Consider the following 144,179-nt stretch of genomic DNA (forward strand, 5'->3'; position numbering starts at 1 on the left):
CCCCCATTTTTTTCCCCTTCTTCTGCCTCCCCCGCCCCACTACGGTTCAAGCTGTTGTTTCTCAGCCTAGTTGTGTAGATCACAGCTCCCTGGTCCTTGCTGATATTATGAGCCTTGCGCTCCTCACGGGTGAGGCAGTGGATCACCAGTGGTCGGTCAACAGCTCATGGCAGCTCACTGCAGCCTTCTGGCTGCTCACTGCAGCCCAGCTCCGGGGAGACCTGTTGTTTACAATCTTAGCTGTAGAGGGTGCAGCTCACTGGCCCATGTGGGAATCAAACCAGCGACCTCGGCGTTAGGAGCATGGCACTCCAACTACCTGAGCCACAGGACAGGCCCTGGAGATCTTTATTATAATTATCTTTTCTTATTTATTGAATATGGTTTATTTCTCCATTAATATAATTTCATCTATAGAGGTCTTGCACATCTTTTGTTAGTTTTATTCTTAGGTACTTAATAGTTGTTTTCTTTCTAATTGTTAACGGATGCTTCTTTAAAAGTACATACTTATGCATTTCTTGAAATTTTTTAGTAATTTGCTATTAAACCATTTTGTAATCTAAAAGTTTTAAAATTCTTAAAATGTCAAGTGTTTACATACAATCTATACAAAAATACAAGAGATATTATCTGAAATCTGAAAGTATTAGCACAGTATTTCTCCCCAGCTTGGAAGAAACCCATAATCTAGTATTTCTTGTAGTACACGATTTAAACAAGATATATGCCTAAATGTGGAAAATGCTGAATCAACTTCCTTGCTGTATTATAAAACTTTAGTTTCTTTTTCCTCTTTTCTTTCCCATTTACTGTCACCCATAGTGAGCTATTTATTTTGTGATTTAGAAAGATAAGTAGGTTCTTTCTGAGCAATCAGAATGTAAAGTCATGCTAATGAGGTAATTAAACATTTTGAATGTTAATTAAGCTGAATCCAGTCAGTGATTTAATTTACTACTAACCTCTATTCACCATGTACTAAGTGCTACAGGGAAGACAGGTTGAGGTCAAATCTCAGCTTATTTTCCTCAATCATAAGGAAAATTAGGAGGTACCAACAAATTATTCAGTTTTTAGCTCCAGTATTTTTAGTCCACTGAGGGATAACCTGAAACAGGCATCCAGCCAGTCTAGTGTTGAACCTGGAAACTGTTTTCCCTCCCTTCCATCATCATCCCAGACTATGTTTTCTTTTGTTTGTTTGTTCTTATTTTATATTGTTTATTATAACAAGCTTTTTCCTGCTCTGAATAATTCTCAGTATGGTCAAACACTTGACCTTAAACATTAATCTGGAAGTGTTGTCCTTGTCTTAACGGATTATCTTAACTGTTCCCTATACCATGATCTCCGTATACATCTCATAGGAACATAGTTGTCAATCCAACTATGGGGTCCCCAGTACACAGCAGCTCCCAGATCAAGGCGACCCAATCAATCTTGCCCAGCCTCAGGCCAAATTCAGAGGCTGATGTACCGGTTATTTCAGGATGCGTCCCAGCTTCCCAGGAGAACTCATCCCTACCTCAAACCCAGACCCCAAGACCCTCATGCTCAGGTGAGCTAAAGCTTCCATGCCTTTCGGGTCTTGGCAGGGCTCGGGCTCATTCCGGAGGGGGAGGTCTGCGTTTTTCAGACTAGCAGCACGCAGGGGAGGCTGATAATGGCAGAGGCATCTCGCTCCCGAGAGCTGGCCCATTGTGCTAACGGCTGGGAAGTCCGCCTCCGCTCTGACGCCAGGAGAGGCCCCGCCCCGCGCGTGACGCCAGCGTCAGGCCAGTCCCGGCATGCTCCGCGGTCACCGGCGGTCGAACGCAGATGAGAGGAATTTTCCCCGTGAACAACCACTGCTCCGTTCAGCTGGTGTCCAGACTTGGGTGGGCAGGAGTGCCGCCTCCCATCGTTCTCCTACCGCTCGCCCGTCAGTCTGAGCGCCCCCAGCCCTCACGCGAGGGCGCCCCGGGACGGAAGGATCCACCAGCCTGTCGGCGCCCGCCGCTCTCGTGGTCGCCGTCGCGGTCGTCGTCGTGGTAGTCTCCGCCGTCGCCTGGGCCATGGCCAATTACATACACGTCCCTCCCGGCTCCCCGGAGGTCCCCAAGCTGGACGTCACGGTTCAGGATCAGGAGGAGAAGCGCTGCCGGGAGGGGGCCCTGAGACTCCTGCAACACCTGCGGCCGCACTGGGACCCTCAGGAGGTGACCCTGCAGGTAACGCCCACGCCACAGCTCTCGGTCTTTCCCGACCCTCGCGAAGCCCCCTTCCCTTCCCGGATAATCGGAAGGTCTTCTCCCCCAGTCCTTGGAGACGTGACCGTGTCTTTCCTCGTCACGCCGAGGAAGGTCACTCCCCCTTCTTTCACGGTTGCTCGAGGGAGGTGGTCCCGGGGGGCATATTTTCTTGGTGGAAGCGGCTACGTAAGTGACGCACCCGTTCCCCGCCGGGAGGATTCCTGTTGCTAGTTGCCCCTCCTCCCACGCTCCTGTCCGTTTTCAATGCAAAATGGACATTTTCCCGCCCCTCCCCCTTTGCCAGGGGTCCGCGCCGCTCGGCCCGAGCCACCTTTTCTGCTCCTTTCGCCAGTGATGCGGTGGTTAATCCTCTCGGGTCTTTTCCTTTCCCTTCTCTCCCCTCCCCCAACGCTGTACTCCCGTTGATGCCTGACCCTGCGTTTTACCTTTTCGAGTCCTCGAATTGGCCAAAGTGTTGGATTCCAAGTCGCCATGCCCGTGCATTGCTGGGTCGTGTTCTTGGGGCGCACCACACGCATTGTTTTAGTGGGATCCGCATTAATGAGTTTTTGTTAGTCGTAGTAGTGAAATTTTAACTGTCTTACGTTAGAATGATCGGTGGCTTGTGAACATTTCTTTTTCTTGCCCACCGTATTCACAGACAGAAATTAGGAGAACAAATTCTTAAGAATCTAGGCGTTTCGTAATAACTTCTACTATGGTTTAGTATACTTGAAGTTTATTTTGAATACTCATTTTTAAGTTTTGGAGTTTGAGGAACTGGATGAAAATGAGCCTTCTTTTCCCCTGCAAACACAAAACAAAAGTCGTTTTAAAGGGTCGGGTATCTGTGGGCTGTCCCAAATCTAAGCAATGATGTAAGGCTATCACTTGAAGTAGCCAATTAGTCTGCCGCCTTTTGTGGACTGAATTATCCTGCAGGGTTATGGACAGTATCTCCGATTCTTTGCTAAAGGAGCCACCTATATACAAAGATGAATAAAACATGAACGGTGCCCTAGGGCGGAGAACAGTTCCTGACACTCAAGCTTTCTTTCGTGTTAGTTTCAGTTCTTGATTCCTAGAAGAGTTTTGAGCATATGTTTTGAAAAAACATGTTAGGCGAAATTCTTGAAATTTTAGGGGACTATTTATTAGCTAACTACATAGTACATAGTGAATACAAAAGGATTTTCATTTGTAATTAAAAAAATACATATCTAATGAAGGAAAATTAATCGAAACACCAGACTTTCGTTCTTTATTCATTAACTAGTTTGCTATAGAAGATTTTTATATTTATCAAAATGATTTGTATTCTGTCAGTTATTAATTAAACATACTAATTAAAGGCATGGTACTAACTGGTGCTCGCAAAGCAGTTACTTTTTAAGCGGAGATTTTAAAGTTTGAAGCTCTGTCGATTGGAGTTTCTGTTGATGTATTTGTCTGTAGAACAGTAACAGCTACCATGAGGTACTGTGTGCTAGGTTTGGATTAGGTGATCTGTATTTTTTATCACTTAAGCTCCCAAACAATCGTTTAGGTAGGTACTTTCCCTTTTTTGTTTAGTTTCCTTTCCTACGAAAGTGAAGTAAAGCCAGGATATAGGTTAAAAAAAAGGGGGCAAAAATGTGGTAAACATCAAACTGTTTTTGATTGTTGGCAAGTACTTGAGATTGAATCTTCTGTCTATGTAGCATCTTCTGACTTTAAGACCTTTTAACTCATAAGCCAAACTTCTAATATACTTATTTGTAAGTGAAGGTAAATTCTAGCACTTAATTTTGCCTAAAGGATGATTATTAGTTAGAAATACAATCCCTCCATGTGTAAGCAAAGCTTTTGATCCAGAAGCTGGGACAACTACTTAGCTGAATAGGTGGTTATTCATCTCTCAACTTACATTTGACTCCCACATTCTAGGTTACTACAAACTCTGCTTTTATGATGCTTCAGGATTTACTTAATAAATCTCAATGGGATTTTTTTTTTTACACTTGCTTTTATTTTTTGAAGTGTAAAGATAAAAATCACACATTTCAGGAGTGGAAATATGTATCATATAATCAACAGATTAAAACAGTCGGTATCAGTAACACATATAGCCCGTTTCTTTTCAAAAACATATTTTCTAAAATTTTTATGTGATTTAAAATATGCTTTAAACATACCTTAGAAGCTTATTCTAGTAATATGTTTCTTACCTAGCAATTACTCCTGCCAGCTGAACTATTCAGAGCATAACAGAATTTCCAAAAGCAAGCACAAAAGACTTTAATGCAGTCAAAATGGTAGAGGGCCCAGTCTTTGCTGAAAACTTAGACAACATGGAATAGTGTATCTCATTTTAGATAAGGTTTTAATAAATTTAATTACTTCGTTTTTCTATCTGTACAAGATTAAAAGAATAAAGTATAAAGGGTGGTGAGCTTTTTGGTGTATAGTATCTTAGAATAGGCGGAGTAGGTATAAACAATACCATTTTGATTGCTTTGTATTTAATAATGTTTTACTGTTTATGAAGCCCAACAACAATGCTGTGAGGTAGATGTAGACTTTTAACATGTATTTTATAGTTAATGAAACTGAACTTCCACTTTGTAAATGGCAGATCTGGAATGAGAACCCATCTTATGAATGGATCTTGATCAAGAAAAGTTTAAACTTAAATCAGGGAAGCAATGTTTGTGAAAAATTAATTTCTTAAAAATAAGAGCTCTGGCTCATAAAAAGATTTTAAGTTCCCCTGAACATAAATTTATATTACGTTTTATACATTTGACGTTATTTTAGAAAAGGGATGCACTTCAGCTTTCCTTTAAGGTAGTTACTCCTTTTGTTACGTAACAATTCCCTGTCTTATTTGAAGATGTGGAATTTTAATTTGTCTCTGTTTATTTGGATAGTCCTTGTATAAAGGAATAAAGAATCAGGTGAGATCTCTTAGGCTCAACGAATAATTCTCAGGAGACTCTTAAAATTGTTTTTCCTTCTAAAAAAGTTGATGAATCAGTGTTTGGAATGTTCCAGTATGTTGTCTCTGGATCTTTCTCTCTGCAGTGCTGGACAATGCTTTTTTCATTAACTTGTTATTATGTGAATTTTTTTTTTTTAAATGTAGGGCCTGTAGTAGATGATGGAAAAGGTAGGATAGAAAGACCTTAATTATTTGGCATTTTAAAACATTTATTCTTGTTACAGGATCTCAATGCGATCATTTGTATTTGTTACCTTATATTAACTTAGTTTTTCAATAAACAGTATACTATAGTGGTTAAGAGCATGGGGTTTGAACATAGTGCTGGTTTTGAGTCCCAGCTTTGTACTTGACTAGATTTGTTATCCTGGTAAAGTTACTTAACTTTTCTAAGCTGTAAAATGGATCCAAATACTTGTGCCTCAAAAGGTTTATGTGAGAATGAAATAAATCCTATCTCATAATTATTATTGCTACTGAGCATCTACTATATATATTGGATGCCCGAATCAAAAAACAAACAACACGTCTCTTCTTTGAAATTTCCAATTAATGTGTAATACAAATAAGAAAATAATTATAGTGTAGTGTTTTTGGAACGAGCTTTCAAATTTTATTCACATGTAAAGATTACACAAGAACGTTTAAAAAGCATACTGTTCTGCTGTTCCACAAGTTTTTGTATGTTTTTCAATGCATAGTTTTGAAACCTTAATATTATTTTTTTAAGTATACATACACTATCTTGGAAACCAATACTTGTGTTAGGTTGTGTAGCTATGTAGCAGTTTTTATATTCCCCGTGAAATAGTTACTGAAATATTCTATTAAAAATCTATAACACCTTTTATTTTACTAGTGATATTTAATAGTGAATATTTTTTATTTTAAATGAGGAATCAAAAGCCAAATATATACAGTTGCTCTATTAAATTGTATTTCTTTTAGTGTTCTAATTTAATAATTTTCCTTCCCATTTTTAAAAAGATGAGTTTGTTCCTTAGTTTATATGATGGAAGTTTCTGAAGAGTCTTAGATAAATTTAATATATTAAGGGCGCCAGACAGACACAATATTCATAGGAACCTTGAGTCCTATAGATACATATAAGGGGTCATAGTTTTTATTCAGCATAACTTTTAATATCAGTGGTTAGGTCCAGTTTTCTATTTCCTGTATCTTCTCTTTTTTTTTCAGTGTTTTATAATAATGCATTTAAGTGGGTGGTAGGACCTAAGAATATATTGACTATGGCTAAGAGGTGTATAATGTTTGATAGGCTCCTATCAAAGATGTACAATGTTTGATAGATTACCATGTGTTTTATAGTAAGATGACTAAAAACACAGGAGCCTAACGTTCTAGTTCATTTTCAGGTATTAACAGCTGTGTGACTTGGACAAAGCAAACCACTTTACGTCTCCTGGGGCCTCAGCATAATGTGGCAGAAAGGGTGACTTTTGAATCGTGACACCAGCCATTTGTAACCTTTGGCATGTTTTTAAGTCTCTATGAAATGGGACTGCTGTCTGCCTTGGAAAACAGTAGAAAAGTAGAAAATAGTAGATTTTGCTACTATACTACTACTTTACTACTATACTACTAATAGTAATTTTACCACGAATACTGATTTTATTACCTTACTACTAATAGTAGAATATCCTGAGAATTAAATTAAATATATAAAAGGATGCATAGCACATTTTCGTGTTCCATGCCTCCAGTCCCTCATCTCTCTTCCTTCCCAGACCCCTCCCCGTATTTATAAGTGGAAAACTTGATCTGAAAGAATTGTAAGCCCCTAAAATTTAGTAATTCTGATAATATATTTTTTGTACTAGATGTGTTATTTTCAGCAGCATTTCTTGGTACAACTAACTGTACCAGAAGGTAGGCATAGGGGAATGTAGGAGGGAATACTTCATAGAGGAGGGTACCTAGGCTTGAAGGAAAGTTATGATCAGATGGAATGGAGAAGCATTTCTGGGCAAAGAAAACTACTTTTCACAAAGCAAGACTGAGTATTTTGGGCAGAATGGAGTGTGAACAAAAAAAGACGACTGATTTTTGAGAAAGGGAGAGGTGAGATTTGAAGGTTTCGTACCTCAATTAGGAGGTTGTATTTTATTATCTAGGGCATAATAGGAAACCATTGAATGTTTTTAAGTAGGTGAGGTATACCATGTATGTTTTAGAGAAGTGGCAGGCTACAATGTAGGCAGTGGCAGTGTTGGTTGAAGGAAATGTTTTGTTTTGAGGAATAAGTGATCACTTAGGATATTCGTTTTGAAACTGGTGGTTACCACACACTAATAGGATGATAAATCAATATAGTGGGTTGAAACCACTACAATTTAAATAGCATGTGATATTTAAAATGGCATGTGATAGGATAGATCATAGAGCCTTGCAAGTAATAAGGTAAGTATTGTTTTGTGAAGCTTGTTTTAGTTGTATATAAAAGTATCTATCTACTATGTACTGAAATTAGATGATAAATACTATATTTCTTGCTTTGTATTGCATTAAAAATGTTTGAGAAAGAATTAATCTAGGAGAGATTGTTGTTAGTCCAGACAAGAGATGCTGGGACCCAAATTAGGAGAGTAGCCTTGGAGAAGGGAATAAGGGACAGATTTGACGTTTCAGAAAATAAATGTGCAGGACTTGTTAATTGCTTGTAGGTGAGGGAAGGGGAAGCTGACGGATTTTTGTTTTGTTTTTTGTTAGTGACAAAGATGAGGTAATAGAAGACGTGTAAGGAATCAGAGGTTGTATTTCTAATGGTTTTGTCTTATAAAGAGTGATATAACAGATGGGCTATAAATAGATACTTTTCTGTCACTCTTTTAAAAATTGTGAGATACAACAAACATACAGAAAATGCATGAAACATAAATTGTAGAAAAAATAGCTGTGTAACCCAAATCCAGGGAAAGAGAAAATATTATCAGCAACCCAGGATATCTTTTTCCCTCCCTTGTCCTAACCTCTCAGTCTTTCTAGTGGTATCACAATAGCATTTTTTAAAAAAAATTAATAATTTGAATTACTCATGTTTTGCAAGTCAGTACTCTGAGAAAATAATATACTGATTAAGTACATGAATTTCCTTTACTATGTGAACATGACATAATTTGGTTTTACTAAAAAGATGTATTACAATGTTAAACTTTGAATAGAAAACAAATTTCCTACCCATATTTTATTTTAAAATTACTGGTGTTTTATTATCTTCTGTTATACTTCTTCCATTTTTATTTTACACATTGTAATCATACCATATGTACAGTTTTGTATTCTTTTTTAAATATAACCTTTCATAATCATTTTCCCATGTTTGTATGATATTGACTGTAATTTCTGATAGCTACAAACAGTATTTGGTCATGTTAAACATGTGACTTAATTTTTTAAATGAGGATTTTAAGCTCTGAAGAGTACAAAGAAGAAAATTACAAAGGCTCATATTCTATCTAAACCTGTTGATTTTGTTTCAAATCAGTATAGGTAATACATTCCCTTAATAAAATATTTAAAACATATACAAGACTGTATATGAGATGTGAAAAGTCAAACTTCCTCTACTCCAAGTCATTCTCCCAACAGGTAATTTTGTGAACAGTTTCTTTTGAAATTATAAAAAATGAGCAGATTGTGGAATTACCAGTGTGCATATCAACCTGTGTTTATAAATATCATTGAATGTAATTATATTCATTTTGTATACATAAGTTATTCTGTATCTTGCTTTTTAAAATAACATATTTTAGACATCCTCTCATGTCAGAATATGTAATCTACCCTATATTTTTTAAGCAACATTGAATTGTTTCTATTTCTTGGATATTAAAAACAGTATTGCAATAAACTGCTTTTATACACATATTTCGGAAGACTTCTAAGTAAATTCTTATTAATGGAATTAAAAGGTTAAAAACTGCATGTGTCAGAGTTGTCCAGAGAAACAATCTCATATATATAATTTACTTCAAGGAATTGTCTTACACAACTGTGGAGGCTGGTAAGTATGAAATTTGTAGGGCAGGCTGGTGAGCTACAAACTCTAAGGCTGGAGTTGATGCTGTCTGTAGTCCTGAGGCAGAATTTCTTCAGGAAAACCTGTTTCGCTTTTAGATGTCCTTCAACTGATTGGATGAGTGTCCTCATGATTTTGGAGAATAATCTTGACTACATCTACATCTTTAGATGTACATCTACATCTTTACTACTACATCTTTACTACGTAATGTTGACCACATCTACAAGATACCATCACAGTTGCAGCTAGATTAGTGTTTGATTGAATAAAGTGGATACTGTAGCCAAGCCAAGTCTGCATATAAAACTATCATGCTGTTTCACACCTTGATATTGCCAAATTGTTACGAAAGTTGTGTTTATACTTATCAAAACAGTGTTAGAGAGTATCTTTCTTTTATACCTTGTCCAATGCCTGATACCAAATTTAAAATATTTTGCCATGAATATATGATATGAATATGATATGATATTTTGTTACTACATTACTTTTAATTTTGTTATTTTGGAAGATGGTGGAATCCAGTAGTTTATTCCACAAAACAGTTAATTGATGTGTATTAATTTCCATCTTTTAGGCTTGTTTATTAGGCATTATTTTAATAATCGAAACTTGTCTTTACTGTTTTATTGGCCTGAGGAAGCTCATTCATTTGAATTTGCTAGTTAATTGGTTGTTCTAGACCAGGGGTGTCCAAACTGCTGCCCAACTGTGGCTTGAGATCCATTGTTAAATGGCCCGCAGCAAATTCCAAAAATATATTTAGTTTACTTAAATAAACCAGGTGAGGCAATGCTTACTTCACCTCGAGTGAGTGGCCCGGCTGTTTGTGTATTTTACCCCTTAGGCCCTTGGTGAAAACAGTTGAAAAAAGTTTGGACACCCCTGTTCTAGACCATAAATACATCTGCTTCCCTGTTTGGGATTTGTTTGGGGCCCTTGAATGCTGGGAGACCAGTAGCAGCTCCCATCAGTCCACCCAATCTCTGATAATGCTCTATTAAAAATTTTTGCCTCAACCCCATCAATGTCTGCTTTATTCATCCAATTTTTCAGTAACCACTAAAAGCTTCCACTCTGTTGGGACAGATAGATTTGGTTTTTTTGAACAATTGTAATTTTCTTAGTATCATCCCAAAGACCCACAAAAGGAAGCTTGAGGTAGCAAATTGAATACAGCATTCTGAACAGTTTTTTTTGTGATGCTAACATTCAAGTTACACGGGGACCCATTTAGAAGGACCTTATCACAGTATTTACCAGGACCTGGGGGCAGGCGTATTAACTGGTTGGATATCCTGGTCCTTATATATAAAGCCCGTCTGGTACGGCCTGCATCTGCTGCATATCAGCCAACTTTATCTGGAGTATTCCACTTTGCATGTGATGGAGGGACGGGACATTTCTCCTTTTCAGGGTAAAAAACCTTTCTAGCTCTTTTTTATCTATTGTGTAAGCTAGTAGTCTTGGGATTAGGTTGCTCTGTGTTTGGGTTTGTCACAGACATTGAGGCCTGCTTAGTAGTGAGCTGTGGGTCTTTCATTAGCCCATGTCATGCCATGGTTTTCCAAACCATAGACTGCTCCTAACGTAACCATTCTTATGAGTCATACTAATAAAGGTTCTTTAGGGAGCTGGCTGTATTGATCCAAAAGTGAGACAACGACTTTATCCTATATCCCCTGGTTTTAGTAGTTGCCTGATTTTTGTCCCCCTGCCACCTGAATCATCTTGGTAAACAGAGGTGCTTATGCAGTTAATCTGCTGCGCAGCATGATTCTCTCTCTTTGAAGATGGTTCTGAGGTTGGCAGCCTGATGTTGGATTAGACGGGTTGAAATCTGGGTCAGTGCAACAGTTTCCACCCTGAAACTGTTTTTACTTTTTTGGGGGGGAGGCAGTTTGGCTAACAACAGTCAAGGAATTGTGCATTTAGACAATTTCACATTATTTTGAACTTTATTGTGGTGGAGTGACTCAACTTGTCTATGGTTAGAGCTCTCATTTCTAGTTGTCATTTACTTCCTGTGACAGATGGCAACATGCCTGCTGTTTCATATTATGAGTGAGTAGACAAACAGTGAGGCATCAGGGGCTTTATCATCCTATTCTTTTCCCCAAATAATGTGTTAGCAATTAGTCTAGGGTCATGCTAGGGAACCCATAAAGTTGAGGGTGGTCTTGATATCCTTGAAACAGGTTTTTAACCTGTCCTGTCACTGTAACTTTGAATAAATATTGAAACTTATTTAGGCCATAGTTTTCTTGTCCAACAACTTGATCATTTTCAAGTTACTTTATAATCTGTCTACATAAGCAAACATTTATTGAATATCTCTGTTGTATGTAAGCCAGTTTCTTTTTATAATTACTCTCTAAAAAGAAAGCTGAAAGTAGATTAATTAAAATTAAATGATGTTAATTTCATTTAATTTTCTGTAGTCATACTTCGTTTTATTATTCTTTGCTTTATTGAACTTCCCAGATAACTGCATTTTTTAACAAATTGAAGGTTTGTGGCAACCCTGCATTGAGCAAATCTATTGGCACTATTTTCTAACAGCCTTTGCTCGCTTCATGACTCTATCATTTTTAATAATTCTCACAGTATTTCACACTTTTTCATATATTTGTTTGGGTGATCTGTTATCAGTGATCTTTGATGTTACTATTGTAATTGCTTTGGGGAATCACAAACCATGCCCATATAAAGACGGTGAATTTAATAATGTTGTGTATGTTCTGACTATTCCACCGACATGCCATTTCCATCTCTCTCCCTCTCCTTGGGCCTCCCTATTCCCTGAGACAACAATATTGAAATTAGGCCAGTTAATACAATGACATCTAAATGTTTAAGTAAAAGAGTCACACATCTCTCACTTTAAATAGAAAGCTAGAAATGATTAAGCTTAGTGAGGAAGGTATGTTGAAAGCTGAGATGGGCCAAAAGCTAGGCCTCTTGCGCCAGTTAGCCAAGCTGTGAATGCAAAGGAAAAGTTCTTGAAGAAAATTAAAAGTACTACTTCAGTGAACACACAAATGTTAAGAAATCAGAACAGCCTTATTGCTGATAATAGAGAAAATTTTGGTGGTCTAGATAGATCAAACATTCCCTTAAAGCCAAAGCTTAATCCAGAGCAAGGCTCTAACTGTCTTCCGTTCTATGAAGGCTGGAGACGTGAGGAAGCTACAGAAGAAAAGTTTGAAGTTAGGAGAGGTTGGTGCATGAGGTTTAAGGTAAGAAGCTATCTATAACATAAAAGTGTAAGTTGAAGCAGTAGGTGCTGATACAGAAGCTGCAGCAAATTATCCAGTTCTAGCTAAGATAATTAATGAAGGTGGGTACACTAAACAACAGATTTTCAATGTAGATGAGACAATGTTCTATTGGAAGAGGATGCCATCTAGTATTTTCATAGCTAGAGAGGAGATGTAAGTGCCTGGCTTCAGAGCTTCAAAGGATAGGTTCACTCTCTTGTTAGATGCTAATGCAGCTGATGACGTTAAGTTGAAGCCAGTGCTCGTTTACTATTTTGAAAATCCTTGGGCCCTTAAGAATTATGCCAAGTCTACTCTGCCTGTGCTCTATAAATGGAAACACAAAATCTGGATGACAGCACATAAGTTTATAACATGATCTACTGAATATTTTAAGCCCACTGTTGAGAACTGCTGTTCAGAAAAAAAAGATTCCTTTCAAAATATTACTGCTTACCTCCATCAGAGCTCTTGGGTGACCAATTTTTCAATTATTTTCATTATGGGCAGCACGTTTAGTGTCTTGAGATCTCTTTCTATGCTGAAGTCATGAAGATACTCCTCAGTGTTTTCTAGAAGCTTTATTGTTTTGATATTTTACATTTTGATCTGAAATCATTTATGGTGTGAGGTGGAGGGGATCATGATTCATTTTTTTACATATGGCTATCAGTTATTCATTTATTGAAAAGACCATCTTTTCTCCATTATAGTGTCATCTTAGTGATAAATCAGGTTTCATTGTATGTGGATTTGATTGTGAATTCTGTTCTGTTCCCTTGGTCTGCTTTGTCTGTTGTACCATTACCACATTGTTTTGATTACTGTCAAATTTGCTATAGGTCTTATTACCTGGTATAGTTACTATAGTCCTTGGTGTAGAACTCTAGCTTTGTTCTTCTTTAAGATTGTCTTGACTATTTTTGACTTTTTAAACTGCCATATAAATTATAGACTCAGCTTTTTTTTTTAAATTTATACTAAATAAACAGATGGGATTTTGATTGATATTTTGTGGAATTCATAGATCTTCAAGAAGTAAATTAACAATATTGAGTCTTGCAATCTATAAACATGGTATGTCCCATTTATTTAAATCTTTAATTTCTCTCAAACTTGAAGTTTTCAATGTAGAGATTTTTCGTTTCATTTGATTTTTCTCCCTCTAGGAATTGTATGCTTTTTGATATTAATGTAAAGGTATCATTTAAAAATGGTTTGTTGGTATGCAGATATTCAATTGATTCTTATACGAGGTGTGATGAAACAATGCGGTAAATGTTTAAATAAATAAGAAAATTATTACAGTGAGAGACACATTGCCATTAATTCCCCTCAGAATACTCCCCTTCTCTTCAAACACACTTATGCCATCGTTCTTGCCACTTTGTGAATCAGTTCTTGAAGTCCTCTTTTGTGAGTGTCTTTAGTTGTGCTGTCGTGGCTGCCTTGATGTCCTGAATCCATTCAAAACGCTTATCTTTCATGGTCATTTTGACTTTGGGGAAGAGCCAGAAGTTGCACAGTGCCAGATCTGGTGAATAAGGTGGATGAGGACACACAATAATGTTTTTATTTGACAGAAATTGCTGTACAGAAGCGATGTGTGACACAATGTTGTCATGATGGGGGATGAATTGCTCATTTCTCAGGCTGTGTTTGATGTTGAAGGACATCCTGATCTCTCCTCATCTTCATTCAATTCACAATCATAACAGAATCGCTTGTACCACTTGTAAACCATCTTCATGGTCACTTCAGCGTCACCATAAACTAATTTTACCATTTTGTGTGTTTCTTTAGCACTTTTTTGCAGTTTGAAACAAAATTTCATGTTAATGTGTTGTTCGTGATCCATGATTTATAGCACACTTTAACACACACCTTCTCTTAACTGTAGCTCACACCCGACTGCACCAAACAAGTTGAAACTTGTCACACACAGTTACTAAGGTTCGATGTGCCACTTGCTATATTGAAGATCCCTGCCTTTCCATTGGATGGCACTCAGCAGCAGCATTCACCATATTTTTTGATCACATCAGAAATGCTCCACGTCACACATCCCTGATAAAGCCTCATGCAGTATGCAAGTTGAGTGAGGCAGGGTCTCAGGAAATCACTAGAGTGGAAGAGTTGTGTTTACCAGGTTAATGTAGATTGGGGCTTGTTGCCAGTCCTGGGCCTGGAACTACTCGGCAAAAGTCTCAGCACATGGAGTCACGCGGACCCAGTAGTTTTCCAAGAAAGTGCAATGTGGACGGGGCTGGCTGCTCCCTGAGAAAATACTTCCGAGCTGGGGGAGTTGCGTAGGGTGGGGCCCCGAGGAATTAGCAGGGTGGAGCAGTGGAACCCACCAGACCACTTCAGATTCAGATTTGGCCATGTGGGAGGGGAGGGCTCAACACAGGAAGATGGCGCCTGTCTGTTGGCTGCGCGGGAGAATGACCCCTTACACAGGGAAAATGGCTACTGTGCCTCCACCAGATCCCAGGGTGAGTATCTGTGAGCAAGTGAGGCTGTGCGTGTGTCCTTTAAGGTGACATCTGGGTTTCCCCCAGCCTTCCATCCCACTTGGTTGTATGAAATTCCCACTTTTTCATAGCCAGATGTCTTTGGGTCTCCGCTTCCTGGCACCAGTACTCTGGGCTGGAGAATCCACTGCAAGGCTGAAGTCCCTTGTTTCTCTAGGGGGACCTTTGCTGCCAGAATATCCCTCCTGATTGTCATCTATCACATGGAGGTTTGGGGCTTGCTCTTCTACATCTCTGCCCCTCCTACTTATCTCAAGATGACTTCTTTATATCCTTAGTTATAAAACTTTTGTTCAGCTAGACTTCAGATGGTTCTCCAGGTTGATGGTTGTATAATTTAGTTGTAATTATAATGTGTTCACAGAAGTAGGGAGGCACAGTATTTATCTACTCCACCATCTGGGATGTCTCACCTGCCTTTTAAATTTTTAATATTTATACTTACATGTTCCTATAAGCACCCACAGATTTTGATATGTCTTTTTTATCATTCAGTTCAGAATGTTTTCGAATTACCATTGTAGTTATTTTCCTTATCCCATGGATTTTCATGTTCATTGCTTCATTTCAAATAAGTGGAAGAATTTTTTTTTTCTTTATTGTGGCAAAAAGCAAATACAAAATTTATCATCTTAACCATTTTTATTTGATATGTGTATGTGTGGTGTGTTACTGATGTCTAGCTCACATCCACTGTAGTTTGAGAAAATATCTGAATGATTTTAATCATTTGGTATTTATTGAGGCTTGCTTTATAAACAAGCCTATAGTTAATTTTGGTAATGTTTCATGCAGACTTGAAAAGGATGCATATTCGGTTCTTGGGTACAGTGTTGTATGTCATTTATGTAGGATTTTAAATTGTGTTCAGATCTCTTGTACACATAGTGATTTTTTTCCTGTTTTAAAAAAATCAGCTCTTTAAAGATGTGCTCAAGTTTTGAACAATTACTGTGGAATGTATTTAGTATGTCAGTTTTTGCTATATATATTTTGAAGTTGTGTTATTGGTTGCATACACATTTAAAAGAGTTATCTCTTGTTGGATCAATTCTTTTATCATTATAAAATGTCCCTATTTATCTTCAGGACTATATCCTTAAGCTCTGTTTTGTTTGATATGATGTAACTACATCAGCTTTCTTTTGCATGTCTCTTGTGAAAGCCGCATACATATATAGTTTTTTTTCATACTTAGCCTTTTAATCGGATTATTTAGTTCTTTTACATCAATGTAACTACTTGAGTAGTTCAGATTTTCTTTCCTACCATCTTAACTATTACCTTCTGTTTGACCCATCTGTTTTGCATTCCTATTTTATCGCCTTTACTTTTTTTTCCTTCTTTCGATATGTTCCAAGCCTCAGAAGAATTCACAGTATAATATGGAGTGACAAATATAATTAAGCAATTACAGTGCATTTTAGTAAATGCTGTGTGTAGGGTACTAGCAAACACTGAGAAGTATTTATGCCTTACTTGAGTTTAGGGACTGTCTTCTAGAAGAGATAACTTTTGTGTTGGAATTTTAAAGGAAGTTGGAAGTTAGTGAGGTGAAGGAATAGAAGGGTGACTTTGTTAAGTATTAAGTAGATTACTAGATAACTTGAAGAGATACCAAGGAACTTGCATACCCTACTGATCTTGAACTTTATTTTCTGAGCAGTGTGGGACCATTTGAAGATTGCCAGTCATCATATTCTTAAATGTTGTTTAGATGTCTTATTCAGGTGGCAGTCAAGAAAGAATATTTTTAGAGGGCAGGAAGGTGCTTAAACTGGCCTAAGAGAGACCAGTGAGGCTACTGAAATCCTGCAGATAAGAGATTGACAAATTTGGGTGTTGGAAATAGGGATGGAGAAACAGAAGAATTACCTACGAAGAAAACTATGTGTAGGATGAAGAGGGCGGGTTCAAGTGGTTACCATCAGTGTAATTTTACCATCAGCATGAATAAGTTATATTATTGATATATTTATATTTTTACCCTGGGAATTTATTATGACTATCACTTCATTGCACCTGTGTGCCTGTTGTACAATAGAGAATGTTAGGGTTAGTATCGTTGGAGTTGAGATTCTGTCATACTTACAAATATCTATAGTAGTGTTTAGTAATCTGTATTCAGTAATCTTATTACCTATCTCTAGCCCTTTAAGTGCATATGTCTTACCTGTATGTTTCTGTATGTACACATAAATGTGTATACATTTTTTTGGCACCCTCTGTATGTAGTTATCCACATACTTGTTAAGAGCTTAGTGTGTGCCAGGCACTCTTCTAAGTGCTTTTATGTATATTAACTCATTGATCCACATAACAATACTATAAAGTAAATTCTAATATGCTGATACACATGAGGAAAATGAAGCATAAAGAGGTTAAGTGACTTGCCTAAGATTACTCAACTTGTAGAAAACTCAGCTAGAATTCAAGCTCAAACAGTCTTGCGTTGTAGCTCATCCTCTGAAATAGTACTATCCTAAGTACTTGACCAACAATGCAGGATAAACCCTGTGAAAAGGAGCTTCCTGAAATTTACTAGTTTGGTACCCCTCCATTGATGGGTAATTTTACATTTCTAGTATACATGTAGTGTAGTATACTTAGTATATGGTGTGGTGTATTTTAATTGTATATTTGGAAAGGTCCAGCATATTGAATCACTTGCAAGTTTATATATGAGGTGGGAACTATCCAAGAGCAAAGAGCATTATCCATACATCTTTAAAGTCAGTGTTTTCCATGAGAGACCATGAAGAACACACCTATAGCCAAACAGCTTTGGACTGTTACTCACTGTAATAGGGAGAATTTATACCCTGGGGAATGGTGGTGATCTCAGTAACTTGCTCTTAGAAAGAAGTTATATAGGATTTGAGTTTGGTGATTTGGGAAAGGGTTCAAGGAAACAAACTCCTCTGGATTGGGTGCTGTTAGGAAGGAAGTGGGGCAAGTCTATGACTGTGTGGGTATCTTTTTTTTTTTTTAATCAATTCATTTTATTTATTTTATCTTTTCCAAGTCAAGTTGTTGTCCTTTCAGTCTTAGTTGTGGAGGGCGCAGCTCAGCTCCAGGTGCAGTTGCCATTGTTAGTTGCAGGGGGCATAGCCCACCATCCCTTGCAAGAGTTGAACCGGCAACCTTGTGGTTGAGAGGACACGCTCCAACCAAATGAGCCATCCGGGAGGCAGCTCAGCTAAAGGTGCCGTATTCAATCTTAGTTGCAGGGGCACAGCCCACCATCCCTTGCGGGATTCAAGGAGGTGAACCGGTAACCTTGTTGAGAGCCCACTGGCCCTTGTGGGAATCGAACTGGCAGCCTCGGAGTCAGGAGCACGGAGCTCCAATCGCCTGAGCCTCTGGCTTGGCCAGCACCCTGTATAGGCATCTTAATCTTACCTAGAGGTCTGGAGCAATGAAGCCTGCCAAAGCTGTGACTGGAAAAGGAACAGCAGTCACTCAAATTAGCCAGAATAGAGGGATGTTTGGTCATTTTTGTGGTTTAGGAAAATTTCATGATTTTGTCTACGTTCAGACATGATTACAGTGATTTTGTTTTTGTCTTGATCCTTTATGGCCCCAGCGAGGCCTCATCTGACGTTAGTGTTCTGTGAAATTGTTTATGTTCAACAGAACCTCAAGGCCTTGCTGTGTGTGCCAAGTTGGTTCCTAGCTGTTGGGCTCCTTTTCATCTCTAATTTTATTTTTTCACTTGTGAACTAGTTTCCTTGCAGAAAAAGAGTGAGAAACATACATAAGCCAATAGAAAAACTACTTGGAAACAAGGAACAAGATTTAAACTACCTCAGATTTTTATTGAATTGCAGACATTTTATGCTTATTTATACATGAATTGTTTTTATAAATATGAAGTTGTATTATTCATGTTTATATTTTTGCCCTAGGAATTTATTATGACAATCACTTCATTGCACGTGTGTGCCTATTGTGCAATATAGGGTGTTAGGGTTAGTATAGTTGGAGTTGAGATTCTGTCATATTTACAAATATCTATAATAGTGTTCAGTAATCTGTATTTAGTAATCTTATTACCTATCCCTAGCCCTTTAAGTGCATATGTCTTACATGTATGTTTTTGTATGTACACATAAATGCACAATACAGCATGCACATTTTATAGGCAAGAGAGAATGCGTTTGTTAAAAATTGGGTCAAGAACAATTTGGTAACTGTATGGGTTCTAGTGTTTAAGTGTTAAGTATCTATTATTTGCTATGAAGATACAGAAAACAGATTTGAGTCCTAGTATTTGAGGAGTATAAAGTGTCATGTATAAGCGTTTCGGACTGTTTCTTAATCTTTATTACGGTAATTGAAATATTTTCTCTCCACATGATATCTGAAGAAGTTACAGAATAGCATGTGAAATGATAATGGCATTGAAATAAACAACATTATGATTTTTTTTACATGATTTTCAACACACGCTTTAATAATATGATTGGCATTTAGTTTCAGTGCATATGCTTCTTGTCATTGATATTTTTATGTCTCTACCTACCTAAAAAATACAGATATTAAAAAATAAGTCTCTTTATATTACTTCATATGTGAATAAGGGTAATAGTCCATCCTTGTATATAATGAAAATCCGTTCTATAAAAATTTGTCAAATGTATATTAACTTTAGTAAATAATTCCTTTCAAAATTTCATGTGAAGATCTAAAACCTTTTCAGGTATCATTACAACAATCTTATTGAAATGGAAACATTTGCCCTCTTTCTCAGGTATTAGTTAATATACATTTAAATTATTCTCTGTCCTTTTATTCCTTTTTCCAGTTGTCTTAGAAGAAAATGTCGTTAACTCTTATTTTCACTTTTACCTCTTGTCTCTTTATTCCACTTTAGAGCCTCCAAAAGCTCTGAATTATAACTGGGTAAATAGAAGACTTAGTTTTCCTGTCAAATTAGTATAGAGAAAAATGAAAACTAGAATTTTTGAATAGATTTAGAGAACTCGTATCTGTTTACTTCTTAATGTGCCATTTGTGCTCAGATCTGAAAAAAAAGGTCTTGAAGTACTTGACTTAGTGCTCTTAAAAAGTCCCAAAAGTCTCTTCTAGAAAATGTAGAAATCTCTACTTACCTGTCTACCTCTAATTAACCTTGCACTTCTTTTTTTAGCTTAGTAGTCAAGTTTAAATTACTATTGCCTGAACACTTATTTAATGCATGTTATGTTAAGTAACGTATAAAATTCAGATTTTGTAAGTTGGAGATTTACAATGTAAATTATGGTAGATGATATTTGTGTATTTAAACTTGTGAACATTATTACAAACCTTTTTTTATGTCATATACGAAGCTAGGATGAGGGCAATGTCCCTGTCTTCAGCCTTTTCACACACACACACTTGCAATGATTGCAGTACAAGGCAGACTGAGATACAGTAGGTATCAAACTATATGGAAATACTAGAGATAGAATAATTAACACTTGAATCAAAAAAGATAATGTTATAGGAATTAAGGACAAGATAGTAAACAGTAGAATTCCTTTTTTTGTTTAAATCTGGAATTAAAATTATAGATATGTTAAACTTCAAGTTTATGTTAAAAAGTAGATATTTTAATTATTAATTACAAATTATCTCATATTCAATTTCTTAAAAGTATATAATTGCTTTCCTCCCCATTTTTTCTTTTTTTTTGGGCAGCTTTTCACAGATGGAATCACAAATAAACTTATTGGCTGTTATGTGGGTAATACAATGGAAGATGTAGTCCTGGTGCGAATTTATGGCAATAAGACTGAGTTGTTAGTCGATCGAGATGAGGAAGTGAAGAGTTTCCGAGTGTTACAGGCTCATGGCTGTGCGCCACAACTCTACTGTACCTTCAATAATGGACTGTGCTATGAATTTATACAGGGAGAAGCGTTGGATCCAAAGCATGTCTGCAACCCTGCCATTTTCAGGTACATTTCTTTTTCTAAATGATTTTTCTTTTTGAAAAATAAGAGTATGAAGTGCACTAGGAAATGTATTTTAAAATTGCCTGTTTTTTTTCTTTGAGCAACTATTTGGTTAACTTAGAAACTTAACTAAAGAGCTAGTGTTTTGTTTTTGCTAAAGGCAAACATTTTTATCTACCATTCTAATTGTTGACTCTGTTAAAGAAGGGACTACAAGAGGTTTTGGATGAGTCTACTGCAGAACAAGGCTTGCCCCTAATTCTTTTTAAAGTAGTACTTGACTCAGTATCACACCTTTCTTATTACTAAGTTTATTTACTCAGTTGTTCATATTTTCAGAGTTCTTGCTTATTATAATTCTTTTAATTGGGTTAATACATCTTCGTATTCTTTAAACTTTTTATTTAATGTATTACTTTTTATAAGAAGGTCTTGCATTTGTTTGATCATTTTTCTAAAATTGCTATCTTTTATAATTCTCTTTCTACTCTTAAAAACTCGCAAATGAGCTTTATTTGAAAACAGCAAGCTCATTCGTAATTTAAACCAATAGTTCTCAAACATTTTGGTCTCAAGACCTCTTTACAATTCTTAAAGGTTATTGAGGACCCAAAGAACTTTTGTTTATGTGAGTTATGTTTATTAATATTTACTATGTTAGAAATTAAAACAAGTATTTTTGAATAGAAAAATATCAAGTGCACATTCTGTTAGCTTGTAAGCCAACAGACATCATCACTCCACTTCATGTAGCTTATCAAGCTACACTGTACACTCAGGAGAGAATGAGAGTGGAAAGGGTAAATAATAGCTTATGAAAAGAGTTTTAACCTCACATACCTGTAAGGGTCTCTGGTCTCCAGGGATTCAGATTTTAAGAATTGCTAAGTAAACACTGATAAAAAATGGAATGGACCAGTATCATCTACTTATTTTAAAACTGTTTCAAATAATATTTTGGCATAGAAATCTATTAAAACCCTAATTTTAACCATCAGATATAGTCTCTTCCCTTACATGAGTATACTGTCTAGAATGTGTTGAAGGATCCTGATTAATAGGTTTATGTTTGTTCTTTTGTGTTAAATTTATTTGTGGTTTGAGGCATATATATACATATATATGTGCATATTATACATATATATATTCATATATATTCATATTCCTCAATCTTGTTCGCAGTGGTTTAGAAATATTTATATAACAGGATTAAAAATGAATAGTTATATAAATTAGGCCAAACGAAAAGTTGGAGTTAGATTAATATACAAAAAATACTGTATAAGGTTAGAGAAGAGCCATATGAGCTTCCTAACTAAAGCAGGGAGTAAGGGAGTAAGATATTAGTTTTAAGAGTCACTGTCCAAAAGGTTTAAGAAAGAAGTTGCTTAAGGCTAATACCACTTTTACTGGTGTAGCGGTCTTAAACGCCTTTGTAAAACCCACACTTTCATAGATTTACATTGATATTCCTAAACTGTCTTTAATACACCAAATTGAAACTTTCATTTGAACTGCTGGCTTTCGGTACTGTCTTCTGGTAGAAGAAGTTCATATTCAGGAAAATCTTACCTCCCTTTATTCTGTGGTCACATGATGGAAATTGGACACCCCGTCAGTTTTTTTTTTTTTTTTTGTCTCTTTCAGTGATAGTGGAAAGTATGAAATCAGAAGCTATGTGAAATCCTATGTTAGGCAGTATAACTCTGTCCCTGTACACTTTGAAGCCAGGTTGCTTTAGCTTTGTGAGCTGTGTAAATTTGGGCACAATACTTTTGTGCCTCAATTTCCTCATCTAAAAGATGGAAATAATAGTACCTACCTTTAGGATTGTTGTAAGGATTAAAGTTGTTAATATATGTAAAATAAGCTAATTGAGGGAAAGGCATGTTAAAATTAATAAAAGAGCTGAATTATGAATGCTTTAAAAAAGGAATGTGGTTTTATTGTTTTCAAATATGTACAGTGAAATATTTTTTAAATACATCAAGTAAGCAGTTGGATAAATGATTCTGGAGCTCCAAGTTGAGGTTAGGGATGTAAATTTGGAATGGTGTGCTTTTTTAGCTTTTCTTTTTAAAAAATGAGTTCTGTATATTCATGGTAAACCGGGATCATTGATTTATTAATTAGTAAGAACTTATGCCAATGTGGGTTTCGTTAGATGTCACATTTTGAGCCATTGTTACTAGGTTAGCCTAATATGCAGCCCACAATTTGGACTGATTAATCACAGCTTCAGTAAATACTGATTGAGCCTTAGATCAAAGTCAAAAGTACTCTGTAGCTTTGGCTCATTCAGACATATCTACTTGTCTGTATTAAGATTATAATAAAGAATATCTACTTTAACTATAAAAGGCATTGGGATATATGTTTATGTTTGATCTAGTCCAGAAAAGGAAAAATAATTCAAGCTGCTATCCTACAGTCTGTGGCAGACAATCATCTTGGTAGAAACATAAGTGAAATGATACACATGGAAGAAGAGAAAAGCTTTTAAAAAAAAGTGTAGATAGTTTCCTGTGGTATGCTTGGGAAATTAGGCAGTGTTTCACTGAGATCACACTTGAACTGGGTACTTTAAAGAATGAAGCAGAGTATGGAGAAGTCTGAGGGAATCAGATTATAGGTAAAGACAAATTGCACCAATTTAATGCTTAACTAGTAATTCAGCTCACGGAAACTTATCATTATCTGTTTTATTTGAACTCTTCTGTAGCAATCAAGTATTGCAGAGACCTTCAGAAAATGTTTTAAAATTCAAAGGTGTTTAGGAATTTTCTCATCAGGTATTTCTTTAAAACTTGACTTTTGGTAGGGATCCTGCCTAAAGTTTAATTAAATATCACCCAGCAACAGATGTAATAGGAAATACGCAGTTTAAATTACTGCACATTTTCACGAAGTATAACTAAAAAATGCTGACTTCCAGTGCTGAGGGTATTGTAGTGAAAATGGTACATTGTGGGTTGCAAGTAAAATTGATAATATTCTCTTTTGGAAATCAATAAGGTGTTACATAGTAACTTAGAAAAGTTATATACATACTATTTTTTTTGTCATGACAACTCTTATATTCAGATATAACTAAGGTACACCAGCATTAATATGTATTATGCTACTATTGGTATGATAATTTTGAATATTGTCTAAAACAGGCAAAATTGATTATTCAGGGCTAAGAGGAAAAAACTCAGCTTGATAATTGAACTATAGCTATGATCAGGCAATAATTTGCTTATGTGAAAACTCAAAGGGAATATGTGAAAATGAAATAAACTATATTGGGATAGTAAGATTGGGGATTATTTTTCAATTTCAAAAAATTGCTGTTATTATAATGCTCATAATTTTTTAAGACGTTCCAATGGAGAGGGGCAATTAGTGAGTATTACTGGGTATTTGAGGAAATTCTCTGGAGCCTTGAGATTTTTAAACAGTTGGCTTTATTGAATATGGGATTTTAAAGTAGCATTTACCTGATGTTAGTTACTCAATAAGAAAGCTCAAAACCTTCCTTGTGGAGACTAGGTAGAAGGACCGATCTGTAATAGTGAAAGTCAACTCTTAAAGTTTTTATTACTTGTATATACAAAACAATTGTTTTTTGAATAATACAAAGTTACCTTGATGAAAAGATTTTTTGTAGTTTTCCTGTTGTATATAAATTCGCTAATAGAAAACAATTGAAGTGCTCTAATCAAGTCTTTAACGGACTATATTTTTTATAGTTTTATTTGATTACAATTTTTTCTTTTCAATTTGTAAAATATATGTAGCAGTTTATTAAATCATTTTTTAAGTATACAGTTCATACAGTGTTACAGTATATAATACATATAGTATATAGTGTTAAGTACATTCACATTATTGTGCAACCAGTCTCCACAATTCTTTTCATCTTGCAAAATGAAAACTATATGCATTGAACAAGTAAACACGTTCCCATTCTCCCCTACTCCCAGCTTTGGCAGCCATCATTCTGCTTTCTGTCTGTGTGAATTTGACTGTTCTAGGTACCTCATGTAAATGGATTCATACTTTTGTCTTTTTGTGATTGACTTACTTCACTTAGCATGCTGTCTTAAGGCTCATCTCTTGTAGCATGTGTCAGAATTTCTTCCCTTTTAAAGCTGACTAATATTCCATTTTATGTATATACCATATTTTGTTTATCCATTCATCCATGGATGGACATTTGGGTTGCTTCCATTTTTTGGCTGTTGTGAATAATACTGTTATGAAAATGTGAACACAGGGGTGCAGACATTTTTGAGACCCTGCTTTCATTTCTGTTGTGAATATAACCGGAAGTGGAATTGCTGTATCATATATTAATTCTACTTTTGATTTTTTGAGGAACTGCCATACTGTTTTCAATAGTGGCCACACCATTTTACATTCCTACCAATAGTGGCCACACCATTTTACATTCCTACAAACAGCACACAATTCGTTTCTCTGTATCCTTGCCAACGCGTACTGTTTGGCGATTATTATTTTTTTCTCTGATAGTAGCCATTCTAATGGCTGTGAGCTGGCATCTCATTGTGGTTTTGATTTTGATTCCCTAATGATTACTCATATTTGCTAATTTTTCCTTATGCTTGTTGGCCATTTGTAGTATCTTCTTGGGAAAGTCAATTCAAGTCCTTTACCTATTTTCTAGTTATATTGTTTTTTTTCATTGAGTTATAGGAGTACTTTATATACAAGTATTCTGGATATTTATCCCTTGTCTTATATTTGCAAATCTTTTCTCTCATTCTATGGATTGCCTTTTACTCTGTCAATTTTGTCCTTTAATGCACAGTTTTAAATTTTGATGTAGTCTAGTGTATCTATTTTTAATTTTGTTGTTTGCTTTTGGTGACATATCTAAGAAATCATTGCCAAATCCAATACCATGAAGTTTTCCTCCTATTTTTTTCTTGTAAGAGTTTTACATACATTGAATCAGTCATCCAAAACCTTCCCAAAAGCAAAAGTCCGGGACCAGATGGCTTCACTAGTGAATTCTACCAAACCTTCAAACAGGATCTAATACCAATCCTGCTCAAACTCTTCCAAAAAATTGAAGAAGAGTCAGTACTCCCTAACTCATTTTATGAGGCCAACATTACCCTGATAACAAAACATGGTAAGGACAACACAAAAAAAGAAAACTACAGACCTATATCTCTGATGAATACTGATGCAAAAATCCTAAACAAAATTTTAGCAAATCGAATACAACAATGCATTAAAAAGATTATTCATCATGACCAAGTGGGGTTCATCCCTGGGGCACAAGGATGGTTCAACATCCGCAAATCCATCAATGTGATACATCACATAAACAAAATAAAGGACAAAAATCATATGATTCTATCAATTGATGCAGAAAAAGCATTTGACAAGATACAACATCCATTTATGATTAAAACACTTAATAAAATAGGTATAGAAGGAAAATACCTCAACATAATAAAGGCCATCTATGACAAGCCCTCAGCTAATCTCATAATTAATGGTGAAAAACTGAAGCCCTTTGCTCTACGTTCAGGAACACGACAGGGCTGTCCCCTATCACCTCTGCTTTTCAACATAGTGTTGGAAGTCCTTGCCAGAGCCATCAGGCAAGAGAAAGAAATAAAAGGCGTCCAAATTGAAGAAGTTAAAATATCACTCTGTGCAGATGATATGATGCTATATATAGAAAACCCTAAAGACTCCACCAAAAAGCTGTTAGAAACAATCAATGAATACAGTAAAGTTGCTGGCTACAAAATCAACGTACAAAAGTCCATTGCATTCCTATATACTAACAATGAAATCTCAGAAAAAGAAACACAAAAAACAATTCCCTTTGCAATTGCAGCAAAAAGAATAAAATACCTAGGAATAAATTTAACCAAGGATGTGAAGGATTTATATGCTGAAAACTATAAGACATTTTTGAAAGAAATTGAAGATGACACAAAGAAATGGAAGGACATTCCTTGCTCATGGCTTGGAATAATCAACATAGTTAAAATGGCCATATTACCCAAAGCAATATACAGATTTAATGCAATCCCCATCAAAATCCCAGTGGCATTTTTTAAAGAAATAGAACAAAAAGTCATCAGATTTGTTTGGAACCACAAAAGACCCCGAATAGCCAAAGCAAACTTAAGAAAAAAGAACAGTGCTGGAGGTATCACACTGCCTGACTTTAGCTTGTACTACAGGGCTACAATAATCAAAACAGCATGGTATTGGCGGAAAAACAGACACATAGACCAATGGAATAGAATTGAGAACCCAGAAATAAAACCACATAAATATGGACAGATAATTTTTGACAAAGAAGCTAAAAACATACAATGGAGAAAAGACAGCCTCTTCAATAAATGGTGCTGGGAGAATTGGATAGCCATGGGCAAAAGAATGAAACTAGACTGTTATCTGTCACCATGTACCAAAATTAATTCAAAATGGATCAAAGACTTAAGCATAAGACCTGACACAATAAACTGCATTGAAGAAAACATAGGTACTAAACTTATGGACCTTGGGTTCAAAGAGCATTTTATGAATTTGACTCCAAAGGCAATGGAAGTAAAAGATAAAATAAACAAATGGGACTATATGAAACTTAAAAGTTTCTGCACAGCAAAAGAAACCATCGACAAAATAAAGAGGCAACCGACTGAATGGGAGAAGATTTTTGCAAATAGTTCCTCCGATAAGGGTCTAATATCCAAAATATACAAGGAACTCATGAAACTCAACAATGAAAAAACAAACAACCCAATTGAAAAACGGGCAGAGGACCTAAAGAGACATTTCTCTAAAGAGGACTTACAAATGGCAAATAGACATATGAAAAAATGCTCAACATCACTAATCATCAGAGAAATGCAAATAAAAACCACAATGAGATATCACCTCACCCCAGTCAGAATGGCTATCATCAACAAGACAAATAGCAACAAGTGTTGGAGAGGCTGTGGAGAAAAAGGAACCCTCATACACTGTTGGTGGGAATGCAGACTGGTGCAGCCGCTATGGAAGGCAGTGTGGAGGTTCCTCAAAAAATTACAAATAGAATTACCATATGACCCAGCAATCCCTCTCCTGGGTATCTACCCAAAGAATCTGAAATCATTTATCCATAAAGACATGTGTGCTCCAATGTTCATTGCAGCTTTGTTTACGGTTGCCAAGACATGGAAACAACCAAAATGTTCTTCGATAGATGAATGGATAAAGAAGTTGTGGTATATATACACAATGGAATACTATTCAGCGTTAAGGAAAGATGATATAGGAACATTTGTGACAACATGGATGGATCTTGAGAATATAATGCTAAGCGAAATAAGTCAGACAGAAAAAGCAGAGAACCCTATGATTTCACTGATATGTGGTATATAAACCAAAAACAAGACAAACAAATGAGAAACAAGAACTCATAGACACAGACATAGTTTAGTGGTTACCAGAGGGTAAGGAGGGTGGGGGGAGGGAGATGAGGGTAAGGGGGATCAAATATATGGTGATGGAAGGAGAACTGACTCTGGGTGGTGAACACACAATGGGATTTATTGATGATGTAATACGGAATTGTACACCTTAAATTATGTAATTTCATTAACAATTGTCAACCCAATAAATAAATTTAAAAAAAAAAAGAGTTTTACATTTGGATTTTGATCCGTTTTGAGTTAATTTTTGTATATGGTGTAAAGAGAGGGTTCAACTTTTATCTTTTACATGTACTTACCCAGTTTTCCCTGCACCAGCTGTTGAAAAGACTGTCCTCTGCCCATGGACTGAACTTGAGATCCTTATTGAAAATCATTTGAGCATAAATTCGAGGATTTATTTCTGGTCTCTGTATTCTAATCATTAGTCTATACTTCTGTCTTTATGCCAGTATAGTAAGTCCTCACTTAATATTGTCAATAGGTGCTTGGAAACTGCATCTTTAAGCCAAATAATGTATAACAACACCAGTTTTACCATAGGCTAATTGATGCACAGTTGACCCTTGACCAACACAGGTTTGAACTTTGAGAATCCACTTATACATGGATTTTTTTCAATAAATATATTGGAAATTTTTTTTAGAGATTTTCTTAATACCATGAAGCAGTTGTATTGATTAAGCTACCATAAAGAGTCATATTGCTGCTTCTTTGTTATCCATCCATGAATCACTATATTTGTAAATAAATATGGATTTCTTTTTCACATTATATTTTCATTTTTGGTGTTTAGTGTTAGTAATATGTATAACATCTACAGTGTTTTGTATCATATAAGAATATTGATGTTTAGGTACTGACAGACGATCTCATAAGCAGACAACATAAACTTATGGTATCAATAAATCCGGTACAGTACTGTAAATGTATTTTCCTTATGATTTTCTTAATATTTTCTTTACCTTTATTGTAAGAATACAGCATATAATACATGTAATATACAAAATGTATGTTGATCAACTGTGTTATCTTCCAGTCAACAGTAGGCTATTAGTAGTTAAGATTCTGGGAGTCAAAAGTTATACACGGATTTTCAACTGCACAGGGAGGGGTCGGTACCCATAGTCTCTGAGTTGTTCAAGGGTCAACAGTAAACAAGAGTTAAGTTCTCAGGACATATTTCTGGTTACAAAAACATCACCATACTTCTAAATGAAGACCCAAAACACTTCTAATATTAAGCAGTGAAATACATGTCAACTACACATACATTTAAGAAAGATTAATAAAAACAAGAGAATTGTTTTCTAACTTGTTTATTCCAGTTTAGGGTCACGAGCAGCTGGAGCGTATCTTGTCAACTGGGCACAAGGCTTGAACCCACCCTAGACAGAACACCCTTCCATTACAGGGTACACACTCTCACATATCCACACTCACTCAGACTGGGGCAGTTTAGACATGCCAGTTCACCTAATGTGCACAAGAGGAAAATCAGAGTACTTGGAGGAAACCTACACAGACCTGGGGAGAACATGCAAACTGCACAGACAGTGCTGGCTAGAAGTTGATTTTTGTTTTTCTCATCAGTGTTGAATGAAACGACACTATTTGAGGAGCTGCTGTGCCACACTGTTTTGATAACTGTAGCTTTGTAATAACTTTTGAAATAAGGAAGTGAGAGTCCTATAACTATTATAATTTTTCAAGGTTGTTTTAGCTATTCAGGATTCAAGATTCTATTGGAATTTTAGGATGGATTTTCCTATCTATGCAAAAAGTGCTGTTGGGATTTTTATGGAAAGTGCATTGAATCCATAGATAACTTAGTGTAGTACTTACATTTTAAGTCTTCAGTCCATGAAAATGTGATGTCTTTCCATTTATTTGTGTGATTTAAATTTTTTCAGAGACATTTAGTTTTCAGTGTACAAGTCTTTCACTTCCTTAGTTAAGTTCATTCGTATTTTATTCTTTTTGATGCTATTGTAAATGGAATTGTTCTCTTAATTTTCTTTTAGGATTGTTCACTGTTAACATAGAGCAGCAACTGATTTTTACGTGTTGCTTTTATGTTCTGCAACTTTGTTGAATTCATTAGTAAAAACTTTTCTTAAAAAAGCCATTCTTTACAAATGGCTTATTTTGTTCAATCCCAATTTATCAAAAATTTTCGATGAGTATGGAACTTGTAATTAGAACTTAATTTAATTTTCTTAGCAAAGCCTCTAGGTTTTAAGGACGTAGGTGCTATGATTGTAATTGAACTATACTTGTCATTTCCATGAGGATATTTGTATTAGAAAGAGATTTTCTTTCTTTTTTTATTTTCCTACAGAAAAGATAGACCAGGTAGTTCTGAGAACTGTAGAAGTTGACCTGAATTCTGTACTTTGAGAAGAGACTTATGCAAGATATGTCTTTTTTACAAAAGAACAGGCACTATTTCAAGTGGCTAGTCACTTTGTTTTTGTATAGTAAGGCATTGATTTTGTTACAGTTCTTATTGTTCGAGATTTTTAAAAATTCAAGGAAGATTTTAATCCACCTGACAAAAATCCCTTGGTTTTATAGTACATTTCTAGAAATACTCTGAGTCTGTTGCCAAGAGAATGACTAATTCATTAAATAACTGTTAAGTACCTTTTCTAAGTGCTGAGTTGTTAGAACAGGTAAAAGAATAAGGCATGGTCTTTGCCTTTTGTAGGGTAATTTAGTGGTAGTATTTAAATAGTATTGGTAAAGCAATCTCAACTGTTATTATTTGCTGCTATTCTAATTTGCATTTTGTAGGAAAATGTTGCAGAACATTGGAACGCTCTGAAATTTATTTTTACTTATATAAACATGCTAGCTATCATTTAATATTAATTTTGCCCCTTATGTAATCTTATTTTAGTAATACACCTATAGGGCAGATATATCTATAATTCACTTTGAAGATTTAGTAATTAGCACTTAAGTTTTGATACAGGTTTTTTGCTAATATTTTATACTATGGTATGATCATTAATATTTTAGTTTGTTTTCCAAACTAGTAGATATATATTACCTTACGCAGAAATGTTTTTAAAATTTCATATAAAAGTAATCTCATTTTCATCTGTAATATTTGTTCAAAGGAGAAAATTATATTTGATAAATTTTTGATAAAAATCACTATCATTTGGAAAATTTTGCTTCTGTTTACTCCGTAGTTTTATGTTCATTTAATATTTCTGTTATAACTAGTAATAAATTTGTGTGAAATGGGAAGTTAGTCTAAAGGATCTTTGTATGTGAATGTGTAGTTCATATTGTCATTACTGAACTTAAATCTTTAAATCAATTAAATTTTCTTGTAATATTTTTCTGGTATTCAGGCCCTTGAATAACTGTATTTTGCCGTGTATAATGTGCGTCCGTGTATAATGTGCACCCACATTTTTGGCCCAAACTTTCAGGGAAAAAAACTCTTGTTTTAATTATTTAATTCAAATTTTTTATTTGTTTACATGTAGGTACTTGTTGTTTGTATTATAAAAGAATTTTAGCATTTATTTTTTAATGTATCATGGTACAAGAAATTTTATGTATCGGTAACAAATTTATGATATTTACGCATCATAGAAAGCCAAGAACTCTGTGTAGTTGGAAGTTCGTTGTAAGTTCAACAAAACTGATTATCGTATTCTAGGGTATTTTGCATATGGATATTGTTATTGATTTCTAGAATTACACTTTTAACTCATAAGCATAAATAAAATTAAAAATATTTATATAGATATGGAGTTAGTGCTATTCATGTATAATGTACATCTTTATTTTTCTCTCACAAATTTGGGCAAAAAAGTGTACATTATACATGGCAAAATATGGTAATTTTACGTTTGAAGGAGAACTTAAAGATTATATAATAGGCCAGTAGTTTTGTTTTCCTTGTAAGGAAGGTGTGACTCAGAGAAATTAAATAATTTGCTTAAGTTAAGACTGAAAATACAATGGCAAAGTCAGAATAAAAACTCAACTAATTCTGTGAAGTGTTACTGCATCATATAATCAGTTCCAATTCTGGCTCAATTATCCACCTTTCTGCCAGAAAAGTCAATGCTCTCAAAACTCCTATGTGCTTTCTCTCCTAGCAGCTAACTGTCTAACAGATTCCATTAGTCTATAAAAGATCCTTGGAGTTGTGGTCATATAATTCATTTTTGAAATATTTACCATAGAATTGTCATTCCAGTCATTCCCAGCTGAGTAACTTCTAATCAGACAACTTCTGAGACTACATTTTATATTTTGTAAATCATAATTTCATACAGACTGGGGTAAAACTATAAAAAGTGACATTTTTTCAAATCAAAGCAAATTAAATTTGTTGCTGTTAAATACCTGTTCTAATATGTGAACCATCTCCTGAATACCAGTCTCATTTGTTCAGTAAACACTTCTAGAACATAATGTTCTGTTGACATAGGTTGCCTCTTTTGTTTTATGTAACATGGATCATACCTTTCTTCAAGCCTTTTGTCCCAACTCTTAAAGTTTTAAACTTGTTCTTACCAGCTTAAAATACATGTTTTTCTCATACACGTATAGTACCTGTATACAAGATCTGACAGTTAAGTTTGCGAACTTGTTGCAACGATGTTACTAACCTTTTTTGATATCAGGGATTACTCATTATGGACTTGTACCAACTGGACAAACAATTAACCAAGTTTACTATTTGGAAATGCTGAAAGGCTGCATGAAAAAGTTAGACGACCTGAACTCTTCACCAACAATTCATGGCTGTTGCATCACGACTGTGCACCATCTCACACAGCACTGTCTGTGGGGGAATTGTTAGCCAGTAAACAAATAACTGTATTGGAACACCCTCCCTACTCACCTGATCTGGCCCCCAATGACTTCTTTCTTTACCCAAAGATAAAGGAAATATTGAAAGGAAGACATTTTGACATTCAGGACATCAAGGGTAATACAACGACAGCTCTGATGGCCATTCCAGAAAAAGTTCCAGAATTGCTTTGAAGGGTGGACTAGGCTCTGGCGTCAGTGCGTAGTTTCCCAAGGGGAGCACTTTGAAGGTGACTGTAGTGATATTCAGCAATGAGGTATGTAGCACTTTTTTAGGATGAGTTCGCAAACTTAATTGTCAGACCTCGTATGTACGCGTGTGTATGTATTTGTACCCTACTTTGTTTTCGCTTTATCACCTGGCTTTTTTCTGCAGTTTCCTGCTGCTGAAAGTATCATATTCATTTGGGCCTATGTGTATATGAGAGATTGGCATTAAAATATATTTCTTGTTAAACATGAATATGTGGTCTTGGGGAAGGTCAGTCAAGTAGCAGTTATTTAATTTATATAAAGAAATGTTTATTTGCTAATTTGAGAAGTTTGAACCAAAGCACACATACTTAAAAAGGTTATATAGATTTTGATAATTTTGGTTATGCATTAGGACTCTTGATTAAGGATGATAATTTGAAAATTCAAACTGACTTAAAGAGGAACAAATTTATTGGTACATGTAACTGAGATAAGAGTGGCAATTAAATAATAAGCAGTTGCAGGCTCATCTGATCAGTATTTCCACCCTTGGTTGGGGCCGGGGTAGAATTGGCGGGGGGGGGGGGGGGGGGCGGTGTCCTCTTTGTCTAATAGCTTCAACCAAAGTCAATAGTAGCTTCAAGAAAACTTCTGGGGTCAAATCCTTTCGGCCTCGCTTGTGTAATACGCCCTGAACCAGTTACAGTGGCTTGAAGGATGGAACGCTCTGGGCAAGTCTGTATCATAGCTTCACTCCTGAAGTTAGTGTGCAGATGGGACGGGGAGTTAGGGTTGAGGTAAACTCTGTATGAACCACGTGAGCTAAACATGAGGGGGATGAAAGTTTCACCAAAGGAAAATCAGGACTCTTTCGTTACTTGAAACTAGGTAGATAAGAATATTCACTATAGTATAAAAATATAATAAAAGTTATTTAATCTCAGGTTGGTGAAGGAATACTACAATGTTTGATTTCCTGTGTGCCTTAGTTGAGTGGTTCTCAAAAGTTTTTGCATATTAAAATTATCTGGGAAGCCTGTAAATATCTTGATGCCCTGGTTGCACCCCAGACCAATTAAGTCACAGTTTCTGAGGGATTAGTACCCAGGCCTCTGAATTTTTTTGTTTGTTTGTTTTTTTTAAGTTCCAAATTTGATTTCAGTGCATAGCAGAGCTGCAGAGCATTATGTTAGCACTCTTCTTTACAGTGGATTAGGATCACCTGGAGGTCTTGTTTAAAATACAGTTTGCTAGGGCCCACCCCCAGAGATTGTGGTTGAGTAGATCTGAGGTGGGACCTCAGGCATTCCTAGATGGTGCTGTGTGTGAGGTCCTAGAACTGTTCTTTGAGGAGCATTACATTAGATTGTTAGCATCTTGAAAATGTAACAGTTTTAAGTTCATTAATTTATGGATTACTATTAAGTCATTTGACCACCTATTAGTCTATAGGTTGTTTGGTAACTTATTTCTTATTTCGGTTTAGTATGTTCATTTGCTGTACCATGTTCTGTAGATATAAAGATAGCATGGACAGAGATATACATGGCTTCAAATTGTTTTGTGGTTGCATCAAGAAGATTGATTCTGACATCATAAAATCCTAATGTTTTCTCAGAGAATTTGTGTTTAACACAGTTTTAGAAATTAACTCATAGAACCCATTTATCTCCCCAATAACCTTTACTTTAGTCCCTTTTTGCCCTTTAACCTCAGTATTTCAAAGGCTCAAAATTAAAATGACTGCAATTTAAATGTACCTATCTCTAATTCATGTTTAATATGTGCTTTGAAATCATTTGTAATTGTGTATTGTTCTGCTGGTCCCAAACATTGTTTGTGTAACCAGAATAGGCCACCTACTTCCAGACACTCAGCCGCTTTGGGACTCTATATTGAATTGATGAATTAATTGTACGTTTCTTCGTTCTGGTACTTTAAGCATTTGTTTGACTCTCCTTGTGAGAGTTGACTTGCCAAATTATTTTGAATGTTACATATATATGGTAAAAACGAAATCATGTTATAAAAAGATGTACACTAGGTATTTTAATTTACTTGTGGGTAGACATGAACTGTATGATGCTTAACATTTTCTTTTTATGCTGTTTTGTTTTTAAACAGACTAATAGCACGTCAGCTTGCTAAGATCCATGCTATCCATGCACATAATGGCTGGATTCCCAAATCTAATCTTTGGCTAAAGATGGGAAAATATTTCTCTCTCATTCCTACAGGATTTGCAGATGAAGACCTTAATAAAAGGTAAAATTACTTTTACATTTGAAATGATGTTTTGCATTGTTTTGATCTCTATATTGGATTTCAAAGATAACTATGAGGTTTCTGTGTATGAAATATGCTTCGGTTTGTCTCTTTGCATGTAAATAAAATAAGTGTTGATTCATTTGACTCAGATGGCACTATAGAAATGACAGCCTCTTTCCTCCAGCCTACTCAAAAAAAAAAAAAAAATTCCTCTGCAAAAGCAGGAGGTGTGGGAGTGGGTAGAGAGGTGAGGAGCCAGGAAGTAAATATAGAACATTTATTTGGGAATAAATGAAATACAAAGTGACTGTGAATGGGTACATTTTTGCATAGTATGAGTTGGCCATAGAGACCTTTTTTAAAAAAATTTTTGTTCAAAACTATTTTACATAGGTCTAGAGATCTACATTGGGGCAGTGGAGTAATATTGGAGCATGGAAAAGTTTGTGTTGTCTTAGTTTACTATGACTAATGAAGTCCTGTACAATGAGGTTGGAAATTCGTTTGCTCTAGAGTCTTACTCAGATTTTTATGACTAACTCCCCAGGTTCAAACTGACTAAGATATTTCAGTATTTTATGTGTAAAACAATTTGTAAATCCGTATTTAGAATCTAAATTATTTGAATGTACTTGTACATAGTGTGATTAATACTAGTACAAAAATTGGAAATAAAAGGGGCTAGGGGTGTAGTACACCCCTTTTACAGTTTTTGTGAGGATTGAGGTTTTATGTATGTGTGTATGTGTATATGGTAATCAGAACAATGCCTGGCCGTTTAAGTGTTAAGTAAATGTTAGCTGCCATGTGAAAAAGCATTTGATTCAAAGAAGGTTTTTTTGGGTAGGTTTTGGGTTACATTTCATAGACTCTCCTACTTTTAAATTAAATTCTTGATGTCACTGATACTTTGGAAAAGCTGCGGATGCTTTTATAGTGACTAATAATAGGGCGAAAGCCTCCTGTCCTAATAGAAAATATATAACTAGAACATCAAAAATTATCAAAATATTAAAAAAATATTTTATTCCATTCTTGTTTGTACATGATTGTAATCATCATGTTCATAATCCTTTGAATCCTATTATTTCTATTCAACTCTGTACTTTTAAAATAGATTCTTGAACAGTTATACCATTTTGAAAAGAACATATGTACAGGATTACTTTTGGAGTCTGTGTGTAGAGAAGAATGCAGTAGTGGAAAAAATACAGGTAGCAAACACCCAAATTGGCACATTCATTAAAGTAAATTCAGTGTACAGAATCCTAATTATATTGTAAAATGGAAAAGTAAGGGGTAATTTGAGAGGCTTGAGAAAGAATGAACAGAATTTGGCTTAAAGTGTAAAGGGAAGAAGAAAAAGAATAAAGTAATAGCAATAAGCCTGACAGTGCTATTGAAGGGATTCATGGCACCACCCTATGTTTTTAATCAAAGTTAATACAAATATAGCATAATAAATAGTGCAGAAGAATGTAGGGTAAAAAAGTCATAATCTCTACTGTGTTTCCCTGAAAATAAGACCTAGCTGGACAATCAGCTCTGATGTGTCTTTTGGAGCAAAAATTAATATAAGACCCAGTCTTATTGTACTACAATATGAGACCGGGTCTTGTATAACATAACATAAAGTCGCATCGCATCGCAACACAACACAACACAACACAACATAACAATACCGGCTTTTATATTAATTTTTGCACCAAAAGATGCATTAAAGCTGATTGTCCAGCTAGGTCTTATTTTCGGGGAAACATAGTAGTACAGCTTGCCATACTACCTCCCACCCTTCCCAGTCTTTTCTACTGTGAGGCAATTTCTTTAATAAATAATGAGAATTCTATCATTTGATCATCATATGATATTTTAATGATTATATGATTATCATATAATGGGTCGATTTATCAATAGTGGATACTATCTATTGACTTTGAAATGTGAATTTAGCTTATTTAGACTGCAGTAACCCTTCCAAAATTTTAGTTCTTTATTGAACTGTCTTTGTAACTTTAAATAGTACACTTAAACTTCATTTTATTTAACTCTTTGTGTCTTGATTTTTTATCTATAATATGGAGATTAAATGTAAAACATTTAGAGTACTGCTTAGTAAATATTAGCTGTCAGCTATACATATTACTTTTCCCTTCAATTTTGTAGTGGTATATTTTTTACTTTTCTGCCCTGCATTTTAACTGTTGCTCAAGTTTCTTTTTATTCATGTTTAAGTTCATTGTAAAGGTTTTTCTTTATTCCAGCTTTTGGAATAATTGGCTTATTTTAATTCAGGAGTCTACAATTAAGTGGAAAGAATTTATTAAAATAGATATTCATCCTTTAAACAAACTTGAAAAGAAATGTCATTAATATAAACAAGATATAATCTTCTTTTAAAACTAAAAGGTTCCTAAGTGATATCCCAAGCTCTCAGATTCTTCAGGAAGAGATGACTTGGATGAAGGAGATTCTTTCCAACCTGGGCTCACCTGTTGTGCTTTGCCATAATGACCTATTGTGTAAGAATATAATCTACAATGAGAAACAAGGTAGGTATTTGACTTTAGCAGTTACTTTGTTCTTGATGGTTCTTTGATATTTGTATCAAATTTAATTCAAATGCAAGGATGGAGAACATACATGAAGTCTTTAAAGATTTTCTTTTAGGTTATAAAATTATGATAACTGCTAAATTAGAAGTATAAGCTCTCTTTATATTTGTATAAGGTATGTTTCTTAGAATTGGTTTAATAGAAACAGTTTTGTTTCTGTTAAGTGAGTTTTAAATGAAAAATGACTTTTATAAATTTAACTGTAAAACCTATATGGTAATTCTTGGTTTGAAACTATACCTGCTTGTAATGGGGGTGATTGAAAAACCAATTAACATTGAACTGCTTTATAAATATAGAAATTTTGTCAGTGTTAGGAAGTAGTATTAAAAACAAATATGTCCTCAGGTTTTCTATTACCTGTTTATTATAATGATTTGTTAGATATTTTGATGCTAAGGATGGAAGCATCATCAAGGATGGAAGAAATGCTATTGGTAGTTACTGAAATTTACATATACTATAAAGTAATAATCACAAAGCTATGGTGGATAGTTCTAACATTGTTTTGAGGTAGACAGTGATACTTTTTGTTAAAATGTTTTCTGTGATCACATCTTTCTGTATTCAAATTCTGTTTTCATATTTAAACACTTGGCTGTATTATATTATTGGATAAAATGGTTTGAGGTTTGGTTGCTAAACAGTAGATGCCCTTAAATTTATTTTAAAATATAGTTTTGGTTGAAGGATTAGTATTAATTTAAAAAGTCTGTTTGAAACTATGAAGCTATTGTATTTTATAGGAAATCAGTTTTGAAGATAGTCATTATAGTTGGAAGATTATTTTGAATCAAAAGTGTGCTGTTGTGAAAGTACTAAAGCCAAAGAGTTCTCATTAAATGGTTATCATTATATTAAATTACTATTTATGACAATTTTTATTAGATTGTAAATCGACTATTCTAATGCAAAAGTTAAGTTTTAACTTGCTGTAAATTGAAGAAAACCAACCAAAGAACACTGTCAAGGGTGGTGGTATACTGAAGCACCTATTTTTCAAAAACATGTTTGTACCTTTTATATTTGATATTTTAATGTGCATTAGAGAGTCTATTATTTACAAATATAATGAGGTAACATCTTTATTTTGAATGTTTTGACGTTTTTGTGTGGAATCATTTTTTTTAAAACTTCAGGTATACCCTAAAACATGAGGTACTTGACAGTGTCCTTTAATTTTTTATTGTCCATTTATTATATATATATCATAGTATATATGTACTACATTGTATACTGGTAACCAAATCTCAATGCCATTTGTGAGAGAAGAGTATTAGTTATGCATTAAAGCAATGTATTAGCTTTTAAGTTCAGTGCAAGTCCTAGTAACACATTATTCTGTATAATGGAATTTCCAGTTAGGGACTTCATCTTACATTTGAAGTGGACACTCAGCTTTATTTTTAACTGCAAGTTAATCAAAGAGTCTATTTCCTTTGGAATATAATTTTAACTTTTCATACTTTTATGTTTCTTTTACATACTCATGTCATGGAACAAACTTGTTTATAAAACTAAAATAGAAGGGACCAAAAAAATCAGATTACTTTGTCTTAGGTATAAAAAAGTACATTTTTACATTTTAATTTAACCAGTTGCCTGTCTAAACTACTGATCAGTGATGTGAAAAGTTTGCATACTTTAAAATAAAATCTTTATGCTTTAGTTTGGCTTTAAGAATTCAAGGTTGTCATTGTTTATATTACTGACAGTTACCTAATTAATACTTTTGCGTCTAATTTTTTTTCCCTACAGAGAAGAATGAATTTCACAGTTCAACAAATATAATTATTTTGGTATATATCTTAAGAATTTGTCCTTTATAGAAGTCTATTATGTACATGTGTTTGTTGTCTTTGCAGTTATGTTTGTGTGTTAGCTATGGGGATGTTCTATTATTTTTCCTTACCATTGCTTTTATAGTGTCCAGTAGGAAGGTTATTTTGGACTCCATGGCATCGACTTAAAAAAGGAAATCTGAGGGCGGCCGGATAGCTCAGTTGATTAGAGCGTGATGCTCTTAACAGCAAGGTTGCCAGTTCAATTCCCACATGGGCAGCTGTGAGCTGTGCCCTCAACAACTAGATTGAAACAACTACTTGACTTGGAGCTGATGGGTCCTGGAAAAACACACTTAAATAGATAAACGTTTAAAAAAAAACAGAAAGAAAATCTATTCTTATGTTACTAGTAATACATGATCATTAAGACAATACGGTTGGAATTTTGTTCAAGTAAAATCTAAAACTCATGAAGGTGTGGCAAGCTTGTTCTGTTTATTATCTTATGCCATTTCAAATAGGAACTAATGGTTTTGAAGTAATAACTATATGCAATATTTGTTTTTAATTATAAGGAGAAGATACCATGTTTCAGACTTTAAAAAATGTAAGTTCTATAAATTTAGTAAATTTAATAAGCAAAAAAAACAGACTGTAGCATAGCAGTTGTATTTATAGTTGCAATCTCAAGGACTATAATAATTAAAATTAGAAATATGCAACTACTAAGTTCTTTACATTCTTAACTGGTTACCTTGTATAGTGTCTAAAAGCCAAGTGTTAAGTCTTGGGGTTAAAGTAATTTCTACATATAAATGATTAAGTTGAATATTTACAAATGTGTTTGATTTGTTAATCACTTTCTAAGTCATGTTATTTGAGCTCAGGGTTTCACCATTTTGTACCCACCTACGAGATTATAAATATGTAAAAATAATAAGATGAAAGCCAAGAAACTGGCCTTGACATCATCAAGCTCAGTATCTGTGTAGTAGTATATTTCAGACCTTTAATTTCTCAGAATTGCAAATTTTAGTTAAACTTCATGAATTTATACAGGATCATTTTGAAGTCCCTCCATGTATTTTTCAACCATGAAAACTTTGTCAACAGATTTAAAACTATTTGTAAACTATTGTAAACAGATTTAAAAATTTGTAAGTTAACTCTTAAAAGCAGATGCATTAAAGGTTAGTTATAAACAAGAGAGGTCAGGAAGAGCATAGATTTTGGAACCAGGCACACTTGGGTTCAAATCCCTGCTCAATCACATATGGAAACAGCATTATACAAGTCATTTTATCTCTTTATTAAGTGTTTCCATTTGATCCATGACTATCTGCATCAGAATCACCCGGGTTATTTGGAAAAAATGCAGGTTTCTAGGTCCCATCCAGGACCAACTGAAAAAGAATTTCTATCGATGGGATTGGGAACTAAATGTTTAATAGATTTCCACACTGTGCTTATATTGTTGCTAGTCTACAATTTTAGTTTGCTTTATTTTTAACTTGGATAATATCTATTATACTTCAGATGATTCCTGACAAGATTTTAGATGATGCATATAAACTGTACACTGGATGAGGTACTTAGCAGCTCTCAGTTACAGCTATTTATACTTTGGTAAGGGGTGGTAAAACTTTTTCTGTAGGGGACAAGATAGCACATATTTTAGGTTTTGCATACCATGTTATAGTCTCCGTTGTAACTATTCTATTCTCTATTCTGTTGTCTTGTAAACACAGCCATAGATAATACATACGCTTAAGTAAATATATGTGGCTGTGTTCCAGTAAAACTATTTACAAAATCAGTGGGCTGGCTGGATTTGTCCTGAGCATACATAGTTTGCCAACCCCTATTTTTTGTTTGTAGGATGCATTTTATAAAATGTATCTGGTTCTGAGAAAATGAAATAATTACTGTAAGCCAGAAGGTTAACTGTCCTGTAATTAGAGGAATTATGGCTCACAGGTATAAGATGACAATTCAGTTTCTTTAAGTGCAGTTTACAGATTGTATCTAAACTGAACCTTGAGTGATTAATTTAAAGTGTAAAAATGTATATATGTATGCGTATATGTATACAAGAGTACATATTCATATAGAGATACACGAAGACTATGAGTACCGTGCAGTTTACAGGCATTTTCACCTGTGGATGTTACCAGAATGGTAGGCATCACAGGAAGAAATCCTGCCACTACCTCTTCTCACCATGTCGGTTGACAGGACTCAGGAATATGGGAGTGAACTTCCTTTCTGAAGTTGATGATAGCTGTCAAGAGTTTTGAAAAGTTAGTCAGTCCCAGAACTTAGGGGATTGGTAAACAGCGGCCCATTCCTAGCCTTCAGTGAAATAACATCTTAAAAAGGTAAGAAAAGAATACTTAATGATATGATGATAGGATTTGTTACATAAGAAAACCAAAATCCCTGGTTCTTGCCCCTGAACTGTGAGACTTAAGCAGTTATCTTTTAAATCAATAATTAATTTAAAAAAATAATTTATACCAAGTACATCAAATTGTAATATTTCTTATTGCCTATCTGACTTCAAGTCTAATATTTTAATTTCAACTAATCCCTTTAGCTGCTGAAATGTTAGAAGTAACTAGTAAAACTTGAGTTTGTTGTCTCATGTCTTGATGCTGTCATGTTTATTGGTGAATGTTTTGATTCCCCCCATCCTTCATTTCTTCATAAAAGCTCTTATAAAGATCTCATATATAACTTTAATTTTAAGTAATAGTTATTTTGATTATTTTCTATGTCAGCAAAATACAAGAAGCTGAGTTACTATAACTATTTAAGGAAATACAAATGAGAAGAAAAATAGAGCTTTTTTCTGAGAATTATAGTGTAAACCAGATTTTTAGAGTTTTGAACAATATATGTAAATAGAAAATGGGTGAGTCACCATTCTTAGTCACCTGTTTGGCTCTAAATCTTATCCACTCTATTAATATTCATGAAAAGGCATTGTGGTTGTTTTTTTGACATTTTAGTGGCTTAGGAGAGTTTTTATAGTTGATGGTTTTATTTTAAAATTTAAGTAAATACAAATTTATTGTTGTTGTATTTGGTAACCTATTATTTTCTAGGGTGGAATTTTTATGAAGGATAGTCTTAACATTGTTTTAACTATATTCTAGATCATATTTAACATAAAATAAAATATCCCAAAATCAAGTAATAAAAAACTTAAATGGACTGTAAAAATCTGAACTATTAGGGAAAAGCTACGTAAAATAGTTACTAGTTTAATGTTTTTTCTTTACTCACACATTCAGCCCCACTATATGTTCAATCATATACTTGAATAAAAATGTCAAAAATTCCACCCTTTGTTCTTCAGTATTTCATGCTTATTCCCTCCAATCCCCATTTAAACGTGTTATTGTCTCAGCATTCTCTGAAAAACCTTCATGTGTTCCACTGGCATTTTAATATTTCCTGTGTGCTACATATTACTCTGTGGATTGCATGATGAAAAATAAAAGGGACCTACTGCCCTTTCAGGAAGCCATATGCTGTGTAGTGGAGGAGTCAGATCTTGGAACAGATGTTTACATTCAGAATGATGACTGCTATGGTGAAGGTGTACACAGGGTACTACCAGACGCCAGAGTGAGGGATGAAAGGAAAGTTTCCCAGAACAAAATACTCCTTTTTTTCTGTATAAGAGAGAAAGTATTTTGCTAACATTAGTGTAGTTACGATTGTACTTTCTCTCTGTTCTCTTTCTGCCTTACCTAACACTACCGAGAAAATGAGTTGGAAAGATTTCAGGTTTTCATATTGGCTATTTTGCTTTTTATCTTTATCCCTTTCTCCTTAAAAACAGCACAGTAAAGGAATCCAAAAGAATGTGTCATACGAATTAAGTAGCCTTAGTTATTAATAAACTAATTTTTTGGTTTTAAAGTACTTTAAAAGTTGGCCAGTTATTTTCAGCTATACTGAGATTTGAACAATTTATTTAACTCAGTAGTGTGTGGATTTTATTACTGTGAAGATATGGAAGAAATACAATAATAAGAAAAATGTAGCTTTTGAAAATTCAGATTATAGTTTTATTCATTTACCTTATGCTTTACCCATTGTATGCTAGACAGTGTGCTAATTATATGAAGATAAATAATATATAGTCTTAGTTCTTAAAGCACTGCTTCTTAACTCTTTAGAGGTCAAGGATCTCTTGAGAATTGGGAGAAGAGAATCCCTGTGGAAATGCACATGCACATAAAATTTTATATAAAACTTCATGGAGTATTTTCATTTTTTTTCCACCCTTGAAACCCCAACTCAAATTCAAGTCTTAAAGAATTGAGAAGATAAGCATGCCATATGAGCTATTAGTTATTAATAGTGACGTGAACGTTCCTCTAAATAATTGGAAATTTTAGAAGTCAGAAGTTAAATTTGTAGAAAAAGAATTTGGTACACTTTCTGTGGGTAGGACAGCATTTTCCTGTAATTTGATTTTTCTGGCACCCAAAATAAGGGAAGTAGGCATCTTTAATTTTACTTCGTTGCAGATGATTAAATTTAAGGTTGAGTTCCACTTTGCAATAGTTTAAAAAAGAATAGTTAATGCAGAGTTTTTTTTTTAATTTTTTCCTTTTAAGCTTTGTGTCTTGTAAAATGTGAGTTTGCCAAATTTTCTTCATCTGCTACAGATTAGGTATGCCATTGTTGCTGCCATGTGGCGGCGCCCCCCCGTGCTTCTTAAACGCACTGACTGGAGGTTTATCGCATCACTTGTTCACATGCACGGAGCCTGGTAACAGCCTCATCTGTATCTTGTTAGCTTCATTTTCTTATTTTTTAAATTTCATTATTTATAAGCTCAACATAGCATATAAAAATAAAGGCTAGTTTTAATGAATTAATGCTACTACAAAAAGTCATTGCTAAAATTTTCATATTGAAACGGATTTTAACTTTTGTTAAAATGATCTATGCTTTATTTAAATTGTATTTACAAACAGTCATGTTTTACCTGCCATTTTAACTATATATTTGCCAAAATGTAAATATAATTTTGAAAATGGAAGCTTTTATTTATGTGGCAAAAATAAGCTTCAGGACTGGGCTGTGTATTTTTATTGGCATGTAAGTTAATATGAGCTCTACAAGAATTTGTATTTAGAGAGCTAAAACAATCAACAGCTGCGATTTAAAAAAATTACATATTAAAACTGGTTCATTTGTGCAACTTTGTAAATCTTGAATCCTGATTCCTTGAAGGCCTGGTAGATAGGTATCTCCCAGATTGTTGTGTTTAGCCTCTTATCTATTGACAGCTTTGTTTAGAGAATTAATCTTAATTTTTTAGAAAAAATTTAATCTTTTTAAACTGTCTTTTTCCCCCTCCTAAAAGTAAAAGTATTGTATAAAGAATTTAAAATGTAAGGAAAAAAGGTCACTTTGTCTAACACCTGTAATGAAACCAGTTGAAACATTTTATTTTGGTTTATTTCCATTCATCTTCTTATCCTTATGAGTTTATTTATTTTTTCTCTCTTCAAGCATAATGTTTTCATAGCTTGGATTACTATCTTTACTATTTTAGAATTTTTTTTCATATAACATTTGTAATTCTTGTCATTAAATCATTTTATAAAATGAAATATTTTTTCATGGCTGCAAACTGTTTTATCATGATGGTGTTCTTCACCCTCTCATTTTTTCAAGTGATACCTTGAAAAAAATTAAAAACATGTTCTGACTTCCTATTCTGCAATTTAGTAAAGTGATTTGGTAAAACACTTTCTGTCTTCCCATTCTACACTTGTGAAATGATTTGGTTAACTTTAAGACTTTTGTGGGATTTTTTTTTTTTTTTTTTGGTGAATTCAAGAATATAATACTTGTTATGTTCGAATTGCAGTGATTTATTATAGTCACCAACATTTATAACCTTACATTTTGTCAATATGCATATAGATTTTGATATCTGGGCTTTGCTACATTGATTCTCACTTATTTTACTGATGATTCTCAATTATTTGACTTACTTATACAAGTTTAGAATTAGATAGTAAATATAATTACATTAAAATATGCTTTTAAGTAAAATACGTTGTTTGCTGTGACTTTTTTTTGTCATAAAATTGTTTTTCTGAGTTTGAATATGATCAGCATACATCCCCAAATTAAACATACTTATTTATATCAAGACATTATAGTTTCAGGGCTCTTTTTTGGGGAAATGCCAATCTGTATAGACCAGCAATTTGTTTTGTTACCTTAGTGTGATTTTTAAGACAGTGTAACTAGGCATATGCTATTTATTTTCACAATATAAGCAGCTTAGAAACTATTCTTACAGCCATCTCTGTTTATGTATCCATTTTAACTGTTTAGCCCTGTAAGCCTTTGAGTTTGTGATCCGTGGTGTAGACAGTGACCCATTTTAATTTCTCTCTTTCAACCTTTTCTTTTGTCTCTTAAAAGATATAACGTATATCTTTGTTGAGCCAAATCCCCTACAATACTCAATATACCTTTGCTTTTTTAAAAGAAAAAATAACCACCATAATGCTGCTCAGGTATGTTAAGGGAAACCTTAACTATGTAGCATTCCAGGAAAATATGTTTGATTGCAACTAAATTCTTAAATTAGAGATATTGTTAAATTGATCAAATGTTATAACTGCAGTGTTCACAGAATTCAAGTCTTTCAAAGTTTGTGTTTGATTCATATATGTAGATCAGCGTGTCAGTTCACTGTTGGGAGTATTGTAGATTAATTTTTTTGTTAAAACGCTTAGATTATTAACAGTTTTCAAAGATTGTGTTCATTTCTGATTAAATTTGCATTTTTAAGTAACTGGTGCCCCCATGTGGTGAAAGACATATTTTGCTTTCGTTGAAACTTGGAGAATGGACTCTACAGTATTGTGATTTTTCTTTAATATAATGGACATCATTAATGTTCGCAAAGAAGCTGTTGACCAAGATACGTAATTTGAATTTTGTAAAGCTCATTGCCATAAAATTCACAGCCTTACCCTGTATTGTCTCAGAAGTGCATGTTAACCAAGCACGTACAATGAGACAAAATATTGGAAGCTATTTCATTACAAATAGCATAGGGATTTTCTGATCTCATACATGATTTCTTATGTCTTTTTTTGTGTGTCTCACTTAGGTGATGTACAGTTCATTGATTATGAATATTCTGGATACAACTACCTGGCATATGATATCGGAAATCATTTCAATGAATTTGCAGGTAAAATTCAGGGCTTAACTAATGGAGTAAATAGGATATATAACTTTGAAATGATACTTTTGGAATTTTTTTTTCTCCCTAAAGAGGATAAACTGGAATCAGCAACATTTTTTTAACTTCTTTTGGAATTTTTTTTTTCTCTCTAAAGAAGATAAACTGGAATCAGCAACATTTTATTCTTCCTGACCTTTGTTCTTTGTTGCTAGAGGACAGAGGAGATGACTTCCTTTAAAATAATGATTGTGGCTTTAATTAAGACCTGACATAGCACAAGGTGCTTTATAAGTCTCTTCTCACCTTATGTTTTTCTCCACAACAATTCTGTAAGTTAGGTAATATTCTTACTATACAGATGAGGAAAGTAATTCACCATGGTCACAAAGATTTGCAGCCAGTTTTTAGAAAGCCTTTGCTATCTTATTTTTGATGTTTTATATTTGCTATTTTATTTTTGCTATTTTAATAGCCTTTGCTATTTTTTTAAAAAGCCTTTGCCATTTTGTACTTAGGCTTTTGGAACGTTTGTTAACTAAACTGAAGAGGTTTTTTTTTTTTTTTTTTTGGTCTGGCTATGACTAATAAAAAGCTGGTCATTTTTGCCCCTGCAAATTAATCTATTATCACTGTTAAGTATGAAAGCTTTAGTTTTTTTTAATGTAGGTGGAATTAATTTAAAATGCATTTTATTCTGTATTTAGAAACATGAAATGCTCTAAAACTAAAGATTAGGAATTCCCCAGGTTTATACCTGGTAGGAAATTTTCATTGCTGAATTTGTATTTGTATACATTCATGTATTAATGGATTTTCTCATATAACTAGACTGGAGAAAAGTTGAGGGTAAAGTTTTAATTTACATGTTTTCAATTACTTCCCTCCACCAAGCTTATATACATGCCATATCCTTACATAAGTACTGTACATATTTCCATATATTTGTAGGAAAGGAAAGCAGCTGTTCATATAATGAGCTATCACTGTGTTAATATTAAGGATAGTTGAGGATATGAAAGAGGAAACTCCACTTAATACAATTTCATGTAGGAAAAACCCAAACTTGAAAGATAGGTAGTATAGACAAAATAAAGCTATAACTTGAAAGGTAGCATTTCGATATCCAGATAGAAGACAAAGGAAGGTTCTGCAGGAAGGAGGAAGAAAACTTCAGGGTGAGTGTACTTATTTTTGTAGGATATAGAATTCATGAAGGAGAATAGAATGTTATAAGACTGGAGAAGTAAGATTGGACCAATTTAAGAACCTTGAATGCTAGGCAAAATAATATGAACTTTATCATCTAGTTTGAGTTTTTCAAACTGCAGCTCATGAAATCAAATTTGTGGGGTAATTATTTTAAAGCAAGGAATGGAAAAGAAAAGAAGTAGAAAATGTCAGAATTAGAAGGTATAGTTAGGGTAAATATTGTTTGTGAAACTTAATACCAGGTGTGTATATAAGGTTTCAATATAAAATGTATTTCTTACTCTGAGTAATGGCCAAAAAAGTTTTAGAGCCACAGTTCTAGGAAATGCTCTAAATATTAGTGTGCATAAGAATCTCCTGGGGTGCTTATTAAAACGAAGATTTGGCGCTTCTGATGCAGATAGTTCAAGCTTCTTGCTTTGAGGAAAAATTGAAACAGTCAGAATTGATTGTGGTGATGAACTGTGTTGTGCATTAAATTTAAGTTGGAATACATTATGATTGGTTTATTTTAATAAACACTGTGTAACATCTAGTATTTCAGCTAAATGTCTTATAATTCTTTTTCTGAAAAATTATGTACGTGGTAAGGATTATTAAAGTATGCAGAAGAGAATGTGCTTTCAAAATCTTGAGTGTCTTTTTTCCATTTTAGGTGTGAGTGATGTAGACTATAGTCTCTATCCAGATAGAGAGCTTCAGGGCCAGTGGCTGCGTTCCTACCTGGAAGCCTACAAAGGGTATAAGGGCTTTGGGACTGAAGTTACTGAAAAGGAGGTAGAAGTACTCTTCATTCAAGTCAACCAGTTTGCCTTGGTAAGTTTCAATATAAATGAAAAATTCTTAATACGATTTAAAAAGCTTTAAAATTTTTATTCTCTTATAAACCAATTTCCCATTTTGAGTTTTGTGAATTTTTGTTCAAAATAATGACAAAATATAATTGTTTACAATTCTCTCATTGTAATGCTTTTGAGGACAAATATTTGTTTCATTCACAACTATCATCTTACCCCCAGAACAACAGTGCCTGTCCACATGCTCAGTAGTTATTTGTTTAATGAATGGATTCTAGTTAGAGTTAGGATTAATTGTGAAGCAGTCTTTTATATTTGTATTCTCATTACATTACAAAAAACATAATCAAGGAAAGATTTATGGGAAATGAGGTTTTCCACAATATATTTAATTGTCACATCTTAATGTTAACATGACAAAAGTATATTGGAAGAACCAGTAGAGTTATTAATATGTTTTCAAAACTTATCCGGTATTTTGTCTTCTTGACCTTCTTTTGCTAAGCTGTTATTTCCAGCTTTGACGTGTTAATGCCTTCTTATTTTGAAGACCCATTTTCTGTACTCTAAATACTTTTTTTTTAACCAGTTAATATAAATTATCTTTTGAGAATTATGTGATACTTTAGAATGAGCTTTTCAGCTAGGGTGTTAACACAATTAAATTGAATACTAGATAGAAATTATTTTAGCTGCTTCTTTTTAGTTTTAATATAATTCTGTACAATTGACATGAGGAACATTTGCTATGTAGTCTTTATAAATAGATGCTCTTGGTGGCTCACAGGTGTGCTGATTCCACAGTCTTAAAAACAGCATTTCCCTAGAGCCATTCAGAATACATCTCAAGTAAGAGGGTGTGCTGACAAGTGACCTTACCTGCTGTTCTGATATCTACCGTGTTTCCCCGAAGATAAGACTGGGTCTTATATTAATTTTTGCTCCAAAAGATGCACTAGGGCTTATTTTCAGGGGATGTCATCCTGAAAAATCATGCTGGGGCTGATTTTCCAGTTAAGTCTTATTTTCGGGAAAACACAGTATTTTCAGTAGAATTGTTGGTTAAATTAATGGCATGCTCTCCAGTTGGTTGTAGGATGCCTGCTGTTTCTATTTATTTAAGCATAATCTTTAAGTGGAGAATGTGGGGTTTCTTTCTCATGAGGTTGTTGAATGAACTTCAGAATCAACCTAGTATTTCTTTTTAGCCAATTTCTGTGTTAACATGAGGAGTATTATGGGTATAATTTGTATTTTTTCCATGTAACCATTTAAAGAAATTATTGCTAAGGCAATGAATTTATTAATTTCCACATAAAGTCCACATACCTTATAAATTCTTAGCATCCCCACTGTTTACTATTAGAATGCTAACTTGGGTTCCCTTGTAAACTTCTGATATTTAACATGTTTGTTTGGATACTGTGCATATATACGTGTGTGTATATATATATTACATATATATGATATTAAAAAACACACTTATGGTTTGAGCACCAGGTTGTTTATAAATATTCATCCATCAGATACCAAGTGCTTATTGTTATTCTAGGTATGCTAGATTGGAGTCTTCAAAAAGATAAAAGTGCATTCCTTCAAAGTTCTTATAATTTAGAAGGGCCAATAAAATGCACAAAACGCCTCTTTTTGGATGAAATTTAATACACATCCCTATTTAAAATTCTTAGCAAATTACAATTGGAAGGAAACTTACTTAACCTGATTTTTTTTAAAAAGGGAATATATACCCATAAAATATTTAGCAAACATATTCATGAAATGTCATATGAGCTCTGACAATTAAGTTCATGAACTCATCCTAGAAAAAGTGTTACGTACCTCATGGCTGAATATCACTCCAGTCACCTTCAAAGTACTCTGTTGGGAAGCTATGCACCGGTGCCAGCACCAAAGGTTCAAAGCACTTTTGGAACTCTTTCTGGAATGGCCATCAGAGCTGTCATCCTATTAACCTTGATGTCCTCAAATGTCATCAAAATGTCATCCATTCAGTATTTCCTTTATCTTGGGGTAAAGAAAAAGAGTCATTGGGGCCAGCTCAGGTGAGTAGGGAGGGTGTTCCAATACAGTTATATGTTTACTGGCTAAAAACTCCCTCACAGACAGTGCCTTGTGAGCTGGTACATTGTCGTGATGCAAGAGCCATGAATTGTTGGCCAAAAGTTCAGGTCGTCTAACTTTTTCACGTAGGCTTTTCAGCACTTCCAAATAGTAAACTTGGTTAACTGTTTGTCCAGTTGGTACAAATTCATAATGAATAACCCCTCCGATATCAAAAAAGGTTACCAACATTGTTGCTACAAGTTCGTGAATTTCATTGTCAGACCTCATTTGTTCGGTAGAAGTTCTTAAAGAAAAAGGATAAAGATCAGTTGATAGAGACATAAAACTTCAATACCTTTTTAATATTTATTTCTCAGAATTGTCCTCAATTTCTGGACAATTTCTCAATTATGTCCTCAGAATTTACGTACTCTTATAGTTGTCACATAAGCTATAGTCTATTAATGTTCTGAGTTTCCTCTCACTAAAAAATCATTGAAAACCATTTTTTTAACTCAGTTTTGGTTTGAATTCCTCTTTTTATTTAAATTGTACTGAATCTCTTGTCACAAACTTTTCTTGCCCGTTCTTTTCTTGAACTTTTTCTTCTGAGGTGGGTTACTTTCTCTGTTGTGTTTGAATGGATAAATATTAGGTTGGTGCAAAAGTAATTGCGTTTTTTGCAATCATTTTTAACCTTTTAAAGCACAATTATTTTTGCACCAACCTAATAATTGGAAAGGTAGGGTGAAATAAAAACAAACCCTCAATCTTTCTCCTTTATCATCTTTCATGCACTCTTCAGACCACTGCAGTCTGTCTTCTCCCTTATTATATATATATATATATATATATATATATATATATATATATATATATATATATGAAAAAATAATTTGGGTCAAGGTTACCAATAATGACATAATTGTTAAGTCTGGTTTTTATGAAGTCTGGTCAGTCTTTATCTTACTTGATCTGTCCATAACATTTGACAGTATTTACGATTGATTTTTAGAATTTTGTCTTTCATTAAATTTTGTGATACCGTTCTTCCTTGTTTCTCTTTTGTGCTTTCCTGTTCAGGCTCCTTCTCTGGCTCTATTTTTCCCCCTCTTCTCCCAACCCTCGTACATGTTAGTGTTCCCTGGTGTTCTGATTTTGGGCTCTCCCCCCTTCTTTCACTTATATACATACTTTCAAAGGGTGATCTAGTCCCATGGCTTTTATTGCTCTTTTTTGTTAATGATCCTAAGTTGAGTTTCTTCCCTCTGTCCAGATCAGTACTGGCTATCTCCGTTCCAGGTCCAGTTCGTATTTGACCACAGTATGCTTAAACTTGAATTCTGTTTTATGCCTTCTCTCCTTTATCCCAGTATTCGTTATTCTGCTATCTTGATTTAATTAAAATGCCATCCATTCAGTTGCTGTTTTTTGAAACTAGGAAAGAAGGAATTTTCTTTCACGTGTTCCTCTTCTTCATTCTCACATTTTTTCTGTTTCCAGGTTCTGTTGTTCTTGGTTCCTAAAATTCTCTCAGTTCTAACCCCTTTTCCCTAATTATATGACCTTTGACTAAGGTGTTAGTGTTTCACCTGTACTTCACTTAGCCTTTACTCGTCTTTTTGCCTCCAGGTTTTTTCTGTCTAATTCATCGTGTCTATTTAAAAAGCGATCTATCTAATAACTAGAATCTAATTAATGAACTCATGTCACTTTGCTACTTTATGACTCCTTGTTACTGACAGAATGAAATCCAAACAATAGCATCCAAATTTTGTCTTATTACTCGCTATTTCTCACATCTCACCTCTGCCGGACAGAGTCATCTTGTTTTCTGCACATTCCATTTTTTAAGCCTGCATCCTTTTGTATAGGGTGTTTCTTTCTACCTAGAATGCCCTTAACCTTGGATCCTCTGGCAAGTTCCTCTTTTTCCTATGGACATGTCTTAAGTACTGTTTCTTCCTTTGGGATGACTCTTTCCTTAATCACTTGTCACGAAGAAGCTTACATGTACATGTATTATAAAGCTGCTTTGATAAGGGGGAAAAAGATTTGAATAAGACCAGGGTATAGATGTTTTTAAATAAATGCTTGGTAGTAAATGCTTATTGCTCCAGGCATGATCAGACTTCTAAAAATTCAAGACTTCACGTATTATTGGTTGTTTATTATAATTAATTAATGTTGAAGAGATAGCAAACAAAAATAGATATTTGCATTATAAGACCAAATAGAGTACACATAGGGTTTTGTAAGCTTTGAGGAGTTTTTAGACACATTGTTTATAGACTTTGGATTCTTTCTAAATAAAACATTAGACTTATATAGGGGTATTTCAGAAAACAGTTTAAAGACTCACTTTAATTACTTGTTCACCATATAAAGCTTTGAGTTTTTCTTTGTAACAGAGGTGGGTAGCCTAGAAATAAAAATGCCCTTTGATAGAGAGAATTACATACTTACAACTTCCAAATCTGAGGGAGCCAGTAAGTAAATCATGGAATCACAGAATGTTATTTTATTTGGACTTAAGTATTCTCTCGTTGCTATTTTTTGGGAAAGCAAATGAATGGGCTATTTCCTACATTTATACTATATATATTTACTACATGAACGAAAATTGATTTGAGAAATACAGTTATCAGTACTGCTTAAAATGGTGGTAACAGTTTATTTGATGTCATTTTTATGTGTAGAATGTCCCCTGATTTCAGTCTTTTCTACTACAAAACCAGCCTAAGTAGGAAGAAATTATGATACCATCCACTGATGACTTTATATCACTTAAAATATGCTAAGGTAATTGTCATGCAGGAGACTCTGCTCGCTGCGCCATGTGTCATGCAGGGTGTCATGCGGGGTCTCCTGTCCCGCTCCCCACATAAGAACACAGGATATGGTGAGGCCAAAAAGGAACACTCATGGAGCCATAGATAGGGGAGTCATACCACTATATTCTCGCTGGCGGCTCGGTTGGAGACACGGGAAGCAGGAGCGACACTGTCTGCAACCCGCCGTCCTAACTGCAATCTGCGCTTGCCAGCCACCATCTTCTTGCTAACCCCCATTTTCTGTTAGCATAGCCACAGCAGTTATATTAGTGGCCAGTGGCTCACTGGTTACAGCTGATGGCCAACTAGCCACAGCTGATGGCCATCCAATCACAGTTGAGCCAGCACGTTTCCATGTGAGGCCGAGAGCCTGGAAACTGCACTCCTGGCTCAGTCCCCACAGTAATTTAGACCAGCGTTTCTCAAACTTTTTGGTCTCAGGACTCCCTCTTTATCCTTTAGAAGTTTTTTGAAGCCCTACCACTGTAAGCTATGAGGTTAATTATCAATATTTACCATACTGGAAATTAAAACATTCAATATTTATTAAATACATATTTTTAAAAAAATAATAAACTATATTAACAATCAGCATTTTTTAAATTAAAAATAACTTTTATTTAAAAAACAATTTAGAGAGAAGAACGGCATTATTACATACTTTTGTAAATCTCTATAATGTCTGGCTTATAAATGCTGGAATTTCATATCTGCTTTTGCATTTCATCTATTACAATATATTGTTTTGGTTGAAGTATATGAGGAAAGTCCTGTTTCACACACATTGTTGGAAAAGAGAGGAGTATTTTACCTTTTCAGATAATTGTGGATATTTTTTTGATACTTCACCAAAACTCAACAAGTGATAGTTCTTTAAAGATTTATTGCAATGTGCAGTCTGAATACATCAGTTGACTTTTTATACTCTAGTACATTAAAATCCACGGGTTTATCTCTTAGTTCAAATGGTTCTTTTACCAGTGCATGATTTTGTAATTTTAACATCATTCATTAGCATTAGAAAAATACCATTGAGTTGTATAAGATCTTTTATATGTTGATAACATCTCACGTGATATCAAAAAATCACATTCATTACTATCAGTAAAGTGTTAAGTACTGTATTGAGAAGCTGTTAAGTGCATGGAGTCAAATACAAATTTTACAAAGTTCATACTTTAGGTTGAACACTTGAAGCCTGTCATTGGCAACAAATATTGTCAGTTCTTTCCATTGAAATGACAAGTTTTCTTTTTTATATTTGAGAAATGTCTGCCAAATACCCAAATCTAATAATTAGTTTGTATGTTTGTTGTTTTCTTAAATAAAAATATAGCATTACATTATAAATGTGTAAGTTCAGTTCATAACTCAGTCATATGGTGTTTTTGTCCTTGAGACAGTCTTCATGCTTTGGGTATGTAGTAAACGTGCTTTATGTGTACTGCTTTATCATTCCGCAGAATATTAGAATAACATGTACTCAAGGGTAGAGTTTCATAAAATTGATCATTTTAAAGGCTTCATTAAAGACATTCTTTAGTGTGACTGGCTTTTTACTGTGAGTGTGTGATGATGAAGAATAGGATACTATGCTAATACAGTTTGATGCCACTGCCTTGACTTATGTTAAGGTACCGGTAGCTTCGCCCACCATTGTTTTTGAACCATCAGTGCAAATGTTAACATAATCAAAAAGGCAAGTGTAAGAAGTGTAACATATTAGTATCATGAAAAATAGTTTTGGCCCTCAGGAACCTCCCATGGATTCATGGACCACTTTGAGAACCACTGATTTAGACTTTCAAAAGGAAAAAGCATCTCATCTCATAATTCACTTCTCAATACCTAAGACACTTCCTTAGGTAGAAAGAAGGCCATTTTTGAAAATCTTTATCATTCTACTTTCATATAATAATAAGTATAACAAAATATTGAATGTTTGTTATATGCCAGTTGTAGATACTATTATACTTTCTCTGATGTGTGTTTTTTTCACACCATCAAGCAATTTTCCAATACTCAGCAGATAGTGACTGGGTGTCCTACAAATTTAACTCAATTCTGACAATATCTACCTAGAGACAGTGTCAGATCGCACAGATTAAGGGTTCAGTCCCACAAGACTGCCACCCACTTCAGATGCCAGTTGCAAGACTGAGTTATTACCTGTATTTCTGCCCCACTCTCAATTCCACAATTCACTTGGGTTTGATTAAGTTGTTAGAGTGGCTCACAGAACTCAGAGAAACATTTACATAGGCTTACCAGTTTATTATGTATATATATATAATAGTCAGATGAGGAGATACATGGGGCAAGATCTAGAACAGTCCTGAGCACAGGAACGTCTGTTCCCCTGGAGTTTAGTGTACGTACTCTCCCAGCACATCTGTGTGTTCACCAACCTGGAAGCTCTCCACACCCCCTCCTTTTGGGTTTCTATGGAGCTTCATACATAAGCAAGATTAAATCATTGGCCATTAATGATTGAGCTCAATCTCCAGCCCTTCTCCCCTCCCTGAAGGTTGGGAGGTCCTGGGGTTGAAAGTTTCGACCCTCTAATCACTTGGTTGGTTCCCCTGGTAACCAGCCCCCATTCTTAAGGGCTTTCCAGAAGTGACGTCATTATCATAAATTTAGCTGTACTTGAAAAGGGGCTTGTTATGAAGGACGGCACTCCTTTTACTTCTGTGATTCCAGGATTATTCAGTAACCTACAATAAAACACCAAATATAACAAAAGACCACTCCCATTTTGCGTGTGTTTAGGAGATTCCAAGAATATTGGGAGCTGTGATCCAGGAACAGTAGATGAAGACTGAATATATATTATTATAAAGCATAATGTCACACTTGCATCTTATAGGTGAGACAGCAGTACAGAGAAGTTAAATTGCTCAGAGCCACATAGCTAGTAATTTTTACAGTTTGACTCTAGAGCCCAACCTTTTTTTAAAAAACAAATAATAGATTTCACATACATGTGACTTAGCTGTTTACTCTTTACTACAGTCTTTATTCTTTTTTAAACCTGTATTTGAGGAAGAAAACAGTGCAGTAGTATATTTTAAATAGAGACTTGTATAGCAACATACTTTTTAAATCTTAGAGTGAAAGTTTTTATTTATTTATTTATTTTTTAATTAAATTTATTGGGGTGACAATTGTTAGTAAATTTACATAGATTTCAGGTGTACAATTCTGTATTACATCATCTATAAATCCCATTGTGTGTTCACCACCCAGAGTCAGTTCTCCTTCCATCACCATATATTTGATCCCCCTTACCCTCATCTCTCACCCCCCACCCCCCTTACCCTCTGATAACCACTAAACTATTGTCTGTGTCTATGAGTTTTTCTTTCTCATTTGTTTGTCTTGTTCTTTTGTTGTTTTTGGTTTATATACCACATATCAGTGAAATCATAGGGTTCTCTGCTTTTTCTGTCTGACTTATTTCACTTAGCATTATATTCTCAAGATCCATCCATGTTGTCACAAATGTTCCTATATCATCTTTTCTTACCGCCGAATAGTATTCCATTGTGTATATATACCACAGCTTCTTTATCCACTCGTCTATCGAAGGACATTTTGGTTGTTTCCATGTCTTGGCCACTGTAAACAAAGCTGCAGTGAACATTGGAGCACACGTGTCTTTATGTATAAATGTTTTCAGATTTTTTTGGGTAGATACCCAGGAGAGCGATTGCTGAGTCATACGGTAATTCTATTCGTAATTTTTTGAGGAACCTCCACACTGCCTTCCATAACGGCTGCACCAGTCTGAATTCCCACCAACAGTGTATGAGTGTTCCTTTTTCTCCACAGCCTCTCCAACACTTGTTACTATTTGTCTTGTTGATGCTAGCCATTCTGACTGGGGTAAGGTTATATCTCATTGTGGTTTTCATTGGCATTTCTCTGATGATTAGCGATGTTGAGCATTTTTTCATATGTCTATTTGCCATTTGTATGTCCTCTTTGGAGAAATGTCTCTTCAGGTCCTCTGTCCATTTTTCAATTGGATTGTTTTTTTGTTGTTGAGTTTCATGAGTTCATTGTATATTTTGGATATTAGCCCCTTATTGGAGGCACTGTTTGCAAAAATCTTCTCCCATTCAGTCGGTTGCCTCTTTATTTTGTTGATGGTTTCTTTTGCTGTGCAGAAGTTTTTCAGTTTCATATAATCCCATTTGTTTATTTTAGTTTTTACTTCCATTGCCTTTGGAGTCAAATTCATAAAATGCTCTTTGAACCCAAGGTCCATAAGTTTAGTACCTATGTTTTCTTCGATGCAGTTTATTGTGTCAGGTCTTATGCTTAAGTCTTTGATCCATTTTGAATGAATTTTGGTACATGGTGACAGATAGCAGTCCAGTTTCATTTTTTTGCATGTGGCTATCCAATTCTGCTAGCACCATTTATTGAAGAGGCTGTCTTTCCTCCATTGTACGTTTTTAGCTTCTTGATCAAAAATTATCTGTCCATATTTATGTGGTTTTATTTCTGGCTTCTCAGTTCTATTCCATTGGTCTACGTGTCTGTTTTTCTGTCAATACCATGCTGTTTTGATTATTGTAGCCCTGTAGTACAAGCAAAAGTCAGGGAGTGTGATAGCTCCAGTATTGTTCTTTTTTTTTAAATATTGCTTTGGCTATTCGGGGTCTTTTGTGGTTCCAAACAAATCTGATGATTTTTTTGTTCTATTTCTTTAAAAAATGCCATTGGGATTTTGATGGGGATTGCATTAAATCTGTATATGGCTTTGGGTAATATGGCCATTTTAACTATGTTGATTCTTCCAATCCATGAGCACGGAATGTCTTTCCATTTCTTTGTGTCTTCTTCAATTTGAAAGTTTTGTTTTTTTTAATAGTATTTCTAGTTAGAGTATTTCTTGGGCAGTGAAGTCTTATTAGCGTTATCAGAATCTTTCAAAATATCATCATGTTTAACTTGTAAAGTACACACACACAATTATTCTACAGTTCCTAATTGCACAGTCATGTGTTTTCCCCATTAAGTCCTAAGACCCACTTTTCTGTGACATGAGCCTAAAGTTGTGTTACTTTTGTGTTGCGGTTGGTGATGCAGAATTGTTGTGTCACTAAAATTTTTTTTTAGATATTTATCACACCTGGAACATTCTTCACATTTAAATATATATTTTTGTTTCTGAGATTTGGATATTCTATTTTATTTATACTTTTATGTCAAGAAACTAAGTCCTTTGATGACATATATGATGTATTTTATAGGAGAGCCTGTTAGCAATTAATACTATGAAAGACACTTAGCCAATATCTGTCAGTGCTGATGCTGAACTCTGCCTACACAAAGCAGGTTACAGAAATTGGATACTGTTTTTTAAATGACTATGATTTCTTTTAACTCTTTTGGTATGGACAAAATGATCTATAGTCATCTAGGAAACTACACATAAAAAAAGATTACCTGTGTTTTACATATATTTTAAAAAAGCATTAGGAAAGTATTTTTTATGGAATTCATGGAAAAGTAAAAATTAACAATTTGATACTTGTTTTACAAAGAAATGCGTTATTATAATTCTTGATTTTTCTTCCTTCCTTTTTAGGCTTCTCATTTCTTTTGGGGACTGTGGGCTTTGATTCAAGCCAAATACTCCACTATTGAGTTTGATTTCCTTGGGTAAGTTTAATTTTACTGTATGCATTACATTTGTCTCTGCTGTCTTTGAGTTAACATTTAGAACTTGCAGGGCACATTGCAGTTATTTTAAGTCATATGTTATAAAGGTTGCATATATTTAATAGTTGGTCTGAGAGGAAATCTGGTATAATGTTAAGTGTACTCAGGATCAGAAAAATGTCCAGTAGGTGGTGCAATAAACTAAAAATATGTTCTTTGAAAATCTTAAAACTTAAAAAAATCAGTTTAGATGGGTAAGTAGAAATAAAGGATTAAGTTTTTCAGCTTTGACTAATTCTGTCATTTTTCTCTTTTCTCACTAGGTATGCAGTTGTTCGTTTTAACCAGTATTTTAAAATGAAGCCTGAGGTTACTGCATTAAAAATACCTGAATAAAGAAGAGATTTAATTATTCTCAAGTAGCTGAACAATGCTTGCGAATCTTTTCTTAAGAAATTCAGAAAAGCCAATACTTGTTAAAATTTTGTTATTTAATTTGGTTATCTTGCTTTATAAATTATGCCTCTAAACAACCACAGTCTATTTTTTAAATAGACTGAATGATGTAAAAAAATATACCTACTGCTGTCAGTATGTGATGGATTAGAAATTTGTTAAATCTGCAAAAAAGTATAAAGATGTCAGTTTAATCTTTGATAATTTAATCTATGTTATATGTGAATTATTTATTATAGTTGTAACATGATTCTGTGACTGCTTTCATCTGTTTCATCTGTTTAAATGTAATCAATGAAAATGGTCCAGAGAAAATTTTTTTTTGTTTTGCTTTAGTAAGATTAATTTTAGTAAACATTCTAGGTGTTCAGTGTAACCTTTTTATCCTGATGCACTGCAGTAAAATGGATCATTTACTCTTGAAATGCCAGACACTGATCTAGATAACTTAGGGTGTTCATTGAAAAATACCTGTTTAGGAAGGTGAAATATTAATAAATTCACTGTCTATGCTAGTGGTACATCTTATTGAATTGAATATTGGAAAGTTTCTTTTTGGGGAAATATATCTTAGAATTAAATTCCCCTCTCTCTCTATAGTCTGGCAATATACATATTAATATTTAATGTATAATCCAGGAATAGATATGAATGATTTTGTTACCAAAATCTGTAGTCAGTAATGTTCTCATATACTAAATATGGTTATTTACATTACTAGTTTAAGATTTTAGTATATCAAATTGTTTCTAACCAAAAGTTTTGTTACACTTATTGGGATGTTTTATGTATTTGTTTACTAAATAGTAGCTAGTAGAACAGTTGCTAATTTTGGAAACAAGGATAGAATGTTTATCACACTTGGGAACAAGAAAATATCATTTCAATTAATTCTTTTTACCCCTCCACCTTTATTTCTTATAGTTTGGTTTCATGTTTTAGTTTGGCTTCATGTCTTTAGAATGATAGCAAATGATTACTTGATTCATGTAGGTTCAGAGAAATAAGTTGAGGTGGTTAAAAGAATTAAATAAGGAACATTCAAGGCATTGATCTTATACACTTAAAATCTGATAAAACAAAATGTGAATTAAGCAGAAATACTCAAGGTAGGAAGTCTCTTGTTTTGATTTCTCTTGATTTTGTTTAATTGTGTTTTTTATTTTGTCTAGGAGTGTGAGGATGGTGATTTTCATATGGAAGGAAGTTAGATCTTTGGGTTGTTAAGTAGGCTTCAAGTTTTGAAGACTGTTGCATAGTCATGGTTGTCTTTACTTAGAAAATCAATCTGACAAGCTTTTCACTTTGGTCACATAAGTGCCCATGTACAAAGTTGGCTTAATGGATCTGCATATTCAGAATATGCAACTACAAATTATCCTCTGAGAAATCTTCTGGGTAGTCTGATGTATTATTCCAAATGACTTATATGCTCAGATAAATGCTTTAAAATACTTGGATTATCTCAAGATGTTTAAAGCTAATAAAGTAAATAGAAACACTTAAAGGCCATTTTAAATGGTAAATTCTAATTACATAAATAGAATCGTAAAATCTGTTTGTGTCTATAACAGTGTTAGACCAAGATTTGTTTTCTACCTCCCCGATGTTATAAATGTTCACTTCTGTTTTATAAACCATATTATACTGTAGAAGCAATAGAATTTTACCTAATTGACTGAATGGAACCAATTAAACAATTAATAGTTTTTTATATAATTTAAAGTGAACTTGAAAATTTGTTTTTGGGGGAACTTTCATCTGTGGTTGGCATATTTTCTTATAATGATGAAGAATATGTAATACTTTTGATTTTTTTTTTTCAACTTCTTAAAGTGCAACAGTATGTATTTTGGAGAACTGGGAGGAGAGATCAGTTTTCTACCTTACTCAATATTCTTCAAACTATTTTGAATAGAGATTCACTGAGCCATTGTTGGTAGACTGTGATAGCTGCTAACTGTGACACTATTATAAGCATTTCAGAGAGATTCATATAGAAGTAAATGTAAAGGGGAATAAAGGCTCTCACGTTAGCCCTGTGAGTATGCAGTGGGTCTTGGGAACAAAATCAGATATTTAAGGTATTTCCCCCACTCTTTGGCTAGATTTTGGGTGTTGTGATGCTCTCATTTCTGTATTGGTTTTTGGGATCATGCTATAGGCTAATAATAGGATTCAAAATTGTTTCTCTTTTTATTGACCATTTAAGGGATTCTCAAGGAAAAACATCTCTCTAAAATTTATCCTGTGGCTTTTAGAGATGTCTGTTGCCTTTTTATGTTAAGCTAAAGAACTTGAATGCCTTACCTAATAACTCAACTTGTAAGCTCATTTTGTAAATATGAAAATGGTTGTTAGAGAAGTGGCATTCATGTGCACTCATTGTTAGTCAATAGACCATAGTGGCCTGGATGCTTTAACAAGCAAAATTCCACAACTTTTTTTTTTTGTTCCTTACATACTTGTAAGATCTTTCCTGACCAGTAATATTTGATTTTTCCCCCACCTGACCCCATACTACCACCATTTTCTACAAATCAAAGAAATGTGGTAGTAAGTCATACTGTTCACATGATCATTTGAGATCAATATGAGCACAAAACTCATCAACTAGGTTTGCCTGGAATGTATATAAAACTGTAAATAAAAATTTGTAAATTAGTGTGAGTTGTATCTTGCATATGAGATTGTGTATTGTTTGTCATTCATTTTTTCGTTTGTAGAATTTTTTTCTGTAAGGAAATGATCCAGTTCTTTGGTTTTAGACTGGAAATAGTCAACAGTTCTAGCTGCACAGTGGGATAACAAGGGGAACTGGAAATAGGGTCTGTCAGTTTTTGTTAACGTCAGTACTTATTTATTTAGCCTCTCAGTGCCTAATATGACTTTTCGTCATTCTTGAGTTGTCCATTGGTTTTTGTGAGGTTAGATACCTGCAAGCAGTTAATTAATACACTGTTAGAGCTCCATTCTTTGAGTCATGATTCTAAGCTAAAGCAAATTAAAAATTTAATTTAATGGTTGCAAACTGAAGTATTATCCTTTTCCATCTTCAGGGTTTTTAACCCTTTTCTACAAAAAAACTTTGAAATATTAGCTATCTCAATACGAATCTCATATGTGCAAGAGATCTGATAAATAGTAGCTCTTATTTCACCTTAAGCATATCTCTAAATATAAAGTTGTTCAATAGGGATTGTAAAAGATAGAAAAGACGTAAGTAATCTTTTAATGACTGCTATTTCCGTTTTTGCTGGACTAAAAATATTTTAACTTCATAAATATGTTACTGAAGTTTCCAGATTTAAAGAAAAAAAGTTCCCCCAGACACTTTAAATTACAAGTTAAAAACCCCCTCACTTTAATAATTATATAGTTATTTCTTTTGTACATGACACAAAGCCTTCTGTACCATTTTTAATTCTTTCGTAATATAAATGAGAATACTATTAGTTTGATTTCTGCTTTAAATTGCCTTTAATAAGCATTTTATACTGCATTCCAAAGTGATATAGACTTAAGGTTTTAATATTAATCAGTCATTCAGTTGATAGACCAAGTTAACAGTGCTTTATGCTAGAAGCAGAGTTGTTTGTTATTGGCAGCAACTTGCACTTACTTTACACAAAAGGCAAACTCTATTATGCACAGAGGAAAATGGAATTCTGAGTAGGTGGTAAAGAAACTTCTTCATTTCAAAATTGATTTGCTCTGATTTTTTTCTTTAGTTCATTGGATTTGAGAATGTCCTTTGACTGGAAACTTAGTTACATGTTAAGGCAGTCTGTTTTGTTTTTGTCTCTTTTCTTTTTTTTAAAGAAATACATTAGTTTTATTGAACTGCCTGTTTTTCCTTCTTACCACCTGTGGGATTTCAGTGTTATGTCTTGGGTTTAGTGTCTTCAGACAGAAAAGTGTATCGGTTATTTTAAATGAATTTTTCCCGTCTTTAAAGCTTAGTCTGTAAAATGTGTTACTATAAAAGAATGCTTGCTTTTGCATCACTTAAATACTTGAAAACTGAAATTACTAAAATACATTACATAATAAATTAGACTTTCCTGAACAGTTTTTTTACACTAAATTTTTAATTTTCTAGATCATAATTTGAAATGGGCAGAGGATTTTGAACTATTTGAAAAAAAATAATAGTGCTTATAGAAAATACCCTTTTGTGTTGGAGACATCCAAAATGAAAGTTTTTGTTAGGTTTCTGTCCTGAAATCTGCTTTGTTTTGTTCCCTGTGCGCTTACTATGCTACTGATGTTACCAGCAGGTTAAAATAAAATCTGTGTTAATTATGAATCCAGTAGCTTTTCTAGTTATGAAAAATTTGTGTAAAGTACTCTAACCTTGTGTAGGCATATTTTTGTTTACTTCTTACCCATTAATGGATAAATACCATTAATCATTTTAACACAACGCTTAAAAGAAGTTTATAAAAATTGAAAACATTACATCTCGTGTCTGGACTAGTTAGTGAACGGTAAGAAAAGGCTGACTGATTTAAATTGTTTCATTATTTAAATTTAAAAACTCTTAAAGAAACTTTCAGAGATAGGTTGAGACCTGATGGTATCCATGTAAATTAGCTCCTGTGACCTGGAAAAGACTCCCCAAAAGCAGTGGAAGAGATGAGAGTATTTACTTCCCATGGCTGTAGTGTGCTGCTACTTCAATTTAGGTAGTGTCACTCTGAAATTTTTATTGTCCATTAATTTGAAGTTTTCTGTTATTTGTACTAAAGTAACTATAAATTGGTAGAATCTGCAAAGAGGAAAAATGTTAACTACTGTATTTAGGAGCTTTTGTACAGCTGGGTGAAGTTTCCATGCTATAAACTATTTGAATTTTAAAATATACTATTATAAGAAGGAAGACATGATATTATTCCATGTGCTTAAATGATAATTTTCTTAATGCAGTTTCAGAAGGAGGAAAACAAAATGAATAATTGTCATTGCGTTAGTTGTATGTTGAATTGGGGAATTGTGGCATAAAGCTTAAATTTGTGTTTATCAAATGTGAACCATAGTAGTATAATGCTGCTTTGTATATACTGTAAGTGCTACAAATAGTCTCAGCACTGAAAATGTATTGATACCTCTCAAATGAATGCAACTTTTGACGTAGTTGTTTTGATATGCCTCAGAAAGTATCTGAGTGTCTGAGAACTTGTTAATCTGTTTGGTAATGAAGATACTTCCTGTTTTTTGTTGCATATTTTCATGTTTAAAATGTAATTTTTACATTTTTACTACTGTTAATTTAAGTAAAATTTGTTCTGTGGATAAAATGGGGTTGCCAGTAAAGAAAATTAAAAAACAGCCTCATTCATGTAACTGCTTAAGTAAAAGTACATTTTTCTTTATGTTCATAAACTTTTAATGAAACTATTTCTGTTTAAACATAAGTGATGTTTAGACTTTATTTTTGTTTAATAAGGCCATTTACCATTGATTAGATGAAGGAATGTATCTTTTTGAAGAGATTTATATTCTGTAAATAAAGAATTGGTTGTAACAATAAAGTTGGTTCTAACTGCAGTGTATCCATAAATCTTGTTTCAATTTTTGTGTTTTTTTTTGTGGAAAAGTAAGCTTTTCAAAGTTAATGTATAACTTTATATTATTTGAAGTGATTCTTTAATTTCTAATTCTCTGGTTTTATAATAAAGTGTTAAAAGGCTTTGAAAAAAGTTTACTTTCGAAAATTTGGTTTGGTGAATGGAATATTACATAATTTAGGAACAAATTCTGTTTACCTAGTTTAAAAATCCATTGTTCTTCTAAATAGTATACTTTGTGTTTTCACTGTGCTTGGAGCTGAAAACATGAATACAAGACACTGGGACTTAGCAACTACGGTCTAGGCAGGGAGTATCTATTCAACTAGCTTTTATTAAGCTCTTTCTAATCAGGTGATGTGATAGGTGATGGAGATACAAAGATAAAATACACTCTCTACCTTCAGGTAATGTTTATCATAAGAATTCTCCATAACAAGTGTGTGTGTGTGTGTGTGTGTGTGTGTGTGTGTGTGTGTGTGTGTGTGTTTCATAAAGTGTTTTCTAGTTTGCGTTTGTGTGGTGGTTTCTAATGATCAGATTGAGGTTACATCTATGTATTTCCAGCCAAAATACTATGAAAGTGATGTGTCTTTGCTAGGGTATCATCTCCAAGGAACTCAATGTTGATGTTGATTTTGGACACCTGATTAAGTGTACTGTGTCTTCATTGAACATTTATTTTCCCTCCTTGTGAATAATAACCTACGGTGAGATACTTTAAGATTATTATTTCGCTGCTTTTCCAATATCCTTTCTCCCTCCCCTGATTTAGCAACGCTTGATAACTGTCTATGCCAATCTTTATTACCATATTTCCCCGAAAATAAGACAGGGTCTTATATTAATTTTTGCTCTAAAAGATGCATTAGGGCTTAAGTTCAGGGGATGCCATCCTGAAAAATCATGCTAGGGCTGATTTTCCAATTAGGCCTTATTTTTGGGGAAACTTGGTATGAAGTCTGCAAAATACTCATTTTTCAATTCTGCTACAAGCTCCATGTCTGTCTGTCTGTCATCTATCTACTTCCAGGTGGCTGTATTTTAAGTAGAAACTCCTAGGTTTCTCATTTATTCAGGGGAAATGATAATCTGCCACTATACTTACATCAATGTTAAAATTGTCTAACATTTGGCTTGGGGAGCCTCATCAAATCTGGTTCGTGTGTCAATCTGATAAGCCCTTAACATTTTTTGAACACTTCCTTGCTTTCTAGTGAAATAAGATGATCCAGACTAATTTTGTACCTTACCTTTCTGAGCCCTGGCATCAGCCATTTTTCCAAGGAGCCTGGTTCCTTTTAGGAGGAATGGTTCTTCGAAACGGATCTGGGAACTATGTATGCTCATTGCTTCTGGAATATCACTGATCCTAGGCCCTTGCAGCTGGCAAAGTAAGGAAACAGACACACACACAGAAATAATATATTTCAGATATTGGGAGTCCATACTGACACCTCCAATTTCTAATCCAACTTCACAAAGTTTTTCTTTAACTTGCCCACTTACATTTGTGTTTCCCTTTTTCCTTGCTCTGATAAGGTTTGTAGTTTTGTTAAGGATACCATAGAACTGATGTGCTCTTTTCAGTGTATCACACAGGATATATGATGTTAATATATATGTTACCAGTGATTCTAACCTTGGACATTCACTTGATTAAAGTGTCTGCTATGTTTCTCCCCATTTTCTTTTAATTAAAATCTTGACACTGAAACTAGGAGAATTTTTTTGTGTTTGTGTGTGTGGCTATTTTAACATCATGGGCAGTTTTTGCCTGCAACAATTACTGTGACGTTTGCCGGATGTTGCCTTTTGTGTTGCCCTCTTTCCTTCTACATTCATAAATTGGAATTTTACTGTAAGGAAGAGCTGTACCTTATGTTTATTCAATTATTTGTATTAGTAAGGAAAAAGATATTCTATGGTCTAATCCGTTACGATCCTTTTGTCGCTCAGTTTGTTGCAGTTTGGTGATTGAGAGCAACTTCAAACTGGATGCTATATCCTTTCAACATGCTCATGTCATTTTTTCAGCACTTTCTTTTCTGGCAACATAATACGTTCCAGGCTAGGCTTGTATCTTTCCTGCCCCAACAAGCCTCAGCTCAACTATTTCTTCAAGGAGCCCTGACACATTTGTAATATTTTTGAGAGTGATATTTAGAGACTAAGATCTGGATGCCAGGTGTATTCATTGTTACTGGGGTGTTAACTTCTTGTAAATTCCGTCAGTTGACAAAATCAGGAAATTACAACAAAAAATAACATGCGTCTCTTTCTTGATCCATCTGTTTTTGTAACTTTATTTTGGTCATTTCAGACTTAACAGAAAAGTCACGAGAAAAGTGCACTTCCATATATCCTTTGTTCCAAAATCTACCAATTTAATATTTTACTTCCTTTGCTTTATCATTTTCTGTCTGTATTATTTCTTTTTGTGAATTATTTGCACCCATTTCTTTATCCATCAATACTTGTATTTCCTAAGAATACTCTTCTGGCCTCCATTGTTTCTGACGAGTTGGTGATCATTCAAATGAATGTTCCTCTGTGTGTGGTGTGTTATTTTTTCTAGCTGCTTTCAAGATTTTAAATTGATTTTCAGCAATTTGATTATGATGTATTTAGGTGTAATTTCCTTTGTGTTTTTTACCTTGTTTGAGTTTTGCCCTTACTGATTCTGTAAATTAATGCCTTTGATCAAATTTGGGGGAAATTTCAGCCATTATTTTTACAAGTATATACATAAGACCCATTCTTTCATCTGAGTGTCCAATTACACATAGACTGTTTGATACTGTACAACAGGTCACTCATGCGGGGGACCCTGCTCGCTGTGCCATTTGTCATGCAGGTCCCCAACCAGCATTGGCTGGAGAAAGCGAAGGTCCTTGCGGCCCTGTGGGCTGGGAAGTTCTTGCTGAGGCAGCCGGGATGCAGGACTTGTAGTCCCAGCAGGGAACGCTTGCTGAGTCCTCTGTGGGAGATGAGGGTGAGGTCAAGGTCGTCCCTCACCCCCAGGACAGCCCTGGCGAATGACTATGGACTACAGGGAATGGGCTCCATCCCTAATTTAATGGACTGCTTGACTGTTTGCTTGGGAACGTACCACCATGTAGTGGAACTGGCGGATGTTTGCTTTTGTGTCTCGACCTGCGCTATAGAGAATATGTGAGAAACCCTGGCTTTGCCCAGGAAGACTGGCTGCCCAGAAAGAGTGGCAGTGCCCTGAGAGCCCTGGCTGAGTCCAAGAAGTCTGGCTGTGCCCAGAGAGAGTGGCAGTGCCCTGAGAGGCCCTGGCTGAGCCCAGGAAGTCTGGCTGTGCCCAGAGACAGTGACAGTGCCCTGAGAGCCCTGGCTGTGTCTGGGGAGACTGGTGGTACCCTAAGAAGCCCAGGAAGTCTGGCTGTGCCCAGAAGAACTGGTGGTGCCCTGAGAAACCCTGGTTGTGCCCAGAGAGCCTGGCTGTGTCCAGGATATTGCATTCACCTCCAGGCTCCTCGCACAGGGCCCCTCGCGGAAGACGCTTTTCGCGTAGATTGTGAGGCGAGACTCTGTGGGGTGGAGTGTGGGGACAGAGCCCCAGAAAGCAGTTTCCAGGCTCTCGGCCTCACGTGGAAAAGTGCTGGCTCAGGTAGTAAATGGCCATCAACTGTAATCAGATGGCCATCAGCTGTGGCTAGTTGGTTGTCAGCTGTAACCAGTGAGCCACTGGCCACTAATATAACTGCCGTGGCTATGCTAGCAAGAAGATGGTGGCTGAGCTAACAAGAGTAGACTGCAGTTAGCATGGCGGACTCCAGATTGTGTGGCTCCTGCCTCCTGTGTCTCCAACCCAGCCGCCAGCGAGACTATAGTGGTATGACTCCCCTATCTATGGCTCTGTGGGTGTTCCTTTTTGGCCTCACCATATCCTGCGTTCTTATGTGGGGAGCGGGAGCTGAGACCCCGCAGGCCGCCCTGCACAACAGTCACTAATATTCTGTTTGTTTTCCCAGTATCAGTTTTTGGACTGAATTATATAGGTCTGTCTTCATATTTCAGCGACACTCTCTCCTTTCCATTCCAAGTTGTTGTTATGCCAATCCAGTGACTACTTTTCATTTTTGCTATTTCAGTTCTAGAATTTCCATCTATTATTTTATTTCTTTTTTGAGACTTTTTAATTTATTCATTATGAGCATAGTCTTCTTTACATCCTTGAGCATAGTTGTAATGGGTGCTTTAAAATCCCTGCCCCCTGATTTTAACAATTGGGTCATCTTGGGGATCATCTGTGAATTTGGTGTCTTTTAGAATATAGTTTTAATTTATATTTTCCTATTCCTTTGTATATGTAGTAGTTTTGATTTGTATCCTGGACATTATGATTGACATATTGTACAGACTCTTGATTCTGTCATGATCCTCTGGAAAATGCTGAACTGGCTATACTCAAACTTCAAACTCGCTTCTCTTTGGTGGATAGCAGCTAATAAAATTTTTGATCTCTTTTTGTTAGCTTCTGTTGGGCTGCTCGGAGCATGCCCCACACATGTGTAGTTCAGAGGTCAGCCAGAGATTTGGGCAGAGAATATATATGCAGATTTTAGTGCCATTTCTCTCTGTTTTTCTTGGAGTTTATTTTTATACTTTCCAGCTATTGAGATTGCTTTGAACTCTCTCCTGGTTCTTCATGTAAGTTAAGACTGAAGGTTTTCTGAGTTTTAGCTGCTCCAGAAACCTCTGACTTGTAGCTTAACGTTAACAAAGTGGAAATTCAGAACTAGTCTCTTTTTCTAAGTGTGAATTCTGCTCTAGTTTCTTTTTTGCTATTGGTTGCTCTAGCACTTTTAGGTTGTTTTATATCCCAAGTTTATAGTCATCTATGGGAACATTGGTCCAATAGGAGCTATTCCTCCACTGAATATAAAACCTTTTTACCATAGCTTTTTTAGTTGGAAATGTATTAGGTTGGTGCAAAAATAATTGTGGTTTTAGCAATTATTTTTAACCTTTTAAACCACAATTACTTTTGCACCAACCTAATAATCAATAGTTTAAATTGTTATAGATGTTAAAGGCTCTGAAATTTTCTCTAAGTACTGCCTTCAACAAATACCATATCTAACTTGGCATGTTTTAACTATTTTTTAGAAATTGGATAATGTGTATTTCCCTTTTTACCCAAGAGTTAATTTAACAGAAAGTTGTTTAATTTCTAGGTGGAAGTCCTTTTTTGATTTTTGGTTTGTTCTTCATATCTTAATTTATTTGTGATCAGAGAGTGCTTATAACATTTCTACTTTATGGAAATTATTGATGTTTTGTCTTCTGTGATCACTTTGGGGAATGTTGCATACGTTCTTCAGAAGAAGGTATATTCTCTGTCATCAGGGTGTGGTGTTTTATACACACAGAGTGCTCATTCATAGATTCCATATTTGTGAATTTGTCTACTTGGTAAAATTTATTTGTAGCCCCAAAGTCAATTCTTGGGGGACACTTTTGTGTTCATTTGCAGTCATGAGCATTTGCAGAGTGATGAAATATTTGAGTCGCCTGATGTGCATTCCCAGCTGGGCTTGAACAAGCTGACACTGCCTTCTTGTCTCACCTCTCGTTCTGTAAACACATGTCCTTTTCTCTGTATATTTAGTGCCACATTTTTTTGCATTTTTGTGCTTTCTGTGGCATTTTCACTTTAAAATGACTCCAAGCATACTTCTGAAGACTTACTTGGTTTGGTCTCATCTCTTCAGCTTCAAATCTTCTCACTCCTTGCCCTATACCTTGGGATAGAGCAACACCCATCAGCTTATAGTTCTGACACATACAAATCCTGTTCAGATCTCTGCTTTTTTTCATGCTTCTTACCCTCTAGACTAGATTAATTCTTACTTTGGTAAAATTTCTTAAAACTGTGTTCAAAATACTTTGAAAGTATCACTTCCAGAAATCCATCTCTGCTTGGTCAATTATTCCTCCTGGGCCTCTTCCCTTACCTTGCTGCAGTGCCCCAGGAACACCTCGTATGTATCAGTGAACTGACAATTCTCTGTGTATGAGTTTGCCTCCCTGAGTAGATTTTACTTTCCTTAAGGATGTGAGCTTTCTTTATAGTATCACTCTTACACAGTGCTGGCTACATAATGAGTCTTCACTTTGTTTGTTAAGTGAATGAAAGGATTGAATTAGTTCACAATCAAGCAAAAAAAAAATGTAAAATAAGAGGCTGTTTTGGAACTTGGAGAGAGACAAACCCTGGAAACGGCTATACAGAATAACTTTTCTGAATTGATACGATAACCTGAAAAGCTACTTCACTGGAAAAGCTGTATTTCAGTACTTCGGGAGTTAGAAATTCATTTTATTATTCACCATATGCTTCTGCATGGTTTGGTTTTAATTGATTAAGTTGACCTCCAATTTCAAGAGGTATGTAGATACTCTGTTAGCTACCATTAATTTCCTAGAGGTGAACAGAATTTAGTGTTCTTAGAATCTACCATCCCAACAACTTTTAAAGCTCCGCCCACTGTATATTTTTTTAAACAAGGGTCCATAACATTGAAACAGCAGTGAAAAATATTTTTCTTTCTAGGTGAGTTGTAGTCAAAATCTGTAATTGTTTTTCTCATAATATTGCACAAATGTCAATGAAACCAAAGCCAAGCATCACTGACTTACACCAGAACTTTATATTTAAAGTGATCATCAATAATTCATTATGCAGGAAACAACATACATTTTTTCCTAAAGATTTGTCAGTTGCATTGGGTTATCTGCTCTGCTCTATTAACCCAATCAGCATATCACAAAAGAGAAATCAGCATAAAACTATTCTGACATATTAGGCATTTTTACTGTTATTTTAATTCAACACAAGATCATAAATCACACACTAATTTTTATGCCAATTTCTCTTAGTTTTTTAAAAACTACTGTGAATCTTAATAGTTGAAAAATTAGTCTCATAAAAACACTAGTAATTAGTTGATAAAGGATTGCCTTTTTAATCTCACCACACTTCAAGAATCTAACTCAAACTGTACTCTTTTTCCTCAGTTTTGTAAAACTTGGAGAAATTTTAAATTTCATTGTGCTTACAGTTTTTCTTTTCTTTTTTTCTTTTTTCACATATAAGCAGAAGGCTGTGTAGGTGCCTTGTAAAAGGCTGTCTTGCTGACATCCCTAACAAGAACCTAAAGCAATCCTGCTAAAAATGATTTCTGAGCTCCAGCTTTAAAATATGCTAAAAAGAAAAATCAACAAGAAAGAAATGTAACCACTTGACCACATTTACCAGTGAGTTTTCTTCCCTTGTTAGAGGAGCAGAGTTCTCTGTCTTACTTTACCTAATACTGTGTTGACAACATTAGCTTATTTATCTTTTGCAATAAGAAAAATGATAGCTAACTGGAGTTGTGGGTTGCTAATAGCACCAGTCTTTGTAAAGGTGAAAGGAATTTAGTTTCTGCTCTTTTTCTTGTTAACTCAGAATATCTCTTTGGAGACACCCATACACCAGAGATAAAATGTTGAATAGTGGAAAGACCCTGTTAAAGTGACAGGAACTGGCAAGGATGATCAGGGGTTTTGTGGCCTTCATTTTCTCATTTGCAAAGTGATGAGATTAAATAAGATTACCTTTCGAGTTCCTTCTATTAGGTTGGTGCGAAAGTAATTGCGGTTTTTTTCTTTTTTTTCTTTTTTTTCTTTTACCTTTTAAATTGCAATTACTTTTGCACCAACGTAATAGTTTTAAAATGCTAGATTGCAGTAATCAAAATACTTGGAAAAGATTTCATATGAAAATTGGGACTCTGATAATATGCTGTCACTTTGGTGCATCACTTATTTTTTTCTTTGTTGTGTTCCCTACTTAAAATACCCACTCACTCAGAAGGTGGGCGCAGGGAGTTGACAATCCCTGTAGCTCTGCCGTGTCTGAATACGAGCTACCACAGGGAGGTACCTTGTCTTTGGAGGTCTCAGGCTTTGACTTTTACTTCTTCCTGTCTTTTATCTCTGAAATATTACGTAGGTTCTTCCTGAATGGGGTCATTTTCACCTAGGTTTTGGATGTATGTTCCAAAATTCATTATGTTGTAGACCTAACCTCCAGTGTGGATGTATTTGGAGACAGGGCCTCGAAGGAAGTAATCAAGGTTAAATGAATTCATAACGGTGGGGTCCTGATTCAATAGGGCTAGGGTCCTTATAAAAAAGACACTAGAGAGCTCTTTCTATGAGTGAACACTCACTGAGCAAAGGCCATGTGAACACACAGCATTTATAATCTAGGAAGAGGGAGCTCCATCAGAAACCTAATCAACTGCCACCTTGGACATGAACTTCTAGCCTCTAGAACAGCAAAAAAAAAAAAAAAAAAAAAAATTTCTATTGTTTAAGCGACCAAGTCATCTGTTACTGCAGATTTCCCAATTCTATTTTGGTTCATACTTGCCTGGTACATCTTTTTCCCCTTGTTTATGTTCAACCTCTGAGCCTTTGCACTGAGTGGCTATTGAAGACAACATACAGTATATATATAATTGGGGAAGGGGAACAGGACTTTGTTGGGGAACAGTGTGTACTTCCAGGACTTTTTTCCAAGTCAAGTTGTTGTCCTTTCAATCTTAGTTGTGGAAGGTGCCGTTCAACTTCAAGTTGTTGTCCTTTCAGTCTTAGTTGTGGGGGGCATAGCCCAGCTCCAGGTCCAGTTGCTGTTGCTAGTTGCAGGGGGCGCAGCCCACCATCCCTTGTGGGAGTCGAACCCGCAACCTTGTGGTTGAGAGGACATACTCCAACCAACTGAGCCATCTGGGAGGCAGATCAGCTCAACATGCCATGTTCAATCTTTAGTTGCAGGGGGCGCTGTCCACCATCCCTTGCGGGACTTGAGGAGTTGAACCGGCAACCTTGTGGTTGAGAGCCCACGGGCCCATGTGGCAATCGAACCAGCAGCCTTCGGAGTTAGGAGCATGGAGCTCTAACCTCCTGAGTCACCGGGCTGGCCCCCCATACAGTATATTTTTAAATTCAATCTGAGAGTAGCTGTCTTTTAATTGGTGAGTTAAAACATTTACCTTTACTGCAGTTATATTAAAGCCAGTTCTATCTCAGTATTTCATTCATTGTATTGTACTCTGTTTCCTTTTACTCCCTACTTGCCATTGTATAAAATGTACCATTGAGGGCTGGCCCGGTGGCTCAGGCGGTTAGAGCTCCCTGCTCCTAACTCTGAAGGCTGCCGGTTCTATTCCCACATGGGCCAGTGGGCTCTCAACCACAAGGTTGCCAGTTTAATTCCTCGAGTCCCGCAAGGGATGGTGGGCTCCGCCCCCTGCAACTAAGATTGAACACGGCACCTTGAGCTGAGCTGCCGCTCAGCTACCAGATGGCTCAGTTGGTTGGAGCATGTCTTCTCAACCACAAGGTTGCCAGTTCAACTCCTGCATGGGATGGTGGGCTGTGCCCCCAGCAACTATCAACAGCAACTGGACCTGGAACTGAGCTGCACACTCCACAACTAAGACTGAAAAGACAACAACTTGGGAAAAAAAAAAAGCCCTGGAAGTACACACTGTTCCCCAATAAAGTCCTGTTCCCCTTCCCCAATAAAATCTTAAAAAAAAATATGTACCATTGATAAGTTAAAGGTTATGCATATTTTTATTCTTATGGTGGTTGACCTTAATTTATAAACCATGCTCATATTTATTTATCTTAACTTATTGAACTTATCAGTATAGCATATCTATCAATATCCATGGCAGGTTTGGAAATGTGCTGCTCAGATCTCCAAATAAGAACTTGGATGGGGTGAAGTGTGATTAGCTGACATGGCAGTTAGCTTTTTCCGGCTCTGCTTCATCATTCAAACTGACATCACATTCTTTTCAGGGCAGCTCCCCATCGAAGGGTACAAAGACCTAGCCATTTTTGCCCCATGTGGGTCTTGTGGGGAGTCTTTGCCTTGCAGCTCCCCATTGATCTGGCAGAGACTTTGTAAGGTCTGCCTCATGGTCTGGAATTTCCCCCTGATAAATACTCTTCTTCCCTTTCTCTTTCACAGGTGCTATTCCCCAATAAGCCTTTTATATTCAAAACCCTGATCTTGGCATCTGTTTGCTGGAAAACCCAACGTGCAACAATTGATGACAGGAATGGTCCAAGAAAGCAGCAGTAAGACAGGAGCATTAGATTTGGAGCTGGTTCACTTACCACCCTCGTAGGTGGAGCACAGACAGATCCTGGCACTACGTGGCCGAATAATTGATAACCCTTCCACTGATCATGAGCTGGGATAGTGTGCTGAGGAGTGGAGTGCATTGGTCAGTGTGATTATTCAAGAATTTAAAATAACAAGAGGAATGATAAATATGAAGATAATAGAATTGGATTGTTGTAAGCAAATTGTATTGACACCCTGCAGTTTGATAATGAAAAACAGGTCAATTAATAAGTGATTGAAAACCAAGTAACAGAGCTAGTCACTTGACGGTATTCTCTTGGGATATGCAATTTAACCTCCTAGTAAGGGCTGCATGGGATGAGGAAAACTTGCTACTAGGGTGGTTCCTAGAAGCTGGCAACTGGAGTGGCCCACATGGGTGAAGTTGATATGCCTATGTCGTCATGACAGGTATTAGAAAAAGAACTAATGGGTCAGGAAAGTGGACATACACATATTGAACATTTGAGACCACAAGATTCATCAGAGGATTCAATGGTAGGCTTGGAGGATCCATCATTTACCATGAACATCAGGAATGAGCAGGTGAAAGGGGCACTAACATCAACAAGAAGTTCAATGATGGCTCTCATCTGGAAGCCTTGGTTGATAGAAGCTACCACAGAACTTGTCTCAGTGACAGCAAGGATGATGATAGCACTCTGAAGTGCAAGGCCGAATGGTGGTGCTTAATTGCCAGAAATCGGGATCATGATCATCAAAGTAACTAACAAACAATTGGGTAGCAGCCAAGGGAGCCTGACCAGTTCAGAATTATGGAGATCCTTATCATCATTAGATGTGAGCAAGCAGAGGCCTTGCCGTGGGCCCCAGGCTTTGGAGTACCTTCCTGCTAATGTTTTGAAGTCTCCCTCTGGTGCCTATGAGTAGCTGGGCTGTGATTGTCATCCAGGCAGGATACCCCAAGACTAGACCAGGACCCTCTGGGCTCCAGTTCCCATTTCTCCCTTTTGGGAGCCCTTTGGTCCTATACCCTACATGTGGAGTTAACCAGAGGCCCTAAGACATTTCCTCAGAGCACTGCACACGTAAGTATTGTCCCTGTCAGAGATGGTTAACCATCACGACCTTCAACTTCTTCATCTATTATTGTTTTAGTGCTGCTTTTTGTTTTCAAAGTCAGAACAAAAAAGAGTTTTCAAAATGAATATTTGATATCCATTCTAATGAAAGCAGAGATTTTTTAAAATTGGTGTTCTTTGTAAATCAAACTGTGATTGTTGATGAAACCTGAACTCAAATAAATTTCCAAGTATGTGGAAAGGATCAATCTGTCCACTGAACTCTGGTTAGAGGAGAGAACCCGAAGTTTAATGAAGCAGATCCATGTAGACTGAGCAATCATATGGCCTATATATTCTTGCACCACTTCCGCAGATACCTTTCCTGTACTCCATAAATGAAGTTTCTAGTGTTCCTCAAGTTTCTGCAGTGAGGATGGAAGTATAGTGGAGAGGGTAGGGGTGGGACAGTGAGGGAAAGGGTTATGTGACTACTCCAATCCATCATATTGACAGATATCACCTCTTCCTACTAGCTCCCTCCTCTGCAAATCGTTTTCATTCACTGACACTGACCTCAAGCACGCATTGATCTGAGTACTTGACACTAAAGCACATATGACCAATTGGCTTAACCTTCTGTGAAATGCCATAGGTCTTTCTGTCATTAAGATTCAGATGCTCTTTTAAATTCAGGCCAGTTCTCCTTTTGATGGCCTCAGGGACTCAGCCTCCTTTCCTTTCTTGTTATTTTTCTCTTAAAAAAAACACAAAAAAACTTTTATTCCCCCCGCCCCCTTATTATTATAAAAACAATACCTGTTCATTGGCGAACAACCAGGAAACATAGGGAAGCCAACAATTAAAGTTTCTATAAACTTATTTTCATTTTGGTATATATTTTTTAAACTTTCATTATGCATGAGTATTTTACGTTTGTGTATAAGCAAATGTATGCACTTAAGTCTATTGCATTAGTCTATGATAGAAATGAACACACACACACACACACACACACACACACACACACACACACTAAAATTGACCACAGTTGTTTCATAACCAGCATTTGATTTTTGCTTTTCAAAAGAATAATTTTCTATTTCATATGTCATTTTTAATGGCTGCCTAGAATTCCATTATATGGTTTTACAGTAGTCCCCCCTTATCCAGAGGGGACAAGTTCCAAGACCCCTAGTAGATAGATGGCTGAAGCCACGGATAATACCAAACCCTATATATACCATGTTTTTTCCTACATATATACCTATGATAAAGTTTAATTTATAAACGAGGCACAGTATAAGGATTAACAACAATAATAACAAAATAGAAAAATTATTAACTATACTGTAATAAAATTTATGTCAACGTGGTCTGTCTCAGCACACTAGCACACATTTTAAACTCAGTTACACCTGCGAGTATAGGTACACTATTCCCACAAATGCCTATAGGTGTGAAAAAACATCATGGTTTCAGTATTTAGGGGTAATACCCTAAAAGACCACAAGGTGGTAATGTCATTTCACAACTCTGTCACTGCTGTTTCCTCTTCTTCTGTTTGCATTTATGCCCTTATTTTCCTGTGTTTCAGTCTTTTTTATTTTTCTGCCTTTTTTTTTTGACTTATGTATTCTCCCTTCAAGTTTTTTTCCTCTCTTTCATGTCTCATCTTACCTCCTTAACTGGCTACCATTAGAAATAATACAAAATTTTCCATTATTCACCGAATAGAATTTTGTTTTGTCACTAACTTAAAATTTATTATAGAAAAAATGAAACCTATATGAAAGTACACAGAATAGTTTAATAAATCCCATGTATCTGTTTTCCCACTGTCAAGTTATCAATTCATGGCCAATCTTATTTTACCTATATCCCCACCCACTTCCCTGCTTCCTATTTTATTCTGAAGGAAGTTCCAATTCTGGAACATGTATGTCTGTAAATATGTCTCATACATGGGGACTCTTAAAAATAACCACGATACCAACATTACTTTTAAAATGTTAACAATTCCTTAATATTACAAAATCGACTTAATGTTCAAATTTCCAATTGCCCCTTAATATCAATTAAAAATTATTGTATAATTTATCTGTGGAATCAGAATTCAAGTAATTCATGATTAGTTGTTTTTCTCGTCACATTTTTTACTATACAGATTCCTGCTTTCTTTCTCTCTTTTTCATCTTGCAATTTACTTTTTGAGAGAACTAAGTTATTTTTCCTGTAGTTTCCTTCAGTCTAGATTTCTGTGATTGCTGCTGATTTTTAAAATGGATAGTGAAGCATTTTTGTAACCACCCTGTCCCCCGCAACCTCCAATTTAAGAAAAAGCTAACCGCTTACTTTGTTTTTGGTGCTGAGCTTCTGAACACAGCTGGAAAGGTACTACACACCTGTATAATTTGTGGCACCAGTATCCAAGCTCAGGTGAACTATCAATGCAGATCAGATCATCGCTTTTCTGGTCTCTAATAAATTTTATTTATTTTCCTGTTTCAAACCATTGCCTTGCTTTTTAAACTCTGAGGTGTATTCCTGCCATTTCCTGCACCATATTCATTTGCTCCCTTTCCCTCTTTATTTGAGACTGCCTTCTCCATTGGTTTTTGCATTCTGATGTCACTACCCTGAAGTAACTCCTTCCCTAATCCCTGCCAAGGGCCACCTATGGTGTCAGGCTGGTTTGGCCCTGCACAAAGATACTCAGCTCCAGGGAAGGGAGCGCTCTGCCTGCCAGTCTGTGCTCTGGCACAGGGTTGCTTCTGCCCAAAGAGGTGCCTTTCTCTACTTTGCACAAAGGGGTCAGTGAGCTAAAGGTAGCCTAATCCTACCTCTTTCTCAGTTGCAACAATTTGTATTCAGTCCTCACCTCCATGCCCCAAGGTGTTCTCTTTAAAAATTCTGATAATTATCCAGTTTCCAAATACAAATGGCCCATCTTTTATCTTCTACTTTAGCTAATGCCACAACTGATCATCCTCAGCTCTGCAAGGCTCTGCTTTTAAAGACTGTCCCCTCTGATGTTGCTGGAAACACCCTTCTCTCCCTTTACTCCTCTTAGCTTTCTCAATGTTTTTTTTTTTTTTTTTTGCTGGCTTCTCCAATCTCCTAAATTTTGTGGTTGCTCACGGCTTCCCTTCTCCTCTCCTGCCCCCGACCCCCATGAGCTCTGCCTCATTTGATCCATTTCCATGGCTTAAGCACCATGTGTAACTATGCATTGATGACTCCAAATGTCTAAAACCCGCTCAACTTTTCTCTTGCACTTCAGTCCCAAACTTGAAACAGCGTTCAACATATATCAACCTGGAATTCTGTAGACATTTAAAACTGTTCTGTCTTGTGAATTTTTTTTTTCTCTTGTGAATTCTTGATCTCTCACCATTCATGCAGATTCCCAAGCTTGAGATTTTAGTCATCTAACACTCTCATCTATTCAAATTAATCAAGTAAATTCCTTTGAATTCACTTCATTTATTCTAAATATGCTTCAGGAGGTTCTGCAGGCAGTGTGCTAGGTATTAGGGATTCAGCAAACATCCTTCCTCTTATGGAACTTACAATTTAGTGGGAGAGAGAAAATAAACAATCATTAAGTAAAGGTATGGTATAAAAGACGGTGGTAAATAATGTAGAGAAATTTTAAAATACATCCTGTTCTGGCCTTTCTATTCCACTTGTGCTGCCACTGGTATGGCTCAGGCCCTGTATGTCTTGCTTTCGTTTTTGTCCTGGCCTCCAAACAGGTGCCTTTGCTTCTAGTGTTTTCTGTACTGCATTCCATTATCCATATTTCCAGTTGGCTAATATTCCATAACAAACAAACAAACATGCAAACAAACACACAGAAACCAAAAGTCAGTGTGAATACTGCAATCCTTCTGCTTCAAGTCAATCTCCTCCCTTATCTGAAAAACAATGTTCAGACATTTTAGCCTCGCAATTAAAGCATAACTTGATCTTTCTCCTTTCCTGACACTCTCCTCTGCTTCCTTCCTCTCTCTTCTCTCCCAGTCTATTGCTGTCATGGCAAGCTCCTTGCTTTTCCTGGTCCGGGCCCTTTTCTAGTGCTACATTTCAGTACATTGCCTGTTCTTCTGCCTGGAGTGTTTATCACATTTACGGCTTGACTGTCACTCCTTTGGGGAAGCTATCCTCAATCCTCTAGGCCAAGTTAGCCTTTCCCTCCTCCATTCTATACCATTACAGTGTTCTTAGCTCTGTAATAGCTTTAACAAGCTTTTCTTGGAATTTAAGGTCTTGGTGGAGGTGGGGCAGAAATAAATGCATCCATGTAACTCATCCATCTAGGTGACTCTAGGACCTCCTTTTAGAGCCCAGGGTGAAGGAGAAGGCAGTCATGTCTGAGCAGGGCCCAGGTTCTGGGGCCAGGCAGACCAGAGTCTGGCTCCTCGTCTATCCACTCACTAGCTATGTGACTTCGGACAAGTCACATAAACTCTCTGTGCCCCAATCTCGTCATGTCTAAATGGATATTGGTAATTGAACACATCTCACAGAATTGTTGTAAACATTAGTGGAAATAATGCATATAAATAGCTTCACCTGGTGCATGGTAATCATACATGCTCAGTAATGCTAGCTTTACAAGAAGCTTATAAAATGGATGAAATTAGCATAACTTGTATGATCCCCAGCTAAACGATTGTATTATTAGGTTGGTGCAAAAGTAATTGCGGTTTTTGCAATTATTTTCAACCTTTTAAACCACAATTGCTTTTGCACCAACCTAATATAAGCTAGTAGCCCTAAAGGGACCAAAAAAAGATCACTCACCACTGCTTTAGAGGACTCAAAGGGAACAATTCGGTAGAGTGTAATTAAGGGGACCTGGGAATACTTTGATAGGGCACATACCGTTTTACACCTCCATCTGGGTCTAACCTGTACCCTTTAGTGGGAAACATGGTCTCAGTAGCATTTTATTTAGGGCATCATCAGACCTGTTATGAACTGAGGCAAAGAGTTTGTTTTGAGGAATCAAAGAGGTAGCGGATCTGAGGGAACCATTAACGAACCCAGTTGCCATTTCACACGCGGAAAGGAGCAGGTTCACAGCATGCGCCTCTCAGGGAGGGAGGAGAAAATGTCAAGGATTGTACTGGGAAGGTGCTGGAACATTTCGTGTGAATGTGGATATTTGGATGAAATGCCTCTAAGGCCCCAAGATAGCACCACAGGCTGTAAATAGACCAGGGAGAAAGAAGACAGAAGAGGAGTGTGCTTCTCTCTGGTGAGGACAGAGGCTGCATGCAACTCGAATGATGCAGGGGTCAGTGAGATAAAAATGTTAGCTAATGTCTTCTTTCAAAACAGCATCACAGGAAAGCCCTGACTAATCATTCTGGATTTGACGTTCCAGTCTGCCGCTGCTACTGATGCTTCTAGAGTGATTTTAACAGTCTGAGTTAATGAATTCTGTTTTACAACATTGTGGAGGTTTGATACACGTGTAAAAACCTCCGATGCTAGGGAAAAAACAGAATTCCTATGCACCTTCTAAATATTAATTGGAAACGTTCCATTAGTATGGAGAGGATCAGGGTGTGTGTTTTCTTAGGTTGATTAGATGACTCGTGCTATCACACGGGGGAAACGTCTGTCAGCATCTCCTGTAGACCTTACAATAGAGCCTATTAATCACTTGCATTGATGTCACCCACTGGCGTTCAGCCTGGAAAGATCTGCAAAAGGTTAATCTTTCATGGTTTCTTGGGATTTGGAGGGCAGCATTCTGAAAACCTAGTTTTAATTTTGATAAATGAATTTAGCAAGTAGTTAATCCCTGAAAAGGACTAAGATTTACAAGTCAGTCAAGAGATGAAGTTAGCAATTTATTATACATCTGGGATGCTCCCATCACAAAATAAGCCCTTTGACAAATCGAATGAGAAGTGATCAAACACTGTAGATGGAGACAAATTTATTACTAGGATTTGCCCTTCTCTCTGCAGAGTCTTCACCAAGAGACCTTTTTTGGCAAACCCACCTGTGCATTGATCACTCATCTATTTTTCACCTCTTTCAACATTTAATGTACTACTTAACATAACAGAGGATCCATGGGAAAAGTTGCACTTGTTCTCACCATGAGGCATGTTGCTTCTTCTCCTGAGCAATTCTTCCTGTGGACGTAACGGCTTTTGTAGCGGACCAAGTTTCCTTTATCCCTTTGACTTCAAGGACACATAAGAATGAAATTTTACCCTACCTGGCAGCAGTGGGTGAAGATATGGATTGTATTGTGCTAATCTTCTCCCCTAAATTTTGTTCTCTTTTGCATTTGACTTTTGCTCTCTCTCAACCACTTTATCAAAAGCTATGTGTGTATATTTGCGACAGGCTAGAGGAGGAGGAAACGATGACCTTTTCTGGTTATAAGCTTTGTTTCTGGTCAGAGAATAGACATCCAGTAATTGTTTTCCAAATTAAAGAATTTCTGAGAGTATGCCATAGTATTTGGGGGATAGTTTCTAGTTAGTTTTGCCACATGTTCCTCTTTCATCCCACAAATACAAGCTCAACTGAATTGCCCTCTTTATCTTTCTTACTGCCCCCAAGAGCCATCCTTCTAAAATGCAGATCTGATCATTTCATTCCAGCATTTTTGTTCTTAAAAATCTTCATTCCTTCAATGGTTTCTAACCATTGTTAGGACAATGACCATATTCAGTATATGGCTTTCAAAGTCCTGTGTGATTTAGCCTTTATTTCTTTCGCTTTCTCCTTCTTGATGCCACCTGTCACTCTATGTTTCAGACACCTTAAATAATTTATGGTTTCCAGCTGCAATTAAGGTCCCTAGTCAGTTGAATTTATATTAATCAAAAGAGAGATTATTTTAGGAGGGTCTGACTTAATCAGGCAAACCTTTAAAAGAGGTTAGAGAGATTCTCCTGCTGGCTTTGAAGAAGTCAGCTGCATGCTGTAGGAGTGCCATGTCTTGAGGACCTGAGGGCAGCCTGTAGGCTCTGAGAGTGACCCCAGCCAGCACTCAGCAAGAATACTACAACCACAAGAAACCGAATTTGGCCAACAACCTGAATGAGCTTGGAAGAGGCCACGGAGTCACAGCCCTGGCCACACTTTGCCCTCAGCCTGGAAAGACCCTGAACAGAGGACAGAGTTAATCTGTGACTGGACTCCTGACTCATGGAAACTGTAAAATAATAAATTGGTTTTGTTTTAAGCTGTTAATTTAAAAAATAATTTGTTATGCAGTAATAGAAAACTGCTACAGAAGGGTAGAGAAAGGATAGCAGGGAGAGGGAAGGAAGAAAAGGAAGGAGGGAGAAACAGAGGAGGAAGGTAGGAAGAAAGGAAGTAAGCAAGGAAAAAGGTATATTTGGTCATAATTTCCACTCCCTTGCTCTCTTTCCTAGGACAGAAAGATATACTTAGCCACAATTCATACATTTTGAGGGGAGTGATAAATAAGCCTTCATGAGGTCCTGTGTGGTTTTTAAGCTTCTAGATTAAACTTTAGGGAATGTTTACTAACGTACACCATAAGCCAGTGACACCTTCATTTTGGCTTATTTCTCTTAAAGTTGAGGGGCACAAAAATGTTAAGATATCTAAGGGAGTTTGATTATCTTTTTTCTCCTTAATGAGCTTTTTAGATTTTTACTTCCCTATTCTGCACTTGACTTCAATTTTTTGTTTAATTAAGACATATATATATATGTTTAATATATATTTTCCAAAGACATACATGATGAATTGTCATATGTGAAATAGTAATTATATATATGTATCCAGTTTAAAAATATTAATAAAATATTATTAAATATTATTAAAATATTAATAAAATAAACATTTATATCACCCATTTAACATTTATATCACCCAATTAAAAAATTTCATTATGGTTTTAATTTGTATTTCCTCTGTAATTAATGATTTGAAAATGTCTTCATGTACGTGTGGTCTATTTGTGCTTCAACTTCTGTGAGATGGTGTTTGTGTCTTTTGTCCATTTTTTCTATAAGGTTGTCTTTTTCTCAAAGATTTATAAAAGTTCTTTATAAAATATGGATGTCAATCCTTTTTCAGTTGTTTGTGTTGAAAATAATGCTCACAGACTGTGAAATAATCTTTTACTCTCTCATTGCCTTCTTTTGTTGATCATCAGTTTTTAATTTTAATGTGATAATATTTATTTGTCTTTTCCTTTATGGGTTATGCTTTTTTTGTCATTAAAAAAAACTTTCTCCTTTGTTAAGATATTTAGAAGATATTCTATTACCTTTTTCTAAATGTTTTCTAAGTTATGTCCTTAATATTTTTATTATTTTCCATATGCATAACCAATTTTCTTACCACCATTTATTGAATGGCCCATCATTTACCTGAACTATAATATGAGATCTGACATAAATCAAGTTTTCATAAATGCCTGCTCTCTATTACATTGCACTGACTCATTTTTCTGGTTTCACATCAATACCACACCCTCTTAACTATTATAAATTTTATTCAAACTTTTCCTGTTTTGTAAAGCACCTGGTTCTTCCTTTTCAGTGTCTGGCCTATTCTCAGACTTTGACCTTTCCATATGATTTCCCCTCAACACTTTATTATGAAAAGTTGCAAAAATGAAAAGTAGAAAGAGTTTCATAGTAAACAGCCCATGAAACCACTACTTAGATTCTACAATTAACATTTTACTATATTGCTTTGTCACAAAACGATCCATCTCTGTATCCATCCATTAATCCACATGTGGTTTTAAAAAATTAACTTTTAATGTCACACAAAACCTTATTGGATTGTGATTGAAACTAAATTGAATACACAGAACACGTTAGTGATGACTGACATGGTTACAATACATGCACGTTCATATAACTCATAAATATGTTATATCTCTCACTTATTTGTCATCTGTCATTCCTTCCAGTGAAGTACTATACTTTTCTTCTTAGAGATCTTGCAAACCTTTTGTTAAAGCTATTCACACACTTTTTTATTGTTGATTTTTAAGAGGTATTTTTATTGTATATATTTTTTTATTTAAATGTGTTTTTCCAGGACCCATTAGCTCCAAGTCAAGTAGTTGTTTCAATCTAGTTGTGGAGAGCACAGCTCACAGTGGCCCATGTGGGGATTGAATCGGCAACCTTATTAAGAGCACAGAGCTCTAAACAACCGAGCTAACTGACTGCCCCCTTAGGTGGTATTTTTAAAATTATATATTCTAATATCTGTTCCTGGTATATAAATTAACTTTTTAATATTGCTTTAAAACTAATAATTTGTATCCAGCTAGCTTGTTAAAATATTTTAATAGTTTTAATATGTTATCTATATATTCTATTGAGTTTTCTACATATGCAATCATATATTCTGTAAGTACTGATGGTTGTTGATTTTTTCTTTCCAGTCTCATGCTTTGGTTTCTTTTTTTCCTTTTTCTTATTTTACTGATTCAGATATCCTGAATAATATGAATAGAAATTGCAATATAATTGCAATATCAGCCATTTTTGTCTTACTTCTAATTTTAAAGTCAATGTTGTAAATTTTTTTACCATTGTGTTGATGTTTGCTCTAGGTTTTATAGGGTAGAGGGTAGTTTTTTTTTCTTTCTTTATATTAAAGTTTATTGGGGTGACAATTGTTAGTAAAGTTACATAGATTTCAGGTGTACAATTCTGTAATACATTATCTATATCTCACATTGTGTGTTCATTGATGTTTTAATTTGTTAGCAAATTTGAAATTTATTTTAAAGAACATTATGACTTTTCGTTTTATCATCTGAGAGTTTCTTTTTAATGTAGAGAAAATGTCTCAAGGGAAGATTTTGCTTTCTCGTACTTTTATTTTCAGCCACTCCCCAAGCACCTGCTCCCCATTGCCACCTTTGCTCTCAGCCCCATATCGCACAAGCACTCAATAAACACCTATCGATTAATGCCGACTATTTATATGCTTCTGGTTCTGGGAGTTGATTCCATTTTGTATTAAAAATTTTTGCCAATCTGTTTTATTCTTGTTCATCCTAAAGCTGACATGTTGCTTGAGTCAAGCTGTAGATGTCCTTTTGGTTGTCTTTACATCTCACACAGAGCAAACACCAAAAAAAAAAAAAAAAAAAAAAAAAAAAAAAAAGAAAAGAAAAGAAAAGAAAAGAAAAAGAAGGGGGCATTTGTTCTTTTAGTAATTAGTAAATTATTTCTTTTAGTAATTCAGAATTTCTGTGAGTTCCTTATAGAACTCTTTTCCAAATAAAATCTTTAAGTTCCATCAGTGACTACAGCTTAGAGTCAAGGTATCTAAATAGAGACAAATAGGTAAGTATGGGGAAAACTGGGAATATGACTATTTTGAACTTTATTTCAGTCCTGGTGATAAGCAGAAACTCTTTTTCTTTGCCTAGGCTTCCAAATTAATCAGCTGTTGCCAAAATAATGCCACGTACCAATCTACCCTGAACTCAGTGGTTTACCATAGAATTAATTTTCTCAGCTCATGGGTCTCCAAGTTTGTTGGGGCATATCTGCTTCAGGATGCTCAGTGGTTGACCTTGGCTATAGGTTTCAGGTTGAGTTTAGGTCTGCTCCATATGTTTTTTTCATTCTCTTTGGATTAGCAACAATCTCAAGAATTATGAGGTAAATTAAATTACACAAACACACTTTGTTCCTCTAGTTGTGTTACATGTACTAAGAACACATCAGTCAAAGCAAGTTATGTGTCCAAATCCAACATCAGTGGGATGTAGAAATATACTTTGCCCTCTACAATGCACTATTAAGTTAGGTAGCACAGAGTGGGAGTGAGTGAACACCCAAGAACGATAATGTCTCATATGTGGTTAATGTAATAACATTGATAAAGGGCTTGAAACATAGTAAATGTTCAACAGCGTTGCCTATTACTATTGTTATTGTTTTATGGAAAACGGGTTAAATTAGTTGATCTTTAGAATCCCTGGTATATCTAAATATTTATTTTAATTTCTAGTTTGCCATTTAAGATTTTTTTTTCTCCCACTTTGTCCCTCTATTGTTTTTCTGTTATAAAATAAATAACAATAACTTCAGTTTATGTTTCCAGATTTTGGCTTTAAGTAAATCGCTTCAGTATCTTTATGATTATAGTCTTGTAATGTTAAATATTCTCAGAGTCTTTATCTGTCATGAAATTCAGTGCTGCATTTGGTTGAAGAAACATTGGTTGTTTATTTACTCTTCTGTGTCTGCACTGGTTGAATGTTATTTTGTGTAGATAACTGCTTTTGATTCAAAAAGGGAACATGATTTCAGACCTAATTACTACAGAAGTAATTGCTCCTTGGCAAATGGGACCTGCCAATCTGCCCAGACTTCAAATGTCATAGAGCCAACTGAATGGAAATCCATTGCCCTTCTCAGTTTGGCAGTTTAAAGAACTAGGAACTTAGCCACCCAATTGCAAAATGGGACTCTTTAAATCCCTGTTTCATCTAAAGCCTAAAGAAAATAGAATCAAACCAAGGGGTGGGGAGTGCAAGATCATTTAAACACATTTTGAGAAGATGGTAGCTATGAACTGATTTTACAGACCATCCACCTGCAACTTATGAGGGAAGTTAGAGAGAGCTAGAACAGTGGGTTGAAGACATGAGAGGGTTTTTTATTAGAGAGAGCTTTTAGTATGCTGTTCATTCCCTTCCCTCATGGGGATGGAGTGGAGGAGAGGCTTCCTCTAGACCTCAAGTCAAAATGGGCTGCAAAGGAATAAAATGGTGATTCTGATATTGTTCTCTGCTTTTTGGAGATCACAGTTGACTGGTATCTGAGACAGGCTTGGAGAACCTAAAAGCAAGATGCTCTGGTTAGTGCTTCCTGCTTTGATCGAGAGACAGGGAATGAATGACACATGAATCTTTTCCGTGGATCAAATGTGGGCCACATGTGAGAAAGAAAGCTGGCCTTGAATTACCTTAGATCTTGCCCAAGTACCTGGAGTAGGGAAGGCAAAGAGAGCTCATCAGAGAAAGGCTTCGAGTGTATGGTGGAAGTCAGGAGCAAACAGAGGAGCCAGAGCAAATGAATTCTCCTAGCTCTGCAAGTGAGAGCCTTGGTGAGGGCAGGAGCTCTTCAAAGAATTCTTTATGCACCTCATGAGTGAAAGTCAGCTTTATACATTAGCCAGCCAGAGGGAACCCGTGTCAGATAGAATCAATTTTGGTCAGGTAAGACCTTTCTGTCTGTATCCTTAGCTCTTCTCCGTTCCCTCTCCTGACCTCTGACCCTAGTCTCACCTTCAATCTTACACTGGGGAGAGAAAACTGATTGAGTGAGGTGTAGGAGTGGGAGAAGCAAGAGAAGAAATCGAGGAAAGGTTGAATATGCAGGCCCAAACTGGGACTGCAGGTCCAAATGGGGAGGAGGGAATTTTTAACTTTAAATTACATAGTTTTCACATGAATTATAAAAGGAGCCATGTTTCAGGGGAAAAAAGACTTTATTATCTCAGAATGCCTGGAAAAACCAGTTTCATGTCGTGCGGGGCGTCCGGCGGGGTCTCTGGTCCCGCTCCCCACATAAGAACACAGGACACGGTAAGGCCAAAAAGGAACACCCACGGAGCCATAAGTAGGGGAGTCATATCTCTATATTCTCGTCGGCAGCATCCGCCTCTCTGCAACCTGCTCTTGCTAGCCCCCATTCTTTTTCTGCTAGTGTAGCCACAGCAGTTATATTAGTGGCTTACGGGTTACAGCTGACGGCCAACTAGCCACAGCTGATGGCCATCTGATCACAGTTGATGGCCATTTACTACCCGAGCCAGCACCTTTCTATGTGAGGCCGAGAGCCTGGAAACTGCTTTTTGGGGCTTTGTCCCCACATTCATCTTCCCAAAATTTCTTTTGGGAGCAGAGGAAGAACTAGCCCCCTAGAATGAATGAAGATTGAGGGCAGTAGTGAAAAAGATGGTGGTTTTACAATTTCACCATGCTAGTTCTGCATGTTCATACTTTATTTGTTTGTTTGCTTGTTTTCTTGAGGCAGTTTCTCGACTCTTCATTCTAAAGAATGTTGGTTCTCAACTTGGGGATCTTACTCATATACTGGGCACTGTACCCTCTATCCACTAGGAGGCATGGAGGAAACATCTAGATGGGAATAGAGGACATATGTAAACTGAAAAGCTACCCAACTGATTATTTCCCTCCACCACATTCATTTAAAAATTCCTCCCACAGGGAGACCTCAGACTCCTTTGAATGGTTCCCCAATGTAACTATTGGATTCAACTGGAAAAAATTTTTTAAATTACAGATTCTTTTTTATTTTTTTTAAATTTATTTATTGGGGTGACAATTGTTAATGAAATTACATAATTTCAGGTGTACAATTCTGTATTACATCAACTATAAATCCCATTGAAATTACAGATTCTTATTCTCCACTGTGGACCCATGGACTCAGATCTCTGGGAGACTTAGGAAGAGTCTTACAAACCTTTCAGGTGAGTGTAGTCCACTGGGCTATGAGATGTGGCATTTGGAAACATGGGTGACATATTTTGGGGATGCTGGAATCTGCAATGAATTTATTGCTCTAAAAAGACCAAGGAGTAGGGCTTTGAGAGTTGCTGCAATATATTCTTCTTGGTTTTCTTCATCTTTAAACATTTAGATTGCTATTTTAAGCCATTAGGTAGATGTTAGAATGTTTATTGGGTTGGTCTTTTTCTACTATATTGGAACATTACTTCCATTCTTGTGGCTTCTCGGCCATCTGGTAATTCTGTTGATGGGAGCAAAAATGGAAAACAGAGGGCACTGTTAGCCCACAACTCCAAAACATAACAGTTGTCTGATTTTCCACCAATCCTGCCAAAACTAGGCCAATGACAATATTGTTTCTAACCCACATGCTTCCCTCAGGCCAATTTGGAAACCCATCTCTTGTGGCAGAACAAGCCTGTCACTGATGGAAAAGGATCAATAGGTTAAAAAATAAAGATTAGGTCTAGGAGTTTTGCCAGTATCAAGAAACGTGCTGGGTATAGGATAATGGTAATTCTGATTTGTCTTTTGTGTTGGAACTCTTTGCTGTTGTTGAACAAGGACCAAATGAAACTAAATGCACTGCTTTATTAGTGTTCTCTTAGCCAATACACTACTTATTTTTACTGACAAATGTCAGTGAGGAGGGTGCAATAGTAGCCTGATTTATGGCTACTTCACTTTGCAAGTCATATTTTCATGTTAGGATAGCACAAATATAAGACTATTTTAAGTGCCAAAAATATGAAATGTTAAACTTTATTTTTGAGTGATTTTATTTTTGTTCTTGATTTAGAAGCATTATATATTTTTGTGACAACTGAAGAGTGAGAGAGATGTTTTGGCTGAAGTAAATACCTATAGGCTGAAGAGAAATGCATTTATCTACTCACTGAGATTTGAGTATATCGTTGAGTTGAGAAATTTTAGATAAGGCACCCTCTTTACCTAATTAAACGCTGGAGGACAGTAGGACTGGAGAATGACATTTTATTGCTTAGGTTGAAGAGGCCAGGATTGGTTTGTTTGAGTGGTGAGGGAAAGAATTGATCATTATTCTCAAATGACCAAAGAGTTATCATAGGGAAGAATTTTGTGATACACTAAGGGGCAGGATTAGAATCCTCTCCCTCAATCCCCATATGAAATTGGTCATTAAATACAAATGATGATCTTATCTCCTTACCTCAAAAATTTGTTGATTCATCTGTATCTTCACTTCTACTACCTCAGTTTAGACACACTTCCTGTTGCGGGAGGAAGGAACAGAGAGAAGTTAGGAGAAGAAACTTATAAACCATTTACAGGTCTCCTCTCTATTCTTTCCTATGCTTTTTCCTTTCCCTGATTCATTCTCTATACTTAAGTCACGGTGATTGTTCAAATTAGAAAGCTAACCATGTCACTCCCTAACTTAACATTCTTTACTGATTCCCCATTGCTTGGAGAATAAAGTCCAAACTACTCACGCTGTACAAGTCTCTTCCTAATTTGCCTCTTGTAGATTTTTGCCAGTCTTATACTCTTCTACCCCACAACCTTTTATTCTGGACATAGTGAACTACTTGAAGTTTCCTAAATATGTCATGCTATTTTAAGCTTCCATGCTTGTATCCATAATGTCCCTTCTCTTTTTATTCCTATTCATTTTTTAGAGCTCTCTCTAACACCATCTTCTCTCTGAAGCCTTCTTTGATCAGTCCCTTAACAGAGTTAGTGGCTTCTTTCTCCAGTTTTTCAAAGCACTTTGTACATATGTGTATTGGCATTTGTAATTCCATTTTCAGACCGGTCTTTCCTACCCTCATTATACAGTGAGCTCCCTGAAGTCAGGTGTGTCTACAACCCCAGCCCCTGGTACAGAGTGTTTCTGCAATGGAGCTGTGTTGAAGCTACTTACAAGAGGATTATTTTTTTATTGTAGTATGAGTTAGAACTTTTAAACAATTGTAGCTGTTCAAAAATTGAAGAGGCTGCCTGATACAGAGAAGGTAAGCGCTTAACAAATATGTAGAATATTGAATGAGCTGTGAACACTTGAATCTCCTGTCGCTAGGAAGTAGTCAAGTTGTTTGACAGACTCATTCAAGCATCATAAGAAGTGTTTCATGACGAACCATTGAAAAATTTCCACTAAAAGTTATTAGATTGTACTCTTACTATATTTTGGAAAGTGTGTGTGTGTGTGTGTGTATGATTCAAAGCTTCTACTTATTTATCTGATTAAAACATTTTTTTTTCCAGGTCATAATTCTTCCTCTTTTTTTTCTGCTTGAAGATTTGATTAAAACAATCAAGTATGAATATTATTTAAAGTATTATTTCTCTTACTTTCAGCAAGTAGGACTATTCATACCTCCTCAATTCCTTTGAACAATTCTTCAAAGTAAATCTTGCTGTTATCGACAACTAAAGTACCTATATAATAGATTGGAAAAAGTGAATACTTTGGTGGGAAAGGAAAAATCCCATAGCTCCTCTTCAAAGTTAGAGAAAAAGAAAAGAAATTATGCAGAAAGGGAAAATGGCAGAAAATACATGTTTTATATTTTAATTTTTAGAGTGATTTATATATGACAATTTATAAATTATATTTCTTTGAATACAGCATATTATGTAACTTTTTTAATTTATCCAACTTTTCAAAGTGTCAGCATTTTTATATTAAAAGTACTACCTGTTATTATGATGTACCCCTTAGGGTACAGTCCTTGCAAATACAATCCTTGAGGCAAAGGGATGCTCTTGATACTATTATAAAGGTAAAAGTGTATCCTAAAAGAGAATCTTCCCTGACCCAAGGGCAGGACAATATCACACAGAAGGTGGAAGGAGGTATAGTTAGGGATAGGATAAGCTGGCATAACAAAGAGACAAAACTTACAAAAGTCTCAAGCAAGAGATGTTTATTTCTCTATTATATAAGAGGGTGGAGGTAGGCTGGCAGTACAGGAAAAGTGGGTAACTGCTCAGTTAGGATAAACAGCCAACCAGGTCCTAATTGATGCTTTGCAGTCCCAAGGGCAGCTGTTTTCAAATTAAGCATGCATCAGAACCACCTGGAGGGCTTTTTAGAGCAGAGTGCTGGGCACCAGCTCCAGGCTTTCTGAATTGATAGGTCTGGTATGCGGACCAAGAATTTGCATTTCTACCAAGTTCCCAGGAGATGCTGATCTGTGCTTAAAGAGGCAGTGCCCTATCGTGCTGTCCTCATCCTCACCAGCCAAGGGGAACGGAAAACCACAAAGTGAAAAAGACATGACCCAGAGGTTACACATAGTTCTTTTGCTTAGATTTTTTTTTTTTTTAGGCAGAACACAGTCAAATGACCACACCTACCACCAAGAGAAGCTAAAATGCAATGCTTCTATTATTAAAAGGAAGAATAAATAGTTCCAATATTGAGTCGTCTGACTTCTGAACAAGGTATATTGCTCCAGTTGTTTAAGTCTTCTGTATTCTCTCAGAAATATTTTATAATTTTTAGTGAACAGGTCTTTCACATAGTTTATCAGATTTATTTTTAAGTATTTCATATTTCAATATTATTGTAAGTGGTATTATTTTTAATTTTTGACTGTTGCATGTATATAGTAATATAATTGTCAGTTTTCTCCAAATTGATCTATAGATTCAATACAAATCTGATTAAAATTCTAGCAGGTGTGTGTGTGTGTGTGTGTGTGTGTGTGAGAGAGAGAGAGAGAGAGAGAGAGAGAGAGAGAGAGAGAGAGAGAAAGAGAGAGTGTGATATTGACAAGCTGATTCTAAAATTCACATGGAAACGCCAAGGGCCTAGAATAGCTAAAATGACTTTGAAAGTGAAGAATAAATTAGAAGGCTAATACAACCTGATTTCAAGACTTATTATAAACTATGCTAACCAATAAGCTATAGTAATTGTGTAAAGATGGACAAATAGATCAATGAAACAGGATATAGAAAAAGACCAATACATATATGGACAACTGATTTTTGACAAAAGTGCAGAGACAATTCAGTGGAGAAACAATAGTCTTTTCAACAAATGGTGCTGGAATAATTGGCATCTATATTTAAAATAAAACGAAACAAAGTTCAAACCTTCAACCATATACAAAAATTAACTCAAAATCTCAAAATGGATCATAGATCTAAATGTGAAACCTAAAATTATAAGATGTCTAGAAAAAACATAAGATCATTGTGACCTTAGCTTAGATAAAGATTTCTTAGATATGACATCAAAAGTATGATCTATAAAATAAAATATTGGTAAATTAGACCTCATCAAAATTAAAAACTTTTCTTCTCCAAAGGATACTGTTAAGAATAGGAAAAGACAAGCCACAGCCTTGGAGAAAATATGTGCAAAGCATTTATTTGCTAAAATATCGTATCATTAATATATAAAGAACTCTCCAAACCTAATAATGTGAAAACAACCCAATTAAAAATGAGCAACAGATTTAAACAGACTTCACCAAAGAAGCTATATGGATGGCAAATAAGTACATAAACAGGTGCTTAATACCATTATTCATTAGGGAAATGAAAATTAAAATCACAGTGAGATACCACTACACATCTATTAGAATGACTAAAATTAAAAAAATGAACCAAGTGTTGACCAGGATATGGAGAAACTCAAATTCTCAAACTATGCTGTTGTGAATATAAAACTTCGGAAAAGTTTGTCAGTTACTTAAAAAGTTAACCATACTCACATATGACCCAGCCATTCCACTCTAAGGTACTAATCTAAGAGAAAATAAAGAATATGTCCATTACAAAGACTTTTACATGAATATGCATAGCAGCTTTATTTGTAATAGCCCCAAACTGGAAAATAGGTGAATATTCTTCAATAGGTGAATGAATAAATAAATTATGGCATATGAAACGCTACTCAGTAATAAAATGGAAGGAAATATTGATATATACAACAATATGGATATATCTCAAAATTATTATGCTAAGTGAAAGAGGACAGACATAGAATATATATTCATGAGTCCATTTTTATAAAGCTTTTAAAATAAAAACTTATCTATGTTGACAAAGCAGATCAGGTGTTGCTTGGGGTGGGGGTAGGTGGGAAGGGTAAATGACAGAGATTACAACAGGCATGAGGAAGTTTTGGGAATGATGGAATATTGACTATCTTGAATGTGGTAATGGTTTCATGGATCTATACATATATCAAAATTTATCACATTATATATTTTCTGTATTTATTGTATGCTGATTATACCTCAATAAAGCTGTTTTTTTAAAAAGGAAAAAAGAAAAAAGGTATAAGGAGCAAAGAGCATATAGAGTTATTTGTAGCTTATACTGATTTTTAAAAAAAAACGCTAGAATTCAATTGAATTAAATGGATGTTTGACTGCTTTCAACTATTTTAAAAGAGGTTCATGTGCATAAAATCTTAAACAGAGATGTAGTTTAAGGGGTATTTTAGTTATGTTATCTTCATGTTACCAAATGGACAACATGTACCTAGAGTCAGAATGATTGAGGAGAAGATGTAAGAAGACCAGGATTAATTTCTGTTTTCTCCAAATGTCCTGGAACTAGCTTATTTATTTGACTGTTCTAATTTTGCCACTAGTACTTAACTCAGAGGACAGAGTAAGAAAGAAGACAGAATAGCTAGTGAAAGCGCTGTCAGATTGTTTGAAGTAGGACTAATTGCTATTACAATATATTCCCTTCTCCTGCCTTCCCCTTAGTTTTATCACTCCCTGGAAATCTCTTTTGCCATTCAACTTCAGTTGGCATCTTTTCTATTGAAAGCAAAATGTGTTGAGTCAGCAGATTTGACTGACTTCTAAAACCTCTAGTGATTACGAAGCTGACAAAATTCTTAACTCTTTTTGGCCCAGAAACCGAAGCTCAGGGGTTTGTCAGCTTTAAGTTGCTTTTGAGGCTATTGTGCCTTTCCCCCTCAGCTTGGCCTAGCAGGGGCAGCAGACTGAGTGAGTGTTATTATATCCATGCTGCATTGAGCAAAATTGTGCTGCTATAAAATGATTAGGGGAGGACTAGAGTGTACCCCTTAACATATGGATGTGCTAGGATTTCCCAGGAGTGTCTGCTTAGGGTGAGTCATTTTAGCTGTCTATATCAGTGCCCAGCACAGAGGCTGCATGCCTGTGAGACACTTGAATGGATCCTTCAGAGACCAGCATTGAGATGTCCACAAGTATAACAACATTGGTGTTATCGCCAAGTACGAGGTCTGACAATTACGTTTGTGAACTTGTTGCAACGATGTTACTAACCTTTTTTGATACCAGAGGGATTATTCATTATGAATTTGTACCAACTGACAAACAATTAACCAAGTGAACTATTTGGAACTGCTGAAAAGACTGCGTGAAAAAGTTGCATGACCTGAACGTTTCGCCAAAAATTCGTGACTCTTGTATCACGACAATGCACCAGCTCACACGGCACTGTCTGTGAGGGAGTTTTTAGCCAGTAAACAAATAACTGTATTGGAACACCCTCCCTATTCTCCTGATCTGGCCCCCAGTGACTTCTTTCTTTACCCAGAGATAAAGGAAATATTGAAAGGAAGATATTTTGATGATATTCAGGACATCAAGCGTAATACGACGACAGCTCTGATGGCCATTCCAGAAAGAGTTCCAAAATTGCTTTGAAGGGTGGACTAGGCACTGGCATCAGTGCATAGCTTCCCAAGGGGAATACTTCAAAGGTGACTGTAGTGATATTCAGCAATGAGGTATGTAGCACTTTTTCTAGGATGAGTTTGTGAACTTAAATGTCACACCTCATATATCCCCGTCTATATGAGAAGACTGGTGGGGAGGGGAAAAAGACATTATGATTGTTGGAGGAGGTCATCGAGGGAATGTAACTGCTGGTTGACTGGCAAGCTAGACATGGGCAATTGGAGGCTCTTCACCCCCACTCCTGTCCTGTCTTTGGAATATACATTTTGCCCACCATTTCTACACTAGGAGCTACGGTTATGCGCCACTTCACGATGGGGTTATATTCTGAGAAATGCGTCCTTAAGCAATTTCATCATTGTGTGAAATCATAGAGTGCACTTACACAAACCTAGATGTTCTAGCCTATTGCTCCTAGGCTGTTACTGTACATGTTCTGTACAGTATGTTACTGTACAAAACAGTACAAGTACTGTTACAAGTACTTGTAACAAGTAACAAGTAACAAGTAACATGTACAAACTAGCATATTACTGTACAAAACAGCACAAGTTAAATAAGCACAAGAGAAAATGATGCAATAAAAAGACACAGTAAACATGAGATGTATGAGGCTGCTGCCAGCATAATATGGCATACTGTCTTATAGAAAACTTTTTTTAATATGTAGAAAGAGTACATTTTAGAACGATAAAAAGTATAGTGTAGTAAATACATAAACCAGTAGCAGTCATTTATTATCATTATCAAGTATTATGTACTGTACATAGCTGTATGTGCTATACTTTTAAATGACTGGCAGCAAAGTAGGTTTAACACCAGCATCACCACAAACATGTGAGTAATACCTTTCTCTGTGATGTCACTGTGGCTGGACATCAGAACCACCAGTCATAAGGACGACTAGATATCATGATGGCTACATGTCTAGACATCATGGCAGCTAGACATCATGATGTCACGATGTCTCTACGTTACTACGTTATAGGGGCTAGATGCCATCAGGTGATAAGAATTTTTCAGCTCCATTATACTTTCATGGGACCACTGTAATATATGCGGTCTTTCATTGACTGAAATGTCATCATGCGGTGCATTACTACATTTCAAGAATGCAGCTTTGAGAGAGTAAGGTGTTGTTGAGTCCATCTGGATGGGACACAGGACTGAACCCAGTTAAGGCCTCTGTGTAAACTTTCTGGCAGGTAGGTGCTACTTGTCTTGCGCTGCTTGAGTCAAGCCTTCGATGCAAGTACCCTTGCTTAGTAAGCCCATCTGTTGTGGTCTGTCTTTTTTTTTTTTTTTTTTGGTCTTTTCCTTTGCCCTCCATTATGGGAAGGCCAATTTCAAATTTCACCCAGGTTACAGACCAAACTCCTGAGATTGCAAACCGATAGTGATCCTTACCCTTGAGGGGAGGGCTATCCTTCCCAGCCCTATTTCATCAGGATGCCATAGCCAAATGAGGAGGGCTTCAAGACCACGGCTTGAAGGATGGGGAGACCTGCACCTTAATTCCTGGCTGGATTCTTGCTGAACTGCAAAATTTGTAAGTCATTCTTATTGTTGTTAGAGCAAAGTGTTGTAAGAGATTTCATGCCAGAACAATGATGAATTCCATTTTTGAGAGCTTATGTACCAAGCCCTGAATAATCACTATTTATGACCCTCAAAAGAACCTTATGTGATAGGTATTACATTCTCTCCTGTAAAGACAAGGAAGCTGATGTGTTGAGAAGGTAAGTTATTCTTGGTCACTAATTCATAATGGTGAGATAGATATTCTTTCCTAGGGTGTGAAGTTCATTCGCTTTTCATTATTTGAGTCCCCATAGTAGAGAGGGTAGGAGGAAAAAGACCTGGTTACTTTTAAAGATATGCCAATTATAGTGAAAGTGATAAAAATAAAAGTGGGTACTAAATGGATAGTCCAGAATTGTTTTTTTTTTATAATATGAATGCCATTTTATAGCAGATGCAACAGTATTTCTGTTTCTATTTTTAAGAGACACTAACTTTAAAACATGTATTACTAATGTTGATCCTTTAGCTTGTTTTAAACATTTGATTTCTTTCTCATGTGTTATAAGAATTTTAAGTTTCTCCATGTCTTCTAGAAAACAGAATTTTTGTTTTTGAACTCTGAAGTCATATTGTGTTTCCCCGAAAATAAGACCTAATTGGACCATCAGCTCTAATACATCTTTTGGAGCAAAAATTAATATAAAACCCAGTATTATATTATATTATACTATACTATACTATGTTATATTATATTATACTATATTATATTATAAAGACCCGGTCTTATATTATAGTAAAATAAGACAGGATCTTATATTAATTTTTGATCCAAAAGACACATTACAGTTGATGGTCCGGCTAGGTCTTATTTTTGGGGAAACACGGTATTACTATTCATTTTTATAGACTTCAGAGCACATTCACAAGTATTTGCCTATCTGGTTCTCACAATCACACAGTAATGGAGAGAAGTGGCCATCAGTATCTTATTTTGCACATGATGAAGTACCAGGTGCAAATCAGAGATACATAGTGACTCCCTCAAAGACGCACAGCTGATACAAAATAGGGTTGAGAATCTTACATTTTCCTTCTCAAAACCTTCCCTGTGATGCCTTACCATCCACATATCTTTTGTTATTTACTGAAGAAAAGTATTTCATGTAGTTATTTATTGGACCTTAAAAGCTAGAAACAGGATCCGTACAGTTATTTATGAAATTCTACTTATAAAAAATGATTCCTAATATAAAATATAAATATGAGTTATATGGTTGCCATAGCTAAGAGCTATGACGTTTTCTTATGTTTAAATTTTTGAATAATTAAATGACAGAAGCACGTACAATTTAAATTTCTTAAATTTAATTTAATGATACCATTATATAAGCACTATTGTTAAATGTATGTGTAATGATTAAAGGGTTTAGTACATATAGAGTAATTTTTCCTAGTGCTTAAAAGGTCACTAGAAAGAAAAAAGTGACAAATATGCTGTTTTAAGCTTTTTTTTTTGCCACTTTAAAAATGTCACAGTGAGTGAAAGGAAAAAGCTGCCCGATAGCAGATGAATGGGTATTGACAGCTGCACCAGTGTTAAATGCTGCATGGCAGAAAATTCTAGAGAAGAAAAACAAACTATATTCATGTTTCCATATTGCTTTTTATTAAATTTAAGTAAAGAGACCTTAACTTTGATTTGTACCCAAATTTGATAATGAAAGCAATTTGTTAGACAAATCCATGTACACACAGAAAAGATAGGTATATAATATAAGATATTTTAATCATGCACTAAATGTAAAATTATCCTGACAACACATGTGATATTTTATGGTGTCCATATGGTATTGCATATGCAGCTTATAATATACAACTGGTATCTGGATAACATATGATATAGATATAAAGCACACCCTACAAACTTAGAATTCTATGGTTACACACGCACACACACACACACAGAGGCATAATATTCATGATTTCTCTGTGCTTAATATACACTTAACCCCTGTGCCTGTGTATTCATATTATGAAGTGCTCAGGTTTCTTTCTGGGGTTGTGTTAGATTTCTTTTGGCTTAAACAACCCTTTCCCCAGAAGCCTGGAAAAATCATCCTGTTGGAAGGCCAGGCGTTCTCCATTTGCAAATATTATTACCTTATAGGATTAGGAGAAGTTTTAATTATGAAAAAGGAAAAATAAACAAGGTAATAGGCAGAAAGTCCCACCATGTCCCACTGTCGGGGAGTGTCCTACAGGACACATTGCTCATGGACACTTATAATGCAGGGGGGACATTCTGGCGGATTCTGGTGTCCAGTCAGAGGAGGAACCCTGAGGCCAGTGCCTTTTGCTCTTTGTTGTTCTTTAGCACGACTGTCTTCCTACAGAGCAGGTCAGGTTTATGTTTCTCCAGAATAATCCTCAGTCCCAGGAGAAGCTCATATTCCATACTCAAGCAAATAATCACCACAGGCAAATCCTGTGTGTGTCTGTCTCCCCTACCAGCCTGGAGTAGAGAGCAATCCTTTTCATCCTTGGATCCCCACCACCTACTATTCCCTGTCATCTAGTAGGTGCTCAATAAATATTGAATGTATCTCTATAGTGGAATCGCCAAATACTGTAAATTGGAATATTTTTCTGGAACTTTTTAGTACTGGGGTAATTTGTCAGAATTTTGTTGCCTGGAAGCACAAATATATGAAGTTTGTGTGAAAATTTTCTGAGATTTTTCATTTTGAGGACCTTTCTTCTGAACTAATTCTTCCATACTCTGCTGTCACAGTTTGCTCTGAGAATAGTAAGCTCACAATTATATCAAAGATGCTATTTTTCCCTGTCCCAAATTGAGAAAGAATGATCCGACATCACCTTAGGTTACATAGTAATAATCCACAAGGAGATAGTGAATAGTGTTAATGAAAAATACCTGGACTTTGGAGTTAAAAACATTCTTTTAACTTTGCAAACATCTTTTGGGAGTATAACCTAATACCAAAAAATTACATTAACAAAAATTACTTCGTTGCATAATTAGAGTATTCTGCTAGCATACATACATTTTGAAAGTAAATGCTGTCAGTTTTTAATTTTAAAAAATATCTTGTGATGGATGAATAATAATCATACCTGGAAACAGCTTTATAAGTAAAAAATTAAATCCCACGAAACGATATTCAAAGGTGCTAATGAGCGTCAGGATTGCTTAAAAAGAGAAAAGATGATTTTTAAGAACCTCAATATGTACTTATGTGTTAACTAAATGTATTTATGTTTCATAGCCAACTATGTTGTAGTTAAATGCATAGAAATGGCACTAATGTTTTCTGAGCTATGGCAATTTTTATTATTTTCCACAATAACAATGCTTCTAACCCTCATTACCAAAGAAATATTACCCTGGAGTTTGTAGGTAGCTTGAGCTGTATACACATAATGCAAAACAAGCTTATGAAAACTAAAACTTTATCAGCCAGTTAATGCCTCCGTGATGCCTATTAAAACCTGTGTGATGCCAAATCATAGTAATTCATTTGTTTCTCACTGAATCAACGGATTTTTCAAAGACATCAATGAAATACCCTGTTATTTAGTTTCCTATGGGCAAAATTGTAAGACTGATGATAATTTAAAAAATAATCTAGCCTATGGTTTCTCATCCCAAGTTGTCCTGCAGACTGGTAGGCCACCAGCTTAGCTGCCCAGCCACTTAGTTTAGCCCCCTTTAAAAATCATCTCCTCTAGTTCTGAGGGAAAAGGGAAACATATTTCTAAATTGGCTAAAATAATAGAATGGTTAGGTGTTTTCCAACCTCCATTTCTGAACCAGGTAGGCTAATGTTTATTTCCAAGGGAACTACAATAAGATTAATTATTTCCTCTCCTTCTAGCAGATTCAAAGCGCACAACTTTGCTCCTCACACTTCACCTTCTCTGGGTGAAGTATTGCTCCTGGGATGGTCTGTAGAGAAATTAGGTAGTTGCAAGTAAATATCTGTCCAAGTCCTGTTCAGTTGATCCAGCCCATGGAATGACCGAAAACACATCTCTTGCTAAAAAAGGATTAGAATATGTACATTTTTTAAGTGTGTGGTGGGAGAAGAGACCTCTGTAACCCCATCAAGTCTTCTGTTATTGAGTTGGGCAAAAGAGAATTTATTTTGACCTCCTGAGGAAGGCTTGGGGTTGGAAGAAACACATTAGAAGGTGCGGTGGTTATCATCTCAGGACATGTCACTTAGTCTGAGGAAATTTGGGGAGGGTAGACTATAATTCTGTAAATTAGAATTTGGCTGGACTACCAGGATCAATACCTCTCTCTCTGATAAAATTGCCAAGGGACTGCTAATGATCGCAGAAACTCTGACTGAGAGCCAGACTCGTGGAGCAGTTAGAACTTACTAAAGCTCTGACTACATAAAACCAGTAAGTGAAGCATTCTTTATTTAATTGGCTTTACTTACCAATCATAATAGCCACTTAGATTGACTGTACAGTCAATAGATTCTATCTTTAATAGGGTTGTGTATATCAGATTGACATTTTCTACTCTGTTGTTTTTAAACATATGGACACAGTGGCATCAGAGCGAATTTCACTTGTTTAGTTGGATTTTCTAGGTGGCCTAAATTACTTCTGTGAACAAGTTAAGTACTTTTGGGAGTCACATGACCTCTTAAGTAATCAAAAACTATATGGTTTACGGAGGCCATAACTTAATCGCAGGGAATAGCTGATGTTGTGAGAATAATTTAGGTGTTAAGAAAATTTAGTACATCAGATAATAGCATTAAACAGTACCCTGGAGGTTTGAAGAGTTGATGTAATTTCCGAAGATGTGTAAGTTACTCCCAGAGAGCAGCTTAGCATGCGTGGAAGAGAGTTCAATGAACCACCATGATCTTTTACAGTACCTGGGTTCACCTTTGAAATCTATTTTGAACGTATTTTATCCCTAATTTCAAATATATAAAATGTGAGCTTCTTTGTAGCATTTTTGATCATATCACTACCTTTAAAATCCTTTCCCATTCTCAGTGTCTTCTCAGAATTTATAAAATAGCTTTCAGAATTCACTATAACACAGCCCTTGCTCTAAATTTTATTTCTATTATTATTTTCCAAGAAGAAATGGCAACTGGTTTTAGCCATATCAATTAACTGTGAAATTTATCCTCCAAAAGTTCTCAGATTAAAAACAATTAAAAAATATATATATTTTAAAAGATATGTAAGACATATGAATTATATGAGCTATTCAAGTGTGGTGTTTTCCAATCCATATTTTAATACTACACATACATACTTTATATACATATACTATGTATACATAGTACTATCTATTTTTATACTATATGCATATATAGTAGATATAATACATATCAAAACTCACAATAATGTTTGTTTCTGGGGACAAAGAGAGGAGAATTGGATTGGAAAGATGAATATAGGAAACTTAAACTATATATGTAGTTTTATTTCTCTTAAAAATGACGTGAGACAAGTGACAAAATATTAGCATTGATTAAAACTGTATAGTAGAATCATAAATGCTTATTGTATTATTCTTTGCACTGCCCTGTATTTTAAAGAAATTTTTAATAGAAGAAAAACTATCTAAAGCCACTTACCTTGATGTTGCATTCATGCCAATCTCTTCCTCATCAATTACTTTTTGTTTAACTTCTTAAATTCTTGTCTTTTATTTCTTCTTTAAACCAGAAAATTACTTTGGCATTGTTTAAAGAATGAGGAAAATCTCATTTAGATCTGGGTTGCAAAATCCTTGCTAATTCATGAAGGCATTTATTTTTTAAACATTAGTTTCAGTCTGTCCCTCAGACTGTCACATCTTTCTTCAGGGGTTTCTCATAGTCTTTAGAGTACTCCATCTGTTCTTCTAAAAGGAGATCATCAAATCAGTTTGTTAGATGTGACACAATTAGATCTCAGATGCTCAGTTGTCTGACCATTTGTAAAAGCATTTTCTGGGAATTAGAACTAGACCAAAGAACTCTGACTTTTTTTAAGGCTTTTATTTAGCCTTGATTTTGTCAGACTTTGATTTACATTTTCATTCAACTTCTTCTACTGGGAACATGCATAATTTTTGCTCAAAGTCATTCTCCCCAAATAATGCTACCACTTACTATTATTGATTATTCCTGGTCAAGATGGCAGAGTAGGCAAACACTGTGCTTGCCTCCTCCCATGACCACATCAAAACTACAACTGACTTACAGAACAGCATCATTGTGAACCACCTGAAGACTAGCTGAACACAAGTTCTGTAATTAAGGATATAAACAAGAAACCACATCGAGAGTGGCAGGAGGGGCAGAGATGCAGAACAGGCTGGTCCCCATACCCACGTGTGGCAGTTAAGAATTGGGAGAGATACCGTGGCTGCAGAGGACCCCCTGAGGAGTGAGGGACCCCAGCCCTGCACAGGGCTTCCCAGCCCAGTGCTCCAGTACTGGAAAGAGAAATTTCCACAACATCAAGCTGTGAAAAATAGCAGGGACTGTGGCGGAGTGAGACAAAGGGCTGCTGGAGGGAGTCCCCAGCATTCCTCTAAAGGACCCATGCACAGACTCACTTGCTCACCAACTCACTTGTTCGGAGCTCCAGCACTGGGGCAGCAAGCTAGAAAAGCACCAGGAACGTACGAGGAGGAGTTGAATTGACTAACTTCAGGAAGAGGGCTGCAGAGTCAGAGAAAGGTCAGGGCAGCTCTCTCCAGGGATGGATGCCATTGTTCCTTTGTTGAGCCATCTCCCTACCCAGCCGGCAGGCTCAGGCAGCTGCCATACCCAAGCTCTCCATTAACTTTACTAACACCTGTTGTTCCACTCTGGTGTGACACAATTAGATCTTAGATGTTCAGTTGCCTGACTAGTTGTAAAAAGCATTTTCCAGAAATTAGGAATAGACCAAAGTACTAGGACTTTTTCTAAGGCTTTTATTTAGCCTTGATTTTGTCAGACTTTGGTCTACTGAGACCCCTCCCCACACAACTCATGCACCTGGCCCAAACCTTTTGAGCAGCTTTTCCACATAAGTGCCCTTCCTTAGCTCACGCTATAGACTTTCCTAAAATCTCTCAAAGGTCCACAAACTCCAAACAAGCAGTGGCTGGTCATGGTGTGCCCTGAACATTTTGCTAAGTGTCCCCAAACTCGACACTAATGGCAGTGGCCTTGGTTTGAAGCCTAACCTCTCCAAGCTACCTTCATGCCCAGCACATGTGGCAGCCAACCACAGATTGCTTTGTGGTTCCTATCATGTGACCCTGAACTGGGTGCAAGCAGCAGCTAAATTTGCACTGCACCAGAGTCCCTCCCAAGAGACCCTAGAATCAACAAACCCTGTGGTCATCTTCAGACCACACCTGAGCACCACCTAACAAGCTTTACAAATGACACACCCAAAGGGAGGACTTAGCAGGCACAAGAATCCTCCTAAGGGTTTGCTAAGCAGGCACCAGAACCCCCACAACGATTTGCTAAAGCCAATCCTGCTGCATGGTATCTCGTCCCTGTAGTCACATCCAGTCCTCACAGACGGTCAGCCTGAGGGTCAGTCCTATTCACTGACGGAAGGATGGGTAAAAAAAAGTGAAGGGATTACGAAGTACAAATTGGCAGTTAAAAAATAGCCATCGGGATATAAAGCATAGCATAGGGAGTATAGTCAATAATATTGCAATAACTGCATCGTGGCATGGATAGTAGACTTATTGGGGTGATGACTTCATAAGTCATATAAATGTCTAATTAATATAACTATGTTGTACATCTGAAACTAACATAATATTGTATGTAAACTATAATTGAAAAATGAAAAAAGCGATTTCTACTTCTTCCATCTTTTTGTTGAATTATATGCTTTAGAATTTTTGGCAACTAATCCATAGTTAAAAGATTATTTCCGCTAGTTTTAAAAATTGTGCCTGAAGAAAAATTCATGGAAAAAAAAATGAGCATACTTCATTTAGTTAGACACAAAATAGGTATGTCATCTTGAAAGGCCAGGAGCTCATCTACCTTATCAACAGAATCTCAAAATGGTAGTACCGTGTTTCCCCTAAAGTAAGACCTAGCTGGACCATTAGCTTGAATACGTCTTTGGAGCAAAAATTAATATAAGATCTGGTCTTATTTTAATATAATATAGGACCAAGTCTAATATAACATAATATAATATAATATAATACAATATAACCAGGTCTTGTATTAATTTTTGCTCCAAAAGACACATTAAAGATGATGGTCTGGCTAGGTCTTATTTTTGGGCAAACACGGTACTTTGGTGTAATCGATCTTTTAGATTAAAAAAAAACAACAACTCAGGTTTGACAGTTTAGTCAAACGGACAGACTTGATATATCCCAACTCACAAAATACTGATGTATAAACCAGAATGCCAATTCATTAATTTCCTCTGAGAAAGCTGTAAAGTGATGCCAATGGTTCTTCCATTCTCTCCTTTTGGAGGAAAAAATCCCCTAAGAAATGAAATTATAACAGAAAGTTTGATAATTATAGCTTTAGAGCAAGAGGTATTGGTTGGATGAACTTAGTTGGAAACATCCTTATTTATAACCAAGTTATTTGGATGGCTCACACCATCTGGCCAAAATGCTGCTTCCCCTGTACTATCCTGGATACACTTTAAGAAATTCTTTCTCTTTAGACTCTCATTTTCTAAGCTTCTTGATGTTCTTTCTTTTTTCCGACTGGCTGAAATAGAACTGAATATGGCCATGAATTCATGTTAATACTTTAGGTAATGTATGTATAACACTCAGCTCATTGTCAGGTACAGCTGAACAAATGTGGGTTGCAAAAGCGAGTATGTACATTTTAGTGGAAAAAGCTCAGGCTCTGTAGCTCGCCTGTCTGGACTTGAATTCAAGTTCTGCCTCTTCCCAGTTGTATGGCCTTGAGTGAGTTACTGATCCCCTTTGTGTTGTACTTTGCTGAGGGATAAGATGGGGATAGTAATTGTACGAATTATTTGGAATTGTTGTTAGGATAAAACGAGAGTAAGCAGAATGGCACTGAATATGCATTTAACATGTTTTTATTTTTTTTTTAAGAATGTATGTGTCAGTCGTGACTGGTTTTTTGTTTCTCCTGAAACTCAATTACTCATTTAGTTTTCCTCTTTGGTTAGATTATGTTATAGATGACCCATTCATCTTATTGTACATTTCTTGTTGATAATTTTACTAATTTTTTTCCCTTTGCACTTATTGAATTCAGATTTGGGAACATAAAAACTACAAAATCTATAGGTTATCATTGTAATAAGACTCCCAAGAATATCAACTGACACATTTACTATTATGCATATAGTCCTTATTGTGAAGCATGATAAGTAGGGATAAATGTTTAACGGTTTACACAAGAGGCAGTAATTTGTGTTTCTGTTACAATACTAGAGAGAACCTTATCAGTTCTCTAGCAGTTAACGAATGGCACGGACATTTTCCTGAGGCAGTATATATATTTTAATCATCACTATTATTGTATATCTATCTACCCATATAGAGTTAAAGAGGAATGTTCTGGAGAAAACTTCCTGAGAGCTGAAATTCACTTACCCTCTTTAGCCCTCATGCACTCTTCCTCCACCAGTCCTCTCCTGAGTGCAGTCTTCTCTCAAAAGTCCTTTCCAGGGCTGAAGAATGGCACAGCTCCAGGGGCTGCCTTTCACATTGTATTCTTTGTTAATTATGCCTCTGGGGTTTGCCACATGGTTGCCATGAGAGTGGCAGCTAGGTAACATCCAGCTTTCTACTTCCCATCTTCTTACCTGTCTTTGGATTGGTGCTGCGAGGCTTGTGGCACCAACCCCAGGACCAGCACTGTAATAAAAGGGGAGGCAGGAAACTATTATATTACAAATCACACCTCAGGTGAACAGTGAGAAACAGGAAATAACGATGGTTTTCCCCCATTCCTTGAGTTCTGTTCTCTTTCAGTTTTCTGTGTTTTTACAAAACTTGAGCTCAAAAGATAACTTCAGGGGCTAACATGACAGATTCATGAAACTTCTAAGCTAGTAACCTAGGTGAATAGATTCAGTTACTCTGACCTTTAAATAATATTTCCAGAGAAGGGTCAATTTCTTTGAGTGCGTTGTGGCCTATGTTAGTATGATTGCCATGATGGACAATGATGGCTGACCAGGTATAGGGGAACAAGCAGGCATAGTGTGAGTCGTCTTGGTATTTTCAGTATTTGTGAGTCTTAGAGCAGAGGGGGAGGGATTAGAGTTAAGGAGTGGGTAGAAAGAGAGAGGAAAAGGGGCCTCTAATTGGTGAAATCTGCTTGTGAGGCTGGTGGTGGCAGAACATTCTCATTCAAACTTCAAAGTTCTTGGGGCTGGCCTGGTGGCGCAGGTGGTTGGAGCTCCGTGCTCCTAACTCTGAAGGCTGCCGGTTCGATTCCCACATGGGCCAGTGGGCTCTCAACAAAAAAAGAAAAATAAAAAAAAAAAAAAAAAAAAAAAAAAACAAACTTCAAAGTTCTTGATGAATAGGCCTTCTGTGGTTGTAGCCAAGGTCTCTCCTCTGGAAATGACCTTTGAGAAGATGCCATAGGGGAAGAGTCTTTTACAACCCTTCTCACCTAGCCTCATAAAAGCCTATGGAAGGCCATAACATCATTTCAAGGGTGAGGAGACAGTCTGTTCCCACCGCCCACTTGCTCACTGATTCTTGAAACCGTTTTCATGTTTTCGTTTGTTTGTTTGTTTGTTTTAAAGGGGGTACAAACTTTCATTTAACAGAGCAAAAGGGAAAGAAAGAGTGGACATACTCCTTGAGTGGCCACCTACCCTGCCACTGTTGCCATATGTGTTTTGCTCAAACCTTCCTCTCTCCTTGCTAGTCCCCTGCCCCAACACTTATTGACACCCACTCTGGTGCCTCCTTATCGACATGAAGCATTAGATTGCCCAGAATCCGGGTTCTCAAAATGTGGTCCACGAACCTGCAGCGTTAGCATCACCTAGAAACTTGGTAGAAATACAGACTTTACAGCCCCACCACAGATTACTGAGTCAGAATCTGCGTTTTAACAAGATATCTAGGTGATTTGTATGAACGTTAAAGTTTGAGAAGCTCCAGCCTGGAACACTTCTTGATATCTAGCCTTAACTGAAATCTCATTTGTAAATAATGGCAATCATCACAGAACTTTTTAGTAACTCATTACTTAGTTAATTATCATCTAGTGCCTACTATATTTTCAGTACTACATGTACTAGGAGTTGGGGATTATAAGAATAGTACTTATGCCACAGAAGTCACAGCATAGCAGGCTTATAAAAACAAAACAAAACACCAAAACAAAAAATACATGTTTTTTTTTAACCTTATTCCAAGCTATGTTCTCTGATTTATACTATATTTTCCTCTTTATGTCTTTCACCTTTCTCCCACAATCCATGGGTTTTGTGAGAAAAAAAATCAAACTTAAAGTGTTACTCTCTTTCCATTTCTTTTCCACTTCATAACTGTTATTGCATTGCCAGTATAAGTTTCTGGAAGTAGGAATCTGAGGCCCAAATAAATAAGTAAGCAATTAAAAAAAAAGATTTTGAGAGTATTTACTGTTGTGTTTTCTCAAATTATTTTCTATATATGCATCTCATCTTCAATTAGCAATGGCTCTCCCATTATGAAATGGCATATTGTGAAATTCTGCTTTTTTTTTTTTTTGGTGAGGAAAGGGCAGGAAATGATTGTACTTATTTGTTGAACCCAGTCAAGTCTGTTTAATTTTTGGAGACACCAGAAGAATACTTACAAAAAATGTTATCCACAATAGCATCAGGGTGAGGAGTCCTGAGGATATCATTACAGCAGGACCTCAGTGTCTTTACATGAGCTTAGAACGAATTCTGGTAACTTCAGGAAAACACTTGGGAAGAGCAGTGTAAAGAAGCCAAGTCATCTACAGAAAACAGCTGCTGCTTCTGTGCCAGGACTGCAGTCCTTTAAAGTCAAAATCTCTCTCTAATCAATTTGAATTTAGGTTTCTTGATCAATATCAGGTGACATATGGGAATTTATGGCATTTCTCTTATTTTTGAGAGAGCTGGCTAGTGCATATTTCAAAACAGTTTGTTTGTATATGATTTTTATGCCACATGTTGCCATTATGCTTTTCCTAGAACCTTATACTAATATAATTATTAACAACAGAGAAAATGAAATTTCCAACGTTTCAGCTTTTAATCAGTAGGTTTGCTGGTTTTGACTTTTACTGCCATTGTCTGCTAGTTTTAGTTGTCACTGTGCTGACTCAGCTGGCTACTTTAGTTTGGAGAAGGGTGAGTAGCATTTGCATTGCTTACCAAGCATGTTATTTCTCTTTGGAGCAAAGTGCAGTGGCTTCTAGTTCGGTTTTAATTGATTTTAGGATGGTTTTAATGATTTATAAAGCAGTATTTAATCCAATACATCTAGGTTTTGTTTGCCTCATGAAATCAGCTACTACATGAAATTGTCTAAGGCTACATCAGTCATACCCTAAAAACAAACACACACAATAATTCTTTGGAGAAGATTCTGTGTCAATCTCTGGTTACAACCAAATTTCATATGTGGTCATTTGACTTTTCAAAAACTGAATTCCAGCAATTTCATTCTAATTAAGTATTTCAAAAAATTAAAAATATGACCTGTACTAATATAAAGTGAACATGTGTCAAAGAAGTCATTTATATAGAGAAACAATGGATATAATCTGTATGGATTTTGCATATGGATATGCAGGGTGATCTCTAGATTACCTCGTTGGAATTGGCCTAATGGTCCATCATTTACTGTTTTCTGGGCAGGATGATGGAAAAAGACATGGTCAAAACCACCAGTTGGACAAAATACAGACAGAATGATAGCCAGAAATGAAAATAGAAACATAAAATCATAAGAATAAAGAACAGAGTCAATGGAGAAAAAATTACATTGTCCTTGAGATTCACTCTGGGACTCAAGAAGAAAGGTTTCTGGGAGAAGACAGCTCATAAGTGTACTTTTTGGACAATGCAGTTTAATAGACTCCAGCCAATGAGTCTATCTCAGTGGGAAAACCCCACAGATTAAAGTATACTCTTCAAAAAGTTAAAAACATGACACTAATACAAATATACAGTAAGAATGTGTCAAAGATTTATTTAACTCATTAATGAGGTATCCAGCTGGAAGGTAAAGCTGGTTTAAAGAAGAATTCAAGGGACAAATATTTATATAGTCATTCATGAAAGGAGTGATGAAGTAAGCTTGCTAAATAAGAACCAAAACAAGTTGTGTCTTATAGAGCAATAGAATCATAAACATTAATTTCTCTATTGGAGAGAAATCATCACTTGTCAGGCAAAAATTCACAAATTAGTATGTATCTTCAGGGTCTGGGGCTGTTAATGAACACTAAATAATGAGTTAAACAAAGATACATTCCCCTAAAAAATTAAATAAACCTTGGTAGACCTGCCAGACAGTGCTCCAGTATGACATTGAAAAGTAATTTTGGCATCTTTTGTGTTATTTTAAAGCTTTGAATAATTTTCCTGAACAGTTCTAACATCTTAAAGTCTTTAATATTGGTTAGAATTTTTCAGTATTATAAAGGCTTAGATAAATGATTGAATAATACTCATTTACTACATCATGACATATTGTTTTATATCTTTGGGATTCTTTGTGAAATTAATTTACAAAGAGAGTTCCAAATTTGTTAAACCTAATTTTGGTCAAGGGAGACACATCATTTATTTGTACTACTCAGCCTTTCAGTAGTGATTTAAAAAAAAGTCCACAAATTCTTTGATATATTTTTCTTCCTTGAGAAGTGGAGGTTAATTCCCCTATGGATACATTGCCTTGGACAGAGTATTGTTTGCTCTCATATAATTGTGGAACAGAAATTATAGTAGTGTCAGCCCAATATCTTAGGGTTTGTGGGGTATCATTAAGGCAAAGCCAGAGACTGGCTTGAGTGTGGATCAGGTATTAGACAAAGAATGACTTGCTGCCCCCTAAGCAATCCCTCCTTCTTGTTTTCCCACCCCTCCATACCCCAAATTAGGTCAATATTTCAAGGCAGAAAAGCCCTCAGAAGAGAACAATTTCAGGATTAGAGGAGTAGAAATACCCTTAGTGTTGGGGTCACAGGAAAGAGAGCAATAAAAAAGACAGGTCAAGACACTGAGCTCTCTGGCCTGGGTGTGATCACCCCTTCTTCATAAACCTATGAGAAGAGCACAAGATGAGACCTGAACTTTGCCCTTCCCACATATCAGCTAAGACAGGTAATTCCTCTAGGGTAATAAGCTTCAGTTAGCAGGTAGCTGAAAAACACAATAATAGCCAGATCGCTGAGAAGCACAATATGCCTAAAGAGAGATAATAAACTGTACTATTTATCATAGGCAAATCAGAATGAATGAAACAGACAGATTAAAAATTTAAAATAAATATAAATGTTCTTAAAAATAAATGAATATTGGTTACATAAAACATAAAGAAGCAGTTGTAAAGAAAAGCCAAGTAGAAATACTAGGTATAAAAATTATAACAATTGAAATAAAGAATTTTAATGAGGGATAAATAGCTTGAAGGTTATAGGCAAAGAATAAATCAGTGACTTGGAAGATCAATCTAAGAGTATCTCCCAGAAGTCACAGAAAGAATAAAAAATATAAAATAAAAAGTTATGATAAGGGGAATAAATAAGTACTAATATGCCAGTGGTGGAGTCTCAGAAAGACAGTGGAAACAATAGAGAAACAATAGCAACAGATTTTCTAGAATTAAGAAATGACGAACAATAGTTATATAAAAGAGTTTATGGAGTATCAAATAGGATAAATAAGGAAAAACTCACACAAAGAGGTGTCAAATTTAAGAACATCAAATTCAAAGAGAAAAATTTAAAAAATGAAAAGATTATAGATACAAAGATGATGCACAAAGTTAAAAATATCAGATTGAAATTAGACTTCTCAATAGCTACACTGGAGACAGGAAGACAATGGAATAATAGTGTCAACGTGTTAAAGGAGAATACCTTAAATTATAGTGTTTTTTTTTAAAGCATCTCTAATACCATTTATTAAGTTCCTGGTTAATACAACATTTCAGTTATGTTGCATGTGTCATCATTTACCCTGATAATGCTAATATGTTAGACATTAGCCTTCTTTCATTAAAAATGAGAGAAATGAGGCTCACAGATGTTAATCAATTCAGTCCAGTTAATACAGATAGTGATAGACTAGGGATTTAAACCCAGATCTTCTAACTACAATCTGTTCAAACTGTGATTTTATATTCAGCTAAACTATCTTTTAAATGGAAGATCATGGTAATGATTATTTTGGTCATAACATGGCCTCAGAAATTTTGACACATAAAGACCATATTTTAAAACTCTTTTGGAAGAAATGCTCTAGGAAGGAAAGAAAAGTAAAGGAGGATGCTTTGGTTGATATATGAAGTATAGGTTATAAATAACTTAGGAAAGTTTATTATGATCTAAATAAGAAAAGTCCCCTCATAAAGAAACAAAAATATTTCATTCTAATTCAGAACTAAATTCTATGATATATTAACGTGGCTAGGGATGGATAGGTAGGGTACAACAACCTGAAGGAGAATATAATAAAATACTTTTTCAATTTGTAGGAAACTATTCTCCTCCTACTTCAGCTTTATTGAGATATAATTGATTTATAACATTGTATAATTTTATTTATCACATTTATATATAGTGTAATGATTTGATATATGTAAATATTATAAAATGTTTACCACAATAAGGTTACTTAACACATCCATCACCTCACTTAGTTGTCATTTATTTTTATGGTGAGAACTTTTAAGATTCAGTCTCTTAACAACTCACAAGTATACAATACAGTATTGTTAACCATAGCACCATAATGTCCATTATATTCGCCAGACTTATTCATCTCATAACTGAAAGTTTTTCCTCTTTTGACCACCTTCACCCATTTCGCTCAGCCCCTGCTTTTGACAACCACCAACATACTCTCTGTTTTTGTGAGTTCTTTAATTTTTTAAGTTTTCATACATAAATGAGATCAAACAATATCTTTCTTTCTCTGACTTATTTCACTTAGCATAATGTCCTCAAGGCCCATCCATGTTGGAAATGACAGGATTTCCTCTTTTTTATGGCCGAATAATATTCCATTTTACATATATACCACAACTTTTTTAGTCATTCATCAATGATGATTATTTAGGTTGTTTCCCTGTCTTGGCTATTGCAAATAATGCTTCAATAAACATGAAAGGGAGTGCAGATATCTCTTTGAGATAGTGATTTCTTTAACTTTGGATACACCTAGAAGTGAGATAGCTGGATCGTATGGTAGTTCTATTTTTAATTTTTTGATAACCTTCATACTGTTTTCCACAGTGGCTATACCAGTTTACATTTCCACCAACAGTGCTCAAGTTTCCCTTTTCTCTATATCCTCACCAGCATTTGTAATCTCTTGTCTTTTTATTAATAGGCATTCTAACAAATGTAAGATGATATCTCACTGTGTTTTAACTTGCATTTCCCTAACAATTAGTGATATTGAGCACCTTTTCAGATGCCTGTTGGCTATTTGTCTTCTTTGGGAAAATATCTATTCAGGTCTTTTGCCCAATTTTTAATCATATTATTTGTGCTTTTGCTGTTGAGTTATATAATTTCCTTATGTATTCTGGATATTAACCCTTATCAGATAAATGACTTGTAAATATCTTCTCCCATAGCTTACTTTTAATTTTGTTATTTCTTTTGCTGTTCAGAGCTTTCTAGTTTGATATAATATGACTCATTTATTTTTGCTTTTCTTGCTTGCGCTTATGGTGTCATATCCACAAACTGACTGCTAAGACAAAGTTCCTCCAAAAAGGGAGCTTTTCCTGTAGGAAAATATTCTTTTTATTTTTTATTTTTTTTTATTTTTATTTTTTTTTGTTGAGAGCCCACTGGCCCATGTGGGAATCGAACCGGCAGCCTTCGGAGTTAGGAGCATGGAGCTCTAACCGCCTGCGCCACCGGGCCGGCCCCTAAATTGAACTTTTTATTTTTTTTTTTATTTTGGAAAATATTCTTAAGTATTGAAAGTTTACTAAATTGATGTGGGTAGATGAACATGAATATGGGTCTTAATAAGATAGGGATATCAATCAGAAAATACAATTAAAATGCATAAAATTTTCTGTAGCAGAAGAAATTTTGACTTACTGAATAGAAGACAGAAAAGTAGGGAGGAAGTATAAAAATATTCTGAATAGAAAACATGAAATTAGATGGCAGAAATATCTCAGATTGTATTAAAAATATAGCAGTATATTGTCTATAAGACACAGAAGTTTTAAAGTAGTGAAAATATTTGCTAGGTAAATATGAATTAAAATAAGTACTCTGAGGCAACAACTTTAATGTCAGACATAGAAATAAAATTCAAAGCCAAAGTCAAAGAGGATAAAGAGAGACCTTATACATGACCTACTAGAAAAATAGATAAAAAAGATACAATGATAATAGAAAAAAATGTATTTAACAATATAGGTTCAAAGTATACACAGTAACGAGTGATAGATTTATGAGGTGAGACCATATGACTCAATAATCATAGTTGGAGTTTTTAATTAACTCTTCTAAGAAACCGATAAATCAAAGAGACAATAAAAAGTAAGTGGAAAATTTGAATAGGATAATTAATTTGCTTAAATATATATGAAATGCATTATTGGATATAAAATTTTATAGATGTCATACATATAATTTGTGTATTATAATTCTACATATTTACATAGGTTTATTCAATAATCTGGAAATATATATTATTGTAAAGAATGGAAAGGACATACACAAAAACTGTGACTCATAAAGAAAATTTTAGTAAATTCCAAGGAGTCAGTCAGTATGGTCACACTGACCATATCCTCAGTCCATCACTCAATAATGAAAGAGTAGCTTTTAAACATCCATATATTTGGAAACCAATATTACTACAAACACCTGTATAATAAATATAAAATCTTAAGAAAATACAAAAATAATTAGATTTATGAATAATAAAAATTTACATGATGAAATATATATAACACTGTTAAAACATCACTTTGAAGAGAGTTTTATTAAAAACAAATGAGTAAACACTCAGTTTGAAAAATACTAATAGAGACCTTTTTAAGAGGCAAGAAAATAAAAAGCATAAAGACATAAATCAATGAAATAGATGACAAAAATATAGAGATTAACAAGATCTAAAGCTGTTGCTATAAAAAGGTTAATAAAAGAGAGGTGCAAATAAAAAAAGTAAAAAATAAAATGAAGACATGACTATAGATATGAGATTAGAAATATGAACAACTATATGCTAATAAATTTGATAAATGAAAAAAGCATAAATGACAGAAATGGAATAAGAAGGGAAAAAAGTATATAACTAATAATTGTAGAAAATGGAAATAGAAATCATATATCTTCTCTCCCCAAATCTGGCCCAAATAATTTTTCAGATAAGTTTTACTAAAATTTTAAAAATCTGATAATCCCTATCTTATTGTTCCATAATGGGAAACAGTTTAGAGCTGCCTAATTTATTTTATACAACTAGAATAACTTTAATTTCAGAACTGCATAAGGTACTAATATATATCTCTATATTCAACACACACACACAGACACACACACACACACACACACACACACACACACACCAAATTTAGTGCATGAACACAGGTATAAACATCCTAGGTAACATATCAGCTAGTTAAATGCAACAATGCATTAAAACTACATTATTATTATTTTGTTCCAGGAGTGCCAGAGTGGTTTAATATCATAAAAACAGTATAATTTACCACATATATGGAGCAAAGAAGAAATTTTTTTTTATTATCTCGATAGATGCAGAAAAGCATTTGACTAAGTTCAATATTGACGTATAATTAAAAAAATCTTATAAAATCAGGAATGGAAGGGATTTCTTTATTTTGATAAAGGATATATACTGAAAACCTTTAGAAAATGTTATACATTCTGGAGAAAATTCAGCTGCATGTCCATTAAAGTAAAGAACAGGACAAGATAATCACTGTCAATACAACTGTTTAACATGATTTTGGAAGTCATGTTCAATACCATAAGACAAGAAAAATGTATGTGAATAGGGTTTGAAAGAAAATGGTTATTTGCAAATGATATGATGATCTTCATAGAAAATCCAACACTATTAACAAGAAAAAAAAGCTATTGGAAATAATGCTAATAAGAGTTCGGCAAATTTTCTAAATAAGAGATTTAACAAAAATTAGTAGTGCTCCTTGAATCAGAAATAATCAATTAAAATGTTAACAAAATATAAGATAATATATACATTACAATATAGACTATGTTATATCTATGAATCAAAATATCAAGGAATGCATAAGAATTTAGTAAGATAATTTGTAATCCTATTAAAGGACATAACAACAATAAATGGAACATTATCCATGTTGATAGATGAGAGGACTTATTATGTAAAAATGTTAATTCTTCTCCAATTAATCTACACGTGCTGAATTCCAACTGGATTTTTGAGGAGCTTGCCAAATACATAACAAAATAAATAGCAAAGTTAATACACAACTACATCAAACTTGAAAAGGAACAAAAAGTGGATTCTTGTCCTACAAGATATTAAGTCATTCCATACGCTATTGGAAGTAAAATACTTTGGTTTGAGTCATGAATAAGCAAATTGACCAATGGTGTATAAACATCTCAGAAATAGATTTTTAAATATGGGAAATCGACATACAATAAATGGAGCATCACAAATTAATGGGGGAAAACTATTTGGTACAAAATGCTGTACAAAAGCTCACTAAAATGGGGAAAAATATTGCTAGATCCTTATCTTACACCACTGAGAAAAGTGGATTCTAGATGAATTCAAGTAAAAATTTAATGAACTTGACTACATCAGAATTATGGATTTCTGTTCTGTAAAGAACATTGCAGACAATATTAATAGACAGATGATGGAACGGAAAAGAAAACTTTCTAGTATGTAAACGGACAAAGGTTTAATATACAAATATAGAAAGGATTCCTGAAAATCTACAAAAAATAAACAGCAAACTGAGAAAAAAATATGAACAACACATATGAATAGATAATTTATAGACTATAGAGTTTAAGTGGTATCAAGTTTATAAACTAATCTATAATCTAAGATATGCAAATTAAAACAAAAATGCAATACCACTTTATGCATATCAGAAGATAAAAAGCAAAAAGGGCTGGTAAATACTGAGTGTTGACAGGAATGTGGAGAGACAGGAACTCCCTTGCATTGCTTGTGGCGTGGTCCTTGAAAAGAGCAGCGGGGCAGTGTTTGGAGAAACATGCCTATGCCCTGTGACCTAGTGCCATACTCTTGAGTACATATCCCTTGGGAACTCTACAAAGATTTGTAAGGGAACACATTCAAGAAAGGTTTTGCTCTATTACTGTTGGAGGGCGAGAGCTGGAGTTACATCCTCTGTGGTAGGTTGAATTATTGGTCCCTGAGCTTCATTTTTCTATAGCAATGTAATGCATCCATCCCTTTGCCAGGGCTAGAGGGGCACTGGGAGGACTTCTTGCTTGGCTTTAAGTTAGACCATGTGACATGTTCACACAAAAACCTCTATGTGAATGTCCATAGGAGCTTTGTTTGCAGTAGTCAGAAACTGAAATAACCGAAATGTCCTCCAACAAGTGAGTGGTTAAACAAAGCATGGTACATTTATACCATGGAACATTATCCATCAATGAAAAGGAACAGACTATTGATACATCTGACAACCTGGATGAATCTACAGTTTTGTTGTGTGAAAACAACGAATATCCTAAGGATTATATACTGCACAATTCCATATATATAACATTCTTAAAATGACAAAATTATGGAAATAGAGAACAAATTAGTGGTTGCCAGGGCTTAACGTAAGGAGGAAGTAAATAGGTAGGAGGGGCAAAAGGGAAATGGGTGTGATTATAAGTGGGCAACAAGAGGGACTCTTGTGCTACTGGAAGATGTTTATGAACTTCCGTGTTTTAACTGTATTAGTGGCAGTATCCTGTGCTCTTACTCCCCCGTTTTTGTTTTCTTGCCCACTTAGTCTACCCAGGAAAATGCTGGGAAGGGATCTGGCCAAAGACATGATTAGTCCATGGTACTAAGTGATGGAGATATCTAGTATATGTTCAGCAAATACATTGAAATATTTTGTTTTTATTCTATATAATCGCTGGGGCTTCCTCCTTCTTCTACTTGTTGAGTTCTTCTTTTTGTATTCTTCCCTTTGGATAACATATGCCTAAGATTGTCTCTATGTAGGTTGGCTATCGGTCTTTCCTCACTAGCACACCAGTCACTGGATGGCTAATGGAAAACTTTGGTACGGGACCTATGGTAATGGGTCATTGTTTAGAATAGGGGGCAGCAAACTATGGCCTGTCAGCCAAATCTGGCCTAATGCCTGTTTTTGTAACTAAAATTTTATTGGAAAACAGCCATGCCCGCTCATTTACATATTATCCATGACTGCTTTTGCACTACAATCATAGAAATGATCACTTGTGACAGAGATTGTACAGGCCCCCCAAAGCCTAAAGTATTACTCTCTGGCTCTTTACAGAATAAGTTGACTGAAGGCTACTTTAGAACACTGTTTCCTGAATATGATATAGTATAGAACACTAATTCCAAGAAATATTAATAGTTTTTACATGAAAATGGGCTCCATGGTTAAATAAATTTCTGAATTACCATGGTTATACAATTCAAGCACATTTTTCAATCAGAAATCTTTTTAGTGCCTTACATATGTATATATTTAATTAATGTATCCTTACTTATATATTTAAATAAATTGTATAAATAACATAAATATAACTATATAAATATAAATATGTATAATACTTTAATAAATTAGGTAAAATATATTTAATTAAATATATGGTGTAATTTGTGATTCTCAAAGAGATGGCAATGGAATATTCAAAGTTTTCCAAAGGCACTTTTGACATGGACTATTCTATGGGGCCAGTGATCCATGGAACATACTTTGGTAAATGCAAGTCTGGATTGCTTGAATTGCTTATCATCCAAGAAGGAAGTACTATACTCTGCATACGTAAGTTCACTAGGACCAAGGTTTCCATGTAATTGTTTAAGGTCAGATCCCTAGCTGGTAATAAACAATGTGTGTTTTCCCAACTTCCTCTGTCATACTCCCTTTCATGGATCTAGTGGGTGTGGTTGACTGTGGATGTCTGGAATTACTTCCAGGTTCTCTTTTGTAGCTGATCAGACTCTAGATCTGGCTGAAGCTTAAACACAAGTTCCTCCAGGGAGGCTCTCCTGATACCGTTTCTCAGAATGGGTTAGGGACTCCCGCTATTCCCTTACAACATTTTCATGCTTTATTATTGCTAGTGACTTTTACTGATCTCTCCACTCATTTGTAAACTCTGTGATGGTTACGAGCCTCTTTTTGCAGTACACATTGTGGATATTTATTGAAAAATTGTTGAGTGGATATCATGCCTCTGCAGGCATCTGGGTTGCTCCTGCAAGTCATAGCTTTTCTTTTCCTGTGTGTTCCAGTGCCCAGGACTGAATTAATGCTGTGGTGTCTTTGAACTTGTCTTTATAGTCTCTTCCCACGGTTCTGGGCCCTGCTCTTGAAATCTCCACAAGGTGAGAAGGCCCTTGCTGTTCTTGGTCTTCTTTCCTGTTTTCCAGTGTCTGTAATTTAAATGGATAGATGGCCTTAGATTAGAAATGATTGATCTTAAAACTTTCAAGTATCAGTGGTCCCCTGGATTCCATTCACTGTGCGAGGACCTTGTGCCATCTGTTGCAATCCTAGTGCTGACAGTTGGCTAAATCAAAACAGAATTCGCCACTTTTTCTGGCTATTTGCCTCGCTTAACTGCCGAAACTCCTGCTGTTGCCTGGGTTCACGTCTTGGCCCTGGTGAGCTGGTGTTGTACAACTCCTGGCTTTCTCACGCTCCTATTTTACTCAAGAAACCACTGTTTTTCTATCCTTAGTCTACCCCTAAAATAATAACGTGAGAAAAGAGATTCAGACTTTGTAAACATGTCACTGCTGCCTTAATAGAATTTTCTTTTCTGCTCACTCCTAGAGGTTATGACTCTCAGGTTCAACTACCATTATTTAGTGAATGTTGATATACTTCTTATGACTTCAGTAAAAATCAGTTAAAAAAAAATCCTGCCTTATAATTAAGAAATTGAATCACACAATTTATAGTCTTGGGTTGGAAACACAGGAACTCTAATTGGGAAAAGAAAAATGAACAGGGAGCCTGAGAAAGATTAGATTAACTTTTATTTTCCATGCAATAGCTTCAAAAAAAAAAAAAAAGATGAAGTGTAGAGTTGGGAAAAATCTGAATAATTCAATTAAATATGATGATATTTAAAAAGAATAATGAAGGGGATAATATGGTGAATTACTTTATTAATGAATAGTCGGCTATATGTTTAGTATTTAACTTGATTTTTACTATACAAATTCAACCAATAGATCAGTGATGGAACCCAAGCTAACGACATTATCTTTTCATACAAAATTTCTTCTGAGGTTTTTTTTTTTTGAATGTATAATTTAGTCCAGTAAGAATTTCTTGTACACATTGTAGCCTTAGGAATATATATGGGAAGTTCCTGGCACTGTCCCTGAGCTCAAGGAGTTTATCCTTAATTCTCACCAGGGAGTAAAGACAACATTACAGAACAACAAAAAAGTATGAAACTATAAAAGGTTAGATCAAGGTCGAAAGCCCTATGTTAAGTTCTACTTCTGCCCTGAGTCCCAGCAACTGCTGTGGTGCCAGAACTATTTAGAAGACCAAGAAAGAACTACATGTTTTAATTAAATAACACATGGCAGAAAGTACAAGAAACCAGCTTGGGTTTATCAGGCATAACAGGAGCTATCCTTGTGCTAAACAGACAGGCACCAAGGAAAAGAGAGAACCCGAGAGACAAGTCTAAAAAAGCTTGGGAGCTATTTAATACAACATCCTAGGATGAAATCTAACGCTACCCGTAGACGTGAGGGGAGCCACATTTAAGAAAGGCAGCCTGGTGTAGAATAATGATGGAGTAAAGTAAATGACACGGAACTATGACAAATTTAACACCCAACTGGAAAATTAGGAAAGAGAATGAAGTGTCGTGTATAATGACACCCTGACAATTACCCTCAAGCAGCGGGGCATGTCCTGACACATTTACCTATCTTGGTGCTGCAGGCGTTGGTGTCTAGGCTTTCTGTTTGCACAATGAGGCTTTGTGCACCACTGTGGCCCATTTTCCATCTCTGTGTCTCTGTCAGGCGTGAGGCTTAGAATGCCTGGCTTCTGTTGCTTGTCAAAAGGCGTTCAGGAGAACAGAAACTGTAGGACCTGCAGGTCAGCCGTATTCATATCTTTCTAAATGAAGATAAAATTAAAAAAAAAAAAAGGAAATCACTAATACTAAAAGCTGTTTATGAAATCCTACAAGGAAAATCCCGAAAAAGAAACTGACTCCTAGGCCTAGACAAGGTGTCAAAATTTAAGATTATTTTATCTTCCTGTACACAAAATTACAGAGAAAAACAAAACAGCAGGAGGTTGAAACATGTCAATCAAAGAGGAGACAGCACATTCTAGACTGGGAATATAATTAAGTAGAAGTCATAAAAATAGGATTTCCCAACCTGGCAAGTGGAAATACAAACCAACTGGCAGAGGAAGAGTGGAAAGGATATTCCCACCCTTTGGAAGAACTATAGAAAAACATTAGGAATCAGAAAACATAAATTTGTGGAGAAGTAAAGACAGGAAAGGCAGATGAAGAAAACCTATTAAGTGTGTGGAAACGATGAGGTGGCCGAGATCTGAGCTAAGTCTTTAGCAAACTAATTTGGAGGCAAAGGTAGTGACATTTTTGATAAAAGATTAATAACAGATCATCTTCAGAGTTTATCTGATATACGCTTAGCTGCTAATCAAGGAGTTAGCCCCTTTGCTCCAAAGAAAAGGAAATATAATCACATTAAGAAAATACTGTTTCACGTCACCATTGCTATTAGTATCCAGTGTTAGTCACTCTAATGTAAACTGCAGGAATCAGCAGTTGGATCCTGCTTGCTCTCACAGAACCTGCGTTCCACACTGCAATTTGTTTTATTAACGGTATTGAATCAGCTATATTCCTCACCCCTTATATTAATAGCATTAAAAAGTAAGTACAGATATATGCACTGCGTTTCTTAAAAGAGGCTGTGATGAAATGAAAAAGCTGTTTAATAAAATATAATAAAAGTATTTCACATTCATTTCTCAACTGTAATAAGTGGAATTACAGTAGGAGGAGGAAACCTCTCACAGCTGGACAAGCCCTAAGACTCTTTCCGTTATTCTCTACTTAAAAGCTATCAATTTAGAGCTGTCCTATGTATTGCCCTGTGACTTGAACAAGCCTTTTCAGTCTTTAATTAAGGGTGAAAAACTCTTTGAACATCACAGCATTCATCTGTTCATGTGTGGAAAGCCTGGTGTAACAAAAGAATTTAATCAAACTACAAGCCTAATAAAGACTACATTGCCTGAACTAAATGATGTTATTGCAGTAGCGGCTCATAGTTTTACATTTAAAAAAGCGGGTCAGAGTGTTCATTCATCTTGATTAGCAATGCCAACCTAATTACTTCTGGAGGAAACAGTAATTAGCTGGAGTCTCACCTCATTAATCATGACATTCTTGTAGCAGACTATTTTTATCTGATAAATGGCTTGGATTGGAACAAGGTGTATATTTGAATTCTAGTTAATTGTACACAGCTTGCTGCATAACATTTCACATTTTTATCATTTAACTGCTTCCTTTCTGTGAACCTCTTGAGGAGCTATTGTTGGTTCCTTGCATTCTTACAGTGAACAAATCTGACTTAATGAGAGGGTCAGTTGTTCTTGTTAGTTAACATATCAAAAATGGGGTCTCAAGGAAGCAGGGGAAAGGATGAAAGATATCTAGGGGTGGATTAAGTCCTTCAAATTACTGTGGGACAGACACTTATTATAAAGTTTCTGCAGGGTATTCAAAGTGAATGATAGCATTTTATAATTTGACATAGTAGTTTCCATATGATCAGTAACAATCATGCACAACAAGCAGTGCTATTATATGTTAGGCAGGGAATTGTAATAAATTTAGTCAGATGCTCAGTGTTCCTAAACCAGTGCCAATGGGTGCACCATGTTTAAGAAGTGGTAGTAATTGGAATCTACAGTCTACTGAGTTATGGCGAAGGTCATTCTTTTCTGAAGTCACATGGCTCTGACCACTTCTCCTTCCTTCAGCCTTGTATTTCCCAGGATTAAAACACATAGTTAATCAAATATCGTATTTGTTGCTTTCCCCTGGTTCCTTTCCAATTTAGGAGTCTTTCAGTGGAGACTGAAATGAACACCACTGAGTACAAAGAGAATTATTGATTTGCTCCCTGTAGAAATATAGAATGCTTGCTTGCAACTAACAGAACTATCAGGGTGTCACCACCAGAGAAGGTTAGTGGGGATTGCACAGGATGGCCTTAGTTACCTATGCCCAAAGTCAGCCTCCTCAGTCGTATTGTCTACATAAGAAGAGTGGATCCAATTCTTAAGGGCTGACTCACATTAACCAAGTTTAGGAAGACTGATGTATAAAATAAGAATACCAGTTTTAAAAATTTCAGTGAGCAATGGCCTTACATATATGGACTCAGGATTAATATTGATTTTCTCTATTGCCCAGCTAGACAGAAAGCAAAATAGTAGTTAGCCAATTGAATAATATGCAGTGAAATTGTGGTCACAAGGACCATGTTTATCATGGGCTTCCTCAGCGCAGCATTATGTCTCTGTAGGGACATCTACATAGGAAGCCAGACCAAAATTTGGTGGTTGCTTGTTGATCAAGTAAACAGAGTGGAAGAGTTAGATGAATATTTAATGGAATCAGCCTGACATAATAAGCTGTTGTTGGTCACTTGCCAACTTGCCATCTTTCTATTAGCAATGGCCTTATCAATAAGGCTAGACTACTCAAAATCCATTAGTGTCATCTCTTTCCTGGACAATGCTAGGATGGACTCTGCCAGACTTTGCCTCAGTGATTCTTCTATTTCTAGACTGAACACCGTTTTTTGCCTAATCTGTTCTTTGTTTTAATATGTTAAAATAATTAGAATAGTTATAACTGAGTCATGGCCTGAGAACTATTCTGCCTCCTTCAGGTGACTTTGCATATTTATGCATCATGCATTCATTAGCTTGTTTTATTTTCCTTATTTCCAAGTTTTCTGGGCACCTCTACTTATAAAAAAAAAAAGTTGTTCCTAAGTCCGTTTGCACATAAATGAGAATGACACTACACGACTTTAAACATGAAAAAAATAATATAGGCTTTAGGGTTAGCTATAAAATGAATAATAAAGCCATAGCAATATTCCTAAGAAGTACTTAAGCGTGTGTTTTTCAAGTGCATTCCCATAAAATATAACTTTGAAAAGTTGAAACAAGCTATGCTATTCTCCAAATTAATATGCAGTCTATCAGACATCTTTTCCCAAAATATTGATTTTTGTCTACATTGCTAATCTATTGAGGCCTTTGAAAGCTCCCTGCCTGATTCTAGGGTGGGAGAACTCCTGGGTGCTTCAGGTGGAATTCTTACTACCTCTAGACTCCATGAGAAAATCAGACATTCAAAGAAGGCCTTAACTAATGGACTCTTCCACGTTTTGTAACAAAAGTTTCATTTGCAGCATATTGACCATGCTTAGCATTTAAGTTCTCAAACAAATAACCAGTTACAACCAATTACCATTAGGTTGCCAGATGTCCAGCTTTGATGCTTATCTGGCCACATCCTCAAAGTTGTTTATTGTCATTATTCACTTTTCCTCATCTGCTGTTGATTACCATAGATCAAATATAGATCAAATAGGCCTGGCATTTTTCAAATGTCACATGCTTTTTTTCCTATGAATTTTTCTTATGGTCCAGTGATTCATCTCACCTGTATGTGTAACATCTCATTATCTTCCCACTACTTGCAGTTTATACTTTTTTTCTCTTTTTAGTTCCATTATAATCATATGCCTCTTATTACTATACTACCCTTTAAACTTGTCATTTTTTAACTGGACGTAGCGTAGCTAATAAAAGCTGTAAAAGTATACAATACCTCAAAAACCAGACATGGACACAACAAACAGGTGCTGACTAAAATAAATACATGTGCCCGCCCCACCTACGTCAACTCTTGGTAGCAGGCAAAGTTGACCGTTATTTTCTTGTTTGAAGTGGTGTGTTTCTTCTTACCTATGAAAATTCATAAATGTATAGGTTGAAAGTTGAGGACTCTCTATTCTGACCATATTACTTGGTTGGGGGATATTATTTTTGTTTTCGTTGAGAATTTAATGTTATAAGCAATAATAATAATTACTAATTCTTTTGATTTTTACCTGGGTCAGGCACTATTCTAAGTGCTTACGTATATTAATTCATTTAATTCTCATATCAACCCTATGTGGTAGGTATCATTTTACAGATAAGGAAATTAATTTACCCAAGGTCACCCAGTAACAGTAGAGCTGGGATTTGAACCCTGGTATTTTGGTTCCAGAGCCCACGCTTAACTTTAAAAAAAAAAAATTAGTTTCAGGTGTGCAAAGCAACGTAACAGACATTTAAACCCCTTATAAAGTGATAACCCACCCCCCAAGCTACTACCCCTCTGACATCTTACCCCTCTGTTACAATACCATTTACTATCTTCCCTATGTTGTACTTCACACCCCTTGACTATATATACCTATATATTTAGTTATAGTTGACATACAATATTATTCTACTTCAGCTCGTCAGGTATATAGTGCATTGGTCAGGCATCTACACGTCTATGACGTCAACCTCCTGATAAGTCCAGTTCCCACATGGCACTTTACATGATCTTTACAACATTGTTGATTATATTCTCCATACTGTATTAACTATCAATTTATATTTCTTAATGCCTTCACCTCTTTCACTCTGACCCCAAGCCCATTCCCATTTATCACCCTGATAGATCTGGTAGTACCTATCTGGCACCATACCTAGTTATTACAATATTGTTGACTATATTCCTTATGCTATAACCTACATTCCCATGATTACTGTATAACACCCAATTTGTTCTTCTTAATCCCTTCCCCTTTAACCCATCCTTAACCCACCTCCCATCTTAAAGAAGTCCCTCTAAGAGTCCTTGTAATACTGGTTTGGTGGTGATGAACTCCTTCAGCTTTTTCTTGTCTGGGAAGTTCCTTATCTGTTCTTCAATTCTAAATGACAGCCTTGCTGGGTAGAGCATTCTTGGTTGTATGTCATTGCTTTTCATCACTTGGAGCATTTCCTGCCACTCGCTTCTTGCCTGCAGAGTTTCTGTTGAGAAATCAGCTTATAGTCTATAGGTAACTAACTGCTTTTCCCTTGCTGCTTTTAAGATTCTCTCTTTGTATTTAACTATTGGCATTTTAATTATGATGTGCCTTGGTGTTAGCTTTTTGGGTTTATCTTGTTTGGGACTCTGTATTTTCTAGGCTTGTATGTCCATTTCCTTCACCAGGTTAGGAAAGTTTTCTGTCATTATTTCTTCAAATAGGTTTTCAATTCCTTGCTCTCATTCTTCTCCTTTTGGTATTCCAATAATGAGAATGCTGGTACATTCGATATTGTCCTGGAGGCCCCTTAAGCTCTCTTCAATTTTTTGGATTCATTTTTCTTTTTGCTGTTCTGGTTGGGTGTTTTCTGCTACCTTATCTTCTACATCGCTGGTTGGGTCCTCTGCTTCATCTAATCTACTGTTGATTCCCTATAATATATTCTTTGTTTCCATTATTGTATCCTTTATTTCTGACTTTCTTTTTTATAATTTCCATCTCTATTTTTTTATGAGACATTGAGCATTCTTATAACCAGTGTTTGGAACTCTGCATTTGATGTGATAGATTGCTTATCTCCACTTCGCTTAGTTCTTTTTCTGGAGCTTTGTTCTGTTCTTTCATTTGGGATGTGTTTCTTTGTTTCCCCATTTTGGCTGCCTCCCTGTGTTTGTTTCTATGTATTAGGTAGGGCTGTTATGTCTTTTGGTCTCAGTAGAGTGGCCTTATATAGTAGATGTGCTGTGGGGTTCAGTGGCGCAGTCTTTCTGGTTACTTGAGCCATGTGTTCCAGGTGTGTCCCTTGTGTGTGTTGTGTGTGCCCTCTTGTTGTAGTTGAGGCTTGGTTGATAATTGCACATCAAGGTGAGGGACTGACCCGTGGGCTCACTGGTTGTGAGGACTGCCCTTGACTACAGTGGAAGAGTTGTCGAGTAGGGGCCAATCCTATAGAGCAGGATCTGCCTCAGCAGGACTCTGGTGCCTGCCCAATCCACCCCTTGGGTGTGTCGTACTTGGAGATGGCTAGGTGATGTTCCAGCTCATTTTGATGCTGGCCACTGGGGGCACCATCTCCAGAACCACTTTGGAGGTAGGTCTACTTCCTATCACTGTAGGTTTACTTCAGCCACAGCCTGTGCCCAACCCGGGGCCACCTAGTGGGAGCCAGAGAGAAATCCGCAGATGTCTGCTGCCCGTGCTGTGCTTGGAAGTGCCTTTGAGAGGCCAAGTCGTGAACCACGGCTGGCTGCCACTAGTGCTGGCTTAGGGCTGCTCAGCCAGAGGTACAAGACTTGTTCAAGCCAGATGTTGCTTATCTGGGTTCTGCAAACCTTTGAGAGACCCTAGGAAAGTCTGCAGCATGAGTTGATGCAGGCAGTCTGCAAGAAAAAGCCACTGAAAGCAACCTGGGTATGCCCCAAAGCTGGGCAGGGCCAGGTCTCAAATTGCTAGGTTGGGGTGAACGAATGGCAGAGACGCAGAAATAGCAGCATCTGTGTCCACATGCCAGGAAGGGGGAGGGCTCAACAAAGAAACAATGGCCTCTGCCAGCCCCTCCATCCAGGAGGAAGCTGCCTCTTCAGCCCCTGTCCCAAGCCAAACAACTCAATTCCCCACCATTTGTCCCTGCTGCCTTTCCTGCTGCTGCCCCAGTGCTGGAGCTCAGAGCAAGTGATTCCACTGGTGGGTAAGTCTGCACACAGTCCCTTGAAGAGGAGTGCCTATGAGTGCAGCTGCACTGTCTCATTCAGTCACAATCTCCGCTGTTTTTCACAACCAAAAATTATGGGGACTTCTCTCCCTGGCACTGGAACCCTGGGCTGGGCTGAGGTTGGGATCTCTTGCTCCTTTAAGGGCATGGGGAGAGCCCCACAGCTGAAATATCCCTCCTAATCTTTAATGGTTACATAGGTGTGGAACCAGCCTGTTCTGCGTGTCTAACCTTCCTACCAATCTGGAGGTGACTTCCTCTGCATGTCCTTAGTTGAAAGGCTTCAGTTCAACTTGATTTTAGGTGATTCTCAATAATCGTTGTTTTGTAGGTTAGTTGTAATTCTGATGTGGTTGTGAGAGAAGGTAAACACAACGTTTACCTACTGGCCATCTTGGTTGTCTCTCTTAACTATACTTTTAATGTCTTCTCTTATAATGACCTTCTTCTCACAATATCTGGAAATACAGAAAACTCCAAAGGAAAAAAATGTTGACTGATAATCCCATTATTCAGATAAACTATCATTTTTAGTATGATACATACATTTCCAGAACAAATTTATTGTTTGTTTCATACAGAAAATATTAGGTGTATCTTTACATGATTATAGATATATTTACTGTATCAATTTTAGAGATCTTGTTACGTTTTAGTATTTTTAGCTATTGTATTTGCTGAAACAATTTGTTTCCTATGTAAGCAATGACATGATGGATAATCTTGTGGAGAAAACTTTGTCCACATATTTATTTTTCTTTAGGAAAAGCTTCAGAAGTGGAATTACTAGATTGAAGAAGAGAATGACTATTTTTAAAGCTTCTTACACTTATTGCCAAATTCCCTTCCAGAAATGCTATGTCAGTTTATGATCCCACCATCAGCATACGAGATGTTTGCTTTCCTATACCCTAAGCATCATGGGGTTCTAGCATTCTCTTTCTTTTTTTCTCTTTTGTCCTCCAATTTGAATTTGTGTCTTTTTGTTTTCTGCTTAAATATATTGCCCTTCAGTTGTATTTATCTTGATTACGTTATATCTCTATGCTTCAGTTTTGCTCTGTAAAAATGGTATAATAATATTAGCTACATCAGGGTTGTGGGAATAAAAGTTTTTCATATATATATATATATATATATATATATATATATACACTTACACTGCATAAAAAAGTGTTTGGTACATAGTGTTTGCTGTCATAGTTATTATTTATTATTTTTTTATACTTTTTAATTATTTTTTATGTGTTATATAATATGGTTTTTCTTAACTAATCTAATTTTAATGTGTTCTCCATGATGTAGCCACCTCAAGATCAATCCACATATTCTTTTGTAGTTAGATATTCCATTATTTTTTCAAATATTCATATGCAAATTTATTTTTGTACCTAAATAGGAGACCATTTTTTTCTATCTTAAGTCTAAATTTGGTATAGAAAATATCTACTGCTATGTAACCTAAAAATGTAACGTTGGAGATAATATTCTTTACAGATAAAAACTATAGGTCCAAGAGTCATAAAGTAATGGACTTATTCCCCAGCGTCTGCTGCTCTTCCTTTTCTCGTTGTTGGACGCATCCTTATCTCCCTCAACCTACACCCACCAAGAGGTTTAGTTTTGTTTCAGTTGCTGGGCTAGTTCTGGTGTTGGGAATGGATGTCTTGAGATCAGTGAATATCCTTAAACTTAATCTCCTTGGTAAGGTTTAAGATCTGCTGATCCTGTCATGAAGACTGAGGCTCAAAGGGAAGGGAGGCAGTAGAAGAGGCTAAAGAGGGTCAAATATATGGTGACGGAAGGAGAACTGATGCTGGGTGGTGAACACACAATGCAATCTATGGATGCTGTATTACAGAATTGTACTCTTGAAGCATATATAATTTTACTAACCAATGTCACCTCAATAAATTTAATTAAAAAAATTAAAGGCTGAGTCTCCATCTAATTCCAGAGTGGTCTGGCTATCCTCACACCCAAGACTAAGACCAAAGATTAAGACTGTAGGACCTAAAGTCTCCTTTAGTTTTGTCCTTGTGCATAGATTCTGGTCTCAGTTCTGACTTCTTTATTCTCTATAACAACTCTAGGCAATCAGGTGCGGACTACCACACTGTGTTCCTAGTCCAAAATATGAACCCTAAGCTTTTTAAAAAAAATCTTAAAAACCATATAGTCCATTCCTCTCCCTAATGAGTCCTCTCTGCTATATTTCCATTAACCATTTGTGAAGCCTTTGTTTGAATACACCAACAATAGGGAACTCACAAATGTCAGGGTTAGTTCATCTTCAAACGGCTCCAATTATGAGTATAGGTTCAGGCAAAATGGTACTTTCCTGGAGCCTTCACTCAGCACAGCTCTGTTCTGTAGAAGTTTATTGTTCTATTCACAGGACAGTTCTCCAAATATTTGGCGACAACTATTGTGCCCCCTCAGTCCTCCTTCTGCAGACAAAGCAGTGCTACCTTCTGCCTCATTTTGTAATGCTTTGTGGAACGATTTCATGCCCTTTTACCCTACTGGTGACTCCTTTGGTCCCTATTCAGCTTGGCATTGTGTTTTTGAAACATGTTCCCTAAAGCATAACAGGATTCCCTGATATGGTAGGACCAGAATGGAGTAGATGTAGCCTACTGCTTCCATGGTCCTTGGTTCTGTTATTCTTTTAAAAAAAATTAATGTGTAGTTGACATACAATATTAGGTTAGTTTCAGGTGTAAAACATAGGGATTCAACATTTATATTCCTTATTATATAATAACCACAATAAGTCTCATAATCAACTGTCACCATACAAAGTTATTACTATAATATTAACTATTTTTCCTACAGTGTGCATTACATCTTTGTTACTTATTTTCATTTTTTTTATAACTGGGTTTTCTATGTATAGCATCATATTATCTGTAAAGAGTGATAATTTAACTTCTTCATTCCCAATTTGGATGCCTTTTATTTCTTTCTCTTGCCTGATTGCTCTGGCAAGGACTTCCAACACTATGTTGAAAAGCAGAAGTGATAAGAACAGCCCTGTCGTGTTCCTGAACGTAGAGCAAAGGGCTTCAGTTTTTCACTGTTAATTATGAGATTAGCTGAGTGTTTGTCATATATGGCCTTTATTATATTAAGATATTTTCCTTCTATACTTATTTTATTAAGTGTTTTATTCATAGATGGATGTTGTATCTTGTCAAATGCTTTTTCTGCATCAACTGATATAATCATATGATTTTTGTCCTTTATTTTGTTTATGTGGTGTATCATATTGATCAATTTGCATACATGGAACCATCCTTGTGCCCCTGGGATGAACCCCACGTGGTCGTGATGAATAATCTTTTTAATGCATTGTTGCATTCGATTTGCTAGAATTTTGTTTAGGATTTTTACATCTGTATTCATCAGAGATATTGGTCTGTAATTTTCTTTTTTGTATTATCCTTACCAAGTTTTGCTATCAGGGTAATATTGGCCTCATAAAATGAGTTAGGGAGTATTGTCTCTTGTTCAATTTTTTGGAAGAGTTTCAGTAGGAAACTAGGTATTAATTCCTAGTTTGTCAAATTAATTCCTAGTTTGGCACAAGGATGGTTCGACATGTGCAAATTGATCAATGTGATACACCACATAAACAAAATAAAGGACAAAAATCATATGATTATATCGAAAGATACAGAAAAAGCATTTGACAAATTAGTTCAGGTATTAGATCCTTTTTGAATGTTTGGTAGAATTCACTAGTGAAGCCATCTGTTTCCGGACTTTTGTTTTTGGGAAGGTTTCGGGTGACTGATTCAATTCCTTACTATTGATCGGTCTTTAGATTTTCCAGTTCTTTGTGATTCAGCCTAGGAAGGCTATATGTTTCTAAGAACATACCTATTGCTTCCAGGTTATTGAATTTGGTAGCATATAACCCTTCATAGTAGTTTTGGATGATCCTTTGTATTTCTGTGGCATAGGACTTTGTATTTGTTATTCAACTTCATCTTGTTAGAATCATCGCATGATTGCATTCAATGGAAATCTTTTTGGATTTTGATTCTGTAAGGTGACATATTGGTTATCTCTTCCTGTTCTGTAGCATTCATAATTTTGTTAAGTGCCACCAAGTTCCTCAGACAAGTTAGTGAGGCTGATGTTAAGGGACAGATTAAGGACAGAGGCTTGTGTCTCCCCAGTGGAGACCTCTCTTCAGGTCAGTACTTTGTTGATTGGGATGGTTAATCATAAAATCAGGATGCTTTCTAATTGCACATTTTATTCAATACATATTTCTTGTCTCAATAAAGCGGTTCCCAAATTTTGTTTCAAGATATTAATAAATGTATCCAAATAAAATTGAATACTATAGTAAAAAAGTTCTGGAGATGCTACGCACTACATTCTCTTAGTGGAGGGCCACAGTGGACATTATCTATATATTATTCTTCAAAATTTATATTTTGTTTAACTCGTGTTTTCCAAATGTACTTGTGTATGAACCCCATTCCCTGCATACATATGAATATCCTGTGGAAGTCTGTTCTTTGCAGACACCAATTTGGAAAACACTCCCTGTAAGGGTAAAATGAGAGCCTATCAGATGCCTTGCTGAAACTCAGACACGTAGTTCCACAGGGTTTTCCTTGTCTCCCACTCTAGTAGTTTTATCAAAAGAGAAAATGAGCTAGGTCTGGCTTGAATTGTTCATCACAAATCTATGTTGGCTCCATTTTGATCCTGTTTGATTTTCTCAATTCCTGCTTTGCCCAGAATCAACACAGAATTTAAGAGTTCAATTAATGAAACTCATTCTCTTCTTTTAAGTATGTTAAGTCAATATTAGATCATCTCTCTCTTCTGGTGCCTTTCTTTTTCCCCAAGTTTCCTCTGTGGAAATTCCAGTGTGGTTCAGCGATTTTATTTTGTGATTTCTTTCAGAAGCCTGAGATGGAATTCACCTAGTCTGAAGCACTTAGCTCATCTAATAAAACTGCCTGGCATTTTGCACACGATTTTGCTGAATCTTGGTCTTTAATTTACCTTCTGAGATTCATTTTACTCTTCTGGGCTTACTTTTGTTTCCCTTGACAGAAGATGTATGCAAAACAGGAGCTGAAATCCTGGACTTTCTGTTATTTCTTCATTTTTAGTGGCCTCAACCCTTATATCTCTTTCTGCTTTTGTGTGTGTGTGTGTGTGTGTGTGTGTGTGTGTGTGTGTGTGTGTGTGTGTCTTCATCTACTTCAAAGGAAAAAAGTCATTTTTGTTGATTCTTAACATTTTGAAACTTTTCCTATTCTCGACTTTTAACATGCCTGACATGGTCCTATCAGTTCCCTGACACTTGTCTGTGGTTCACCTACATTTGATTGCCATGTCTTCTTTTCTTTTCCTCAGTGGGACTATTTGATGTTGTGTTGTCAGAATTTTATGTGTGCGAGCCTTCCTTCCCTCTTGAATCATCTCCCTTCTCAGAGTTTCTAAGGAATCCTACCCAACTAATCCTTTTGAAATCTGTTTTCTTACAGTGCTGGTCTTCCTTTACCTACCATACCTTTAGATAAAATGATTGCATTCTTCCAAGGATCCTCCATTCTCCAACCATCTTCACTTCTTAAACACAATTAGATTCAGTGTTTCTGTGTCTCCATTATTTCTTCCTTCAGAGAGATGAAATGATTGGCTATACAAGTCAAGAATCTATTTTACCAATAGGAAATGGCTTCCAGTGTTCATCTTGATCAAAGAAACTCCTTAGCAATTGTCCAGTAAGAATTTGTTCTTGGCAGACAGACTTATATTTTATCTTACCATACAGTGTTAGAAAGATATCTTATAAGGGAAATGCAATTAAGAGAGACACATAAGTAAATAAAGTTAATTAAAACAGGTTTGTTGTGATAATTAGTTTGCTTTACAATAGGGTATTTGGATGTTAACAGGCCTTAGAATGCTTTAGGGCAATATCTTTTATTTCTAACTATAGCTCCTGAGGTATTCTGTGACTATATTACAATGAATGAGTTTTACTAATTGATTTTTTGTTATAAATTATGCAGTTCTGGAAAACACAAGAATGCATTTAATTTGCAAAATACATGAATTCTTTTATTTCTCCTTATTGATCATCCATTGAGTAATGGTGGTTGATGAGAGGCACAGAAGCCATCTGATGCTGCCAAGAACAGATAAAGGGGCTCAGCCAAGAAATCACAAGCCATGGGATCCTCCCTTTATAGACTGTAAGGTTGGCAGTGGGGAGGGTTGCTGAGAAAGTGTTATGGTTTAGTAAAGTTCTCACATACTACTAAATAAATAAGATAGACTAATGTCTTCCAAAATTTGGCCCCCAAAATAATAGGCTTTATTTTTCACTCAGTAATCCCTTATTTTAAACATTGTCCTTGGCTATTGTTCTTAAGATGACTTGTTTTCTCATTATTTTTAATAATACATTATTTTTTAATATAGTAAGTCCCACTCAAATTTCGGACCAGCATGAGGCACCTGGTGATGCTTACTCAGTTGATTGATTTCTCATCAGAAACAATTACATTTGATGTCTTATTTCAGTCTTCTCATGAGCAAACTAATCATAAAGTGATTTGGATTTAAGAATTTAAGAACGGGTTCTCAAGGAGCCTAATCTAGAAGGATTGCATTTTCTTTGTCATTGGGTACTCAGATGCTCATCATAATGCAATGTGTCTGTAACCAGGGAGTTTAAATGGTTTTGGCCAATATATGATAATGAAAGGAAAATTTGGAAATGTGAAACTAGGTAACAAAGGAATCTTACTTTTGCATGTGGTTTCTCCCTCCTCCCAAGGAGCTCTGACTACTCAATATTTCCTCATGTATGCTTTTCATGTGCTCATTTCCATGATAGAAGTACTAATGAAGAGAGACACACACAAAACTTGTGGCAAGAGAAAGAGGAAGGACAAAGGAAGCAAGGCGCTGAGGAAGCCAGTGAGTCATCAGAGAGACTCATTCCCCTTCGAGGACAGGCTCACGATGACTGTGAGTCTTCCCACTGTGACCTCGCTAGGTCACTAATTGTGTGTTTTTAAGTATATAGGGCAGGAAAACATTTTTGAACAAAACTATTTTATTCCAGGCTTTCATTATTAAGCCAGATTTTTAAAGTGGTTATTTTTTTTAGGTGTGTAATTATCTAAGTTGTAGTTAATAATTTAATTTTTAGATATAATTGAGCTAGGCATAATGTAATAATAGCCACCATTTTAAAGAATCCATTATGTACAGGGCATGCCACAAACATTTTCTAGTCCTTCTGGTCACAGTACAAGGCAGCTTTTATGTGCACCTAAACATTCAAAAGCTAAGTTTCAGAAGTTTTAGCAACTTGCCTAAATGTTACATAGCCAGAAAGTTTAGAGTTTAAATTCAAGCTCAGTTCTGTTTGCTTCAAAGCCCATCGTCTTTTACTTTAATATTCTATCTTTCTTTGCAACATGGACAGCTGTGTAGCTCTGGCTCTTGTTAAGGCTTTTGGTTTCACATAGGTTTGTTTTTTTTTCAATATCGTCATTTTACATCCCCAGGGAGGTTTTGAATTCTTTGGATTTTGAAGAGCCTAGAACTAGATATCTCCAGCACTTTAAGAAAAAGGCCATTGCTCTTATGAATTTTGATCATATAACTAAAATGCTTTTGGGTATACTTTGGAAAGGAACCTCAAAGGAATTAACTTTGACTTGAAAAGAAAACGACAAGCATGAAGATTTGAAGAAAGAGACTCACACACAGAAGAGCATCACAATAATCAAGGGTTTCCTTAGACAGCTCTGGAAGTTGTTTGGAAAAATCAGCCAGTCTATTTTTCAATCACGTCTGACTTTTCTACTAGATTGTTAGCTTTTAAAGGGTAAAGACATGTCTTTTTCATCTTTGAATACCCAAGGCCTGACATAGTGACTCAACAGGCTTGAATGAGGCATCAAACGTGTAATAGATGCTTCTGATGTGAACAGTTGCAAGGTCAGTTGTCTCGAAGATGAGGGGGATACAAAACTTTAATATTGCTCTTTGCATGAAACAGAACAGGTTTTGGCTGCTAGAGTCAGTGGCCATGTCAATTACGTGCAAGACCCTCAACTTATCTAGAGTGACAGCAGATTTCGGGTTCAGATTTGTAATTTATGGGTAAATCACCTAACCTATCTCTTCAATCACAAACACCCTGATGACCCATCTCCTCCCTCCTCCACATACACAGACACACCTCAATTGCTGTTAACATATCATAGGTTGAGTGGTGCCTTTTCCTCTGCAATGCTGCTCTACTCAGCAACATGGCATGAAACTCTAAGGAAGATTCCCCGACCACATGTCAATCATGATCATAAAGGGGAATAAAGCATCTTTCCTAGACAGGAATGTCAGGCACTTGAGAAAAGTTTTCTAATGTTTTGTTTCATTTTATTTTAATGAATGAATGAATGAATGAAGTCAGTCAGAAGTTAGACAGAAATAACACCACATAAACAAATCTGCGAGAGGCACAGGTGACGGGAGAGAGTTGCATCTGCTTGAAGAATACGATGGAGGAGCTGGTTATTTGCATCAGTCCAGTTCCTAAGTAGCATAGAACTGAGATCTGGCAGAGGTAGTAGCTTGCTCCCATGGACACTGGTGCTCACCGTAGTGTGTCTATATGAAGTTTGCAGTGGCCAAATGCCTAACTGAAGGGTGAAGAGCAAATGAATTGAAGAGCAAAAGATAAGGGATTTCTTGACAGTTCCTTTTTTTTTTTTTTTTTAACTCTAGGTAATGAAGCTAATGACAATATGAAAGCATTACGTACGGCATTTAACTTGTGTTTTAACCCCCATTTTGGGGGGCAGTATCTTTTCTCCTCACATTTAAAGACTTGTACCAGGGGAGGTAATTGCCTATCCTAAAATGCATTTTGTGAAGGAGGCAATCCAACACAGATAATTTTAGGGGAGTATAATTTCTCACAACAGTTATTAAAATATTTGAGTCTATTCTCTGCATCCATTAACTGATGCTCTAGGCCCGTAGTTATTAAACTTTGGTGGAAATCAGAATCATTTAGAGAACTTGGTGAAAATGCAAAGGCCCAGGCCCACTGCTATTTCCAGGAGCCTAGGCTAACCTCTCGTCCTATATAAGGTCTCCAGCTAATTCCGATATCTACCCAAGTTTGAGAACCACTGCAGCTAGCAATGGTGTGGGATGCTCCTTCTCCTCTCTGCCTTTTATGTTTGAACATACCCTTTCTGTGCATAGTTTTGTCTCCTGGTCTTATCTCCTGGTCCCAGCCTCTTTACTTTATTCTCATATATTTATTACCACTTCTGCTGACCCTTTTTGATCTGATCCCTTCCTCACTCTTTTTGCGTCTCCTGTATGCTTTCTGCTGGTGTGCCCTTGACAGTCCAGCTTCTTTTTTCCTGTCCCCCTCACCTATTTCATGGACTTCAAAGAATCCTGCACCTGCTCCTTATAAAAAGGGTGTGGTGAGGGATAGATTCATATTCAGATGAATATTATCCACAAAATATTCAACAGATTCATTATTAAATAATATACTCTATCATAGCTAGGCAAATTTCAAAAAAGAGAAACAGAGGCGTATTTTCCCAGTTACTGCTCACAGTTCCTTTCTGTTGACCTCTTGAAAACCAAGTGAAACAATCTTATCCAGCCAATGGGTATTTATCAATTGCTTATATAATACATGATAGATAATTGGGAATTTGAAATTAAAAAAAACGTATTAGGTAGACATAGGGCTTACTCTCAAGTAACCAGGAGAACTTGCTTAAATAATGCTAAGAAAAGTACCTCAGGATTTATGTTCAGGAACCATAAATATTGTCATCCAATGTTTGAAATATTCTTTGATCTATAATAAATAACTATTAGTTATGATATAAAGTTTTAGATTCATTCTTCTTTCACTGAGCTATTCTATCTTCTTGAAGTTTCTTTAGCTGTGGTTTATTCAGAATACAGTTCAGAATCTGGATACACTGATTTGCCACATTCCCTGGAAAAACATCATTATCGGAAAAATGGAAGGACAAGAATGTAGGAATCATGAGCTCAGTTGGAGGATACAAAGGGTTGTGCCTCTTTGTGAAAATTTGATATATCTGTTTTCTCCTAATCTCTGTGCATAAAGTTTAAGGGTCATAGCAGGAGGATAAAGAAATCGCTCTTCTGGAAGTTTCTTGATTTAAAAAGATTTCATATGTCCACTGCAGTGTCCCATATTTGGGTGGCATTTCAAATTCAGTTACTCAAGACAGATAGGTCAGTTGCTATAGGAAATATTTATTTATTGTTTTTGGCTACTAATATCTTAACTTCCTTTCCAACATCTGGGAATTTCCCATTTTATGAGGCAGATACTGGTTCCCACTGCAATGCTAGATATGTCCGATATGTCACCTTCCCAGTGATTCCCACTGCGATTGTGAGTCCCGCAATTGCACCTAAAGGCAGTGGGGGCATTAATGTGGTATCCTTGTCTCATGCCTGGTGGTGGCGATGATGCCTGATCATGGTGCCATCTGCAGGGTCCATGTCATTGGGAGTGGCATTGGTGGTTTCATGATTTTGGGAATGATTTCTGATTGATAGGCCCCCAGGCCTGATTCTCTAGTTTTCTTATCTATCAATACCCAACATCCTTTCAAAAATCCCATTTCTGCTTAAGTGAGTCAGGTTTAATTTTTCAATACATGCAAATAGGAGGTTTGACCAATACTTTGGAACTTTTCTTAGAAAAATGATATGAACTCACATCTTTGGATTTACTGGGTAACCTTATAGGAAACATAGCTTCTCAATTTTAAAATCTTGAAGAAAATTTTTAGTGATAAATTTCCATTCTGTAGACCAAGATGATCTTTCCAAAGGGCAAATGTTTCAATTTGTACTATAATAGTAGCATAAATATTTCTTATTTCTTGTTCTAATTAACACACAGGAAATGGAGCAAAAGCTAGAATAGGTGACCTGCACAGGTGAACAGGTTTTGTTTGTTTATTTTTGTTTTTGTTTGTTTTTGGTTTTGCCTTACTCTGTTAGAGACTCAGAAAGAAGGTTTAGGCTGGGGAGTTAGGATTTCAGGGTGGAGATTTCAGTCCTAGGATTATAGTGGGCTCTTTTTTGAGCCTCTTAGTTGCTGAGGACCTGAGAGAAAATTGTTTGCTGTGAGTCCTTGTACAAATGACACCATAGGGTGTGGTGGGCTTTGACATGCTCATGGTAGCATGCTCATGGATGACAGTGGAGAAATGTGATACAGAAGTACCTCTATGAGGAGCCAAAATATTGAGGTAGGTGTTTTTTGAGTACCTATCTTCTTTAAGGATAACATTTAGAGTGTTTCGAGAAGTAGATAGATGGTTTGCCCTTTAGGCAAGCTTCTTAAAGTACTATCATTGAAAATTAAATTGTGATAAAGTTTTTCAGGTTAAGTTTCTGGAAAATACCTGGGAATTAAATATTCTTTTCTGATTATCAGTAAATAACTAGGAGGCAGGTTTGACATCTTCTGGGTGAAGAAAGGAAGTTGACCAAGTCAATGCCTGAAGAGATGGCTACACCATCTTGGGGAGAAGAGGTCAAGGAAGGATCTGGAGTCAGGGCCAACAAAGGAGGTGTACTCAGACCACAGCTTTATTCCTGAAGGACAACTTGTTGGGGCAACCGGTTCTATCACTGTCTTCATTAAGACTGATGCTTGGCTTTTATTATCTGTGTTAATAATTACGAAGGCATGGGGAATGGTAAATCCAAAATAGTAGTGTGTCCCCAAACAGTTTAGGCTTAGTTTAGAATATTTTTTTAAGAAGCAAAACAATAGAAATCTCAAAAGCTTTGCCTCCTATAGTTTTGTCATCTGCAAAATGAGAATAATAATCTCTGTGGTACCTAGTTGTTTAGATGATGTAGTCATGCATTCATTCAACAAATACTGGGGGTGCCAAAAAAAGTAGACAAGTGGACACTTTGGTCAACGTTGCTTAAGCAGTAGTTTGCCATAGTCAGAAGTATCTGGATGCTGATGGTAACCACTTTGAGCACCTCTTGTAATTGCAGAAGTCAAATGTGACTTGTATTCATCTTTTGTTTTCGGTATCTATTGAGTATTACAATTTTAATAATTTTTTCCTTTCTTAAAATATGTGTACATTTTTCAGGCACCCTCTGTATTTATTGTGCAGCTACTATGTGCTAGGTACTAGTGAGACTGTAGCATTAAACAGTACAAAGTCCCTGCCCTCATGGAGCTTAGCTTATATTATAGAGGGAAAGGCAGGCAAGTAAGCATATAGATAATATAATGGTGGGTAATAAGCACTATGAAGAAAAATAAATCAGGGTAATTAGAGAGTATTTGCCATGGGTGGTGGGGTGATGGAACTATTTTAGAGAGGTTGGTCAGGGCCTCTGTGATATAACATATGTAAAAGTAAAAGGAAATACTTGTGTAAATCTTCAAATAACAGTGGCTATTTTTTTTTTTTTTTGCAGGACTTTTATTGGGGAACAGTGTGTACTTCCAGGACTTTTTTCCAAGTCAAATTGTTGTCCTTTCAATCTTAGTTGTGGAGGGTGCCGTTCAGCTTCAAGTTGTCCTTTCAGTCTTAGTTGTGGAGGACTCAGCTCAGCTCCAGGTCCAGTTGCCATTGCTAGTTGCAGGGGGCACAGCTCACCATCCCTTGTGGGAGTCGAACAGGCAACCTTGTGGTTGAGAGGACGCACTCCAACCAACTGAGCCATCCGGGAGCTCAGTGGCAACTCAGCTCAAGGTGCGGTGTTCAATCTTAGTTGCAGGGGGCGCTGTCCACCATCCCTTGCAGGACTTGAATTGAACTGGCAACCTTGTGGTTGAGAGCCCACTGGCCCATGTGGGAATCGAACTGGCAGCCTTCGGAGTTAGGAGCATGGAGCTCTAACTTCTTGAGCCACCGGGCCGGCCCCCTAACAGTGACTAATTTTGAGTTCACCCAATCCTTCCTTGTTTTCTATTTACATTTTTCCCTCTGTGTACGTTAAGCATCCTTAATATCTTTTTATTATTTAGTTTCCCACCAGATATAGTCACATGAAATTAGCATTTATGAAACTTTTTGGTAATATAAAATATGAGAGCTCTTGTCTACAACCAAAAGGAACATATATATATATATATATATATATATTAATTTAATTATCTAATATTTATTAATTACCTATGGTATATCAGGCACTCTAAAGAAATTGCAGATACAGAGTAAACAAGACTGATATGTTCTGAATCTTCATTGACCTTAAATTCTAGCAGGAGTGATGACTGACATTCAACCACCAGGGAAGATGGATATTAAACAACTAATTGCACAATTAATTATTGAAACACAGTAAGTTCTACAAAAAATTAAAAGTGATCAGTAAATAATTTAACAGGGATATCTGACCTAGTTGTGGGGATGGTGGTGGCAAAAAATACTTACTTGAAGAAACAAAATTTGAGCAAAACTTTAAAAGGAGAATTTAAATTAACCAGGCTCACGTAAAGGAGAGGAGTAGGCTGGACAAAGGAAGTGGTTTTAGGGAGCAGGTTACCATATGTTTCCTTGAGAAAGAAGGCACATGACAAAAACCTATCTTTAGGAAGATTAGTCTGATGGTGGTTGGGGTTGTACTGGAAAAGGCAGGTCTACTTTGGAAAGAGAACTGGGAGCTTGAACTAGAGAAGTGGAGGAAATGGACTAAAGCTGTTGGATTAGATGGATTATATAATAGGTAAGGTGAACAAATCTTGTTGGTGGAGGGGAGCTAGGTATTGACAGTCTCTTGTGTTTCTGGATTGCCACGTACAGTTGGGGAAAAAGACTAATCATCACAACATTGCTGAT

The 144,179-nt window shown here is 35.7% G+C and overlaps 1 protein-coding gene across 2 annotated transcripts; it reads left to right on the top strand.

Moving 5' to 3' along the window:
- Positions 1–1,776: 1,776 nt before the first annotated feature.
- Positions 1,777–65,989, top strand: ETNK1 (ethanolamine kinase 1). 2 transcript variants are annotated; one of them, XM_081058406.1, is made up of 8 exons: positions 1,777–2,213; positions 20,736–20,995; positions 35,611–35,751; positions 38,161–38,303; positions 47,313–47,396; positions 49,255–49,415; positions 59,897–59,970; positions 60,294–65,989. In XM_081058406.1, the coding sequence occupies exons 1-8, from the start codon at positions 2,058–2,060 to the stop codon at positions 60,364–60,366; spliced, it is 1,092 nt and encodes a 363-aa protein (XP_080914532.1). In that variant the 5' UTR covers positions 1,777–2,057; the 3' UTR covers positions 60,367–65,989. The 2 variants fall into 2 exon arrangements, with proteins under 2 accessions (XP_080914532.1, XP_080914533.1); XM_081058407.1 differs by having other exon boundaries at positions 1,798–2,213; positions 20,949–20,995.
- Positions 65,990–144,179: the final 78,190 nt, after the last annotated feature.

This window comes from Rhinolophus hipposideros, assembly GCF_964194185.1.
Source record: "Rhinolophus hipposideros genome assembly, chromosome: 9".
NCBI classification, from domain to species: Eukaryota; Metazoa; Chordata; class Mammalia; order Chiroptera; family Rhinolophidae; genus Rhinolophus; species Rhinolophus hipposideros.

Coding starts and splice junctions, on each gene's coding strand:
- ETNK1 (XM_081058406.1), top strand. CDS start 2,058: ATGGCCAATTACATACACGTCCCTCCCGGCTCCCCGGAGGTCCCCAAG. Junction 2,214..20,735: donor CTCAGGAGGTGACCCTGCAG/GTAACGCCCACG, acceptor TTTTTTGGGCAG/CTTTTCACAGATGGAATCAC. Junction 20,996..35,610: donor TGCAACCCTGCCATTTTCAG/GTACATTTCTTT, acceptor GTTTTTAAACAG/ACTAATAGCACGTCAGCTTG.